The sequence below is a fragment of the Budorcas taxicolor genome, chromosome 2 (genome assembly GCF_023091745.1).
Source record: "Budorcas taxicolor isolate Tak-1 chromosome 2, Takin1.1, whole genome shotgun sequence".
NCBI lineage: Eukaryota > Metazoa > Chordata > Mammalia > Artiodactyla > Bovidae > Budorcas > Budorcas taxicolor.
In genome coordinates this window covers 61,194,130-61,338,308 of record NC_068911.1, presented here as the reverse complement: position 1 = coordinate 61,338,308, position 144,179 = coordinate 61,194,130, and the positions used below count along the sequence as shown (strand labels likewise).

At 38.4% G+C, this 144,179-nt stretch overlaps 1 protein-coding gene across 1 annotated transcript; it reads right to left on the bottom strand.

Moving 5' to 3' along the window:
• Positions 1 to 82,116: 82,116 nt before the first annotated feature.
• Positions 82,117 to 127,246, bottom strand: CWC22 (CWC22 spliceosome associated protein homolog). The gene is made up of 19 exons (XM_052635781.1): positions 127,109 to 127,246; positions 122,346 to 122,413; positions 120,876 to 120,986; positions 118,147 to 118,386; positions 112,523 to 112,651; positions 109,466 to 109,634; positions 109,148 to 109,201; positions 106,860 to 106,995; positions 106,566 to 106,772; positions 106,412 to 106,474; positions 101,606 to 101,710; positions 100,247 to 100,328; positions 96,696 to 96,756; positions 91,979 to 92,056; positions 91,220 to 91,372; positions 89,544 to 89,671; positions 87,757 to 87,858; positions 87,440 to 87,660; positions 82,117 to 82,685 (listed from the first exon to the last, which is right to left on the bottom strand). Exons 1-19 carry the CDS (start codon positions 127,133 to 127,135, stop codon positions 82,117 to 82,119), a joined length of 2,703 nt encoding a protein of 900 aa, XP_052491741.1. The 5' UTR covers positions 127,136 to 127,246.
• Between the last annotated feature and the right edge of the window lie 16,933 nt (positions 127,247 to 144,179).

Here is a 144,179-nt window from a genome sequence, read left to right as displayed (position 1 = left end):
AGTGGTCCCTAGACCTTGAGAAGAAATGTAGCAGAAAGGGATTAATTTGAGGCTTTGTGTCTCAAAGGTTCAATGTACTATTTGTGTCAATGAGGTATGTGATGCACTGCTTCCTATACATTGATGAACTTATGCAGACAAACTCCTTTTAACTGTTTATAAATCTATACTTTCCAGTGGATAAATAACTTGGTATTAGCAAGAAAAGTATCAACATATTTGAAGACTTCATCAGTCACATAGTTTTACTTTCTAAGAAATGAGCCTATACATAAGAAATGGATAAATAAGATGTTACAAAACAAGGCCCTACAGACATCTTATATAGATTGCTTTGCAGCCATCAGCAATTTTCTGGTCTCAGAACTGGGGGCTGTATTTTGAAAACCACAGGATGGACACACAAGAAAACTGAAGGAAGAGTGTGTGTGTCTATTAGTCTCTTAGTCATATCCTACTCTTTGCGACCCCATGGACTATAGCCACCCAGGCTCCTCTGTCCGTAGGATTCTCCAGGCAAGAATACTAGAGTGAGTTCCCTTTTCCAAGAGATCTTCCCAACCCAGGGATTGAACCCAGGTGTCCCGTATGGTGGGCAGATTATTTTACCATCTGAGCCACCAGGGAAGCCCAGAAGTTTCAAATTCCAAATACAGCTCTCACTTTCAAACCTAGAAACCTTAGTTTCTTCATCCATAAGACAGGGCTTCCCAGGTGGTGCTAGTGGTAAAAAAAGCTACCTGCCAATGCCAGAGATGTGGGTTCAATCCCTGGGTCAGGAAGATCCCCTGGAGTGGGAGATGGCAATCTGCTCCAATATTCTTTTTTTCTTCTTTAATAATGTTATCTATTTAGTTTGGCTGTGCTGGGTCTTCCCTGCTGCTCGGACCTTTCTTTGTTGCCGTGAGTGGGGGCTGCTCTCTGTTGCAGGGCCTTTCCTGCTGCAGAGCATAGGCTCTCGCCTGTGTGGGCTTCAGGAGCTGTAGCACATGGGCGCAGCAGTTGTGGCTTTCAGGCTTTAGAGCACAGGCTCAGTAGTTGTGGCACCTGGGCTTAGTTGTTCTGTGGCATGTGGGACCTTCCTGGATCAGGATCGAACCTGTAGGTCCTGCATTGGCAGGCAGATTCTTTACCACTGACCACCAGGGAAGCCTCTACTCCAGGATTCTTGCCTGGAAAATTCCATGAACAGAGGAGCCTGGCGAGCTACCATCCATGGGGCCGCAAAGAGTCAGACATGATTGAGCACACGAGACGGGGCTAGTTATAACAGCCTTGTCTCAATGGGTTGCTGTAAAGATGTAATGTATATGAAATGCTCTGAAAACTACACGGGTACCATTGGTTGAGAACTGTCTTCCTCACAGTTTGCTTTTCCTCTACTGCTTTTGAGGTGTTCTGCAAACTTTCCCTCAAAGTGCCTTATAACTCCTGTTGAGCTCCTCAATAATCTCCACTATGAATCTTTCCTGATAACTCTACTTGCAGGTGGCTCCAGGGTCTTATAATGGGGATAGCACAAGTTCTAGTGCTAAATGAGTGTGACTTGAGCTCTGGCTTAGTACTGACCTGCTAGCCACCTGATTTTCTTCATTCCATCTAACCTTCTGTTTCCTCATCTGTAACATGGGAAAATAAATATATCTTCATCATAGGAGTTATCCTGAGGATCAAAGCAAACAGGAAAGTATTTTTCAAACTATAAAAACACCTGAAAAATGTTCATTGTGATTTATTTTAACAGCTATATGGGAATTAAATAGATTTATCTCCATATTAGGCAATAAGATCTAAAATGTCTTAGAAATACCAGAAAAATTATATATTTTGTGTGTATGGCTCAGACAGTAAAGCGTCTGTCTACAATGCGGGAGACCCGGGTTCGATTCCTGGGTCGGGAAGATCCCCTGGAGAAGGAAATGGCAATCCACTCCAGCACTCTTGCCTGGAAAATCCCATGGACGGAAGAGCCTGATAGGCTACAGTCCATGGGGTCACAAAGAGTCGGACACGACTGAGCGACTTCATTTCATATATATGGGATTTTCAGAGCAACTTACAACTAGATTGAAGATTATGCAATTTTTTTAAAATAATAGGCTGCTAAATTATATTTATATACAAGGGTACATGAATATTGCAAATACCATAAAATCTTTCAGCTTCCGTATATTTCAGAAATTAATGGAACGAATGTGACATTTGTTCTTAAAAGCTCCAACTCAGGTTCAACAAAAAATTCTGTTTTTGTTCAAAACCACTGATGTTACTTACCTTAAGATGTCTGCCTACTCAAGATGCATGACAGTGAGTTGAAACACAAAATGTTGAGTTTTTTTTTTTAATCAGATAATTTTCATTCTCATTTTCTCAAACATTTGATGAAACATGAGATGGGACAGATAGCTCTTTAAGGCTAATGAATTGGTTTCATGCAGAAATCCCAAATTTGACCCAGACATTTATATCTAAAAAATATGAGTATAAAAAAGTGGAGGAAGTTGTTTTAAATGAAAATCTTAAGGCTATTTCTGAATTGTCAATTTGTGTTTTACATTTATCCCATTTCTAAACCTAACTGTATTATCTTTTAAATCTAATTGAAGTATCTGCCTTTAGAAGGGAAATAAAACTCATTGCTAAATCTCAGACATCCTTGAGGAGATATGCCAGCCTTTTCTTTTTCCCTCTTCTAAGGAATTGTTTTTATGTGACTCACTAGTGTTCTATTCTGTGAGAAAGAATTGTCTTTTTAGCCTACAATTATTTTTTAATTAAAGATTGAGTTCCCTTTCATCTTTCTTTTCTACCTAAATATTCTTAGCAGAGAATAGCCATGTATTGAAATTCCTTTCTCGCTAATATGTGTCCTCCCTTTTCACATTGAGCACATTATGATTTGTCTTGATATTTTAAAATTAATTGTTTTTCCTATGTGTGACCAAGATCTGTCTGTTTTTACCTTTTCCTCATAAAAGCTGATTTTCTTGAAATCTAGTGGGATTGGTGCTTTCCTGTGGCACTGTGCCCCCTTCTCTGAGGATATAACATTTTTATGTCCAGAAGTGATTGATACCGTAGAAGTGTTCCTCCTGTGCCCTAACCCCAGATTTGAGGAAGTAACTGTGACTCTTCTTATGCATCTGTCCCTTTGAAACTTAATCCAGCACTGCCTTGGGACCCAGGATGAAGGTTGCATGACTTCACATTACTCCCAAATCCTTCCCTGATGACATTGCAAGGTAATTACCTCGGTTAACACATATTTCCCTTTGACTCTTTGCTCTGAAATGGATATAAAATAATTAATCTTCTTTGGACTGCATTGCAATTATAATTTCCCTCCACTTTTTGTAAATCTGAAGATGTGGTGATACTCCTTTCAAAAACATTGATCTATTTCTTAGTTTTAGCTTTTCATCCATTCCCTTGTGCATTTAACTCATAACCACCTGATAACTGGGGAAGCTCTCTGCTGATTAAGACTTTTTGAGTTAAAGTTGCATGGTTTCACAAGTTTCTCACTTTAACCTATGTCATAATTTTAGATAAATTATGAGTGTTGTACTTACTGTGTAGAATAATTTTCAAAAGCCTTCAGTGTCTAAATAGCCAACACAGAGCTTACAGAGGAATACTGTGTCCCATGTACTATAAATGCATTGTCCCGTTTATTGTAATAAGAATCCTATAAAGGGGAAATATTGATATCATTTTACAGATGGGGAAAGCAATAAACCATACGTTTGCAATATACACAAGGTCACAAATTGGCAGAGCTAAAGTTCTAGTTCAAGTTTTTATCTTTAAAAAGCTCTTTATATGCTGCTTTTTGAGGTTAATCAAAAGTATTGATTAGATTGTAAGCTCCACTGAGAGCAGAAATCATATCCTACTTGCTCTGTAGTCCCTTATAATACCTAACATATAGTTCCTTACAAAGAGAAGCTCAAAATCTGTGTGCAGGGTAAATGGTTTCTCATTTCTGCTTTTCACGTACTACAACTGCCATCTCTCCATCTTCTGAAGCCATTTTCAGCTTAGGAAACTTCAGGCAGGAAAATTTTCAGGAAAGGAATTGAGAGCGCTGAGGAGAAATATCCTATTTCTTCACAAATTCCAAATACATTGTAGCCTTTGAGCTCTCAATATCCTTCTGTTTTGGACAACCATCTGAACCTCTCTAAACAAACTCCTTGCAAATGGTTGCTATCTCTTATCGTTTTGATCCTTACAGCCCAAGACTGTTTCTTACATTTTGCATTCACCCCCTCCCCCACCCCAACCTGCAATGCCTAGGACTGAATCAAACCAGTTGTAGGCACTCTATGCAAGCTTGAATGCAGCCAGTGATTTTCCATTCTAGCAGTCACAGTGCAAAGAGTAAGACCTGACTCTGCTGCACAGAGGAAGTGATGCTCAAGAAACCAGATTCAGACTCTCACTCAATCATTTCAGTAAGTGAAAGTGAAAGTCACTCAGTCGTGTCGGACTTTTTGTGACCCCATGGACTGTACAGCCCATGGAATTCTCCTGGCCAGAATACTGGAGTGGGTAGCCTTTCCCTTCTCCAGGGGATCTTCCCAACCCAGGAGTCAAACCCAGGTCTCCCACATTGTAGGCAGATTCTGTAGCCCCTGAGCCATAAGGGAAGCCCAAGAATACTGGAGTGGATAGTCCATCCCTTCTCCACTGGATCTTCCTGACCCAGGAATCGAACTGGGATCTCCTGCATTGCAGGCAGATTCTTTACCAACTGAGCTATCAGGGAAGCCCATATTACGTGTTTAATGCACAAGTCTGCATCAGGCTTTAGCACTGCTTGGCCAGTTTAAGGTAAGGGGCCATGTTAATTCATACAAAATAATTCAAGATGCTATTGAAGCTGTCTAGTTAATAGTGTTTTGTGAGTGTCCTTTGTGATCACAGCCCTCTATCCAAGTACTCTCCAAGAATTTTTAAACTATTGGGATCAAGCCTGGAGTCCAAGTGACAACCAATTTAAGCATCAAATGTTAACTGAAGAACCCCATGCCATTAAAGTCATGTCTTAGGGGATATGTAGCTCAGGTAGATTTCCTGAAAAAGTTTCCTTGAACAAAACAGACCCAGTAGGATTATAATGGAGAGCAGGGATGGCTTGCAAGGTAGTGTGGAATTAAGAACGGACTTTTGGACTCAGAGGGAGAGGGAGAGGGTGGGATGATTTGGGAGAATGGCATTCTATCATGTATACTATCATGTAAGAATTGAATCGCCAGTCTATGTCTGACGCAGGATACAGCATGCTTGGGGCTGGTGCATGGGGATGACCCACAGAGATGTTATGGGGAGGGAGGTGGGAGGGGGGTTCATGTTTGGGAACACATGTAAGAATTAAAGATTTTAAAATTAAAAAAAATAAATAAAATAAAAGCCAGAAGGCACAAAGTAAAAAAAAAAAAAAAAAAAAAAAAGATATTGATTTTTGAATGAAATAATGCTATTTTCAGCAACATGGATGGCCCTAGAGAACATCTTACTGAGTGAAATAAGTCAGAGATAGACAAACATCATATAATACCACTCATGTAGAATCTTTAAAAAAAGGTACAAATGAACCTATTTACAAAACAGACAGAGTTAAATATGTAGAAAATAAGCTTATGGTTATTTAGTGTTAGTCGTTCAGTCATGTCCAATTCTTTGTGACTCCATGGACTGTAGCCCACCAGGCTCCTCTCTCCCTGAGGTTTCTCGGACAAGAATACTGGAGTGGGTAACCATTCCCCTCCCCAGGAGTTCTTCCCAACCCAGGGATCGAACCTGGGTCTCCCAAATGGCAGGCAGATTCTTTACCAACTGAGCTACCAGGGAAGCCCCAAACTTATGGTTACCAGGAAGGAAAGGCAGGTAGGGATAAACTGGAAGATTGGGATTGACATACACACACTACCATGTATAAAATAGATATCTGATAAAGACCTACAATATAGCACAAGGAACTCTTCTGAAGACTCTATAATGGTCTGTATAGGAAAAGAATCTGAAAATGAGTGGATATCTTGTATGTATAGGAATAACTGATTCACTTTGTGTTACATCTGAAACTAACACAATGTTGTAAGTCATCTATATTCCAATAAAAATTATTTAAAAGAAAAAAAAAAAAAAAAGAAAAGACCTAAGGCTTTGGTTGGGGGTAGGGCAGTGGGGGCGTGGACATTGTGAGTAGGAGCGGAAAGACTTGAATTCTTTCATGTAATATTGTACCTCAACTATACTTTAGCTTGAAAAAAAAGACTTGAATTCTGTTATAGTCCCAGTTACTTGGAAAGCAAGCTTGGGCAGTTGAATTAAATTCCCTGAGCTGCTTCTGTTTCCCTTTCTGTTCTGCTTTAGCACTATCTTGAAATCTTCTAAACTGACCTCCATGAGCCTATTAACACTTCACTCTCTAGCCTGAACTCATTGCACTTACTTCATATTTTTGAGTGAAGATTTCTCACTTTACATACAAACCTCTGGACTTCCAAAACAGATCAACTAAATAGGCAGTTTACTACATTATTGAACATTTATTTGCTAAAAATAAGATTATTCAGAAGGGCTGATTTTTTTCCCAATTATATGATTCACAGTGCCTGGAGACATTTTTAGTTGTTATGAGTTAGGGGTTTGCTGGCATCTAGTATGTAGAGGACAGGAATGCTGCTAGTGTGTGCTTAGTTGCTCGGTCGTGTCTGACTCTTTGCAGCCCCACGGACTGTAGCCTGCCAGGCTCCTCTGTCCATAGAATTTCCCAGACAAGAATACTGGAACAGGTTGTCATTTCCTATTTCAGGGAATGTTCCCAACCCAGGGATTGAACACACGTCTCTTGCATCTCCTGAATTGGCAGGTGGGTTCTTTATCACTAATGCCACCTGGGAAGCCTGGAATGCTGCTAAACAATCTATAATTCACAGGTCGTAGTCCACAGCAAAGGTTTATCCAACAATAACCAAGTTCGGTAAATTAAGGGACAATTTTTGTGTGGACAAAGGGCAGGGATATGCAATGTTCATGCTCACTAAAAATTAAAAACATTTATTTAAAACAGCATCCCATAACATCAAATTACTTGTTTTTCAGAGGTTATAAAAAGGTAAAGCAATATGGCAATGGTATGGTGAAATGGATGTCTTATTCATTGGTGCAACTTTTTCTACAAGCAGTGTTTTGTCACATTTATCAAACTCTTAAAATGATTATTCCTGTTGGTTTGGTAATTTTAATCTAGAACTATAGCTTAATGAAATAATGCTAAACGTGAAGAAAATGAGCCACAAAAACATGTTTATCAGGGCCTTACTAATGATAAGAAGAACTGAAGACAACCTAAAGGGAGTAAACATATCCCATTAAAGGAATATTATGCAGTTATTTTTAATGATATTTGTTAGGACTTTGTATTAGTAATGTGAGAAATTATTGATTGCTATATAAAGAGGAAAGGAGAAAAGAACTGTAACATACCATGATCACGACTAAGCAAGATAAGTCAATGCATGGCAAGACTGAAAGAAATGCAAAACCCATCCATATCAACTGATTTACAAAAGTTATGGGTTGACACAACAGTTCAAGCACATTATGTGTCAGCAATATATACTTGGACATATCTTCATTATTGTATTTTATGGTTTGTACCGTCTGATTTTCCTTTCAGTGTGTTAAGTTTTCCTTGTTTGGAAGCCTGAGTCAAAGAGTTTGCTTTTTATTCTCTACATCATACTGAAGATGTGGTTATGTGTTATATGAGACTATCAAACAGTCATGCTTGCTCTCATGCACTATTGATGGCACTGTAAGTTGATATAACCTCTCAGGAAGTTACCTTATTTGTGTGCACATCCTTCAACACAGAGGTCCCTCATTATCCTAGAGACATAACCAAGCAAAGCAGCATGTACAAAGATGTTTGTTACGTTGTACTCTGAATAAGAGAAAATTGGAAATGGCAACCCACTCCAGTATTCTTGCCTGGGAAATCCCATGGATGGAGGAGCCTGGCAGGCTACAGTCCATGGGGTCACAAAGAATCAGACATGACTGAGTAACCAAAACTAATAACAGAGGAATCTAAAATAAATTGCTGTATTATACATTAATGAAACATTTTATAAGCATGAAGTATTCACATATTAACTCTTATTATAAAAGTAATAAGTGCTTTTCAGAAATTAGGTGGCTGGGCATGAAGTAGTGTACACTTATTTTTAGCAGTGATAATGCTCATGAATGCCATTCAAGCTTATCCCAAGAATCATGAAGTTAAATTTCATCTGTTTTAATCCAAACCAATCACTGCATCCTTTGATCTAGATGAGCTTCTGTACTGCTGGGAACTCGTTCTTCTCAAAACAACCCTGCCACCTCTGGAGGTCCAATTATGAAATATTTCTTCTTTAGCACAATTCTGAATTTATATATACATTTCCTCATTTCTATTTCAAAAGCTTACTTCTAAGCAAGTTTTAAGTTGCATACAGGTTTCCTGCTTATCCTCTTCCATTGAAAGAAAAAAATAACATTCGGGTTGGTCCATCCAAGGTGAAAATTGGGCAAGGCACCAGCATACCACTCTTGCCTTGCATATACACCAATAACAACAACTAAATATCCAGTCACTAAGCCCTCCCGGTCCATTTTTGCTAATCTGTAATTCACACTCAGTCTTCCTTTTCATCACTCCTGATATACTGATACCCTTACACCAGGTCCTTTTCAACTATCCATTACTTATCTCATACTAAATTCTTAGGGAACATTCAACCATTTCAAAACCCACTCTCTTATCCAGAAGGAGAAGCTTAACTCTTGCATTCCTGGAAGGGAGAAACCGTCTGACTTGAGTGTGTCAACTTTCTTCCTCACCACAGGGAACACTTCAAAATTTCCTTAAATTTATCTCTCCGGGATCAGGCCTCCTCCATGCACGCTTGATGCCAACCTCTCTTCCCTTCTTCAGTGAAATCCCCTCTAGAGTCTTCATCTCATTTCCTTTCTCCTTTCTCCATCCCTGGAGATAATATGTGCATCTCTGAAAAATCTTTGATCTTTCCTACTCTATTCACACTGCCCTCTTACAATTAATGTACTCAGGGGGTTCCTGTTTTCAAAATAAAAAGAACTAAAAAACAGAAAGGCTTTTCTTGACTTTGTTTCTCCTAAAGCTATTGTCTTCTTTCATTTTTACTTTTTCATCGACATATATTTAATAATTTAAGTGACTGTGTGTACAAGATACCTGGCTACTTAGCTCTGTTTAGAGTTAGGGATATAGAAATAAATAAGATGCAAATCTCTGATTTCAAAGTCTAATCTATTTCAGGAGGCAAATACACAAAAACCTCCTTGGAAAACAGAGAGTCCAGTTACTGTTTAAACTTTCTTACCTTCTGCTCAGTCAGATCCATTATCTCCTCAAAGTTCCACTTCCAATAAAATCAGTGGTTTATTGCTTCCCAGATCTCAAGGATTTCCAGTTCTCATGTGCTTTGATGTTTCTCATTTAAGATGATGCTAATGACTGCAAACATATTTTCACAGGCATGTTCAAAGTTAAATCTCACAATAACCCTATAGGAAAGATATTCCATCACAACCCCAAACTCCCACCCTCATTCATCAGATGAGGCTCAGGAAGAGAAAGCCACCAGTCCAGGATCACCCAGCAAGTACATGACAGAGCCTGGACTTGACCCCTTATTGTTAGATTCTAAAGCTGGCATGCTTGTTTAACCCCGTACCTTCTATGGATGACTAAATGGATGACTGGATGCATCTATATTAATCAACTGTGTGCCGTAGAGAATGCAGAATGTTTGAAAACCTTTTTCTTTCTCTAACTGTCTTAACCTGACAGCTTGTCATGCAGCTCTAGGCATAGAATTACTGCCCAGTAATTGTTGCTGTCTAGGTCTCAACACAAAATACATGCTGACCTTAGGTACCTGGATGGGAAAGACGTTGCCTGGTTTTACTGAAATGCTGTCCTCAGGATTCCTGTCACGGAAGTGCCTTATACGTGAACCAGTTTTCCAATAACATCTTTTGGTGCCTAACTCAACAGCCCTAGGCTGAAGAACAGATGAACTCCCCTTTTATTATATTTCACTACTAAAAGATAATGCTTTAGTAAAGTTTCAGTTTACAAATAATCACCTTCATTCAAATATTTTCGAGTAATCAAAGAAATTGGAACATCTTAAATACTCAAACTAATTTCATTGTTGATTTATCAGCCTATAAAGTGTTAGTCACTCAGTCATGTCACTCTTTGCAACCTCATGGACTGTAAACTTCCAAGCTCCTCTGTCCATGGAACTCTTCCCCAGGCAAGAATACCAGAGTGGGTTGCCATTTCCTTCTCCAGGAGATTTTCCTGACCTGGGGATCGAACCCCATTCTTCTGCACTGCAGGCATATACTTTACCGCCTGCCACCAGGGACGCCCCCCTTCTCAACCTATATGATCTTTAATTAATGGATTCATTCCCACATTGTTATATTCTAATCATTCTGAAACTGTTATGATCCTGGTACCATCTAAAAATATCTAAATGAATGATTCATCACTTTCTTCTTTTCTTACAAAAAATTATGAACACAGCCTATCTAGAATTGCTGCTGCTGCTGCTGCTAAGTCGCTTCAGTCGTGTCCGGCTCTGTGCGACCCCATAGACGGCAGCCCACCAGGCTCCCCCGTCCCTGGAATTCTCCAGGCAAGAACACTGAAGTGGGTTGCCATTCCCTTCTCCAATGCATGAAAGTGAAAAGTGAAAGTGAAGTCACTCAGTCGTGTCTGACCCTCAGCGACCCCATGGACTGCAGCCTTCCAGGCTCCTCCATCCATGGGATTTTCCAGGCAAGAGTACTGGAATGGGGTGCCATTGCCTTCTCCCTAGAATTGCTGCCTCATCTAATTTGTTTGCAGGTAACTTTTTAAAAACTGCCTGCATCTGTTGTCCCAGGTGAAAAAATTGTTGTCTGATAAAGGAAGCTCTCCACCTGCTTTTCTAAAGTAAGAGATATAAACACATCTGGGTTTTTATCTTCTAAACAATTGCTTGCTTATAGTCCTAATTAGCCTAGTCATTTACTTTTATCTGTTGCTATCCAATTTGAAAGTTTGTTTGCCATTCGAAGTGTTTTCTGAAACTTGCTGCTTATTTTCTTTCTCTACTCCAATATGTAATTTTTCCTTAATTTAGCTTGCTTACATTGTTTTATTCCTCCTTCACAATTTTTTCATAAATGGGTATTTTAAAATCTCTTCCATATGTCTCTATAACTGGTTGAAGATCCCTGTTAGGCTTTTATTTGTGTGAACTGCTGTCTTTTCTTTTTATTTCCTTGGATAAAACCACCTTAATTTTGTTCTTTTTTTGGAATGGCTTATGATGAAATTGAGTAAAATCTTTATGTTTTCAATCAGCCAGCCACTTGCTGGGTATCCATCACATGCACAGCATTGTGCTAAGCTGTGGGATGGAAAAGCCAGGCAGAAGGAAGGCCATGAAGAGTGGAAGACAAGAGTTCTTAAATTCAGGGAAAGTATAAAGGTATAAACTTTAACAGGATAAAAGTGCCTCAAAAAATAAAAAAGATGCATTTAAATATGGCAACCAAGTATGAATGGATTCTGAATTCTGAAGGCATAAGTGATGGTGAGCTGGAATCATCAAGGAAGGTTCTTGGGAGTGATGGACTTTGCTCAGGGAAGTGTGCAGGCTGTCAGTGGTCCAGCTGGTGGCAGCTGTATTCCAGCTGAAGGAAATGGCACTGAGGTAGAAATGAACAACTCATTCAGACAACATCTAGTTGTTGCTGGCTGGATGAGGGAATCAGAGTCAGGGGAAAATAGATAGCAGCGGAAAGCTGGAAAGACTCCAAGGAAAGGGGCATGTTTATCAATTTTAATTAGAAGGACTGCTTCACATGATTTTGATTCTGATCTTTGTCAGTTATGTGAGCTGCAAATATTTCCACCCAGTTCCCTAGCTTGTCTTCTACCATTTTTAAAGATGACTTGATGAGCACATGTTCTTAATTTTAGAGTAGTCAAATTCATCAGTCTCCTCCTTTATGGTTATTACATCTATACCTTGTTTAAGAAATACTTCTCTACCTGAGGTTAGAAAAAGACCTGCCTATGTTTTCTTCAAAAAGTTTTTAAGTTGGCTTTTGACATTTAAGTTCTTAATCCATGTGCAGTTAATATTGGTGATGCACATTTTTTCCTAGCTCAATTGATTAGATTGTCTTTCCTTTCTCCAGTGATCCACCATATCCATTCTGATACACAAAAAGTTGTACTAGTCTGTTTCAGTTTTTCCGCTCTATTCCTCTGATCAATTAACAAGTAATTTCCCTCACCATAGACATTTTTAAATGCTGCCTCAATTACAATAACTTTGCAATTGATGTTTTATATTTGGTACAATATTCAGTCTATAGATCAACCGGGATATAGTAGATAGGTAAATAGATGGATGAGTCTTCAATGGGCCAATGATGACAGTTTTCATGAACCCAGAATTATGATTAATTCTATGCACTTGAGGTCCAAAGGTTGCCTTTGGTGGGGAGTAAATGAGATGCCACTAATTGCACTTTTGGTATTTTTTTTTAAAGTTAGATCATACTATAGATTGTATAATGAATGACACTGAAGAAAACAAAGTATACCCAAGAACTCTGTATCAGTAAAATCAAAATTACACAATTTGACTATTGGTTTAGAGAAATCCATTATCTTTCTTACGTGTGTGTGTGTGTGCGTGCGTGCATGCGTGTGTGCGTGTGCTCAATCACTCAGCCATGTCAGACTCTTGCAGCCCCATGGACTGTAGTCTGCCGGACTCCTCTGTCCATGGGATTCTCCAGGCAAGAATACTGGAGGAGGTTGCTAGTCCCCCCTCCAGGAGATCTTCCTGACCCAGGAATCAAACTCACATTTCCTGTGTTTTCTGCATTGGCCAAGTGGATTCTTTACCACTCAGCTACCTGGGAAGCCCTATCTTTCTTACAGCCCACATTTTTTGAGGGCATGGACTATGTACATCCAGCACCTAAAATAATGTCTTACAAATAGTAGCCACTTGATAAATGTTTGAGGCATGGATGGATAAACAAATGAATAGTGGAGAATGTCATAAAGTTTATACATTTTTTGTTCCAAATTTTATTGAGATACTGTGTAAGTTTAAGGTATACAGCATTATTTGACTGACATGCAAGAAATGAATTGTACACACAAAGTGAATACCACAATTACCACAATAAATTTAGTGAACATCCATCATATAGACACAAATTCAGAGAAAAAAAAAATATTTTTCCTTGTGATGAGAACTCTTAGCATTTATCCTCTTAATTTTCCTATATAACATATCACAATGTTAATTATATTTTTAATTTGAATCTTTAGTTCAACCAGTTTTATAGAGTATAACTCTTCAGTTAGGAAAAAGAGCCTACATTTACAATTCCATGCAGCTAATCAAATTCTATTCCTCCTCCATGGTCCTGCCATTGTATTAACAGTCAGCAACATTCATCAGCCGGCCGGTGAAATGGACACACCAGACTAGATTTGGGGACGAGCTGTGGAAGGAAATGCATGAGTCAAGCGTTATGGCCCCTGTTGTACGAGTTTTTATTCAAGCTGAGAATACAAAATGGACCAAACAGAAAATGTCAGAATGCTTAGAGTGATAAGTGTAAGTTAACTCTGTGCAAACTGTGTGCATCGGTGTTGAGAAAATGCAGGCAAAGCAGTGAGTGCCCCAGGTGAGAGACACTGGAGCTCACAAGAGCTCTTTCTCCTACTATAGAAGGATTAAATGTCACTGTGGTCACAGACTCCCAGTGAGTTATGATTCACATTTATTTAAACAGAAAATAGATGTATTATCTATATTTATCTCTACATAGATAGATAATACATGTCTTTGATTTATTTATAATTTATAGATAGATTTCTTATAGATTTCTTTATTACCTATGGACAAATAGAAAAGAATAATTTCATAAGCTATACTTTCAAAAAGAATAATTTCAAATAGAGTACATCCATGGCATATGCTGAAAATAGAAAATAAGTGTCAGCTTATTAAACTTTTATTTCAGTGACTCTCCTGGTTTTTAAGTGTAGGTGAGTGTGTGTTTGTGTATGTGTGTGCAAGTGCTCACTTGCTTCCGTTGTGTCCTATCCTTTGGGACCCTATAGACTGCAGCCTGCCAGGATCCTCAGTCCATGGTATTGTCCAGGCGAGAATACCGGAGTGGGTTGCCACTCCCTTCTCTAGAGGATCTTCCCAACCCAGAGATCAAACCCACATCTCCCACATCTGCTGCATTGAAGGTGGATTCTTTCACCCCTGAGCCACCAGGGAAGCCCATGTAGGCGAGTGCTGGGTCATAATTTTTTACCCAGAAAATGGATCAGCAAAAGTGTCTGTGCAGCCAGCTGAAAACCCAGTTTAAGAAAAACCCCTGGCTTTTGTCCTGTCCACACACAGTAATGACTCTTCAAGGCGAGGCACTAGTCACTCACTCTCTGATAGGCATCAATTTTGTTACCTTGTCTTCTCAGATTTGCAACCAGGCAGCAATCTTTGTTTAAAAGAACTTACCCCATTTCTTACAGGTACTTGCAAGGCTAGGAATCCTGGTAGTGCTTCCCTGATATTTATAGCTTTGTCATCAGTTTAGAGCGTCTTCCCAGTGGCTCAGAGGTAAAGAATTGCCTGCCAATGCAAGAGACATAGGAGACATGTGTTAGATCCCTGGGTTGGGAAAATCGCCTGGAGGAGGAACTTGCAATCTACTCCAGGATTCTTGCAATTCTTGCAATCTACTCCAGAGGAGCCTGTGGGCTACAGTCCATGGGGTTGCAAACAGTTGAACACAACTTAGTAACAGCGCATGTGCATTGGTTTAGAAGTTGTCACATCTTCCAAATCTTTGTCTACCTAGGCAACAGGGCGATGCTCTTCAGGAGTAATGTGGGGATCCTGTTGCCCCAGCCAGTTCATTTATTCCCAGTCTAGCAAAGCAGTGTCAAGATGAGCCTACAGACAAGTGAATCTCATACTATAAGTTCCAAACAGCATATGGTTTGCCTTAACTATATTATAAAGAAGGAGTTAATATTAATTTAATGTAATGAGTGGGCAATTTGCTATCCATTTTCTAAGAGTAAATCTGTAATTATGTAATTATTCTGTAACAACTGCCTTGCATCATTTATTTTCCAGATAAGCTCTATAAGTTTTTGAAACTGAGAAAATAACATTTGAACTAATGAAGCTGAAATTGTCAGCACTTTTCCTCTAGCACTCATTTGTCAAAAGGTCTTGAAACAATGAAAACTACATCTTGAAAGCAACAGGATAAATGGATTCTATCTATGGAGACCAATTGTGTTAGCTTTTTGTTTTGTTTTTTTAGTGTCATTTTTTTTTTCAAGACAATCCAAGAATGAAAGGTCAGTTTTACAGCTCAATCCTGAATACATCAAATGAGCGTATATAACAGGTACCTACCAAGTGAAGAATAGCTTAGGAATGAATCAGAGTTAGAAAACAGCCAACAAAAAGTAGTAGGCCAATAGGTTATAGACTGAGTTCCCAATTTTTGCTATTGCTGATTGTCTTCTAACTTCACTGTGAATTTTAAGTACCAATAGATTTCATGTGCTCCCATATGAGAGAAAAACTGCCCCTGTAGGTGACAAGCACAACTTGAAGCTACAGTTATGTCTTATCTGTTATAGTGACACTGCCAGAAGCAAATAGAACAAAAGATAATAGCTCTTAATTTAGGCTAATATTCCTGAGAAGCAAACACGTGCTTTTCAATTTGATTTATTTCTCACAGAAAGAAAGGTAGGAAATCGGGAGGCTCTGAAAATATTATACTTATTTTAGCCAAATCAAATGGATTCACTGCATCGAAAGGTAACAGTTTGAAGTTCAAAACAGAGACTGCTTCTTTCTAAGCATACATTTCATCCATGGAGGTTGGGTCCTGTCCTTTCCTTTGGTGGGTGAAGCCTATGATCATTCACGACAGAAGGTATTTCATAATTCTTTTTTATTGTTTTCCATGCTCATCAGACATTTCATCATACTGCGATTTTCAAAGAGAGGTGCCCCTGGAAGTCCTCCAAATTGCCTTGGGATGGTCTCAAAATACCAATATTTGTAACTACATTTACACTTTCATTTCTGGAGAAATTTAACTTGTCAGCAATCTCTCAAAGGACATACATCCTGAACCTTTTATTATGTTAAGACACACTGTGGCCGATCTGAATTTGAGAAGTGTGGGGTGCCTAGCAAAAACTCAAATTCAGTTCTCCACAAAATGAAGTAGGTTTGGTAAATTTGTTATTGGCACTAAATGTATAATGGCTTAAAGAAAGGACAACCTTCCCTATATGTGGTTTGTTGGTCTTACAGAGTATCTTCTCTTATTATGTGGAGATTATTGTATAGTTAAGAATTAAAATTATGTAGTTATAAAATATGCCTTATCTCCTTCAGTCTACCTTATACCCTTTTCTCTGAAGCTTTTGAATTCCATGATGATGTTTCAGAGGAAACACAGGCTATCCTAATTTGGGATTTACTGTATTAAGTGCATAAGGATGTAAAGAAATGCAACACCTAGCATGAAAAAATTCATCTGGTGTTGCCATTAGTGCTGGAGGGTGTCATGACCTCTGCGCTCAGAATCCAAAGGGGAAAGGAGCAGTGCCTAGCCGTGCAGTTTTAGAAATAAACTGGCAACTAACAGGCAGGTTAGCTTCTTGTTAATTAAGAGCCACTCAAGAATGGGTTCTTCACTTTCTGTAGAGTGTTGTAAATCTCCCTTATTTAGAGTGCAGGATTGTTATTTGTAAAGAAAACACACATCTGTGTTTATACCAGATGGCACGTAGAAATTTCCTATTATTATTCACTCTTCTGTCCATTGCTACAGATGTTACAAGTATCTCCTACACGTCTCCCCTCTCTTAAGGCTAAAAACGGAAACTAGCATTAAACATAACAGTAATAAAGAGGCAAAGAAAAGCTGAAACGAAAACCGGGTGCATAAGTAGATTAATTTTGTTCTCAGTCACCTCAACTTCCATAAATTAGACTTTATATGATAATGTATGCATACAGAATTGCCCTTGGGTTAAAAATCCTAGTTGTTGACTTCTAACCTGTGATGGACAGGGAGGCCTGGCATGCTGCGATTCAGTCGGACACGACTGAGTGACTGAACGGAACTGAACTGAACTGAACCTGTTTGTCTAGTTCTAACTTAATTCTCTTTACAGCTTAACACCTGTACTAACCTTGTAATGAACAAACATTTGACATATTTCTGAAGCCACAACATGCAATCTTTATTTAAATAACATTATTTGGAGTCAAGTCAGAGGGTGCGTATTCTGTTATCAGAGAATACACTGATGATATGCTATGCAGAAATAAGCTGTAAAAAAATGGCCCTGTGTTAATCTAGCTACACAATAGTTCTAATCAGGATGTCTTGTGGCCTTACCTGAGTACCCCCTGCTCCTTAACCATCCTCTTCTTTCTGGGCATGTCCCATCCTCAACTCCACTGCGTCACTGAACAGTATTTACAGAAGGTCTGCCATATACACAGTGTCTCCTAAGAACTTTAATATCTTGAGGACTTTATTGTAACCATCCCTTTCTTTAGATGGTCTTAAGACTCTGAAGAACTTTAAAAAAATTTTTCATCACAAGAAAATTCGAGCAACCTAGATATGAGACTATATCTTAATCCATTCTCCAGAAAATTCTTTACAATAAAAAGGGACTCCTGTTTCTCTCTAGTTAGTAGGCCAAACCTACAGATTCCTGAGGAAAATAGGAGCCAAGTAGACTTTTGTTGAGCTGAACTTTCATCTGCTTGGCCAGTGGAAAAGCAAAGATGAATTTGAAAATGATTTTATGTAACTAACATTTTCTAAATTTTAGTCTAAGAGGAGGAAAGGCAAATGACAGTACATCAGATCACAGAATAAAGGACTTGTGTCATTGGGGGACTGTTCTTGGGAAATTAAAAGGTTCCAAAAATCAAGCAAGATGATTAATACTGGCTTACATTTGATCTATAAACCACAATGACGAGCACAGCATGACCCTGACTTAGCCTGGCATTGTGATTTAATGGAAAAAGAAAGCTTAGAAGAAGACTATGAAGGAAAAAATAAAGCCTTCTGCACTGGGTCAGAAACTTCTTGATTGATATACCCATCTTCTGATTCCTAAATTTTGATCATGGGGGTTCTGTATATGGTAGATAGCTCTTTATCAAGAGAGCCAGGTAAAAAAGTACTAGCTTCTTAAACACAAGTAACAATTTTATCGAAAGAAAGTGATACAGCCTCATACTTTCATAAAGGAAATGTCATTTGCAAAGCTATTGCTGAGGAAAGTCAGGGAAAGTAAGTGTGCTAATTGTGGCTGTGCTTTTCTAATAGAATCATCATGAAATTTTGGTTAGATCAAATCAGTTTTGGAGGGCTGCAAGGCTGAATTAGAAGGTGGTCGAGGCCATAGAGTAAACTGGTTTGAGAGAATGTGCCAACCAGGCTCTATCGGGTCACAGTGGTTTCAACTGGGGTTGAAAAACGACTGTGTAGCTGAGAAAGACAGGATATCCAAACCCCCACGCAAAAGCCTGAAGCCACTGTGTGAACCTGGGGCTGTCAGAACACCAACCTGGAGTCACTCTCACTGTTTTTCCTAAGACTCTGACCCTAGTTGTTACTTCCCATAACTCAGCACTCTGCTTCAAGATGGCCTGCACTCGCCACATCCCTGAACTTTCCTCCCACCTGTCACTCTGGCCCCTGTAATGACGCTGCCCCACTCTGTTACCTGGGCACGTCTGTCTGCACTTGATACGACGCAGCTTACTTTCCCTGCTTAATTTTGCTTCCAGAGATATCTTTAGAGACTTCTTTCCTACCCTGCACGTCACTCTCTGGAGGATTTCTTAAACAAAATTTCTTGAATAATAACAAATACATCTTCACAAAGAAATTCTTTATTCTGTGATTGGCTATTCGCATCTGCCTTGATAGCTGGTCGTAGGGTTTTTGTATTTTCTTTCATTCACTCATTGTTCTCCACATTTACTGAGCATCTGTATATGCCCCAGGCCTCCTCTCTGAGTTAAAGACATAATCCTCATTCCCCTTGCAGAGTTTAAGCTGGTGAAGAGAACATTCAATTTATAAATAGATTATGGTATAGAGATGACAAGTGCTTTGATAGATGTAAACACAGGGGCTATTGGGCCACTTAAACCAGCTTGCCTGACTGGTTTGGCTGCTTGATCTTTGGGAAGTATCTGGTGTGTCTAAAAACAGTAAGGAAGCCCTTGTGGCTTGAGGTCAGAGAATGGATTGGTGAGGAATGCCTCTCCTTTTAGAGAAGAGAAGATGAGCTCTCTCCCCAGCCCAGTTTCAGGACTTCATGAAAAGATGCAGCATTTGGAGGAGCAAATTGATTATCGAGGGCATCAGTGCAGAAGGACAGAGTCCTGTTTCCCAGGCCTGGAGTCACCCTTGTGATCTTCAGTCTTCCTCACTCCTTGCTCTCGGTAGAGCATTTGATGTCACACTTCTTCCAGGGAAGATACATGGGGGCAGTTCATGGGAAATAGATGGGGAAACAGTGAAAACAGTGTCAGACTTTATTTTGGGGGGCTCCAAAATCACTGCAGATAGTGATTGCAGCCATGAAATTAAAAGACGCTTACTCCTTGGAAGAAAAGTTATGACCAACCTAGATAGCATATTCAAAAGCAGAGACATTACTTTGCCGACTAAGGTCTGTTTAGTCAAGGCTATGGTTTTTCCTGTGGTCATGTATGGATGTGAGAGTTGGACTGTGAAGAAGGCTGAGCGCCAGAGAATTGATGCTTTTGAACTGTGGTGTTGGAGAAGACTCTTGAGAGTCCCTTGGACTGCAAGGAGATCCAACCAGTCCATTCTGAAAGAGATCAGCCCTGGGATTTCTTTGGAAGGAATGATGCTAAAGCTGAAGCTCCAGTACTTTGGCCACTCATGCGAAGAGTTGCCTCACTGGAAACGCCTCTGATGCTGGGAGGGATTGGGGGCAAGAGGAGAAGGGGATGACAGAGGATGAGATGGCTGGATGGCATCACGGACTCCATGGACGTGAGTGTGAGTGAACTCTGGGAGTTGGTGATGGACAGGGAGGCCTGCATGCTGTGATTCATGGGGTCTCAAGGAGTTGGACACGACTGAGTGACTGAACTGAACTGAACTGAACTGAATCTTAACGGACAAGAATGGACTCAGTCACCTCAGGTGTATTTAAGGAAAAGTACATGGTTCATCCCAAGTATTTGGTTTCCTTCCTCCCCACGTGCATCTGCGCCCCCATCCGCCCCCACCACACGGCCACCTCCTGCCAAGGACCTTTCTCAACCTGACATCATCTGACACAGAGAGTCACCGTTAAATTTGAATGGAAAAACTTTCTATAAGACCTAAATAAATTACAGTTAAGAGTTGAATCTCCAGAGATCTTTCAACCCCAAATTGGCTCACCATCTAGGAAAACATATCATAGAAACTATCTGGCCTCAGAATATTCAATATCAAAACACCCACACATCCAGCAAAAGACAAGTCAAAATTCTAGACAAAACAAAGAAATAGCACCTTCATGACTGCCTCTGAAACAGTGCTTTTTAACCTTGCATCAATTATGGATCTTGTAGAATTGGATGAAAGATAGAGTTTGTCTCAGGAAAATGGATACACATTCAGTTGTAAGGAGGGGAAGACTATCATGGATGACTCTATAGAGCTGGGATTCAGAATATCTGCTTTGAAAGGAAAAATTCTTTCTTTCTCGAAAAACATTTCGCATCTTTAGATTCATTAACATTCCTTAAAACTTGAGAGTTCGGGCTCCACCATCTCCATTTACTATAAACACACTGTAGATTTCCAGTCAGTAATCAGAATCTAATATCCCTCCTGGCATGAGAGCAGACAAGACTGGAGCTGGGAAACACAGCGAGCAACAGAATTCAGTATTAGGGAGCGGGTTCATCCTGTTCAACCATCTGCCTTTGGGGATGCCACAAACAGCTACAGGGGGGCATCCTCTGGGCACGGGCCCCATGACCCCACAGCAGCCTCTCTGTGACCCAGCAATGGGCTCTAGCTCCCGGAGAAGCATTGAGTTATACAAACAGATTTAGCAATGTTGGAAAGAAGGGTTTCCCCCCGACCCTTTGTATCAGTGGGTGTTCCTCTGTTCTACCGTTTATTCACTGCACTCACCTGGAAAGGCCTCTCAAATCTCTTTGTAAGCATGAAGGTCTGTTTCAGTATATAAAGGAGGATATTAAGGAGAGAGGAGGAGAAATATTCTGCTTGCTGATATTTTTTTCATCTGCATACCTGCAAACCTACCAACAGCCCTATGAATTTGAGCATAAACACTGAGGTTAAAGAAAAACAAAACTATAACATGATACATCTTTGCTGCTAGGAAATGGTCCAGAAGAAGGAAGAGTTTAAGCAGGCATATATGCATTGCTTTTTGTTTTTCTATGAAAAAAGAGGTGCTGAGATCTTTATTTTAATAAAGTGTAAAATGCTTCTCCCACTCTTTTCCTGTTCCCACACACTCCTCTCTAACTCGATTGGTTTATGAACTTGTTGTTCTCACCCAAGGAGTTAGCTCAGAAAGAACTGGATAATTTGTGGAGGATGACTGAAATCAACACCGCTTTAACAAAGTCATATCCGCCCCCCCGCAAAAAAACAAAGCCATATCCCTAACCCTAACTCATTCAGCATGAGACACGTTTGTAACCCATGGCACTGGGGCGTGGGGACACTGTGCCTTCTGGGAGGGAAGTGTCATCAGCAGGCAGCCCCTGCAAATCAGAGGCCAGGCTCTTAGGCAAAAAGAAGCCTACCTCTCCTTTAATGAGGAGCCAGGGCTCAGCCTTGTAGAAAAGTGCTCGCCAGTGGCGAGAGAGCAGGGGATCCTCTGAGAAGGGCAACCAGGGCTCCAGTCTTCCCTACTCCCCAGCTCTGCGGAGAATCGGCTTGTATTTAATAAGGGCATCTTCATTCAAAAAATTCTAAGCACACTACAGGAAAATGCAGCAACCACAGCGACCAGGATAGGAACTTGTTAAGCTCTGTACCGTGCATACGGAGAGGGTCTGGCGTTGCTGCAGACCTCTGCAAGGCATAGCACAGGTTAGGACCTTAGTACCTGAGGATGGGATAGGACCAGCAGACACTGTAGATGGTACAGTCAGCCCCTGCCCTCAGAATAATCACCCTGGAGCAATGGGCCTGGAGTGGGGGCCATGTGTGGAGCCAGTTTGCACTAGTATGACTCAGATAGGGGGTGCGTCTAGAGGTAGAGGCCAGGAATGCCACTGAATATCCTCTAATGCTCAGGACAGCCCCACCGCCCCCCTCACCCCCAACAGAGACTGACTTGGCCCAAGGTGTCTGTCCATAGTGCTGAGGCTGAGAAACACCGTGCTAGTGAGAATGGGGGTGTGCAGCTTTGGGAGACAGGAGAGGTGAACACAGCAGAGGGCCCTATAGCTGGCAGAAATTTGGACTTCTCAATCAAACCTCAAAGGCTTCCAAAACTTCAAAATCGGGTGGAATATTTTTGGCTGGATATTTCACTTCGGAATCAGACAAGAGTATCAAATAGGAGTATTCTCCTGCTTGAAGTTAACAGCCTCACCCTCTCGGTGAAGCCTTCCTTTTCTGTGTGTATGCATGTGTGTAAGGAGCAGGACAACACAGACGCAGACACGCACACCTAGAAGGAGGCAGGAGGCATGAATGCCACCTAGGTCCCTTGTGCATCTCTTCTTTGCATCTGACACATTATTGACAACCATGGGCTTAAGATAAATGAACCGTCTCCTGTCCCTCAAGACTGAAACACTGGACCTGAAAAAATGCCTCAGGGATTTCTCAGGAGTGACTTTTCAAAGACGGGTGCAGGTCCATGTAAAGCACTCTCCCCTCTACGAACAGACACTTACGCTGTGGTCATACTGTGGCTGTTGTGAATAATGCTGCAATGAGCGTGACAATGAAGATATCTCTCTAAGTGATTTTATTTCTTTTGTATATATACCCAAAGGTTGGATTGCTGGATCATATGGTAGTTATATTTTTAACTTTTCGAGGAACCTCCATACTATTTTCCACAATGACTGTACCAATTTACATCTCTACTAACAGTCTATAAAGTTTTCCTTTTCTCTCATCCTTACCAAAAATAATATTCTCTGGTACATATATACAGAGAAGATTATTGATGCTTTTGAACTATGGTGATGGAGAAGACTTTTGAAAGTCCCATGGATTGCAAGGAAATTAAACCAATCAATCCTAAAGGAAATCAGTCCTGAATGTTCATTGGAATGGATGCTGAAGTTGAAGCTTCAATACTTTGGCCACCTGATATGAAGAGCTGGCTCATTGGAAAAGACCCAGTGGGTCTGATCCTGGAAAAAATTGAAGATAGGAGAAGGGGATGACAAAAGATGAGATGGCTAGATGGCTAGGAGATGGTGAAGGGCAGGGAAACCTGGTGTGTTGCAGTCCATAGGGTTGCAAAGAGTCAGACATGACTGAACTACAGAACAATAACAACAACATATATCCTTGGAAGAAAAGTTATGACCAACCTAGAGAGCATATTCAAAAGCAGAGACATTACTTTGCCGACTAAGGTCCGTCTAGTCAAGGCTATGGTTTTTCCTGTGGTCATGTATGGATGTGAGAGTTGGACTGTGAAGAAGGCTGAGCGCCAGAGAATTGACGCTTTTGAACTGTGGTGTTGGAGAAGACTCTTGAGAGTCCCTTGGACTGCAAGGAGATCCAACCAGTCCATTCTGAAGGAGATCAGCCCTGGGATTTCTTTGGAAGGAATGATGCTAAAGCTGAAACTCCAGTACTTTGGCCACCTCATGTGAAGAGTTGACTCACTGGAAAAGACTGTGATGCTGGGAGGGATTGGGGGCAGGAGGAGAAGGGGACGACCGAGGATGAGATAGCTGGATGGCATCACGGACCCTATGGACGTGAGTCTGAGTGAACTCCGGGAGTTGGTGGACAGAGAGGCCTGGTGTGCTGCGATTCATGGGGTTGCAAAGAGTCAGACACAACTGAGCGACTGAACTGAACTGATATACAAGAAAACACTATTTACCCTTAAGAAAGAAGGAAATCATGTCATTTGGTGACAACATGGATGAACCTGGAGGACATTAAACTAACTGAAATATGCTTAACAAAAATAGACAAATATTTTGTGATCTCACTTATATGTGAAATATAAACAAGTCAAACTCAGAAAGAGAAAGTAGAAGAGTGGTGACTTGGGGGGGTGAAGAAATGAAAAATTCCCCCCAATCAAAGGATATAGACTTTTAGTTATAGGATGAATAAGGTCTATGGACATAACAGACAGGATAGTGACTGTGGTTAATAATATAGTGAGTACTTGGAACTTGCTAAGAGAATACACCTTTAGTATTCTCATCACACACACACAGAAAAGTGACTATGTGAGCTAATGGACATGTTAAATAGCTTGACTGTAATCATTTCACAACATATCCATATATGAAAACATCATGTTGTACACCTGAAATATATATACAATTTTGGTCAATCAGACTTTGATGAAGCTGGGAAAAAATAACATAAAATAAAATACAAACATAAAGAGAAGAGCTCCCTCCTCTCCTGATGAGACAATCACCCTGGGAGAATTTACTGAGGACAGAGGGCCAGCAGTGCGTGAGCATGTGGGTGAGTGTGTGTGTGTGTGTGTGTGTGTGTGTGTGTGCACGCCTTTGAATCAGTACTGAGCGTGTCATCTCCCCTTTGGACCTCAGCTTCCTCACAAAGAGAGTTGGATTCAGTGATCTCTAAGGCCCCTTTCCAGCTCCAACATTTCTGGATTCTGTGTCAACATTCATTCCATGCCTGCAGAAGGCTGCCAAATGCCTGCACCCTCTGCTGTCTTCAGCGGCCTTGTGCGAACTCATTACCGCAGCAGGCTGCTCTGTGGGTGGCGAGCCCTCAGTGCCCTGGACATTCATTCCTCACCTCTCATTTGTGCTCTCAAGAAACGCTTTATATTCCTCCTCAAGATTATGTGAGAGGGACTTTAACGGGGCTGATTTTATGTGAGGATCCAGTGATAGAAAAACAGATTCTAGTCACTGCTTTACTCAGAGGATCATTCCACAGAAGCTGAGCTGTTTCTAAAATAGTCCCCAAAGTAGCTTAAAAAATAATAGCAATTCTAAAACCAGATCATTTCCTGATGAAAACTCTAGGCCTGTTCAATTTTTAATCCTTTCTGAAATCAGCATGGTTTTTCTTTTTCTCAGAAAGGTGTTTAGAATGAAGTTCTTGAATCTGCCCCTTGGACACATTTACATGCTGTGTCTAATTTCTTAATTCTTTTAATCAAGGCTTTCCTAGTTTTAAATTGTAGCTAAGTGTTTTGGGGGGAATTGGAGTGCTTACTCCTATTTGCCTGACAAATATACAGCATCAAATATTCATCATTTAAATGCAATTAAAATACAGAATCACAAAAACATCAGTGCAATGATTTAAATTGCTCCAGTTTTAATTACAGGATTAAGGCAATTTGGGATTAGAAATGTAATACAATACACAATCAAGAGGTCATATTCCTATAGGTTTTAAATAATTAAAACTCTTATGACTTTAAAGAGGAGAAGTATGTGGATGTATTTGCCAACAGTGAGTAATAATGACACTGGAGAAGAATAGGAAGATGCGCGTTAAAAATAAGAAAACTCAGCTGTGCTGAGAAATTTTAAAATCTATCTGCCTGGTAAAATGTTCAACAGTCCTGAATTCTTCCAGGTTAAAAGCAGTAAGTCCAAATAAAACTTCATGTGTAAGTAGAATGTGTAATTCAGTAAAGTTCTTAGGAACCATATCTTCATTAAAAGAAATTCTTACATTTTATATTCCTATTTCAGTAGGATCATCTTAATTTCTTTATTGCTGTGGGACTTGTGGGACCGTCTTAATCTGAATGCTTGGAATTGATCTAAAATGTGGTCTATGGATGACAAAACCTAGACACGTGGTTGAAAACTTTAAAATTAATTCACATTCTCATTATTCAGCTGGCCTCCAAACTGACTCCATATAAATTATATTGCCGTATATAAATCGTTTGAACGTTAGCTGCCACATTTTCCATATAAACCAACAGCAGCTATAAACAGTGTGAACTGAAGCGAAAAGTGGTTTCCCTATGGAGGCAGGAAATGTGAAGTCTCTCATGATTTTTAGCCTCTATGCTTTCATGATCAACATTTTGTCACGTTTTTAATTAAAGCGGTATCAGTGTTTAATGCAATACCCAAGCTTGTTGGCTACCGAGGCATAGACACAGACCTCACATTCCAAGGCAGCAAGCTTTTTAGTTCTCACTTGGACAGACCTCAAATTGCTGATGGGACTTGAGCATCCATGTACTGGTTCCAATGGGCACTTGAACCTTTGGAAATTTTATGAACAAAAAAACTTGGAAATGCACTTGGTCCAACATCTGACTTCAGGCAGAAAAGTAATGAAGCTGTCTGTGTAAGACAGTGATCTGGTCTATAGCCCAATAACAATATAATAAAAGGCATCCATGGAATTTAAATTTTTCTAAAAGCCGCATTTTTAAAAGTAAAAGAAAGCAAAATTAATTCTAATAGTATATTTCATTCAGTCAAACAAGTAATCAATATTTCAACAAATAATATTTCAACAAGTAATTAATATTTCAACAAGTAATCAATATAAAATTATTGAAATATTTTAAATTATTTTTCATGCCAAATCTTTGAAATTTCATAGGTATTTTAGACATACAACATGTCTCAATTTGTCAGTCAGTTCAGTCACTCAGTCGTGTCTGACACTTTGTGACCCCCAAGGACTGCAACACGCCAGGCTTCCCTGTCCGTCACCAACTTCCAGAGTTTGCTTAAATTCATGTCCATTGAGTCAGTGATGCCATCCAACCATCTCATCCTCTGTCACCCCTTTCTCCTCCTGCCTTCAATCTTTCCCAGCATCAGGGTCTTTTTCAATGAGTCAGTTCTTCACATCAGCTAGCCAAAGTATTGGAGCTTTTCCAATATTCAGGACTGATTTGCTTTAGGATTGACTGGTTTGATCTCCTTGCAGTCCAAGGGACTCAAGAGTCTTCTCTAACACCACAGTTCAAAAGCATCAATTCTTTGGTGCTCAGCTTTCTTTATGGTCCAACTCTCACATCCATACATGACTACTGGAAAAAACCATAGCTTTGACTAGACAGAACTTTGTCAGCAAAGTAATGTCTCTGCTTTTTAATATGTTGTCTAGGTTGGTCATAGCTTTTCTTCCAAGGAGCAAGCATCTTTTAATTTTATGACTGTAATCACCATCTGCAGTAATTTGGGAGCCCAAGAAAATAAAGTTAGCCAGTGTTTCCATTGTTTCCCCATCTATTTGCCATGATATGATAGGACTGGATGCCATGACCTTAGTTTTTTGAATGTTGAGCTTTAAGCCAGCTTTTTCACTCTCCTCTTTCACTTTTCATCAAGAGGCTCTTTAGTTCTTCTTCACTTTCTGCCATAAGGGTGGTTCCATCTGCATATCTGAGGTTACTGATATTTCTCCCAGCAGTTTTGATTCTAGCTTGTGCTTCACCCAACCCAACATTTCTCATGATGTACTCTGCATATGTGTTAAATAAGCAGGGTGACAGTATACAGCCTTGACATACTCTTTTCCCAATTTGTTCCATGTTCAGTTCTAAATGTTGCTTCTTGACCTGCATACAGATTTCTTAGGAGGCAGGTAAGGGGGTCTGGTATTCCCATCTCTTTCAGAATTTTCTACAGTTGGTTGTGATACACACAGACAAAGACTTTAGCATAGTCAGTGAAGCAGAAGTAGATGTTTTTCTCAATTTGTACCAGCCACATTTCAAATATTCAGTAGTCACATGTCTGCTAGGAGCTACTGTGTTAACAGTGTAGCTCTGTGCTATCAAAGTGGGCCAGGATGGCTTTTTGGCATTGAAGGGATGCAAAGCCTGGGAAAAGGCAGCCTCTCCCTTCAGAAAGCACTGTTTGGCCCCAGTTTTTGTTGTGCAGTCGCTAAGCCCTGTATCACTCTTTGTGACCCCATGGACTGCAATTTGCCAGGCTCCTCTGTTCTCCCTGCTTCTCCTTTTCCCTTCAATCTTTCCCAGCATCAGAGTCTTTTCTAGTGAGTTGGCTCTTTGCATCAGGTGGCCAAAGTACTGGAGCTTCAGCTTCAGCATCAGTCCTTCCAAAGAACATTCAGGGTTGATTTCCTTTGGGACTGACTAGCTTGATCTCCTTGCTGTCCAAGGGACTCTCAAGAGTGTTCTCCAGCACCGTAGTTTGAAAGCATCAATTCTTTGGCACTCAGTCTTCTTTATGGTCCAGCTCTCACATCCATACATAACTACTGGCCCTAGAGATTCAGACAAAGCAATGGAAGTTAGATTTTTACTGGTTACAGTAACAGTGCTTCCAAAAGAATTATGTGCAAGTTGTGAAATATTCCTACAATGGAATGCTATGCAAAAAGAATGAAAGGCTTACAAATACTTGCAACAGTAAGGATAAATCATACAAATAAAACATATAGTAAAAGAAACCAGATACAAAAGTTATATAGCTATGCATCCAATTATATGTACTACAAAAAAGCAGGAAAACCCAAGCAGTACAAAGTTGAGAAGTGAGGATCCTTGATAGACAGCAGTGACTGGAAAAGGAGGCAGAGGAATCTTCTGAGCACTGGCTTTGTTGTTTCCTTACCTGGTTGTGTTTCACTTTATCAAAACTCTGTAAAGAAGTATGGTGCCTGGAGTAGGCTAAAGGGGGGAGAAATGAAACAAAGAACATCTGACGCCCCTTTAGAGGAATAGGGGAAAGGAAGGCTGGGAACAAGCATATATTGGCAATTTGCCAACACAGTGTTGCTATCAGATTAGCCTCATCTTAGACTGGATTTCCTGGAGAAAGAGACTAGAAGACAGAGATGTGACTGGAAGAGGTTTACTGAGGAGAGCTCTTTGGAAGAACCCCTGTTAGAGGAGGAGGAAAGCACGGTAACAGAACAGAGTGAGAAGCAATGTGAATGGAGGCCCCCTATTGTCCTCCAGTGGAGCTTTGAAAGTGTGATGGTCCTTCAGAGTCGTCCTGAATTGGGGCTAGCCGCCCAGGCCTTTGTACCCACTAACGGACAGTCAGTAGATACAGGTTGCGTCGGGAAGGGAGCATGACCTGGAGAAAGCTTTCTTAGCAGAGGGTTAGGTAATCAGCTATAAGCTAACAGCAGCCAGTGTCCCCCACAGCTGAGGAAAAGAACACCTCAGCCCTGAAGAGGGCATCAAGGTGGCAAATAGCAGTAGCTACTGCAAGCATTATATGAAAAGCTGTGTTTTTATATCAGGTAACAGGAAATATCTGTCTCCCTGTGGCTTTCTATGACCATCATTCTTTTGATTATGATCTTTGGGACATCTTGTTCCTAATTATTGTTTTGGAAGGCCTCAAATGAAATGAGTTTCCTTAGTCTGTTGTTTCAAACCAGGTAATGGCAATCCCTTACATGGAAATCGTTCTGTCAAATGTCTTTGGGAAGTTCTTTATGCTCAAGCCTCCTCCTATAAATGTTTCCCTTTAGCTTTTTGCACAGCAGTTCAGATCTCTTTTTGCCATTTACCCTCTGCACATTTTCAAGCCAAAAAAAGTTCATTTTCAGCAGTAAAACTGCAGTGTCGTTATGCAAGTTTGATGTTGGTGATGGTAAGTAGCTGGCACAAATGAAACAGCTCTAGAATTTAACTGCTCAATACTATATGCCAAAGTCTCCAGGGCCTTTAGAAAATTTGGTATTCAACACATCTCCATTCTGGCTTGAATTTTCCTGGGTATGTTGATGCCAATCCTGTTTCCAAGCCATAGATTTGTTTGATTCTATTTTCTCCTTCCCAATCTATTTAGCATGTAGTTTAACTGGGAGAGCAAAAATGTATTTTTGTTTCAGTTGAAATACTTATTTTACTTGTCCATGGTACATACACAGACTATAACCTCAATTTCCTTCAGCCTGATATTCATTTAACTTAGTCGTGAGTCCATGCTTGTCCTAAAATGTATTAACTTCCAGCATATAGGTATGAACATAAAGGAGTCCTAAATTTCTTCCCAGCTAATGATTGAAAGAACTTAGATCTTAGATCTTCTAACTTAGATCTGCTAACTTAGATCTTCTCACTGAATGTCTGGAACTTTATTTGGCAACCCTGATATGACAACCCACATTATCTTATCATATTTTAAAGGGCCTGTTTGAAATTTTCTGGTGAACAAACCCATTTTAGTAGCTGTTAGAATTACCTGAATGCCATTGGGTAACCTCTGGTCAACCATAACACTAGGCATTGCCTGGCACAGGTCAATGGATATTGCATCTTGGCAAATTCTTTGCTTATTGTGCAGGCACATTCTAGTCAGTGGGAGGAATGTCAAAGTGTGAAACTCCAGGCCCACTGATTGCAGTGTGTCACTGAGTCAGGCTGAACAGCTAGAACTGAGAGAAATGACGCAATTAGGTCCTGGCACAAAAATAAGTAGGATCAGAAGTTCAAAGTCAGCCATGAATTTGAGGCTTAGGGGAATGAGAGGTCAGGGAAGAGGGAATCCCTGGGGGGTCAAAGCAAGCTGAGGGACCAAGTGGAAGCAACCAGACTTTATGGCACGTCATAAACTCCTTTTTAGCGTCTCAACGTCATTGGCTCATTTAGCTTTGGCTTCTACAACCAACCTTATTCCAAATCCCTCCAGTGGTCTACCTTCTGTATAAGGAGTTACAAAGAAGAGTCACTCTGTACAATTCAGGATATAAGAACTATTTTTTTTTTCTTTTTGCCATCACAGAGAGCTTTAAAAACTGACTAATTAAGCTTCGCAGTATCTGTCAGTCAAGTAATATCTTAAAAGAAAGTACAGCCCCCTACTGAAATAAAGTCCCATTTGGAACAGCAGCTTTTTTGTTTTTTGAGCTATAACTAGACAGCAGTTTAAGACAGAGTGCTGAGGACAACATATGGGACAGGAATCCAAATGGATGGAAGCATGAAAATAGGCCAGGAAGCTAAAACAGATGTGTACTCCATTTCTTTCGTATAAATAGCATCATCTGTAATCTCAGGTATATGATTCAGCAGTTGTTAATGAAATCATTTCCGGTATTGCAAATGGAAATATCATTTGCAGCAGGTCCATGGATTCTTTTATAAAAGTGGGGAGGGGTTCTAAAAGATTTGAAAGCACTTGAAACAAATTCTAGGGTTTTTTTTCCATTTGTTTATAATTATTGTAAACAAATAAAGAAAATTTCCATTTGTTTTCAATTAGCGTCCAATATCTTCTAAAGTAAATAAACTTCCACCCACCTAGACAGTACGCTTTTTGATTGCTGATGCAAGACAGTCTCAGTAAGGGTGGGTACAAAATACCACAAACCTCTTGGCCTCATTACAAGCTCATGTCCACCACACTCATCAGGGTACCCATAGGTCTGCCCCTGGTCTGCTCCTCCCAGGATAAATCCTGTTCCCACTTACAGTGAAATTTTTTCTCCCCCTCTTTAACTCTCAGCCCCCTCATTCAGTCCTCATTCTCAACATGATACCTCACTGTCTAACTTGAATTGGTGCCATTTCCTTCCCATTCATGTCAAACTTTAATTTTACCCATCCTTTCCTCAACTCTTTCTGCCTCAAAAAAGCAATGTCTTCATTCACTTCCAAGACCAGTTCTTCCACTTGATCCTGTCTCCCTTCATCTTCTTTAGGGCCTTATTCCATCTCTCAAACCTCTCTAACATTAAGGGGAAAAAAAAAAAGCCACCTGTTCCTGTCATCTATTGTTGCATAATAATCACTCACAAACTTTAGTGGCTTAAAATAGCCAGTCGTTTACTTATGCACAAGTCTAGTTTGAGTAGAGCAGGGGTACTCAGTGATCCTTGTGGCATCTTCTGGGGCAGAAAATCTCCAAATGGCTTCTACACTTATGCCTGGTGCCTCAGCTGGCTGGACATCTCTCTCTGTCCTTTTGACATTTTCATGTGGATAGTGTGGGTTTCCCGCCCAGCAGGATGGTTTCAGGTTCAGACCTCCAGTGTCTAAAAGCAGAAGCTGCCAGGTCTTCTTAATTTCTGGACTTGGAAGCCTGTCCAAGGACATCACATTCTATTGGTCACAAGGCCATCCCAGATTTGAGGAGAGACCACCCAAGGACGTGAATACTGAGAGACATAGCTCATTGGGCCTCACCGATTCTCCTTAGAATCAGCTTTCCTTATTCTAATATAATTTCCTTTCCAATCTTATTCTCCTCAAAGAGATATTCCTCTCTCCTTTACACTTCATCACCTCTTCTCAAAAGACAATTCTCTACACTTGTTTCCTCCAAGATAACAACTCTTCTTTATTGGCTTCCAATTTCATCACCTTAATAAAAACTAACAGCAACTTTCTGATTGTTAAATCAACATGCTTCTTCTTTATCTCAGTCTTAACTGTATTTCCCTAAATCATTTGTTTCTGTTGTCCTCCTTCTTGAAATGCTCTCCTCATCTGGTTTCTGACATACTGTGGGGCTTTCCTCCAAACTTGCTGCTTATCATTTTTCTTTCTCTTCCTCTGCATAAATGTAGGAGGTTTCTGCATCACCCCTACTCCCATGCTACCCCGTCTGTCATCAGGTTATCACAATCCTACCCTGGTAAAATCTAGAAACCACCCTCTCTTTCCATTCCCATTGCTCCTACACAATTCAGAGCCTCATTTGCTTCTCATTAGGCAAGTGAGAGAGTCTTCTGTTTCATCTCCAACACTCCAGTTTCTGCCCCTTCTCATCCCACAAACCAGTTTAAGAGTTACCTTCCTTAAACAGAATCATCTATGTTCACAACCTTTCCCCAGCTACTTACAGCCAATTAGGAAGGTTCAGTTGTGTCTTATGTTGCCAAACCCTATAATTCTCGTCCCAGATCATATTTCCAAATACCATATTCCCATAGCCTAGGTTTTAGTCCCACAGGACATTTCACAGTTCTCCGAGGATGTCTTCTATTTTCCTGCCTCTGTATTCTTTCTTCAGAAAATTAACCCCCAACATCTTTGCCTATTGAAAAACCTCCTCATCCTTTAAGGCTAGCCTTAAAAGCTACATTTCCCACAAAGACTTCTCAGAGCAAATCACTCTACTTGCTTTATACCCATGGAATTTTGTTTAGACATTACTTTTAGAGTATGTCACATTATAAGTTATATTATTTCAGTGTTCCTCACTAGATCATAAACTCCATGAAACTAGAGACTCAGTAATCTCTGTATCTAGCAGAGATGCTAAGAACTCAATATTTTTGAGTTGAATTGAATAAGCATTATGAAGTAGTGACTGGCTTTCAACCTTTAGCCAAAGAGTCATGTAAAATGAGAGAGGCTTCCTTCAATACATGTGATTTAATTGCCAGTTTAGAACAAAAGCAGTCATGGATAGGGTTGCTAAAATTCAGCCCCACTCCAATCACTCAGTGGTATAAAACTGAAATTAAATTCTAGAGGGACATTTTAAAACTCTCTAGAAGCATTAAGTGAAGTAAGTCTGCATTTTCCCAAATTACCTAGATGATTGCCTTACTTTACCATCTTATTTTATGTTATGGCTATAAGATTTATCACTAATGGAAGCTTATTACAGTTTAATAACTCTCTGGGATATATGTGACAGTGACACCACATTTTCACAAGCAACATGCAGATACATAAACATTCCAATTAAGTATGTCAAATAGTATGCAGATAAATCCATAGACTGGAAGAAGGAAACAATGGTAAGTATTGCCATTGTTGAAAGGGGGACACACTTGATTACCCCCTGTAACAACACAACAAAATTATACAATGTGCATGGTGAGCAGAAGTTAAGGCTCTATCTCACTTTCAAAAATAGATGTATTCCTAAAATGCATAGGTCAATAAATCAATTCTATTTTCCTATCTCCCTATAATTAATTTAACATTCTTTTCTCATCTATCTTTGTCTAACAATCTCCAACTTTTGTACATTAGGCTGCTTAACCCACTCATAGATTCTCTGTCCAGTAGTTAATGGTCTGGAAACAAACAGTAAAAAAGTTCCTATTTTAAAGGAATCCTAGAGTAAATACTTCTGCAAACTGAGTCACTGGATGCTAATTTGTACTTTGAAAAACAGCTCATAAGGTAGTTTCATAGTTTGAAAGGCAGTGTGAAAATTAATAAAAAATTAGAATAAAATCTTATCCTCTAATCATTTTAGTTAAATTCGCCAAAATGATACTTTTGAACTCTGATGCTGGTGACCTGTAACACATCGGCACAATTCATAAGTAGTTCAATTTCAGGATTCTGGTGCCAGAGAGCATAGAATGTCATAGAAAGAAAGGGGAGAACGGAGAATTTCTTCTTTCACTCCTAGTTCAAAGCACTATTTCAAACCTGCAAGCTTTGTTATGCATACTCGTTCACATCTAATTTTTTTTTTCTTATCTATTTCTACCCTCAGGGTCTTGCTCTAAGGTTTTCTTTTTGTAGTCTCTTGCTTGAATGGCATTAAAATGCATATTTCAGGTTTCAAAATGACAGACTCATCATATCTCTTCCAAACTGCTCCCAATCCAGGTGAACCAAAAATGTACGCAGAAGGCATGATGGTGGGGAGAAGAGAGAGAGTGGCAGTCTCATGCGGCCCATTTATAGCAAGGCTAAAGGTGACAGAAGTGATTTGCATTTTAATATAAATTTATTTATTTTAATTGGAGGTTAATTACTTTACAATATTGTATTGGTTTTGCCATACATCAACATGAATCCGCCACAGGTATACACGTGTTCCCCATCCTGAACCCCCCTCCCTCCTCCCTCCCCGTACCATCCCTCTGGGTTGTCTCAGTGCACAAGCCCCAAGCATCCAGTATCATGCATTGAACCTGGACTGCCGACTCATTTTATATATGATATTATACATGTTTCAATGCCATTCTCCCAAATCATCCCACCCTCACCCTCTCCTACAGAGTCCAAAAGACTGTTCTATACATCTGTGTCTCTTTTGCTGTCTCACATACAGGGTTATCGTTACCATCTTTCTAAATTCCATATATATGTGTTAGTATACTGTATTGGTGTTTTTCTTTCTGGCTTACTTCACTCTGTATAATCGGCTCCAATTTCATCCACCACATTAGAACTGATTCAAATGTATTCTTTTTAATGGCTGAGTAATACTCCATTGTGTATATGTACCACCGCTCTCTTATCCATTCATCTGCTGATGGACATCTAGGTTGCTTCCATGTCCTGGCTATTATAAACAGTGCTGCGATGAACATTGGGGTACATGTGTCTCTTTCAGTTGTGGTTTCCTCAGTGTGTATGCCCAGCAGTGGGATTGCTGGGTCATAAGGCAGTTCTGTTTCCAGTTTTTTAAGGAATCTCCACACTGTTCTCCATAGTGGCTGTACTAGTTTGCATTCCCACAACAGTGTAAGAGGGTTCCCTTTTCTCCACACCCTCTCCAGCATTTATTGCTTGTAGACTTTTGGATCGCAGCCATTCAGACTGGCATGAAATGGTACCTCATTGTGGTTTTGATTTGCATTTCTCTGATAATGAGTGATGTTGAGCATCTTTTCATGTGTTTGTTAGCCATCCGTATGTCTTCTTTGGAGAAATGTCTATTTAGTTCTATCCGGACATTCCTTGACACCTTCCTTTAAAACATAGTGAAACAAACATGAGAAGGAAATGGGGAGAAGAGATCACATCACAGTCCTTGCAGAGAATGGAATGGTGTAGATTATCTTGTGATTTCTTGATTGTGAAAGTTATTTATAGAAAAACAAAAGTGTTCAACATATTTGCTGATCAAGGAAGTGACTAGCTGAACTTTCTGCCTTTGAGTGTAGAATTTATAAGTGGGAAATGTGGCACTTAACCCAGAATCGTGAAGGCAGAGTTTTATTTTCTAATCATCCATATGGCTCCTACATTTTCACAGAATTTTGCTTTGCCCAATGTACCATCACAGTAAATTACGTGTTCCACTCGAAAACCAACCTTTCCACCCACCCACCCCCATCCCTTCTTACGTACTCAATGATCGTGCTTCTATAGTTGTCTCCTCTAACCTGGATTATTCCCATTCATGTACAAATGAACGTCAATATGTCAAATTTAAAATAAAAATTCTCTTTGAAGAAATGGCTGATTCCAATGTAAGTTAGAAACTGTACAAGATGAGCCTAGAATACCACGTTATACCAGAAAGTAGGGAACTGTAAGACACAGAACAGACAAAACTAGCGGGGTGTGGCAGAAGCACTCTGGGGACAACTGAAGAACCTCCCCTCGGGCACAAATGGCAGTGATCTGAGCATCAGTAGGGATAAAAACTACAATGTATTGACATGCGTTGCTGCTAAGTCGCTTCAGTCGTGTCTGATTCTGTGCGACAGAGACGGCAGCCCAACAGGCTCCCCTGTCCCTGGGATTCTCCAGGCAAGAACACTGGAGTGGGTTGCCATTTCCTTCTCCATGAAATGCATTAAATATATTTAAATCCATGAGTTCATATTATTTTCAAAATTTTTCACTGTTCAGTTCAGTTCAGTTGCTCAGTCATGTCTGACTCTTTGCGACCCAGTGAATCACAGCATGCCAGGCCTCCCTGTCCATCATCAACTCCCGGAGTTCACTCAGACTCACATCCATCAAGTCCGTGATGCCATCCAGCCATCTCATCCTCTGTCGTCCCCTTCTCCTCCTGCCCCCAATTCCTCCCAGCATCAGAGTCTTTTCCAATGAGGCAACTCTTCGCATGAGGTGGCCAAAGTACTGGAGTTTCAGCTTTAGCATCATTCCCTCCAAAGAAATCCCAGGGCTGATCTCCTTTAGAATTTCACTGTTAGAGGATACTAGCTAATAATTCATTTTTAAAAACTATCAAAAAGAAAGAATCAAACATTTATTCTATCTTTCCTAGACAAATTGTAACAGTAGGTAACAAGTAAGGAATGAGGGATGTATTCCAGCCAATAAATATAGAAACAAGGATAGAAGTAGAATGCCACCATTTTTGCAATCTCGTATGAATTAAAAATTCTAGGTAGAGAGTGCCAACTGATGTTAACATCACAAAAAGAGACAGCAAAGGATTCTATTCTTCTTTATGGATCACCACATTATGAAATAATCTTGCCAAAAATTTAAACCTGAATCTGATAAATCTTTTGGGTCTAACTATCAGTTTTTACAAAATACAAAAGAATATGTTTAACAAAGCTACAGAAGTTGTCGAACTGTAGGAAACTCTACAGGACAAACAACCCAGTTTCCTTGAAAATAAATAACAAGAGGTATCAAAGATGGAGAGAGAATCTTTATTTTTTTTTGTAGTGGTATTTTTTATTGCACATAATTGCTCTACAATGTTGTGTTACTTTCTGCTCTACAACAAAGTGAATTAGCTATATGTATACATTTATCCCCTCTCTCTTGGAGAGAATTAAAGCTATAACAATGCTGAACCAAAAGAAACTGCAAAGTATGAATATTGTTTGTAAATTATTTCAAACAAATTATTCACAAATATGACATTCATGAGATAATTAGAACTTTGGACGCTGGATAAATGATATTAAGGGATAAGGACCAGTTTTTTTAGGTCTCATAAAGATATTTAGATTATATTTCTTTGCAAACAGTCCTTACCTTTTAGAGCTACACTCTCAAATATTATAGATGAAATAATGATATCTAGAATTTGCTTACAAACAATAGGGATAGATAAGTACAGAGCAGTACATATTAACAAGATTCAGTTCAGTTCAGTTGCTCAGTCGTGTCCAGCTCTTTGCAACCCCATGAATCGCAGCACGCCAGGCCTCCCTGTCTATCACCAACTCCCGGAGTTCACACAAACTCATGTGCATCGAGTCGGTGATGCCATCCAGCCATATCATCCTCTGTCATCCCCTTCTCTTCCTGGCCCCAATCCCTCCCAGCATCAGAGTCTTTTCCAATGAGGCAACCCTTTGCATAAGGTGGCCAAAGTATTGGAGTTTCAGCTTCAGCATCAGTCCTTCCAATGAACACCCAGGACTGATCTCCTTTAGAATGGACTGGTTGGATCTCCTTGCAGTCCAAGGACTCTCAAGAGTCTTCTGCAACACCACAGTTCAAAAGCATCAATTCTTCGGCACTCAGCTTTCTTCACAGTCCAACTCTCACATTCATACATGACCACTGGAAAAACCATAGCCTTGACTTGATGACATTGTTGGTAAAGTAATGTCTGCTTTTTAATATGCTGTCTAGGTTGGTCATAACTTTCCTTCCAAGGAGTGTCTTTTAATTTCATGGCTGCAATCATCATCTGCAGTGATTTTGGAGCCCCCCAAAATAAAGTCCTACCCTGTTTCCACTGTTTCCCCATCTATTTCCCATGAAGTGATGGGACCAGATGCCATGATCTTCGTTTTCTGAATGTTGAGCTTTAAGCCAACTTTTTCACTCTCCTCTTTCACTTTCATCAAGAGGCTTTTTAGTTCCTCTTCACTTTCTGCCATAAGGGTGGTGTCATCTGCATATCTGAGGTTATCGATATTTCTCCCAGTAATCTTGATTCCAGCTTGTGCTTCTTCCAGCCCAGCGTTTCTCATGATGTACTCTGCATAGAAGTTAAATAACAAGATTACTAATTCTTAAAGCCGTTGATGGGTACTGGAAGTCTATCATACTGTTGGGTCTACCATTTTATGTTTTAAAAACCATAAAAATATTTTTAAAAGTTGTCTCAAGGTTGCCAGGGGGAAGGGATAGCTAGGGAGTTTGGGATGGACTTGTATGTACTGCTATATTCAAAATGGATAACCAATAAGGTATAGCACATGGAACTCTGCTCAATGTTATGTGGCCTGGATGAGGGGGGAGTCTGGAGGAGAATGGATACATACATATATATGTATAGCTGAGTCCCTTCACTGTTCACTTGAAACTATCACAACATTGTTAACTGGCTATACCCCAATACAAAATAAAAAGTTTTAAAAAAAAGTCTCTTGAGCCTGCATCTCTCTGTAAGTCCATACATATTCTTCTGCTCCTAATTTGAGCAAAATTCCGCATAAGACTCATCTTTACTTTTTTACCTCTCATTCTTCTTTAGCCTTTTATCTTTTTACTTTCCACTATTTTACTGAAACTCCTATCATCTAGACGCCCTATGACCTCCATCTGCTGATCCAACCTTCAACCTCTGTTTTAATCTCACTTAACCTCTTGGCAGCACTTGGCAGTAACCTGACCATTCTTGATTTCTGGTGCTCTCCTTGTCGGTTTCTCTGTCTTTGATTCTTCTCAGACTGTTGCAATGCCTCCAGGCTCCCAGCAACAGATTTTGCTACATCATCTCACTCCATTCCACAGCTTTCAACCTAATATAAATGCTGGTGACATCCAACTTAGCATTTCCATCCCTGGGCCCCAACTTGGATGTCCAACTCTATCACAATGTCTAACAGGCAGAAATCTTAAAATGAATAAGTATACAGTGAAATCCTGATCCTTCTTCCTCCCCCTCATGTACTCTCCTGACCGCACTCTTCTTCTCATCTTAGATAATGTATCACCATTCTCCCAGTCACTCAGGCGAAGAGCTTCAGTGTTATCTTTGATCCTTTTCCCTCTACTCTGTACATTCAACTTCTCAGGAAGTCCTGTATGCTCCAATTTAAACTGATCTTAAACCTGATCATAGTCAGCTTGGGATGCCATAACAAAATACTATAGACTAAGTGACTTAAATGACAGAAATTTATCTTTTCATAAACCTGGAGGCTGGAGACATCAAGGTGCTGCCCAGTTTGGTTTCTGATGAGAACTCTTTTCCTGGGTTACAGAAAACCACCTTCTCACATAGCTGGGAAAGAGACAGAACACATTAGGACACTAATCCCAGCCTACTGGGGCCTCCCCTTAGGAGTTCACTTAAACCTAACTACCTCTTTGTAGGCACTGTCCCCAAATTTAGACCCATGGAGGGTTCAGCTCAGTTCAGTTCAGCCGCTCAGTCGTGTCCGACTCCTTGCGACCCCATGAATTGCAGCACGCCAGGCCTCCCTGTCCATCACCAACTCCCGGAGTTCACTCAAACTCATGTCCATCGAGTCGGTGATGCCATCCAGCCATCTCATCCTCTGTCGTCCACTTCTCCTCCTGCCCCCAATCCCTCCCAGCATCAGGGTCTTTTCCAATGAGTCAACTCTTTGCATGAGGTGGCCAAAGTACTGGAGTTTCAGCTTTAGCATCAGTCCTTCCAATGAACACTCAGGACTGGTCTCCTTTAGGATGGACTGGCTGGATCTCCTTGCAGTCCAAGGGACTTGCAGGAGTCTTTTCCAGCACCACAGTTCAAAAGCACCAATTCTTCGGCACTCAGCTTTCTTCACAGTCCAACTCTCACATTCATACATGACCACTGGAAAAACCATAGCCTTGACTAGATGGACCTTTGTTGGCAAAGTAATATCTCTGGTTTTTAATAAGCTATCTAGGTTAGGGCTTCAAATATGAATTGAGGGGAGGGAGGGAAATAAAATTCTGTCCATATCATCTGACCACATAATTTGGGGGCTCTTACGTTTTTCCTTCCGCCTCGAATGTTCTTCTCTCCAAACTTCTCAGGGCTAGCAGTTTCCAAGAAGTCCTTCTTTCCCTAAAATACTCATTTTTTCCTCCCTTTCTAATGACTGTATAACTTTCAGCTTTCTAGATCTCAGTGATTCTAAAGATGATCTTTAAAGTAAGTAAACTTATATTAAAAGAAAACATATGTCCCAGGGATGGCAGAGCCTGGTGGGCTGCTGTCTATGGGGTCGCACAGAGTCGGACACGACTGAAGCGACTTAGCAGCAGCAGCAGCAGCAGCATTCTAATAATCACTCTATCAAGTTAAGCCATATGCTCTGAATTATTTCTATTTCTCTATTTAAAAAGTGTAAGTTTAACAAAATAAAAGTTGAGGGGAGTTTAACTATCCAAATCTTACACTGCTTTTCATCTTTATACCTATACTCTTACACACACAGACACATATACTTACACCCATATATATATAAACACCCACTTATTTTCTAATAAAAACAGGATTATTCTACATACATATTGCTTCATAACTAATTTTCTCACATAGAAATATACCCTGACCATCCTCTGGGCTATGTAGATCTAGTTCGTTCTTTTTAAAAGTTGCATTATATGCCATTGTCTGAACCACAGTTTCCTTATTCATGCTTCTACAGATGGCATTGAGATTGTTTAAAATTATTCATTAATACAAAGTTCTTTGTGCAAGTGTACTTACAGATTTGTGCAATTATTTTTGTAGGCTAGATTCCCAGTATTGAGATGACTTTCACTTGAGATGACTCTCTTAAGTGAAATGAACATTTTCATTCTTGAATTCATATACCTATTTCAATTCTCATCAACAATGTATGGCATTGCTCTCATCAGCTCAAAATGCTCAAAATGTTATCAGACTTTTACACGTGTGCCAAACAAACAAAATTATCTTACAGTTTTAATTTGCATTTATCTCATCATCAACGAGACAGAACATCTTTACATGTATCTATTGGCCTTTTGTACACTACAACTTTTATATTCATGTTGTTTTGTGTGTATATAACAAAAATACCCTACTAAGATTTGAGAATGCTTACAATAAAACACAAATAGAACTATTAAAAATGGATAAAATGAAATTTTGGGGGAGATTAAACTTATGTGTTGTATATAAGGCACAAACCCACTTTGCATATGTGCATTTCAATAAACAGTTGTGGGATACTTACTATGAAGCAGGCACTCCTCTAAGCACTTGGAAGCAAAGATTAATACAGTCTTCCCCTGAACTTGTACTATTTCTGTATAATTAACCAAACATCCTAACAGGTGAAATTAAAATATAAAAATGACCAGTTTAGACATTTCAATTAAAAACTTGTAAATTTACAAATCCTTTAGGATACAGACCCACAAATTAGATCATCAATAGCTATGCTAAGGGAAAACTTCTAAAGAGGAAAAAATGTATACTGCAAGGTATTCACCACCATGAGTAAACTGATTGCAGATTAGCATTAAACACATATTAGGTCTATATTATAAATGTGCTCTGAGGTTTCAGGAGGTGAAAACACATTTAATTTCCTTGGCAGTCAGAAGAATATGCATGAAGAGTTGATGAAATGCTTCTCTCACTTCTTAAAACCTCTGCCTGTAGAATCCCTGACAGTTTTACAAATGGCTGCATCCACTGGGAGACTGCGTTTGGATTCTCAGATGTATTCACTCATAAAGCAGTCATAGCTTGTAATAAAATCATTCCAGTCATTAAAGGAAAATGAGTGAGAACAATGAGTACAATTCTCTGTAAAGCTGAGAAACAAAATGCTCTCACTTAAGACACCTTATCAAAGGAGTCAAAACTGAAAATAATTCAGTTCAGGATTTTATACTCAGCATATCAGATGCCCATGCAGTTGGAAAAGTGGGGCTGCCCTGATTCTGGCATGTTGTGGAGGGATTTATGAGTCAAAATGTAAATTCCTTCCCCCTAAATTGCTGAAAGATTATACAGGGTCTGGAGGGATGGACCTTTAGGGATGGATCTTTCTGGTCCAAACAGGACAGTAAGTTAGCTGAAGGGTGAGACAGTCTGGTAAGGAGCCCTCCCATCTCACCACAGGCCCCAGCCTGTTCTATGAAAAGGAGGTTTATTTTGTTGTTGTCATTTCCTTTCCAAGAAGAGTCAAAATCATCATGGGGGCAGTGTGGACACCAAAGATTAGATGAGGTAAGTTTGAGTAAGGAGACAGGGAGCGATCCAAGGAGACTTGGGTCTCTAACTGGGAGGCAATAAATGCTATCAGTAGAGCTGCTCCCAGGGATTGGTGCTTTCTGCCCCAGACACTTCCATCCTAGAGCAGCCTCAGTGCCTTGTTGCTCTGGAAGATCCTTTTATCATGGGAGAGAAAATACGCATGTGCTCTACTCCGGACGTTTCTGTGGTATCCTGCAGGGTCTTGGCACTACTTCACTAGCACCTGAAAGTGAAAGTGAACGTTAGTCACACAGTCGTGTCCGACTCTTTGCGAGCCCACCAGGCTCCTCCATCCATGGATTTCTCCAGACAAGAGTACTGGATTGGGTTGCCATTTCTAGACAGCCTCGAATCTACGTTAGGGACTACACTTTGTTCCAGAGACCCTTCAGTTCAGTTCAGTTCAGTTGCTCAGTCATGTCCGACTCTTTGCGACCCTATGAATCACAGTACACCAGGCCTCCCTGTCCATCACCAACTCCTGGAGTTCACCAAACTCACGTGCATCGAGTCGGTGATGCCATCCAGCCATCTCATCCTCTGTCATCCCCCTCTCCTCCTGCCCCCAATCCCTCTGAGCATCAGGGTCTTTTCCAATGAGTCAACTCTTCGCATGAGGTGGCCGAAGTATTGGAGTTTCAGCCTCAGCATCAGTCCTTTCAATGAACACCCAGGACTGATCTCCTTCAGAATGGACTGGTTGGATCTCCTTGCAGTCCAAGGGACTCTCAAGAGTCTTCTCCAACACCACAGTTCAAAAGCATCAATTCGTCGGCACTCAGCTTTCTTTATAGTCCAACCCTCACATCCATATGTGACCACTGGAAAAACCATATGGTTGACTAGATGGACCTTTGTTGGCAAAGTAATGTCTCTGCTTTTTAGTATTCTGTCTGGGTTGGTCGTAACTTTCCTTCTGAAGTAAGCGTCTTTTAATTTCATGGCTGCAGTCACCATCTGCAGTGATTTTGGAGCCCCCAAAAATAAAGTCTGACACTGTTTCCACTGTTTCCCCATCTATTTCCCATGAAGTGATGGATTTTTTTCACCAGAGACCCTTACAGACAGATTATAAAGTCAGGCAGTCAACTCTTGCCTCCTTGGCTTGAGGCAAGGATTAGGTGGCTACATTGGTAATCTGTTTCCAGTTCTAGCCTTGATCCTAACAGAGTGAGTTTTGGCATATGCTGAATTTATTTAACTTACATGCAGAGTACATCATGAGAAATGCTGGGCTGGAGGAAGCACAAGCTCAAATCAAGATTGCCAGGAGAAATATCAATAACCTCAGATATGCAGATGACACCACTCTTATGGCAGAAAGTGAAGAAGAATTAAAGAGCCTCTTGATGAAAGTGAAAGAGGAGAGTGAAAAAGTTGGCTTAAAGCTCAACATTCAGAAAACTAAGATCATGGCATCTGGTTCCATCACTTCATGGCAAATAGATGGGGAAACAGTGGAAACAGTGGCTGACTTTATTTTTTTGGGCTCCAAAACCACTGCAGATGGTGACTGCAGCCATGAAATTAAAAGATGCTTACTCCTTGGAAGGAAAGTTAGACCAACCTAGACAGCATATTAAAAAGCAGAGACATTACTTTGCCAACAAAGATCCGTCTAGTCAAGGATATGGTTTTATCAGTGGTCGTGTATGGATGTGAGAGTTGGACTATAAAGAAAGCTGAGTGCCAACGAATTGATGCTTTTGAACTGTGGTGTTGGAGAAGACTCTTGAGAGTCCCTTGGACTGCAAGGAGATCCCACCAGTTCATTCTGAAAGAGATCAGTCCTGGGTGTTCATTGGAAGAACTGATGTTGAAGCTGAAACTCCAATACTTTGGCCACCTGATGTGGAGAGCTGACTCATTGGAAAAGACCCTGACACTGGGAAAGATTGAGGGCAGGAGGAGAAGGAGACGACAGAGGATGAGATGGCTGCATGGCATCACCGACTCAATGGACACGGGTTTGGGTGGACTCTGGGAGTTGGTGATGGACAGGGAGGCCTGGCGTACTGCGGTTCATGGGGTCGCAAAGAGTCCAACACAGCTGAGCGACTGAACTGAACTGAACTCTTGACTCAATGGAATTGATTACAATTAGAAGAGAAACAGGAAACTCCTTGTAATGAGATGTCTGTGCCCCTGCCTGCCTTCCCATGCATGCTATGTCGCTTTAGTTGTGTCTCACTCTTCGTGACCCTATGGACTGCAGCCTGCCAGGCTCCTCTGTCCATGGGCTTTTCCAGGCAAGAATACTGGAGTGGATTGCTGTGCCCTCCTCCAGAAGATCTTTCCAATCCAGGGATCAAAACTGCGTCTCCTGTGTCTCCTGAATTGGCAGGCAGGTTCTTTACCACTAGCACTACTTAAGAAGCCCGCCAACCTTCACAACCCCTGCCAAATATGTCCAACTCCTAACTCTAGGTAGCTGCGACTGTGACCTTATTTGAACAAAGGATCTTTGCAGTTATAAAATAGTTATTCTCAAGATAAAATTGTCCTGGATTCTGAGCAGGCCTGAAAGCAAATGACCAGTATACTTATAGGAGACAGAGGAGAAGACAGAAAGACCAGAGGGAAAAGCCAGGTGAAGATGGATGCAGAGACTGGAGTGATGAGCCAAGCAATGCCAAGCGTTGCCAGCTGCCACCAGAAATGAAAAGAGAGCCATGGAAGGAGTTCTCAGAGTCTCCTGGACGAGCTAACTCTGTGAATGCCTTGATTTTAGATCTCTGTCCTCTAGAAATGTGAGAAACTAAATTTCTATAGTTTTAAGCCATACAGCTTATGGTAATTTGTTATGGTAGCCCTAGAAACTAACATACCACACAATCCACATCCAGTGAGTTAGTGTGATCTGGCAGACTGCACTGGAAATCCTGTGTCACCCTTTAGGGCACAGTTGGGATACAGTGGACAGAACACAGGGTTTGGAGTTGGACAGACCTTTGTCAATTACCACTGTGTGTACTTGGCAAGTCCCTCTAGGCTTTTGTATCTTCATGTGAGATCAGGAAGGCAGCCTGGGAATATGAGACAGAAGTCAGGTAACATAAGCCAAGAACACATTGGAGGTTATCAACCCTGACTGCATGCTAATATCACCTGGGGAAGTTCTAAAAAATATTATTTACAAGGCCTCACCTCAATTAAATCAGAGTCTCCAGGACTGATCCATAGGATACGGTAATTTTTAAAACTCCCTGGGTGTCGGGGGCCAGCGTGAGGAACTCCGCCCATGGCAAAGGTTATGAGGAAGGAGGCTTGGCATACGCAAAGGCGTGATCAAGCCTCAGGAAACCCCCTGTTCCCGAGCATCTACCCCAAAACCAGAGTCTGTTTTATGCTCTCCCCCATAATCGTTTTTCTCGGAGAAGGAGTAAACGTGCAGCTCCAAGGCAATAAAAATTCCTGGGCATGACAAGAGTGTTTCAGCTTATGGACTCCTCTGAAGGTTATCTAGCCCGCCTGTATAGGTTCGTCTGGCCACATGTGATTGTTTACAGCCTCCCAACCTGAGAGGCATGAGATGTTTTAGACTTACTAAAGGCAAATTCTTTTGGGGAGTTAGAAATTATTAGTATAATGGGTTGGTTAGGAATTATATTGGTGAAGGGTTTTTCATTTGTTGTGCCAATAATTGCTGTTAATTCCCTGCCCTGGGTGTGACAAGGGTGTCTTGGGTCAAATCTCTCTGCTGACAGACTACCTTGTGTGACAGGACCTGGGCACCACTTTATATCCACTAGCATAACTGTTGTCAAAAAAAAACCAGAAAAGAACAAATGTTGGCAAGGATATGGAGAAACTAGACTGGAACCCTTGTGCCTTGCTGGTGGCAATGTAAAATGATGCAGCTGCTGTGTGAGACAGTAGGGCACTTCTTAAATCTGCAACACAGAATTACCACATGACCTAGTGATTCCACTTCTAGCTATAGACACAAAGGATTGAAAGCAGGAACTCAAAAAGATACCTGTACAGCCACGTACACAGCCACGTCATTCACAACAACCAAAAAGTGGAAACAAGGCAAATGTCCCTCAGTGGGTGAGCGGATAAGCAAAGTGTGATATATACATAGAATGGAATATCATTCAGCCTTTAAAGGAGATTCTGATGCATGCTACAACGTGGATGGAACTTGAAGACATTATGCTAAGTAACAGAACATCAGACACAAAAGGATGAATATCGTATGACTCCACTTCTATGAAGTACCTACAGTAATCAAACACATAGAGACAGAAAGTAAAAGAGTGGTCTCCAGGGGCTGGGGAGAGGAGAGAAAGAAGAGTCTGTGTTTGGTGGGCACAGAATTTCAGTTTGGGAAGACGAAAAAACTCTGAAGATAGATGCTAGTGGTGGTTTCACAACACTGTATTTGATGCCACTGAATTGTACACTTAAAAGTGGTGAAAATGGTAAATCTTACATTATGTAAACTGTCATCATAAAAAAAAAAGAATGTTAATTACACCTACTGTGGTAAGTCATTTCACAATGTATGTAAATCAAGCCATCGTGCTGTACACCTTAAATTTATGCAGTGATATATGTCAATTCTTTCTCAATAAAACGGGGAAAAGTATAAAAAGAACAAAAGCAAAAGCCCTTCCTGGGCAACGCTGATGAGCAACAGAGTTGAGAAACAGGATAAGCAATGCCCAAGTTCAAGAGGCTGAGGCAGGTGGGCAAGTCTCGGAAGAGATCACCTGGTCAGCGGCCAGGTAGGAGAATTGGGACAGAACCTACAACACAGAATCACCTGGGCTCTAACTCTGGGAGACCTGGGACAGAGACTCACACCTAGGACTGAGATGCTGAGACTCCGTGGCAAGATCGCAGTCACTGCAAGCCTGGCTCACCACACTCAGCTAAGGACCAACAGCATCGGGCTTCCCTTGTGCAGTGGTAAAGAACCTGCCTGCCGATGCAGGAGTCACGGCTTCGATCCCTGTTCTGGGAAGATCCCGTATGCCATGGCGCAACCAAGTCTGCGCGCCACGCTACTGAACCTGCGCTCTACAAGCGGAGAGGCCAGCCCAATGGGAAGCCCGCACACTGCAACGAAGAGCAGCCCCTTGCTCACAACTAGAGAAAGCCAGCGTGGCAACAAAGATGCAGCACGGCCAAAAAATAATAAAGAAATAAAATGTTTTTAGAAAGGACCAACAGCATCAGAGACTGGTATGAATCAGCATTATTTAAACGGGGTTCCTCCCCAACATTCTATATAGGACAAAAGGGGAGTCACCTGTGGGACAAAGCTTGTGGGGGGCTTGGAGGGCAGACAGGGAACAGACCTGACCCGGAACTCAGGAAAGGGAAAACCCAAAGGCTGTTACAGACCCAAACCTGCTTTGTTTTGTTAAGATCTCAACCCCACACATTTCCTTCGTGCCTAGAGAAACCCTGTGAAACCTCAACTCTTAACCCCTTGGGCAAACTCCCACTCTGCACATCAGTCTGAGAGAGGTTTGAGCGCCTGTCAGCCTTGCCTAAGTCTGACAGAGCAGTCTGTCGATCTATTTCCAGCACAGAGTGGGCTGCAGGTAAGAGCTGAGCAAGGGTGCGTGGGTGTGGGGCGAGGGCGTGTATGAATAGATGTTGATTCTGTTCAGTTCAGACTCAGAGGCAGCCGCTTCTGACCGGGTCTCCAGGGCTGGGCATGTGCTCTCTTAGCACTGCTTTGGGACACTCTTCTTTCAAAAAGTGATAACAATACTGTCAAAACCAAATTTCAGCCCTTTCATGTGAAACATTTTCCAGTCTTGAGCAGAGCTTTGGTTTTAGCTGTTGTACCGTTTACAGTAGCCTGGGCCCGCTTCTTGCTAGCATGATGGCTGTGTTTGCGTTCTCTCTGACTTTGTCTCTGCTCAGCTATGCTGCCTCTGTGAGGAGATGTAGCCCTTAGCACATCTCAGGAAGAAAGTGTATCAGTGGAAAGTGGGGTTTCACCTGTCAAATGCCATCCCTGCCAGCTGCTAACAGTAGCTCCTGTGTGGAGGGAAAGTACTCCACCTCTTCTCTATTTTAATGGAGTTATGCAGAACAACTCTAAACACTTTCTTCAAATAAGAGAAAACACAAGGATAATATGTAGCCTTCCATGTTTCCAAGAACCTCTATAGTTCTGTTTGAACATAAATGGGTTTAATTTAGTTAGTGCTGTGCTCAGGGGTGGGGAGAGGGCAGCCACAACAGCTGGTGCAGGAGCAAGGGCTGGGGGAAGGCTGACTCAGGCCCCGTTAAGACTGCTTTCCCCTGGTTCTAATAAGCAAACAGGACGGGCAAGATGAAGGATACACAATGGTGTGAGTAGATTCGGCTCCCAGGGCTCCTTTGTTCCCCAAATTTGGGGTCCTGGCAGAGAGAAATCCACCAGGTCCCAAGATCCCATAGGTGTGCTCACTGCCTTTTATACTTTTATAAAAGGGGATGGCTGTGTGGGGGCTGCAGGGCCTAGCTGCCTTCAGCACTCAGGCCTCCTACCCAGGCTCCAGGTTCAGGATTTCCAGGTGCGCTGCAACTGCCTTATGGCAGTTATGCCATAACTTTGCTTCTTTGCTTCTTGTTGAACCATAGGGTTACTTGGGACTTCAGTACAACTGGCCTGGCCAGGGACTAAGATTGTGAAGAACAAATGATATGATAAATAACTGACTCCAAATTCTTTGCCATTTCCACCAGACATTCTAAAGTGAAGAATAGCAATATGTCACAGTAAACATGCTGTGTCCCCAGTGACAACATTCAGAGGCTAGACTTGTTTAGCGAATTCAAAGATGGAATTCAGAGATCTGATTTGATCATCTAAACTCTCTGGGTGTTCTGCAGTCCATTTCACCCCACCACTCCCTCATTTATACCACAAGATGGACTTTGTGAGTGACTGGAAGAATCATGTCTGCCAGGGAGAGCCTTGGCTAGCCTGGATGACACCTGCAATTCTAATTATCCATCTTACCTTCTCTTCTAGATTCAGCGCAGAGCCCAGCTCACTTCTGTAGCTTCTCACATTCTCCTGAATCAAGACTTCACCCTGTGGTTTTGATTTTTTAAATTTATCTTTTGGATTATATTCATTCAAATATTCACTAATTCACTTCTTCAAGAAACACATATGAAATGTTTATAATTTTCCAAGCAGTGTTCTAGATACTGAAGAAAACAACACAGGAAAAAAAGACACCATTTTTACCCTAAAGGTATCCACATTAACTAGTGGGGAAGGTAGACAGAGAAATCCCTGATAGAGATCTACAAATAAGTCCAAAACCAACTATGCTGCACATAATTTTTATTATTTTTAAAATTATTTTTGAATCGCATATCTGTGTATCAGCTGATTTTGCAGATTGTTATATATTATTTTAAAATCATCCTCATTGTGGGTAGTCTTGTATCAATCTCCAAGATGGTTTCCGATGTCCTTACCTCCTGATCTCTATCCTCTTATAAGGCTCCTTCCCACATTAAATGAGTGCTAGTCTGTGTGGCCAGGTGAAGGCAATGGCACCCCACTCCAGTACTCTTGCCTGGAAAATCCCATGGATGGAGGAGCCTGGTAGGCTGCAGTCCATGTGGTCGCTAGGAGTCGGACACGACTGAGCGACTTCACTTTCACTTTTCACTTTCCTGCATTGGAGAAGGAAATGGCAACCCACTCCAGTGTTCTTGCCTGGAGAATCCCAGGGACGGGGGAGCCTGGTGGGCTGCCGCCTATGGGGTTACACAGAGTCGGACATGACTGAAGCAACTTAGCAGCAGCAGCAGCAGTCTGTGTGGCCAATAAAATACAGCAGAGTGACTTCTGAGGTTAGAAACGTTATTACTGCGTCCACTTTAGTCTCTTGGATTTCTCACTAGATAGCCACATACTATGAGGACACTCGAGTGCCCCATGGAAAGACTAGTTGAAAATGAATTAAGAACCCCGGCCATAGCTAGTATCAACCTACTAGTCACATGATTTGATCATCTTACAAGCATATATGTCAACCTTAGTCAAACCTTCAGGTGAGTCTAACCCTGGTCAGGATGTGAATACAACTTTACGAGAGATTCCAAAGCAGAACCAGCCAGCTGAGCCAGTCCCAAATTCTTCATCCATAAATACCATGAGATATAACAAATGATTACAATAGTTTTAAGCAAGTAAGTTATGGGGAAATTTGTTACACAGCATCAGATGACTAACACCGATAGGCTATACTTGTGTCTTTTGTTCTGAGCTTTCCTTCTGCGCAGACTTGCTTTGTACATGTTCTCCCATTGCAGCTTCCTCGCCTTTTAAGGCACAGCACAAATATCACCTATTCTAACGCTTTTCCTAGTTGTATCCATCTCAGTCTGTCCAGTTACTTGGTACATTGCAAGTATTATAACTACTTGTCTACTTTTCTGAATTATTCCTAGGTTATGAGCCATATAAGGCCACGCTGCAGTATATTCCAAGCTTACAACATCATAGCACTATCCTAGGGTCTTATACATCATATTGTACAATAACTACTTGTTAAATGAATGATGGAGCGTGGTACATACACAAAATGTGCTACATTAATTTTTACATTTTAATGTTTCATTTCAAGAGCTCTTTTGTCTTTTACATTTATTTTTCCTGTATTGAAATTAGACCAGGGAATGAACCTCACCTATTATATCTTTTCTGCCTGTCTACAACATTTAATATAGTGCTGGATACTCAATGTGTGCTCAATAAAGGTTGACTGACTAAGCATTTAATACCTTAAAACAGAAATTCAATAAATGTAGTCACAGTGACCTGAAAGAGTAATGTTTCTCCTTGTGTGTCTAATGGATTACCAAGGAGTATCTTAGAGCTATGATTTTAGAAACAATTGTCAATGCCAAACTCAAGGACACAACTATTACTGGAAAGGACCTGCCTCAGAGATAGATATTTCCCAAAGAATAATAAAAAGCTTAAGAAATCAGCTTGTACTTGGTCCACAGAAACTTAGATTCCTTAGATGTAAAAGATTTCCTCTGACATTTACACCCACACAGAAATCAAAGATTTCCTTTTGGGAGAGTGAATATCCCATCCTGTGTGCTGTGCTAAGTCGCTTCAGTCGTGTCCGACTCTCTGTGACCCTATGGGCTGTAGCCCACCAGGCTTCTCTGCCTATGGGATTCTCTAGGCAAGAATACTGCAGTGGGTCAGCATGCCCTCCTCCATAGCTAGGTCAGCCTAAAAGTCAGCATTAATGATGAGGCTACCTAAGAAGTATCTGGACTGCCACAGTGAAAGGGGAGATCTCCACTGTGAATTCCTGTCAAAGCAGCACCTGCAAGGTCCAGTTATGGTGGCCAGTGCTGACTCTGCTCACTAAGACGGCTCCTTGCATTTTGCTGCTTGTCTGCACATGTCCTGAAGAGTCACCTTTACTCTCTAGCACACAAAGCTCTTAGCTCCATTCCTTCCCACGACTGACTTAATTTTCTTCATTTTCCTTTACGCATGCTGTGTCTTAACCCTGACTGACTGGTTTCTGTCTCCTGGATGAATTTCCTTTCATCCACATAAGTACTACTAATGAACTTGTGATTAATTAATTACTTCTCAGTTTCCAAAGTTTTATTAGTAGGAAAGTAAACGCTGATGTTATCCAAACTCTTAAAAGAGTAATCCAGATTTTTTTTTTTAAAGAAAGGAGCTAAAGTTCTGATGATGAAATTATTCTTTAAAATGGCTTCTTTATGATATTAGGTACAGCCAGGGTTATGGAAATGATAAGAATTTTTTTTCAAATGAGAGAAAAATCCAAAAGTGGAAGGAATATAATGAATATTCAAGCCTTATATTATACTAATATTTACCATTGGATTTTCACTAATTTAGTAGAACACCAATGAAGGTTTTTATTATTCAACATATTTGCCTATGGATTATCCATCAGAGATGTAAATACCTCTAATTCAATCATGTTTATCTTATAGGCATATTAATAACTGCACTGTTGATGGCTTTTGTGTTTTGTATTCAACTGTGTAGGTGTTATTATGAGAATAATAAATATAATTTTGGAAAAAAGACAAAATTATATAAAATGGAATTATATCTAAAGGGAGAGGAATAAAGTAAAAACTATTAATAGAAACAGAGCTTTAGGAAATAAATTGATTTTAAAATTAACACTATGGTACAGAAGGTTTTTAAGTACTATTTAAAATTCAAAAAAAAAAAATTTGTGTACCCTACAAAGAATGAAAATGATTCATGGATGGCTTTTGGCACTGCAACTTATTTAAATTTAATAATGTAGCCTAAAAAACCCTTCGTATTTTATTAAAAAGTTCAAAAAGAATAACAAAGTATGATCATCACAATCTTTATTAAACTCCCATCTTCTTCTTTTAAAATCACACCAAGTACATAAATAACAAAATAGAGGCTCATTAAAAATTGATTTTTGTGTAGCTGCTGTGTTCATTCTCCTTAACAGTTTTCATTTATAGCATTTTCTATATCATCACCACACTCATAAAGCACCCAGCACAGGTCAAGAACTGCACTCCTCATTCTAATGCACAATCTTGCTAAACATTCCAGACAACCCGATGGCTACTCCTCCTCATGCCACAGACAGGGGAACTGAGGAATGAAGAAGCTAAATAATTTGTTAGATGTGGCAGAGCCAGAATTCAAATCATTCCTATTTGACACTAAAGCCTCAGCTCTTCTCATTAAGAGTAACAGTTGAGTTATTAAGAGTGTTAAATCTCCTTCAAAAGACCTGCCTACTTCTCTAGCCCACACAAATTTCACTCCCTTTTCTAAATCAGAGATTTTCCCACGTATATCATGTTTAATTATATACTGCTTTATATTGTCAAGTACATGCTTAAAGTGTGTAAAACTTGTTCTTCAACTAGACTGTAGACTTCACGAAGGTAGGCTTATGACTAGTATCTCTCATATTAAAATCAAAAAAACAAAAGATAACAAGTTATCAGTGAGGATATACAGAGAAGAGAACTCTTGTACAGTGTTGGTGGGGATAAAAATGGGTAAAGCTTCTAAGGAAAAAGTATGGAAGTTCTCTAAGAAACTAAATATAGATCTGTCAAAAGATTCAGCAATCCTTTCTCTGGGTATACAGGAAATGAAATCAAATAAAGGAAATGAAATCAATGCCTCAAAGAGATATCTGCACTCCCATGTTCATTGCAGCATAAGTCACATAGGCCAGATATGGAAACAACCCAAGTGTCCAGCAGTGAATGAATGGATAAAAAATTTGAGATTATCTGTGTATCTCCTACCTACCTAATGAATATTACTCAGCTTAAAAAAAGAAAGTGAGCCTGCCATTTGCAATGAACCTGGAAAGTTTTATGCTAAGTGAAATAAGCCAGACATTTACTAATAGGCACTCTTAAAAAGTCAAATATACAGAAGCAGCAAATAGGATGGTGTTTATAGGGACTGTGGAATGGAGAAATAGGGGCATGCTAGTCTGTGAGTACAGAGTTGTAGTTATTTAGAATAGACATGTTTAGAGATCTAATGTACAACATGATGAGGATAGTTAATAATAATGTACTGAGCAATGCCAATTTGCTAAGACAGTAGATTTCAGGTACTCTCACGACACACACACAAAAGAATAACTATGTGAGGAGAATGTATGTTAATTAGTTTGACTACAGTAATCATTTCACTATATATATATATATATATATATATATATATGTATATCATCCTGTTGTAAATCTTAAGTGTATACAACTTTTATTAAAAATAAATATATTAAAAATATGCCCTATCCTCTTCTAGTTTACCAAACCACTACCTCATAACTAAGTACTCAGTAAGTACTAGATAAATTCAGTTGAGTGTGACCATTTAAAATAGACGCTGATGGTTAATAAGGTATTTAGCCCATTTATCTTAGTATTGTACTAGGTACTTTACATATGTTATCTCATTTAATCCTGGAGGTAGCCTGGAAAGTAGAGTTCATCATGCTCATGTTACAAATAAAGATATGGAAGAAATAAGCAAATGATTTGGCCAAGGTCACAAAGATAACTAGTGACAGTGTAGTATTCAAATCTAAATTGTCTAAAGAAAAATCTATGTTCTTATCATCTACTGCAATGTTACATCAGGACTTGGCTAATGAGAGTGATACTAACAAATTATTTTGCTTCTGGATAAAGGGTGAACAAGAATTGACTGAATAGACTATATATATATATATCACTTTTATATATTATGTGTCTGAGTACATGGGGTTGAATATCAGCAATATGACTTACTAATATTTAATACTTACTATGGAAGAGGGGAGAAAGAGTTGGGTAGAAGAGAACTTTTCTAGGTATCTCATTCACTTTGGAGAATGCAAAATTGAATTTAGTAAAAAACATTATCTGCAATCCTTCTAGAACTAAAGTCTGACATTTAATAGCTTCTGATTTTACATGAGATTGCTAACTATTTCTATCAGAGAAGTGAGTCTGCTTTTATTTTATTGCCACAACTTGATTTTTTAGATGAATTAGCTTTAATACAAAATATATTCCAAAATCCATTATTATTGAGTTATTAAAAATAACAGTCTCGAATGCCCTTTGGACCACAAATCTCTTGGGAAATACGACCTTCTCTTCCCACTTCAAGTTTGTGTTATATTAACTATTTTGTTTTCTTTCCAGGGGTCAATATGGAATCATTCCTTCACTTCCTCTTGCTTTGTCCTTTCCTGATAGATGATTTATCCCAAAAGAGAATCAGTGAAAACAAGCATCAGGGCAGCAGGAGAAATGAAGAGTGTTTAGTAAACAAGGACTGACCTCCACTGTAATTTCTCATAAAGTGATGACTCACTTCTTTTGTGAACACTGGCATCACAGGCTGCTTCTGCTCTGCTGTCTCTGTACCTTTGCCAAACTGGCCACAATAGGCTGGCAATAGTTTTATTTGCTGAGAAGGAATACTTTTGATAGTTTACAAGGTGGCCATATCAATAGTTAACAGCACTGTCAATATCCAGGAGCAAAACTGATTTTAGCGAACATAGAAATGGAAAAGATTTAGCAGATTTTTCCTTCAGCCTTCTAAAAAACTGCATTGAACTATATATCCCTTCGTGGTACCATTTTTTAAAATGGTTAATATGCTTGGTTGACAAAGCAAAAATACAGATCTATAAAGAATTATTAATGATGAAGAATTAGAGATATAGTAGGAAAAAGTGAGCTGCTGCAGAATGAGGCACGGCTGAGCAAGACAAAAATAAGAAAAGAGAAAAATGGTCAATATGATAGAGGAAGAATGTCTCAGTTCCAAGATGGAAAAAAAAAGTGTTGCCTAGCGGAAAACAGAACTGACCAGAAGCATACTACTTACTTTCCCTTCAGTATTATTTATACTGTAAAGACTTAGAAGCAATATAAATCCCCTGCCATCATGGTTCACTCTCATGTGAGAGAACACTATGCAGTCATAAAAATGGGCTGCAGAGAGATATTTAATGACATAAAATTCATTAAATATAAAGAAATAAAAATGAGCTTATAAAATGGTAGATACGGCATGATGGAAATTAGATAGAAATAAACAGAGGTATGCACATGTGCATTCATCATAGAGGGACAGGAGAGAGAAGTACCAAAAAGTACTTAGCTCTGGATCATGAACTTGTGGATGGTTTTAATATTTTTTTTCCGCACTTTTGTTTACTAATCAAATTCTCGATAATTAACATGTATTATCTTTACAATTTCAGAATAAAAACAATACATCACATTTTTATAAAGGGAAGAATATAGAATTTTATCTTTGGCAATAAAGCTGAACATGTACCCTAAATATCCCTTTTATTGAAAAGAAATTCTGGGCTAAAATAAAAATAAAACCTCTCCTTTTAAAACACATTGCCAAACATGGAACTCTGCTCAATGTTATGTGGCAGCCTGGATGGAAGGGGAGTCTGGGGGGAGAATGGATACATGCATATTTATGGCTGAGTGCATTTACTTGAAACTATCACAACATTGTTAATCAGCTATATTCTAATATAAAATAAAAAGTTATAGAAACAAAACATATTGCCAAGCTGGTAGAGATACACAGAAGCCTAAAACAAATTCAAAGAACTCCAAGGAGGTAAGTAATTACTCAAATGTCTTCCACTTTGAGGGATATGCCAAACACTAGCGAACTGAGCTTGTTTTCAGAGCCATGTAGCAGCGGAGTGATGCCGCTGGCTACTATGCAACAATTCAATAATTCCAACTTGGTAACTTGAAATCAGCCAGGAGAGTATTTATAATACAGAAACCAGGAAATGCTATAAATCAAGGAACTCCTTCTCAGAGAGCCAGTTCCTAGGCAGTTACCAACACATTACTGAGCATGAAGTTTAGGAGACAAATCCTAGGGTCTATAGGACAGTTCAGTTCAGTCGCTTAGTTGTGTCCGACTCTTTGCGACCCCATGAATCGCATCACGCCAGGCCTTCCTGTCCATCACCATCTTCCGGAGTTCACTCAAACTCACGTCCATCGAGTCCATGATGGCATCCAGCCATCTCATCCTCGGTCGTCCCCTTCTCCTCCTGCCCCCAATCCCTCCCAGCATCAGAGTTTTTTCCAATGAGTCAACTCTGCATGAGGTGGCCAAAGTACTGGAGTTTCAGCTTTAGCATCACTCCTTCCAAAGAACACCCAGGGCTGGTCTCCTTCAGAATGGACTGGTTGGATCTCCTTGCAGTTCAAGGGACTCTCAAGAGTCTTCTCTAACACCACAGTTCAAAAGCATCAATTCTTCAGTGCTCAGCTTTCTTCACAGTCCAACTCTCACATCCATACATGACCACAGGAAAAACCATAGCCTTGACTAGACAGACCTTAGTCGGCAAAGTAATGTCTCTGCTTTTGAATATGCTGTCTAGGTTGGTCATAACTTTTCCTCCAAGAAGTAAGTGTCTTTTAATTTCATGGCTGCAATCACCATCTGCAGTGATTTTGGAGTCCAAAAAAATAAAGTCTGACGCTGTTTCCACTGTTTCCCCATCTATTTCCCATGAAGTGATGGGACTGGATGCCATGATCTTAGTTTTCTGAATGTTGAGCTTTAAGCCAACTTTTTCACTCTCCTCTTTCATTCATCAAGAGGCTTTTTAGCTCCTCTTCACTTTCTGCCATAAGGGTGGTGTTATCTGCATATCTGAGGTTATTGATATTTCTCCTGGCAGTCTTAATGCCAGCTTGTGTTTCTTCCAGTCCAGCGTTTCTCATGATGTACTCTGCATAGAAGTTAAATAAGCAGGGTGACAATATACAGCCTTGACGTACTCCTTTTCCTATTTGGAACCAGTCTGTTGTTCCATGTCCAGTTCTAACTGTTGCTTCCTGACCTGCATACAGATTTCTCAAGAGGCAGGTTAGGTGGTCTGGTATTCTCATCTCTTTCAGAATTTTCCATAGGGAGTCTAATTTTAGACCCCATGTAAAGCTGGGTTCCAGAGAACAGCATATTTAGTGTAAAAGAGAGCAGAAATAAGCCTATTCCACAGTAGGAATCATCAAGAAAACAAACTTGGGACTTCTCTGGTGGACAAGTGGTTAGGAATTCACCTGCGAGTGCAGGAGATACAGGTTCAATCCCTGGTCCAGTAAGATTCCACATGCTGCTGAGCAGCTAAGCCCACATGCCGCAGCTACCAAAGCCCGCGACTTAGAGCTGGTGCTCGGATGAAAGAAGCCGCTGTAGTGAGCCCTCCCCTCGCCAAAACTAGAGAAGGCCATCACAGGGCAACGAAGACCCGGTGTAACCAAAAATAAACAAGATATATACTAGAGAAGGCCATCACACGGCAACGAAGACCCGGTGTAACCAAAAATAAACAAGATATATAAAATTTTTTCAAAAGAAAGAAAACAAATTTCATACTAGGTGGGGGATAAAATATCTTCCCTGAAAATTTAACTGCAAGCTTATCCTTATGAAAATGTTAGGACCTGAAACACATACTACCTATTTTGAACTGAAGTTCAAAAGTGGCCCCAGTTGGTAGCATTCCCAGACTTTTGGTTGATTCAAATGCAAACCCTTTCTGTAGAAATACACTTACATCTAAGACTCAAAAATTAGCACAAGGAAAAAAATATTAGCCTACATTTTAAATATCCAAGAAAACGAGACAGTAAAAAACAACAGCAAAAACAGATTTGCAAAAATTAAAAATATATGAATTGGGCACAAAATAGAAAACAAGTTTAATGTATTTAAAGACATTAAATGGAGAACTGTAAATATGAGAACAGAGTGAAGGTCTATTAAAATAGAAGAAAGAAACAGATTTGAGGAAAACAAATAGTATTTCTAGAAATAAAATAATTAAGTAATGGAAATGAAAAACCCATTGAACAAGTTAAATAGAATATTAGACACAGCTGAAGAAAGCATTAGAAAAATCAAAAGGCAGCTCTAAAGCAAGTATCAAAGTTGCAGCAAGAAGTGTCAGAAGGAGTGGCAAATATGCGAGAGAGGTTAAGCAGTGCGGTAGAATGTTGGGGAGGGGAAGACACACATGGTGAATCCATAAATAAAGGCAGGGGAATAAGAAATATTAAATTCAGAATAATGGTTATCAGAGGGATGGAGAGAAGCATTGGCTCATGTGGGGCACATACGGCTTTAAAAATACAGTTTATCCTTGAACAATGAGAGGTTAATTCATAATAGTCTACCCTCCATATCCAGAGTTCCTTTGCATCCAGAGATTCAGCCAACCACCAACTTGTGTATAAGTGGATTCCATGCAGTTTAAACCCATGTTGTTCATGGGATAATTGTACTAGTAACATTCTATTTCTTAACATTGGCAGTGGATACACAGGTATTCCTTTTTATTGTTACTCTTTATGCCTTAAAATACATTTTAAGTGTTCCTTTTTATATTGTCAATATTTAATAAAATATTTTATTAACCTATTTTAAAAGTAGCCTAAAAAGAAATACTCCATAGTGTTAACTATATTTGCATTTGGATCATGCAACTACAAGTATTTTTATTTTCCCATATTTTCTGATACTTTCACTTTTTTTCTTGAAACTATATTAAATTTATAGTAAAACCATAATGATGAACATACTTAATACAGGAAAAGAAGCGTGTGGTTTCACAACATGATGAATCTCTTTGCATACAATACCAAACTCAGACAATCCTATTACCTAGAATTTTCTCTCTTCTTTACAGATAAATAGATAATGTTCTAAAATATTACAGAGTGGGAAGACTCCTTTGGGTTCTGTTTTTTCTCTGGTGAATAAAAACATAATATCAAATTTCCAATGAATTAAGGAAGCTTTTAAATTACTTTGGAACTTATGAGGATTCTTAAACTGAATTACTTCAGTTTCTTAATTATATTTAATGACAAATTAACTAGAGATCTGAGACTGATAAAATTATAAGACTGCTGAGAATTAAACTTGCTGCAAACAGAGTCTGTGGCAAAAATAAGATTGATTTAAATTTTGAATTAATGTGTTTATAGAAAGAAAAGGTTAGAATATGGCCCATCGTTAAGAGTAACACTGACAGTGGTATGTTTCTAGATAGAGAATTTTTAATAACTAGTTGAATAATCAAATCCTAAAGAGAAGGGAAAGAGACTTCTTTAATGTGCTGAATTCAACTTACTGTAAAAATTGGTCTTCCCTTGTGGCTCAGCTGGTAAAGAATCTGCTCGCAATGTGGGAGACCTAGGTTCGATCTCTGGGTTGGGAAGATACCCTGGAGAAGGGAAAGGCTACCCACTCCAGTATTCTGACCTGGAGAATTCCATGGACTATACAGTCCATGGGGTGGCAAAGGGTCAGACACCAACGAGTGACTTTTCACTTCATAAAAATTACAGTTTGCAAAATCATGCAAGGAGACAATGAGATTTTAAAAATCTCTTTGAAAGGTGCTTCAGTTTTTCTAACATTAAAAAAATAAGCTAACTGATTCTTAAGGGTGAATACTGTTTCTTATTTGAAAATTTTAATTTAGCTTGCGACTTTTAAGTGGCCTGAATTGCTTCTAAGTTTTCTTTTAATTTGCAGTCATATTTATTAAAGTATAATCATATACAATGAAATGCACAGACATTGAATATACACTTCAATCCAATCTAAACAAATGAATATGCCTGAGTAACCCGAACACCTATAAAGCTATAAACCACTATCATTAGCTGAGAACTTTCTTTTGTGTCCAGACCTTCTCAACTTGTAACCTCATGCAACCACTGCCCTGATTTCTATTATCATTGATCAGATTTTATTTTTCAAGAATCATTCTTTTGTGTCTGGCTTCTTTTGTTCAGCAAAATTAAAAACTGTTTCATGCTTTATAGTCTATTGTATACCACAGACTGTTTATCCATTTTCTTATTGGCCACCTGGACTGTTTCCAGACTTTAGTTATTACTGTTCAAATAAAGCTGCTATGAATACTTTTGTATAAGGTATTGGTGAACAACATCTTTTAATTTCTTTTAGATTAAATACTTAGATGTGGGACAGCTAGATTACAAAATAAATGTATATTTTTTGTTTGTTTTTAACTGCCAAAGAGTTCTCCAAAGTAACATTTTACACTCCCACCATGAATGTATGTGGATTTTGTTTGATCCACTCTTTAACAACATTGGTGTTGTCAGTCACTTTCATTTTAGCCATTTTAGTGAGTGTGGACTGGAATAGTCTTGTCTGGTCTTGACTGATATTAGGGAAATCTGGCCTTATAAAACAAGATGGGAAGTGTTTCCTCTTTCTGTATTTTCTGAAACTTTGGGAATTTTCATACAGAGGTTTTGAATTCTTTAACAGGAATAAGTCTATCAAGATTTTCTACATATTGTCATGTTAGTTTTTGTAATTTGTATCTATATTGAATTTGCTTGTTTTATCTAAGTTTTAACTTACTGGCATAAGGTTGTTTATAATATCCCTTTTCATCTTTAATACATGCAGAATTTGTAATGATATCCCCTCCATCATTCCTAGTATTGGCTATTTGCACTTTCTCTCTTTTCTTGATCAGTTCTGTTAGATATTTAACAATTTTTATTAATCTTTTCAAAGAACCAAATTTTGAAATCATTCTTTTTTTTTGGTTTTTGTCCATTTTCTGTTTCAATGATTTCAACTCCTATTAGATCTTTTACTTACACTGGGCTAAATTTGCTCTGATTTTTCAAGTTCCTTATTAAGTTAAAAACATAGGTCACTTAATCTACATCTATTACACAATTGCGCTCATCTCACATGCTAGTAAAGTAATGCTCAAAATTCTCCAACCCAGGCTTCAGCAATATGTGAACTGGGAATTTCCAGATGTTCAAGCTGGTTTTAGAAAAGGCAGAGGAACCAGAGTTAAATTGCCAACATCTGCTGGATCATGGAAAAAGCAAGAGAGTTCCAGAAAAACATCTATTTCTGCTTTATTGACTATGCCAAAGCCTTTGACTGTGGATAATAATAAACTGTGGAAAATTCTGAAAGAGATGGGAATACCAGACCACCTGACCTGCCTCCTGAGAAATCTGTATGCAGGTCAGGAAGCAACAGTTAGAACTGAACATGGAACAACAGACTGGTTTCAAATATGAAAAGAAGTATGTCAAGGCTGTATATTGTCACCCTGCTTATTTAACTTCTATGCAGAGTACGTCATGAGAAACACTGGGCTGGAGGAAGCACAAGCTAGAATCAAGATTGCCAAGAGAAATATCAATAACCTCAGATATGCAGATGACACCACACTTATGGCAGAAAGTGAAGAGGAACTAAAGAGCCTCTTGATGAAAGTGAAAGAGGAGAGTAAAAAAGTTGGCTTAAAGCTCAACATTCAGAAAACTAAGATAATGGCATCTAGTCCCATCATTTCATGGCAAATAGATGGGGAAACAGTGGTTGACTTTTTTTTCTGAGCTCCAAAGTCACTGCAGATGGTGACTGCAGCCATGAAATTAAAAGACGTTTACTCCTTGGAAGGAAAGTTATGACCAGCCTAGACAGCATTATTAAAAAGCAGAGGCATTACTTTGCCAACAAAGGTCTGTCTAGTCAAGGCTATGGTTTTCCCAGTGGTCCTAAATGGATGTAAGAGTTGGACTATAAAGAAAGCTGAGCGCCAAAGAATTGATGCTTTTGAACTGTGGTGTTGGAGAAGACTCTTGAGAATGCAAGAAGATCCAACCAGTCCATCCTAAAGGAGATCAGTCCTGGGTGTTCTTTGGAAGGACTGATGTTGAAGCTGAACTCCAATACTTTGGCCACCTGATGTGGAGAACTGACTCATTTGAAAAGACCCTGATGTTGGGAAAGATTGGGGGCAGGAGGAGAAGGGGACAACAGAGGATGAGATGGTTGGATGGCATCACTGACTCAATGGACATGGGTTTACGTGGACTCTGGGTGTTGGTAATGGACAGGGAGGCTTGGTGTGCTGCGGTTCATGGGGTTGCAAAGAGTTGGACATGACTGAGTGACTGAACTGAACTGAAATCTACATCTTTTTTCCCTAACATAACTTTTAGTGAAGCTTGTATTATCGGAGAAGGCAATGGCACCCCACTCCAGTACTCTTGCCTGGAAAATCCCATGGACAGAGGAGCCTGGTGGGCTGCAGTCCATGGGGTCGCTAAGAGTCGGACACGACTGAGAGACTTTACTGTCACTTTTCACTTTCATGCATTGGAGAAGGAAATGGCAACCCACTCCTAAAATATAAAAAGTAAAGAAATAAAATGCAAGCTTATAATATAAAGAAGGTTTTTTTATAAATTATTTTTTCTAATATAAGCATTTCTATTTGAAGTAGAAATTTACCTCTAGGCACAGCTTTAGCTGCATGCGACATATTTTATTTTTTTACTTCTCTTGTGATTTCTTCCTTGGTTCATAAGTTACTTAGAAATAAGTTGTTTATTTTCCAAATATTTGAGGATATTCTAGACATCTTAATGTTATTAATTTCTAATTTAATTCTATTGTGAAATAATAAATGTTGGCAAGAATCTGAAGAAAAGGGAACCCTTGAAATGTTGATGGAAATGTAAATTGGCACAGCTACTGTGGAAAACAGTATGGAGGTTCCTTAAAAAGCTAAAAATAGAACTACCAAAAATTCTTTTCCTCAGTATATACCTGAAAAAAAAGAAAACATTAATTCAAAAAAATACATGAACCCCTATTTTCATAGCAGCACTATTTATAATAGCCAAGTTATGAAGCAAACTAGGCTTGAAACAAAATATGGGTGGATATAGCATATGTGGTGTATATACACAATAGAATACTACTCAGCCATGAAAAATGACATTCTGCCATTTGCAACAACACGGATGCACCTAGAGGGTATTATATTAAGTGAACTAAGTCAGACAGAGAAAGTAAAATACTCTGTTAGCACTCCTATGTGGAATCTAAAAAAAATAAAACATATATAAAGAAAGATAAACAGACTCACAGACATAGAGAGGACAAACTATTGGTTATCAGTGGGGAAAACGGAGAGGGGCAAGGTAGGAGATTAAGAGATATGGACTACTATGTATAAAACAAATCAGCAAAGAAGATATATTACACAGCACTGGGAAATACAGCTATTATTTTATAATAATTTTAAATGGAATATAATCTATAAAATATTAAATTACTATATTCTACAGCTGAAACTAATACAATATTGTAAATCAACTATAATAATAATAAAAAATACTATTGTGGTCAGAAAATATACTACAAAGATTTCAATCTTTGGAATTATTGAGACTTGCTTTAGAGTACATATACAGTCTATCTTGACAAGTTTCCCATACGCAATTGAAAAGAATTTGCATTCTCCTGTTTTTGGTGGTACTATTTTGAAAGGGATGTATAAATCCAGTTAGTTGATACCATTTTTCCAGTCTTCTATATCTTTACTAATTATTTTTTTCTACTTGCTCTGTCATTTACTGAAGTGCTAACATCTCTCACTAAATTTGTCTCCTATCATACTAATAACTTCAAGCACTTAAGAGCTTAATTAGGAGCCTGCATATTGTTTTCTGATTTATTATTGTGAAATGTCCCGCTCCCATCTATAAATACTCTTTTTCTTGAAGACTTGGATATTTCAAACAGTCTCACTCTGATGGGTGAGAGCAAATTGTCTTTGTGTATGGAGACCTCAGGCTTTCTGAATCATCACACTGGCCTTTACTCAGACTTTAAAAATGTGTTTAAAAAACTCAACCATACTCTTCTTACACACTTTTGTATCAGCTTCCTCCTCCTCCAGCTATTCCACCAAGAATGAGGCATCTGTGGATCTCTTCTCTCATTGTAGTTTATTAGGTTCTTTGCCCTCCAAACAAAAAAACTATGAATCTGTACATTATCCGATTGTTCTTGTTATGTAGGACTTTCTACAGCCTACATCATAACTCGATGTGAAAGGCCAGCACCAGTCTTTAAATAAGACTCTTAAATCTTGGGCTTCCCAGGTGGCACTAGTGGTACAGAACCTGCCTACCAAAGCAGGAGACATAAGCCTCAGGTTGGATCCCTGGGTTGGGAAGATTCCCTGGAGGAGGGCATGGCAACCCACTCAAGTACTAGCATTAATTTTTTTAGATTTGCAATTAAAGGTTTATTATAAAGGACACATATAGGTGAGGACCGAGGGGAGGGGGGAGGCAGAGCTCCCGTGCACTTTCCCCATGGTGTCAGGAAGCTTCACCTTTCTGGGATGTCAATGTACTCACCAACCAGGAAGCCCTTGGTTGGTGCTCACTAACACCAAGCCTCATGTCCAGAGTTTTTACTGGGGTTTCACAACCTAGATATGATTCATGAAGTCACTGGCCACATGACTGAACTCAATCTCCAGCCCCCTCCCCTGTACCAACATTGGGCTTGGTAATTTCAATTAATTTATTTTAACTGGAGAATAATTCAGTTCAGTTGCTCAGTTGTGTCTGACTCTTTGCTACCCCATGGACTGCAGCACGCCAAGCTTCCCTATCCATCACCAACTCCCAAAGCTTACTCAAACTCATGTCCATAGACTCGGTGATGCCATCCAACCATCTCATCCTCTGTTGTCCCCTTCTCCTGCCTTCGATCTTTCCCAGCATCAGGGTCTTTTCCAATGAGTCAGTTCTTCGCATCAGGTGGCTAAAGTATTGGAGTTTCAGCTTCAGCATGTCCTTCCAATGAATATTCAGGACTTATTTCCTTTAGGATGGACTGGTTGGATCTCCTTGCAGTCCAAGGGACTCTCAAGAGTCTTCTCTGACACCACAGTTCAAAAGTATCAATTCTTTGGCACTCAGCTTTCTTTATAGTCCAACTTCTGCCTCCATACATGACTATGGAGAAACCATAGCTTTGACTAGACAGACCTTTGTTGCCAAAGTAATGTCTCTGTTTTTTAATATGCTGTCTAGATTGGTCATAACTTTACAATAATTACTTTACAATATTGTGATGGTTTTTGCCATATGTCAACATGAATTGGCCACAGGTGTACATGTATCCCCCTATGCTGAACCCCCCTCTCACCTCCCTCCCCACCCCATCCCCCAGGGTTGTCCCAGAGCACCAGATTTGGGAGTCTTGCTTCACGCATTGAACTTGAACTTGTCGTTTATTTTACATATGGTAATGTACTTGCTTCAGTGGTGTTCTCTCAAACTATCCCACCCTCGCCTTCTCCTGCTGAGTCCAAAATCTGTTCTTTACATGCGTCTCCTTTGCTGCCCTGCACGTTGGATCATTGGTATCATCTTTCTAAATTCCTTATATATGTGTTAATATACAGTATTTGTCTTTCTCTTTCTGACTTACTTCACTGTGTATAATAGGCTCCAGGTTCATCCACCTCATTAGAATTGATTCAAACACATTTCTTTCTAAAACTGAGTAATATTCCTTTGTGTGCATGTACCACAACTCCCTTACCCATTCATCTGCCAATGAACATCTAAGTTGCTTTCATGTCCTAGCTACTGTAAATAGTACTGCAATGAACATTGGGGTACATGTATCTCTTTCAATTCTGGTTTCTTCAGGGTGTATGTTCAGCAGTGGGTTAGCTGGGTCATACGGTAGTTCTATTCCCAGTTTTTTAAGGAATCTCCACACTTTCTCCATAGCCACTCCAGGATTCTTACCTGGAGAAGCCCATGGACAGAGGAGCCTGGTGGGCTACAGTTCATAGTGTCGCAAAGAGTCAGACATGACTGAAGTGACTCAGCACTAGCACCCTCTTAAATCTTATACAATATTAAGTTCTTGGTATAAGTTTATTACTTCCCCTTTCCCCAGGCAGGACCATGAGCACATTAACTTAGACTTTACCCCAGAGGTCCTCAATCTTTTCTTGTATGATGTTACTTTCAATATAATTGAAGTTTCATGTACCATCCTGGAGATGATATCTAACACAAGTGAACCGCTCCCTAATCAAGCCTCTCAACAATGGAGTCTCCTCTTCTGGTGCCTCTCCACCATCCTGCTGGGTCACCAAAGCTCCTTCCTCTAACCTTGCTTATTCTCCAGTGCACGGTGTACGCTGCTGAGAGAGAATTCCTAAGACACAGAGCTGATTCTGTAGCCAACTTCGAAGCCCTTCAGTGGCTCCCGCAGCACAGATGACAGTGTTCCTTATGATCCGGTGCTGCCTGATACCTACAGCCTCATTTCACATCACAGGATGTGCAGTTTTATTCTCATCTAACAACCCTCAGTTTTGAACTCTATTTTATTTAGTGACAGAAAAGTTAACATAGCCAATTTATGGTAAACCCAATGAAGTCATGGTTTTCTTGCTCCCCATTTTCTCCCCTGGATTGAGTCTCTCATTCTTTAGTGTTATGGATCCACCTTGGAACACTGTAGTGATCACCACTCTTCTACACTGGCAAATCCTGTGATGTCTCAGTGCTCATATACCTTCTACTGCAAATTTCACACTAAATATGCTGCTCTGCCTTCTCCCTCTTATAAGGCCCCAAACCACCAGTCCACAGGTTCTCAGTGTCATATTCATAGAAAAATACAGTAAAGAATATGCCTATAATGCAGGAGACCTGGGTTCGATCCCTGGGTCAGGAAGATCCCCTGGAAAAGGAAATGGCTACACACTCCAGTATTCTTGACTGGAAAACTCCATGAACAGAGGAACCTGGAGGGGTACAGTCCATTCCACAGAGTCTCAGAGTCGGACACAACTGAGCGACTAACACTTCACTTTCACTTCCCTTTGCAGGTTGAGTTTCATGAGGAATCTGTAAGGCTTCCTAAGATTTTTTTGTCTCTTCTTTGTATTTAGACATTTCTAATGTATTCTCCAGTGCTATGATGATACAAAGAATTCTTCAGGGTTTGTGACCTTCCCAGGAAACCCAAAAGGGCAGCAGGTTACAGGACTCTGAGTTATCAGAATTTCAAACTTACATGGTGTTGTCTATTCTCCCTTCAAATTCAGAGAATCTTGAACTTAGAAGGCAGTGATAAAAAATCAAGTCTTCCTCATCATGAATGCTTCCAAATGTCTTGGCTTTACTCTTTTGAAACTCAAAAGCCGAGACCTGACATCTTTGTTTTCTGATTCTACTGTGGCAACTCCCACTGAGGACGCTAGGTCACCTGCCTAATGATTTAAATTCTGAAAAGGGTAAACTGGGTAACAGAAAGTGATGGGAGGGAGATGACAGTGAAAACATACCAGTTAATATTTCAAAACATCCACCACACAAACTTGTTATTATCCGCTTTTAAACTTAAAGTAGTGGGGACCAGCAGAAACATCAAGAATAGAGATAGAATTCTCTGCAATGCTCCCTAATAGCTGTTTAATGATGGCGCCTCTCTCAGTAGCACATACACTTGGGTGAGTTTTCTTATCGTAGCCATACAGTTGTGTTAATTATTCACCAGAGTTTCCCTCATCCCGCACCTCTGATTAGCAATACATATCAGAAAGATAGCAGCTAAGAGATAGGGAACTACCATGCACAGCTAAGAGAAATCATTTATTATATAGAAGCCTCCTAAATACCCAAATTATAAGCAACAAGCCTCAAAGTTAGGACCATTATAAAAATTATCAGCAGTCCCACTACACTGCACAGAGATACAAGCCAACTTTCCTGGGCTTGCTTCTTTATGTTGCATCTGTGGCATAAACTAAAATCAGGAGGTTGGAAAGGATCAAAAGATTACCTTTAGATATGTCCCAAAAGGAGAGAAGTCTTTCCTTCAAAAGTTTACAGTAGATCCCACAACCCTCCATAGAAAATTTGTCCAAAATTTCTCTGATAGGAACCACATTCCTTTAAAAAAAAAAAAAATCATCCAGTTGCTGAAAAACAGCTTTGATTATTATTTTCTAAACAGAGAAAAAAGTGATTAGCATGGCTTAAGGGAAAAACCTTACCATATATTAAGATCATTCCTGGAGCTTTCAAGAAGGCTGGTCTAGTAAAACAAAACAAAATGATGATAAAAACAATGCAATAGACATTTAAAATATTTTAACATTTCTAAAGCTAAGCATTGGGGCGTTTATGTTGTAAAATCGACCACTTAGGAGAAAGGTTAGAAGAACAAGAGGAAACTGTCCTCATTATTAGAACATTTGTTAAGTGTGTAATAGTATGTGTCGGAGAAGGCAATGGCACCCCACTCCAGTACTCTTGCCTGGAAAATCCCATGGACGGAGGAGCCTGGTAGGCTGTAGTCCATGGGGTCGCTAGGAGTCGGACATGACTCAGCCACTTAACTTTCACTTTTCACTTTCATGCATTGGAAAAGCAAATGGCAACCCACTCCAGTGTTCTTGCCTGGAGAATCCCAGGGACGGGGGAGCCTGGTGGGCTGCTGTCTATGGGGTCGCACAGAGTCGGACACAACTGAAGCGACTTAGCAGCAGCAGCAGCAGCAACAGTATGTGAAATGTATTTATTATACTAGTTGCTGAGCAAAAAGTTCAGATCATTGTTGAAGTATCGGTTTGCTTTTGTTGCAAAGCAAAATACTCTTCAATCAGTGTTCAAAAGAACAAACATTCATTAGTTCTTAAAGTTCTGAGGGGTTGCTGAGTGGTTCTTCTGGTCTGTGACAGCCAGGGCAGGGATCACTGGAGGCTAGGGGTGTGGTCATGGCCTCTCATTACCCAGCAAACTAGCCTGGACTCATGTACTTGGTGGAAAAAGGATTTCCAGGATCATGAGACTCTAAGCCCCAATGATAAGACTTTTCACGCCTTTTAAGCTAATGCATTCTCACCTTCTACTTTCTCTTGCTCTACCAAATGAAATACATTTGGACTCCAATTAGGTTAACAGTAGCTGATCTTGCTTTAAAATATCATAAAAATCTGAGAATCCCAAAGCATATCAAATCATTCTGCCTAGCAATAAGTCAAAATAATCTGCCCATTCACTCATCAAATGCCTATTAACTAACTATAAGAGATAGTTTTGATATAGAGATCAAATTGCCAACATCCACTGGATCATTGAAAAAGCAAGAGAGTTCCAGAAAAACATCTACTTCTGCTCTATTGATTATGCCAAAGCCTTTGACTGTATGGATCACAATAAACTGTGGAAAATTCTGAAAGAGATGGGAATACCAGATCACCTGACCTGCCTCTTGAGATATCTGTATGCAGGTCAGGAACCAACAGTTAGAACTGGACATGGAACAACAGACTGGTTCCAAATAGGAAAAGGAGTATGTCAAGGCTGTATATTGTCACCCTGCTTATTTAACTTCTATGCAGAGTACATCATGGGAAATGCTGGGCTGGAAGAAGCACAAGCTGGAATCAAGATTGCTGGGAGAAATATGAATAACCTCAGATATGCAGATGACACCACCCTTATGGCAGAAAGTGAAGAGGAACTGAAAAGCCTCTTGATGAAAGTAAAAGAGGAGAGTAAAAAAGTTGGCTTAAAGCTCAACATTCAAAAAACGAAGATCATGGCATCTGGTCCCATCACTTCATGGGAAATATATGGGGAAACAGTGGAAACAGTGGTCAGACTTTTTTATTTTGGGGGCTCCAAAATCACTGCAGATGGTGACTGCAGCCATGAAATTAAAAGACACTTACTTCTTGGAAGAAAAGTTATGACCAACCTAGATAGCATGTTGAAAAGCAAAGACATTACTTTGCCAACAAAGGTCCATCTAGTCAAGGCTATGGTTTTTCCAGTGGTCATGTATGGATGTGAGAGTTGAACTGTGAAGAAAGCTGAGAACCGAAGAATTGATGCTTTTGAACTGTGGTTGGAGAAGACTCTTGAGAGTCTCTTGGACTGCAAGGAGATCCAACCAGTCCATTCTGAAGGAGATCAGCCCCGGGATTTCTTTGGAAGGAATGATGCTAAAGCTGAAACTCCAGTACTTTGGCCACCTCATGCGAAGAGTTGACTCACTGGAAAAGACTCTGATGCTGGGAGGGATTGGGGGCAGGAGGAGAAGGGGACGACCGGGGATGAGATGGCTGGATGGCATCACTGACTCGATGGACGTGAGTCTGATTGAACTCTGGGAGATGGTGATGGACAGGGAGGCCTGGCATGCTGCGATTCATGGGGTCACAAAGAGTCAGACACGACTGAGCGACTCAACTGAACTGCATATAGTTATAATACATAGAGAGACCTGGGGTTACAAAGGAACGTAGAAATGAACTTCTGACCTCCAAAAAGTGTCTACAGTAGTAGAAGACTCTTATTCATTAGTTCTTGTTCTTCTCCAGTGCCTCCCACGTCTCCTAGAGACTCTCCAATACTTGTCTCCAGCCCAGGTGAGCAATACAGCACAATTCATTAACCTTAAACACAAATTCCCCTCCTCTCTTTCCTCTCTTTGGACAACTATCCTTAAGAACTTCACTTTCTCATTTTTGGACAGAAAATAATATTAAGGACATAAGCAAAATTGTTCTCAAACTTGAGGAATGGAAATCTTTATTTTCTACATTTTTTCCTGTATTTCGAGGAAGTGTATGTATTTATGTATAATGGGATTCTCAGGCTGCATTTATATTGTTTGAGAAGACTGCAAACCTTTGAGGTCTTTACAATTCAGTATTTCATTTTGTAAAATGATCGGGAGAATACATTAGTTGTAAAGGTGATATGCTCAAGTATCTTTGTGGTTTAAAGGAGGCATTACAACTCCCAAAATAGCTGCAGTTAGTCCTTTTCACTAGTAATATGAAACCAATTTTCGTTTGTGAATTGAGTTGTTACATCTGTGCAATACATTTCAAAGCCCAAGATGAGTGCTATAGCAAAAGTGAGGTTCCGTTTTAAAAATAGAGCACTAGTAATACAATTAATGTCATTTTAAATTAACCTCATTTAAAATCACTCATTTAAATATTTCCGTAAAGGTCCTTTGTTATATTTTTTTTCACAGGTTATCATTATTGAGTGTATATTTATTTCCATCTATACTCAGAAGGAGAGGATATGAAGCAGAAGTATGTACGCAAAAGTATAGTGGGAAGAGCTGTCCTTATTAAGCCTGCCCATCTACAGCAGTCAACCTGAATTAATACAGATGATTTTAGTGCAGATGGCGCTAGTGGTAAAGAACCCACCTGCAATGCAGGAGACGTAAGAGACAAAGGATCGATCCCTGGTTCAGGAAGATGCCCTGGAGGAGGGCACAGCAAGCCACTCCAGTATTCTCGCCTGGAGAATCCCTTGGCCAGAGGAGCCTGGCAGGCTATGGTCCATGGGGTCGCAGTCAGACTCGACCAAAGCGATTTGGCACACTTTTAATGCAAGTGGTACAAATCTAAATCAAAGTAGCTAAAGTAGAAAACGGAATTTTTTGGCTCATGTAACTGGGAGGTCTTGTGTCAGCCACAGTTAAATTTAAGGACTCAAACTTGTTAGGACTCCTCTTCCATCTGTGCACTGTTTGCTTTTGAGCTGTACTCATCCTCTATTGCAGGTGGCTTCTTCCATAGGGCAGTGGATGCTCCAGCTTCAGTAGACACCTTCCTTGCTCTGTGTGCCCTTCCATTGGAGAATGCTCTGAGTGGCCCAGCTTAGGTCACATATTCACTTGTGAACCAATGGTGTTGCCCAGGGGTTCAGTTATTCTGTATGACTGGGCCAGGGAGTTCTTTTGTTGGCCGTTCACCAGAATTATCTTAACAGAGAGAAGGAATAACCCTTGTACAGCAGCAATGTTCAGTAGGGCCCTCAAAGGGGCTTCTTATGCGTTGGTCATGAACAGTGCTCAAGAAGGGCGCATCTCTGACTGAGCAAACAGGCTGCTATGTAAAGTATGGAACTCAAAAGGACTGATTCATAGCAAGTTTTCTCACTGCAGGATTTTTTTCTAGGAAGGAAGCTAATGCACAGGAGATTCAACTTCAATTTGCTCAATCTTTTAGGTCTTATAGTGCATGAAATGACTGGTTAAATAACTAGTTAATTCACTTTAAACAACCATTTGACTGTCACTGAAATGTCTGATCAAAAATTAAGGTGTTTGGATTTTGGATAATCTTCCCAGTTTGCGCTAGTGGTAAAGAACCCGCCTGCCAAAGCAGGAGATATAAGAGTTGCAGGTTTGATCCCTGAGTCAGGCAGATCCCCTGGAGGAAGTCACAGCAATTGACTCCAGTATTGCCTAGAGAATCCCAAGGACTTGAGAGCTTGGTGGGCTATGGTCCAAAGGGTCACAAAGAGTCAGACACAACTGAAGCAACTTAGCATGCACAATTCTCTAATATGGGATTAGAAATAATACAATATTAACAGCTGATTGCTTTCCATTTCTAAAATGTGTTGGTTAATAATAAATAGCTACATAAATAAGAATCTATATGAGATAACTATATTAACAGGCTAATCATGCTTCCATTTGCAGAAAATCTGCCTTTTAAAATGTCAACCAGATGTGTTCACTAGAATGAAATCAGAATATTTTGCCAAACAAAAACAGGATATTGCTGCCTACCACTTTATTAGTGGTGAGTTCCCCATTTAAAACAAATCTTGCCCTCATAAAAATAAGAGGGCAGTATAAGTACACACAGCTTTATATAAGAGGAAGATGGTGAGGTTTCCAGAATAAGGACTATCACTGTGATCCATTGAAGACTGCGTGGATCACAATAAACTGTGGAAAATTCTGAAAGAGATGGGAATACCAGACCACCTGACCTGCCTCTTGAGAAACCTGTATGCAGGTCAGGAAGCAACAGTTAGAACTAGACATGGAACAACAGACTGGTTCCAAATAGGAAAAGGAGTACGTCAAGGCTGTATATTGTTACCCTGCTTATTTAACTTCTATGCAGAGTACATCATGAGAAACGCTGGGCTGGAAGAAGCACAGGCTGGAATCAAGATTGCCGGGAGAAATATCGATAACCTCAGATATGCAGATGACACCACCCTTATGGCAGAAAGTGAAGAGGAACTGAAAAGCCTCTTGATGAAAGTGAAAGAGGAGAGTGAAAAAGTTGGCTTAAAGCTCAACATTCAGAAAACTAAGATCATAGCATCTGGTCCCATCACTTCATGGCAAATAGAAGGGGAAACATGGAAACTGTGGCTATTTTTCTGGGCTGCAAAATCACTGCAGATGGTGATTGCAGCCATGGAATTAAAAGACACTTGTTCCTAGGAAGAGAAGTTATGACCAACCTAGACAGCATTATTAAAAAGCATTACTTTGCCAACAAAGGTCCGTCTAGTCAAGGCTATTGTTTTTCCAGTGGTCATGTATGGATGTGAGAGTTGAACTGTGAAGAAAGCTGAGCACCGAAGAATTGATGCTTTTGAACTGTGGTGTTGGAGAAGACTCTTGAGAGTCCCTTGGACTGCAAGAAGATCCAACCAGTCCATCCTAAAGGAGATCAGTCCTGGGTGTTCATTGGAAGGACTAATGTTGAAGCTGAAACTCCGATCTTTGGCCACCTGATGCGGAGAGCTGACTCATTTGAAAAGACCCTGATGCTGGGAAAGATTGAAGGCAGAAGGAGAAGGGGATGACAGAGGCTGAGATGGTTGGATGGCATCACCAACTCCATGGACACGGGTTTGGGTGGACTCTGGGAGTTGGTGATGGACAGGGAGGCCTGGTGTGCTGCAGTTCATGGGGTCACAAAGGGCTGGAACGACTGAGTGACAGAGCTGAACTGAACTGACGATTATTTCTTTAAGTGATATGTCTATGGCAGTGGTAGTCAGCTAGAGATGATCTTGCCTCCAAGGGCCTATTTGGCAATGTCTGAAAATATTTTTCACTGTCAGGACTGGGAGTTTGTGCTTCTGGAATGTAACAGATAAGGCCAGGATGCAGCTAAATGCTTTACAATGTATAGGACAGGCCCCCACAAATAACTAACTAATTAACTAACCCAAAAAGCCAATAGTACTGCGGTTAAGAAACACTGGTCTGTAGCAAGGTTCAGGCAAAAAGGCAGTGCTTAAGACAAAATATCTGTCACTGACAAACGTACAATCTACTTAGGTGAGATAACACAAAAAATATAAATGATCTCATTCTATAATACATAAATGCTAATTATAAGCCCTTTACTATGTGTGCCTGAATTGTATCAGGCTGTACAGAAGGAAACGCCATTGTTGGGTTCTTTATCAGAGCAACCTTCGTTTTAGTAGTGAGGTAGATGTACGCTGAATCTTGAAAAATTTGAATGGACTGACAGGGACAATTTAGGTGGAGGGTAGGAGGGAGGCAGAAGTCTAGAGAGGAGAAAGGGCAGTATTTTAAAATAACCAGCTTGGCTACAGCAGGGTTTTTGTGGCAGGGCAACCTTAAGGAAACAATTATTTCATCTGGTGTGTGTGATCACGTGATGGATGGAGTCCTGGCTTTGTGGTGTCTCAGCTGAGCGTGTGAACTATAAAACTGTCATAGCCCTTACCTTACGGTTATCAAAATTAGGCCTGGCCTGCCACATGGTAGTGCTCAAGTGATGGTCAGCTCCTAAAGCAAATGTTGAGGAAGACTGAACTGTACAGAAATACTATAAGAGTCATTGGACTTCAGTGCCTAAGGGGACGACAGGACAAAAATAATGCTTTAGATTAATCTGAATCTAGGTAGGTGGTATGTAAGTGGTCACGATACTATTCTTTTGACTTTTCTGAATAGCTAACAGTTTCCTATGCACAAGTCCCTACTTTCAAACTTTATCTTTGGTTTCTGTTGCAAGAATTTAGGCTCAATTGAAAACAGGTCCCCTGTTTGTTTGCTCTTCACTATATCCTCAGGACAGAGGAGTCTGCGGGTTACCATCCATGGGGTGGTAGAGTTGGATATGACCTAGAGACCAAACAAAAACAAATATCCTCAGAATAGTACCTGGCACACAGTAGATGATCAGTAAACTATTTTCCAAGTCCAGCCACAACGTTAAAAGGTCCAGGACTACAGTGGTGGCAGTTTGGGTGGGATATTGGCAAAGATTTCCAAACGCGATATTGATAAAATTTTGGTGATTTGAGGATAGGAGAACCGCTTTGAAAATGTAAAGGTGATGGGAGATGGGTGAAATCATTTGCAGTGAAGTTAGAAAAGATATAGATCTGAGGAAAAATGAACTGTATTTTGGATCCATGACATTATGGGCAGTAGGCCAGTGATGTGCGGAACTGAAACTTAACAAAAATTTTATCTAGAGGAGACTGCTGAGGCTAGCAAAGGAGATGAGGTTTCTCAAGGAAGATGAAGGGCCTATTCTCCCAACATTATTGCGAGCAAAAACGGAAACAATGATCTTTTTTGTACAGTAAGTAGTGTCTTTTCAAAGTCAAGTAACACATTGTTATTGAGGGACTGCAGTAGAATCACAAACCAGGTACTCAAAAGCTTTGTTTGGACTTTCAAAAATCTGGGCTATTTTAAATTTACATGAGGTCACCATCAACAATTAACACTCAAGAGCTACATACACAATTCTTATTCTCTTCAAAACCAGGGAGACGTGTCAATCTTTGGTCTTCCTTTCCACTGGCACACTGGAGCTAAGTACCTGCTGTGCCTTTAAATGACTCGTTTCCCACATTTGATTGTGACCCTCCTGGCCCCTGTAGGTTCTTGATTTTGCAGTTCCTGGTCAGCTGCTACTATGTCAGCTTTAGTGACAATAACAATACAAACAGCAACTGTGAGCACTTAGTTCCAGGTCCTATTCTAAGTATGCCACAGACATCATTCACTATTTGAGGGAGTTACTATTATGAATCCATTTTGCAGAGGAGAAAACTGGGACACAGAGGTTAAATGATGTGTCTGAAAGTCAACAACCAGCAAGTGGCAGAGGTGAAATAAATGTCAGATTTAAATTATAGATTACTCTTTATGAACCGGAATCTTTTTCTAAGGCAAGCCTGTGCTCCTCTGTACATACACAACAGACACGCACACCCTACATGACTTTGGGCAGCTATCCCCTTTCTTCGTCTACCTGTGCAAAGCTGGCCAAAGGTGAACCAAGCTTCATTTCACACCACAAAGCATGGTAAGGAGGGCAAGTCATAGTGGTAGAGAGACGTCCTCACGTTTATCTCTAGAAAACACAGAATGCACAGGTAGGACTATCTTCAAGAAATCATGTTCTAAATGGAGATACGCAATGTACTCAAAAGTTTTAAAGGACATTTAAACAGAAACATGAGGGTGGGTATAAATACAAGTTGTAGAGCAGATCCAGAGACAAAAGGCTGGGGTAGGGGACACAAGAGATGAGAATAAGGAGAGCCAGGAAAACCATTTGGAAGTATTTCAGTGAATCGACAGTGGTTTCTTAAAGGTCTCACAGGCACTCTGGGTTCTCTCCCAAAATATCAGCCGACATTAAAGTTTGCCTGATTTAAGAAACATTCAGTGGAACAAACATGGAACAGAATGAAAGAATCTGAAAGATGAGAAAGGACATCTGATTATTACACTGGAAAAAGTGAGAAAAGGATTAGGAAAAAAAATCAGGATTCTAAAAGATCTTGGTGCATGAAAGCATACAATTATAAGGCAGACATGAATTAGGGAAAAAAATACATCAGTTGAATAAAAATAACAAAGTGACAATGGCATAAACAAAGTATTAAAGTCAAAATCAAAAAATTCACTCATTAAAAAAAAAGTCACTTGTAATTACCCAGAGATAACCAAAACTTTCCCCCCTCTTTCTGACAACATGTTTGGGAAATGTGCAATCAGGGGTAATAGAAGCTGGTTGCTTAAAGTAAAAGAATATATACATCTGGGAAAGAAGTACTACAGCAGGAGAAAAGCGACAGAGAATTGCTCTTTGTCCCACTTTGACTCTAGAAAAATCCATTAATTTCCTGTGTTGCTATTCTAACACAACCCCTCCTCCTTTTTTTACGGCTTCCCTAAAGGCTCAGATGGTAAAGAATTTGTCTGCAAAGTGGAAGACCTCCATTTGATCCCTGGGTTGGGAAGATTCCCCTGGAGGGTATGCATCCCACTCCGGCATTCTTGATAGAGAATCCCCAGGGACAGAGGAGCCTGGCAAACTACAGTCTATGGGGTCGCAAAGAGTCAGACACAACTGAGCAACTAAGAACATACATTACAGTGATATAACAGGGCAACCACGAACCTTAGAATCAATGAACCTTAATTTTCTAAGTCTCTGCTAGATGCTGGGGAAAAAGAAAACCAGTATTTGTTGAATGCCCACTTTGCACTATATATTACTATATAACTTTGACTGCTTATTTCATTTAATCATGACTACAGCTGTATAACGTGGGCACAATAAGCATTTTAAAGATGAATGTGAAGGTTCGAGAGATGAAATAACTTGCCCAAGCCCACACAGCTGTTAGGTGGCAGAGCTGGTACTCAAACACTTCTTTCAAACTAGAATGAAGCTGATCTAGGTTAAAATCTGGCCTGCCACTTCCTAGCTTTCTGGCTCAAACCTAATTAACCTCTCTGGACTTCACTCTTCTGTAATACGGGGAGACAAAACCAATTCTCACAGGGTTATTTTGTGAAAATCGGTTTATTCATTACTTCATCCATCAAATGATGGACTACAGAACAAGGAAGTGAAGAAATGAGGGAGTGGGATAACATGATACCAAAGTCAGTAACTCTAATGCTGTGATAAAGTGCAAAGATTGCTAGGAGAGCAGCATTAGAGCAGAGGAGCTGGATGGGCAGTGGTCAAAGTGTGAGGCTTGAAGGAGAGATTTCAGAGCTTATGTGGATTTTGAAGTCAACATGAAGAAGATGACCATGGGAGTGGGTGGCTAGGGATGTGAAAGGCAGGGATGGATGAGGAGAAGCAAGGGAGCTGAGAAACTGGAAAACAATGAGCAACGCATGTGAAATACCCGTAACTCAGCTGGTCCTTACAAAATACGAATCCTAAGAAATAAAAAATTAGGAATAACAAACAAATTTCTCATCTGCATATTAAAAAGGATGAAGGTGAGAAATCTGCCTCAGTGGCAGGCAGTGGATGGGAACGAATATCTGATGCTACAGAAATGCGTCCAGAAGGCAGACAGTGTATTCTTCACCTAGGCTCTTATTCACTATGTCCTGATAGGACTCCCTTCCTCTTAAAAACCTCTGCTTGAAGGCAGTTAGGTGTTTCATTAATTGCTTTTGTAAGAGTAAATATTAATAAAATACTGAGAAGCAAAAAAAGCTGAACTAAGTAGAACAGGAAATGTTAACAAAAATTTCCAGGCAATGTTTACTATAAATAAACATCTATACCTCAGCAATTCCTTCTGCCTCAGTTAAATGCCACCTTATGAGAGATCTCTGACTTTCCTAGGTAGAATCATCACCCTCTGTCCCCCTCCATTATCACACTTTCTCCTTTCCTTTTTTCTTCATAGCATTTATTACCACTGGGTACACTTACATATCTTTGTTCATTGTCTTTCGCTGGTCTCTTTCCCAACCATACTATCTTAAGAGTTGAGACTTTGTTTTCTTCATGGTTTTATCTCTAATTCCTAGAATAGACTTGGCGACACAGAAGTTCAAGAAAAGTTACAGTAAAAAAAAAAATCTACTTTAAAAACTCTTTAACGTCTAAAGTACTCAATAAAAAGAATGGTTTTCCATTTTTACATTTAGAAATTATGAAATAATGTTGAGAAAATAAAATTTCTAGTACATTTTCCTTAACACCTCTAAAGATGAATGTTAATTAGATAATAATTAGATAATAAAGTTAAAAGAATTAACTCATTTATTTCCCTTAGGGCTTACAGCCTGTATGTTCCTTAAATCCTATTTGCTGAGCTTCACAGTTCTGTGAAATGTACTACATCTGTGATGGTCTAATCATAACTTACCACCTTCTAACCACCACAGTTAATTTTTCCAAACTGCCATATTCAATTAATACTCGGGGGACAGGAGGAGAAGAGGAAGAGAACCTAGTATGCCTTTATCGACATGGACTGTGTTATAGTTATGCTCAAATTTTTTTAAATATGTAACCTTATCTATTTTGGCTGTGCGGGTCTCGGCTGCCGCACAGGCTCTTCTCCAGCCGTGGTGCGTGGGCCGCTGACTGCACGGCTCCGAGCACTGTGCCGCCCAGGCTCCGGGCGCGCAGGCTTCAGCAGCTGCGGCGCGTGGGCTCAGTCGTTGTCGCTCTTTGGCTCCACATCACAGGCTCAGTAGCTGTGGGCTCTAGAACTCGGGCTTAACTGCTCCGTGGCACGTGAGATCTTCCTGGACCAGGGACCAAACCCGTATCTTCTGCATTGGCAGGCGGATTCTTTACCCCTGAGCCACCAGCGAAGCCCTATACTCAAGTTCTTAAATCAGAGTGTGCCCAAAAGCCAAACTTTAAAATGGTTTGATTTTTTAAAAATGGTTTAAGATTATTCTTGAATCTGGACACTGCCTAAAATGGATTTTATATGCTCTTAAGGTGAGCAAGTACAAATGGCTCATTTAGTAAATGCGGTTTAATGTCAGCAAATCTAAAATTTCAGAGGCAATATTTTATTTCAAAAGTAATAAATAATATGGTCACATAGTAACTGGTGAGAGTTACAAGGATAGCAACCCTTAAAATTCTTATAAAAAAACTAAAATTATTTCACAGTTGGTCTTGCATATATTTCTCATGATTGCATGTTTTTCAATAACCTATTAATCTACATTAAAACTTAAATACATAGTAACTTACCAACAGTGACAGAACTTCAAGGCTGAGAAAAAGCACTAATCACAAAGAATTTCAATTAAAAGTTAACCTAACAGTCCAGAAAGAAATGTTGTCAATGAGAGAAGTCCTAATTATTAAATAAGATAGCTGTGTATTTGTTTAAAGACTAACACACACCTAGCTTCACTGAAACACTTCTGAAAAAAAATTATACATACATATTTTGTTAAAAACATAAAATAAAACTTAAAATAATTCCTCTACTTAAAAAAAAGCAAGACTCCTAAGAAAAGTTTATAATATCTCATTAACAAAGCAAAAACCTTAAAAAGGTTCATCCATTTTGGTCTTCAGTTACAAATAAAAAGTCACTAACAATTCATTATAATAATCCTATAAACAATCAGAAACATTATCAGAAAAAAAATTGTTGATAAAAAAATCATCAATTCAATGAACATTTTGATTGTTTTATTAACAAAATATAGGCAAGAATTATAACCCTCTCTGGTGAAACTTCTCAAATAATTTTTTGTAGAAGGCCTTGAGATGTATCAGTTATAAAACATATTAAAAAGAAAACATTTTTAATGTACAAATACAAACCAGTACTTTATACAATAATTCTCTACAAAGTTTGTCAATCGATGTAAAAAATAATTTGTTTCAACTGAATATAAGGCATGTTCAGTTTCTATGATTTTGCAGAATTATTTTTTTTGCTTTGTTGGAGACTTTTCTCTTCGCCGGTCCTGATTTTTCTTTGATTCTCCGGATTGTTCAGAGTATCGGCTAGATTTTTCCCATTGCCTCTCAGCACCGTTCTGATACCTATCTTCATCGCTTCTCGAACCTGAATGTTTTTTATTTTTTTCTCTTGACTTGGATCTGTCCTTCCTTCTAAAATTCTCACTGTCCCTATTTCGATGTCTGTGCTCATTTTCAGAGAAAGAATTTCTCCTCTCCCGTTTCTTTCTGGGATCTCCATGAGTATGTTCCAAACCCATGCGTGCTTCTTGGTCTCTGTCACGCACGGCTCTGCTGTGGCTGTTTCTCTCAGGAGGACTCCCTCTGTCTGAAGTGAATTTTGTTCCAGAGCCTCTTGAATCTCTCTCTCTGGGTTTCTCTGACCTCCTTTCTCTCTCAGTCCTTGTCTCCTGGTGCCGATGCTCTGGCCTCCTTTCTTCTTGTTTTCTATCATTCATTTCTTGTTTCCTGATCAATTTATCTACTTCTTTACTTCTGTGGTTCCCATGCCCCTTCTTTCTTACATTTTTAGCTGCATGTGTAAAATGAAATATAGTTAGTTAGCTTATATTTTAATCTTAATTTCACAACTGAAAAAAAAATCATATTTATTTATACATTATAGGTTTGTTTACTAATTCAGACAAACTGGATAAAGGGTCAAATTGACTGAATGCAAAATCTGGTGACAGAACAGTATACAAAAAATGTAATTTTTAAGAATATACAATATATTCGTTACTGAAGTAACTGCTTTGATCCTTAAACAAATGTTTTAAATAAGGTATATAGCGAATGTAAAAGTTTTAATGAAGTGACTAAAGTGGTACATTTCCACTTACAAATTTTATCCAAAACATAAATTTCAGCCCATATCTATTATGTCATATGAAACAGAATGCCAGAGATGATACATAATTAAAATACAATGATCCTACGTGCCAGCCACATTAATTCCTAAAAGGTGGGTTGAATGGGATGACTGGGTTTGTGCAAAAACAGGAATACATATTTTTCAAATACAAACCTCTGTCTACAAAAATAAGAGTCCTGCTACCAGAGAAGTAGTAACTATGCAAAGAGAAGCTATGTTGAAATCTAATCATAGGCTTTATGAGAGCAGCAAAGGCTTGATTGCTAAGAAAACTCTTCTAAGGCCTCGAAACTTTTCTTTTATCGGTTTGTCCACAAATATAAATATTACTTAGAATGAAATATCTTACCCATTTTAAGCTATAAAACACACTTAACCACTTTGTATTATCTGCTTTGGGTACATAATCAAAAGTACTGAGATGATCACAATTTCTGTCAAAGTTGGAAAGCTGCCTATCTTTGTCCTACCTCCACTCAAATGTACCAGCATCTATTTCTCCTGCCAAATGCCTACCCATGGCAAACCCACGGGTCCTCGTTTGCCACAAAGGACCCGTTTCTCTGGTTCCTATCAAGCAGTCCAGCTGAACTACAGCCACCCAAGCAGAATCCATCTGGCTCTGTGCAGAATCAACGCCTCTCTGACCCTTCTGTATCCCACACTTGGTGCTTCCTGACACCAAAACCTGAGCCCGACGATAATATGCACTTTCCTCTCTCTTTGGTGTTTGCTTTACAATTTTCTAATTTGGTATAAGTTCAGACTGCTTTTATGCTATTTAATATGTTATTAATAAAACTGAAAGCTCTCTACTGAAATTGTACGATGAGGCAAATTAATTTTGAATCAGCAAGCTTCCTTACTGCAGCAGTTCATGCTGTGCTATCATCTGTTCTCAAAACAGATACCATGAAATAAATTCTTTAGAGGTGAATGGTAAATGAACAATGTTAGTATATTTCAACTTAAGAATAAAACTTCCTGTGAGTAAATGGAGTCTTGCTCTAACAATATAAATCACTGAGTCCCCTAATTCTGGATGCCACATAGTATGTAAAACACTCTGAAGAGAAACAAGTGTGTAAAGACTAGCCTCACCAACCTACTAAAAAGGCTGTGAAGAGCTGCCTCTCTGAAATACACACTAAAAAACAAGAAATGACATGCATTTTGGGCAATCAGACTCTCTTTTATTTAAATTAAGATATTATGGTGAAAGAAGGCAGAGTTGGCCCTGGGGAAAACAACACAGACCTTTTCAGAAAATGGCATATTTGAAAAAATACTTTACTACAGCACTTCCTCTTCCAAGGAAGATGAAGAAGATTGTGAAAGACTAGTAATGTTGCTGAAAACAACTAGAAATGCCTGATAAAAGCTTAACATCTGCTATTTAAAGGCACTAAAGATCTGATACAACTTGACATGCTATAAGGAAGGAAGCGCTCAAGAAAAAAACGATGGGAGTGTGTCAAAAGAACACAGGAGTCAACTTGACGGAGTTTCTAATTGCCAAAGCTGAAATGATCTGAACAAGAAAATAAATGACAGCACTGGACTTTAACCCACAGGATAAGATGAATATCCATGAGTCTACACTGATATATGTAACACGATTAATAAATAAATGCGGGGGGCACAACTCTTTTTTTTACAAGAGAAATTTCATTATCAAATGTAGAAAAAAAGAGACAAATAAAAAAACCACCATTTGGCAAACATTATAGTAACAAGTGTGGCAGATAAGATCCAAAGATGGGTGCAAAAACAGAAGACTGAAACAGGAGAAGGAAGAGATCTGCACAGTACTGAATTACAGGCCTATAACGCTCTTCAGAGGCCCCTGGACTGCAAGGAGATCCAACCAGTCTATCCTGAAGGAGAGCAGCCCTGGGATTTCTTTGGAAGGAATGATGCTAAAGCTGAAACTCCAGTACTTTGGCCACCTCATGCGAAGGGTTGACTCATTGGAAAAGACTCTGATGCTGGGAGGGATTGGGGGCAGGAGGAGAAGGGGACGACAGAAGATGAGATGGCTGGATGGCATCACGGACTCTATGGACGTGAGTCTGAGTGAACTCCAGGAGTTGGTGATGGACAGGGAGGCCTGGCGTGCTGCGATTCATGGGGTCGCAAAGAGTCGGACACGACTGAGCCACTGAACTGAACTGAACAGTAATTTATAGAGAAAAACAGTTTCCATGAAAAAATCCAGCAAATAACACCATAACCAAGTGATTAAAGTTAATATCACCTATAAGACATTATCAACTCCTCAGTAAGGCACAGTAAGAATAACACATCATCTCTATGGTATCCTGGCCAAAAATGAATAATCTCCTTCTAATCATGAGAAAACAGACAGATATTCACACTGAGTGACATTGTGCACAGTAAGTGACCAAAAGACTTAGAAAGTGTCAAAGCCGTTCAAACCAAAGAAAGCCTGAGAGAAGCTATCGTGGGTTATATAGAAGGCTAAAGAGAAAAACAATTAAAGGCAAGAAGGATCCTGAACAAGAAAAGGGACATCAGTGGAAAAACTGGTGAAATTCAGTCTTTTCCCAATGTTAATTTCCTGATCTTGATAACTAAACTATGGAAGATACTAACATTAGGGAAAATTGGGTGAAAGCTATATGGAAATTCTCTGTATTATTTTTGTAATCTTCTTATAAATCAAAAATTATTTTAAAATAAAACATAAAGAAGACCCCAGTGAGCTAGCAAAAACAAAAGGAGGATTAGAAGGGCCAAGATTCAAGAGAAGGCAGAACCACAGAGAAGTGAGCTGATGTCACCTTCTTCCTGCAAGCATCTGCTGATTCAGGGCTGCTGCTGAGGGAAGAAACCAGCATAGTTCTGGTTGCCTCGCAGGGCTTAAGAGACAAGAACGGGGCTAGTTATTTGCAATGTATACATGTGACAAAAGAGAGATATCCAAAATACATAAAGGCACTTATAAATAAACAGAAAAGACAACATAATTCTAAAAGGGTGGGGGCAGGGAAAAAGCTTGCAACAGCCACTTAACAAAAAGAAAATATTCAAATGGCCAACAATACACAAAATGATGCTCAGCCTCACTAGTGATCAAGGAAATACAGATTAAAATCACAATGCAATGCCACTGCATGCCCACCAAAATTGCTAAAATGAAAATGATGGCTAAAACGTTAGTGAAGATGGAAGCTACTCTACCGTACCTCTCACACATGGTTGCCTGCATGTTAAGTTGCTTCAGTCGTGTCCAATTCTTTTTGACCCTATAGACTGTAGCCTGCCAGGCTCCTCTGTATATGGGATTTTCCAGGCAAGAATACTGGAGTGGGTTGCCATGTCCTCCTGCAGGGGATCTTCCCAACCCAGGGATCAAACCCACCTCTTCTGCAGCTCCTGCACTGCACGTAAATTTTTTACTCCTGAGCCACTGCGGAAGCCCCATCCATGGCTGGTGGGAGTGTGAACTGGAATAACCACTCGGAAAGCTGTTTAGCAGTCTCTACACACACCCTACAACCCAGGGATTCCACCTCTAGGAACATATTCAACAGAAATGTGCGTACACATACACACATATGTCACTAAAAGATATGTATCGTAGCATTCATGGAAACGCTATTTATAAATTTAAATTTCCACTGAGTGAAAAGGATAAATGTTAAATACACTATGAAATACTTATACAAACTGAAAAACTATACAGCAATGAGAATGAATGAAAATAACTAAATGCAATAGTATGGCTGCATCTCACAAACATAAAGTTGAAAGATAAACCAGACATAAAGGAGTTCATAACACATAATTCCAAAGTTTAAAACAGGCAAACCTCATTTAGAGAATTACAAATCAGAACAGGAGCTGCCATGAGCCAGTGGATGGGAGGAGTGGTACTTAGCAGGGGAGAGAACAAGGGAAGGTTTCTGGGGTACTGGCTGCTCTTGTTCTGGGTCTTGGATACATGGATATGGTTTATGAAAATTTACACAGCTGAATGCCATAAGACATGCACTGAATATGTGGTATGTGTCAATTACTAACATAAGGGCTTCACTGTTAATACTAAACAATTAAAATTTCTTTAAAATACAACCATCAGGAAAGCTCCTCCAAAGCAGATGACAGACATTATGAAAGGCATTTCAGTCAGCACTGAAACAAGTATTTGCCAACAGAGTATCTTCATTTTGATGAAGAGGATTCCAAAAGATAATCCTAACATTATAAATATTGAATTCAGTATAGACTGCAACAGTGATAGATGATCATTTATATTATTAATTGTGGCTTTTAAACAAGCGAACTCTAAAATAAATAAGCAATCAAATTTTCTCTTCGCTTATAAACACCACCAGCAACATACTTGTTAGAAAACAGCATGATCAATTATAAACGAGTTTCAGTACCTGAGACTGAGCTCTGACTACTGGTGGATGAAGAATCGCTTTCTTCACTAGAAGACTCTGAACTGCTGTCACTGCTGTCTGAATCAGAGGCAGAGGAGTCAGACTCTGAGGAGGAGGACTCGGAAGAGCTTGAAGAGGAGGAGGATTTATTTGGCTCAACATCTGGTTTTTGTGCCACAATGACCTTTGGTATATTTTTGAGATGCTCACGCAATTCATCCCTAATTAAAAACATAACCCACTGTTAGATTCTGTCTCGAAGGAACTGTGAGGTAAGTTTGAGATAAGTTGAATAAAACTCTGATAATAATTCTTACGTTAAACCTCCAAGACCAATAGAAGTAAAGAAATTGATGGCAAATCGAGTGTTTCTTGGGTTATCTCGGGGTAACAATCCTTCAAAGAATGGCTGTAGAGTTCTGAAAAAGAAAATGAACAAAAGAGAACAGAATGCTTGGAGATAAAAAGGCAAAATCCTCATACAGTCATTTTTCAGAATTTCTATACATTAAATTAGTAAATGAAATACAAGCAAGTGATTTAATTAGGTCAGGCTACATGCTATCTAATGACATGAGTAGGGTCAAGTGATAGTTTACTAAAATTGACTTCCAGGAATTTCCCTGATGGTCCACTGGTTAGGACTCAGTGCTTTCACCACCATGGGCCCCGGTTCAATTCCCGATAGGGGAACTAAGATCACACAAGCCACGAGGTGTGGCCCAAAATAAAGAAATTAAATTGATTTCTATAATATATGAGAGGAGGTTTTTTTAAAAAAACTTTCATATACAGTCAGAATAGATATACTTATATAACACATATAAATCTATGGATACATATGTGTATTTATATTTGAGTGTATGTACAGAAAAGTAAAAAAAAAAAGCTCTCTTTTGTTGTACATACACACACGCATGTCTACACAGTACTGTGCAAGGCACTGGCGGAAGGGGAAAAGCAGTTAAGAGAAATCAAGGGTGAAGACTGTATGGAATCGCTACTTCTCGGGAGGGGAACGAATAGAAAAAAGGCAATATCATGTGGTTTTGAGTGACACACTCAGTGGACTAAGCAGCAGAGTTAGAAAAAACCGTCTTTCACAGGAAAAGGTGACAATATAGGAAGAATGATTAAGAGTTTGCTGGACAGAACAGGAGAAGGAATTCCCAGCTCTGGAAACAGAGGTAAGGGGGCATGAATCAGCTTACTATTATTGTTTAATAAGCTGGGCAATGTTTGAGCGGCCAGAATGCATCCTGCTGGAGAAGGAGTCCCACAGCCTGGCAAGCAGACAAGGGCCAATAAGTAAGTATACGAAGTGAAGAGAAGCAAATGGATTGGCCCAGAGCACGCAGAATTCAGGACAGACCTCTGGCGAACATAAGCGAGGCAGGCCGAAGAACAGAGACCGGGAGGAGCAAGGCAGAATGAGAATAAAGTGAGGAGTCAGGGAGCAAGTGGTCAATAGTGTAAGTGAGACCAAGAGGTCAAGAGGCATGAGGACTGTGCAAGACTGGGGGATTTGGCAGATGATCACTGAGAAAACTTTGAAAGGATTTTAGGAGTATGAATGGAGTAGAAGTCAATGTAAGTGGTAATGGGCAATCAGAATACCTGCAAAGAACGAGAGCTGGGATAGGGATTACAAAATAGTCCTGGAACAAAGCCCGAGTTCAGCATAATAATCTAAACAGTTATATGACTTATAGGACTGACCTTCACCAGTATATGTTTACAATTATCCCCTGATAATACAACATCATTTTAAGCCTCCACCTTAGGGTAAAAATGAAATAAAACTACAAATACTTATTACTGGAAAACTCCAGTCAGCATGGGAAAATAATTTTGCATGTTCTAACTAGAGTAAAAGAGGCATGAAATCTGCATTTTCTCTACTTGAACTAAATGACCATTAAAAGTTTCACATTGTCCCCTGTCACAAAGAACATGAGAGTCAAGAGGAGTGACTAATAGATAAAGAATGTCCTAAGGACCTAACACATATTTTTACAACTAAGAGTGGACTTACAGTTGCAAAAGTAGGAGAGTAAGAGTAAGAATAAAAAGTGTTTAATTTAAAATTTAATAGTAAACTTACTCATCCTTTAATCTTGCATTAAGTTTAGGAAGACCCATGTATTCACACAGTTCTTGGAAAAATATTTTCACAAAAATTCTACTGGATGACGTAGTAGTTTCTTCACTCAGTTTTATACATTCAAGAACCTGAAAATTAGAATTTAAAAAAGACATTATTATTTTGGTATTCAAATGGTAAGACAAAGTGACCAATATCTCTAACTTTCAGTGTCCTCTGAAATTATGGTTTGTTATCTTCAATTAAGTATCTTCCATTATGCTGATATATATTAGTACCTGGGAAAGCTTAGGACTGCTTTTCTATACAAATTTTCAAAATGTTAAGATGCTACAGATGTAAAATTCATTCTCTTTCCTGAGTAATGTGCTTTTTATAGCAGGGAGGAATATTGTCTCTAGCATATAATGCTAAGATTACTAGCTCCTAAAACCTAGTTATCAAAACGGACGTTATCATATTGTATGTCCAGCGCATACAATACGTGAGAAGGGTAAAGACCAAGAACGATGGCTTCTTCTGAATGGTAAGACTAGGGCTTAAAAACTGAAGCTCATAGGGAGATATTTTAGAGTGAAAAAAAGTAAAAGCAACCTCCAGTTTTTAATGGATCATGTGTTCCAGGAGCTTACTATTTCAATTGTTTGAAACTTTGATTTCATTTTCCCAGAGAAGGAAGAAAAAAGCAAAGTAAAAAAGTTTAATAGCCTGCTGGGTTAGCTTATAAATGCCCATTAAAGTAGTGGGACACACTTAGTACTTACAGTATTACAAAAATCTATCCAATGTTTATAAGCTCAACAATGTTGTTTCATTCTACCATTGGGTTGTGGTATTCTACAATACGATCCTCTTTCTTCTTGGATACAATTTCTTTCGAATTTTTCAATTCCTTCAGCCTAATCTATCACTTTTATTCTGTATTATTACCATGGGCATCTTACCTCTTCTGTTATATGGTATTAAACTCCTTGAAAGCAGGGACCATATATAATTCATTTTGGAAGTCCAGTGTCTCTTTCTGGGCACAGAGTTGGTGACCAAACAAATGGTTGTTGAATGAACAGCAGTTGTACAATTAAGTGGCAGCTTAAGGAATGCAGTTCAAATTCCAGCTCAGTCTAATTTCCCCGTCGAGAATATCTTTCCCTGTTCTAACTATGACTACAGGAACTCCTCCCAAACACTTATCCAACTTCAGTGTTGCCTAAGAAAAATACATCCTGCCAGAACAGTCATTTCTCTCATGTTCTTACCAGGGGAACTTCTGATGGTTACTCCATCAGGAAACAGGCAGTAACTCAGAGGATCATGTGCCACCAAACTCTGCTATACATGGATAAGCGTGCGCACACACATGAGTGCACACAGAGAAGATAAAAAACTATGTTCTGAAAACATTCCTAGGTATCGCCTTCAAAAGGCACTGTAACGTTTAGACTATTAATATCATTCAAAATGTTATTTCTTACATTCATTCACTAAATTAGCTTCTTGATTCCACATTATATGAATATAACCTCAAAGAGTGCCATTATAGTGGATGTTTGCTCCACATGTCATTTTAAAGTACACTGCCTACATTGGAAGAGTATGGCTATGTTATACTTAATAATATTTATTTCGGAATAACAGGGGATTAGGAAAGAAGTACAAATATTGACTCATCTACTTACGCTCCATGGAAGTGAATCAGTGTATAAAAGGTGAGCAAACATCTTAGCAACATTTCTCAATTTGTTTGTTTCCAAGCGATGGATGGTATCATATTGTTCTTTGAATATACTTTCAAAGGATTCCATGTATTCTTTTTTTAGCATGCAAAATCGCTAATAAATTAAAAATAAAAATGTCAACACCATATTAAATCCTAATTTTATTCAATCAAAAGTTAATAAATATTTGTATGTCATATCAATCTTCTTTGTTGTATAATGGGATACTTAAAAAAGAAGTCAATTTATACCACCCCTGGGATTTATATGCTAAAACAAAGTTATACACATGGCTAACCACAGATACACACATTTATATAAGATAAATATAAATATACTTCTCTATGGATTGTTTGGATTCAAAAAATGATTTAGCTCATGCTTTATTTATGTTGTCTGAACATGTACTTGACCAGAAATTGCTGTGAAAGTTTGAAAAGACAGCATTTAATTGTTCTCTTTGGGAAACTGTTATGGAATGCCTCAAAGTTCTAGAAGAATGATACGTAATATCAAAGAACTACAAACGGGAAGTGGGAAGGGAGGAAGCTACAGAGATTGGGAAAACTGTGGAAGGGAAGAATGATTTGTTTTCAGCAAAGATATGTTAGTACATTAGACCAGGCAACAAAGCAGACACATTAATTCACAATACTCATGTTCAGAATTACCCTTGTGATTTCATCAAAATCCAACAAGAAAAATGAGGTCGGAACTCACCCCAGCTAATAAGCCAAAAAATTTCTCATATGTCCTTTGTTGGGCACAGCAATCAAGTATCATGTTGCAGAGTTCTTTCTGTTTGGAAAAAAATTACATTAATGATTCGAAACACAATGAATCCATGCTGTGTGATAATTTATCAATATGACAAAGATAGCCTGAATTTTTAAATAAGGTTTTAAAAACATAAAACTTTGTGAAGTTGAGTTATGAAGACAAAACAAAAAATTCAATCTCTGCCAAGACTATAGTTTTTTAAAGTCTTCTGTTTGGCTAACAGAAATTCCATGTCATTTATGCTAATTAGATTGCTTATAAAATTCTAAACTCATGTAAGTATGAGCCACTTCAAGAACACCTGCTGTGAAATTTTGAAAAGACAGCATTTACTTGTTCTCTTTGGGAAACTGTTATGGAATGCCTCAAAGTTCTGGAAGAATGATACGTAATATCAAAGAACTATCAAGGAAACAGATACATCAACAAAAAGAAACTAAATATATCACATTCTAAAAGATTCTATACAGAAATCTTTTAAATACAGACCACCAATACAACATTTAAACTGAGTTATCAAGAATATATTTTGTTAGTATGGAAAAGGCAAAACGTGGTGAGTCTTTACAGAGCATAAAATAGGCACAACTTCAGTGCTAACATAATGACTGCCTTCTTTATAAGAAAATATATCTAAAAGAACAACAAAAAAGACCTTTGTGGCTAAGATTTTTAGCCTCAAAATAAATGCTACTCATATAGATCTGTCCACAGATGAATCTAAATAAATAGATGGAATCATTCCATAACTGTTCTTTCCACACACTGTCCAATCAGTTATTTTTGTGTCTTGAAAACTCCTCTGTGAAAATTCTGTTGGGCTATGAAATGCAGGAGTTAATCCAAGATCGGGAAATACCAACATCACAAATTACTTATAATGAATAAATATTATTTAATACTTGAAATAACCCTAATGAAATATATATCAATTACAGCAATTTCATAGATCAAGAAACTCAGGAAATATGGACAAATCAATGGAGACAAAATGAAAAAGAGAATAATCCTAACCCTAACTCTGAGTACTGCTAAACTGACTAAAGATCTTTTTCTACAAAACATTCCTTATTAGAAAGTTAAAAAGTAATTTTTAATAAAATACATTAACTGCAATGTATTCGTGTTCTATAAACAGAAAGCAACGCTATAAAATATACTATATACTCTTTCAGTTCACTTTTATTTTGTACCTTTATATCTTCAATTAGGAATTCTGACATTTTTGTCCTCTGATAACATGAGATACAATCTATTAATATGTAATTATTATATATACTTTAAAAAATTAGGTCAATATGCATTTACTGGAAATCTCCACGTGCACCACCAGATGACACCATCCAGATGACATCCAGATGGCACCACTCTTATGGTGAAATCAATGAACTAAAGAGCCTCTTGATGAAAGTGAAAGATGAGAGTGAAAAAGTTGGCTTAAAACTGAACATTTAGAAAACTAAGATCATGGCATCTGGTCCCATCACTTCATGGCAAATAGTTGGGGAAACAATGGAAACAGTGACAGACTTTATTTTCTTGGGCTCCAAAATCCCTGCAGATGGTGACTGCAGCCATGAAATTAAAAGACACTTGCTCCTTGGAAGAAAAGCTATGATCAACCTAGGCAGCATATTAAAAAGCAGAGACATTACTTTTCCGACAAAGGTCCATCTAGTCGAAGCTATGGTTTTTCCAGTAGTCACGTATGGATATGAGAAAGCTGAGCACCAAAGAACTGATGCTTTTGAACTGTGGTGTCGGAGAAGACTCTTGAGAGTCCCATGGACTGCAAGGAGATCCAACCAGTCAGTCCTGACGGAAATCAGTCCTGAGTGTTCATTGGAAGAACTGATGTTGAAGCTGAAACTCCAATACTTTGGCCACCTGATGCAGAGAACTGACTCTTTGGAAAAGACCCTGATGCTGGGAAAGATTGAAGGCAGGAGGAGAAGGGGACAACAGAGGATGAGATGGTAGAATGGCATCACCGACTTGATGGACATGAGTTTGAGCAAGCTCTGGGAGTTGGTGATGGACCGGGAAGCCTGGCAAGCTACAATCCATGGTGTCGCAAAGAGTTGGACATGACTGAGCGACTGAATTGAACTGAACTGACTGATCCATGAGCAAGAAGGAAGGGGGACCCTGAAGAAGCATGGAACACTTTACAACTGTGCTGTCCAGTGTGCTGGCCCCTAGCAATACACAGCCATTTACATTTAAATTATTCAACATTAGGTAAAATTCAGATTTTAGTTTTTTAGTCATACGTCACATTTTAAGTACTCAGAAGCCACATGTGACCAGTATAGAGGCCACTGTACTAAAAAGGGAAGAATATGAATATTTTCATCAATGCAAAATGTTCTATGGGGCAGTGTTATTCAAGAAGCTGATAATCTACTTATAAAACTATCTAATGAAAGGCTTCTCTTCACAAAACAAGGTTATTTTTCGATGTAATTATACTGTTAGATTATTATTTTTTTTAAAGGTTAGTCACAAGTTGCCTCAATTAAAATGTTTATAAATGTCTAAGTTCTGAAGAGATGTACTTCGTCAAAATTTAGTATAGGACCAAAAAAACCTAAATGACCTTTTCTGAGTTCTGCCACACAACATTAATTCAATATATTAAAATGTATTTTCAACTTCTACCAACACTTCATCTTACAATAACCTAATACTTAATCAGGTTTTAAACAATATAACATGGTAATATGCTGATAGCATTGCTAATAAAGTCAGAACAACATGCAAAAACAAATTAATTTCTTTCTGAGACTAAATGCAATTATAAGAATTATTCCCTGTGGCATAAAATAATTAAATATTTTAATATTTTAATTAAATATCATAGTGATTTTAGGAGATTCTTTTGAGTGCATGAAAACAGACACACTAAGATACTCTTCCAAATGTTATCAAAGCATGTTGAAGTTCTCAGGACAAATGCTACAGGCCAGAAGGGAGTGAAAAGCCATATTCGACGTGAAATAAAAAAAAAAATTTCTAGAAAGAATGATCTTACGTAGCAAATAATCCTTCAGATATGAGGGAAAAATAAATATTCTGGTCTGTGGTTTCAAGGGAAAAAAACAGTGAAGTTAAGTTCTAGAACAACTATCCTCTGGATTAATAACATTTTTAATAACAATTATATTCAGCAACTAATGTGACAAGATCATACCATAACTTTAGTTTTACTTATAATTTTAAAGGTTAATTCACTAATTTATTCCCTTCCAATGACAATATCAAGTATACCCATAATACATATAAAGACACTATTATTAGTATATCAATAAATAAATTTTAAGAGGGAAAAAATATTTTTTAATTTGCAAAGAATAATCTCAAAATTCCATACCATGGCATTTCAAGAACTAATCTACATTCTTAAAGATTGGGACACTTTTTCTGGAAAAGACCAGACAGCAAATATTTCAGGATGTTAGTGGCCATTTACTCTCTGCTGCAACTAGTCAATTCTGCTCCTATAGGGCAAAATCAATCACACATAATACATCAACCAATGGTGTAAGGCTGTACTCCAATAAACCTTTATTAACAAAAATGGGCAGTGGGCCTGGGCCACAGTATGCCAATCCCTGTAACAGAACATATTTAAGGCCTTAAGTCAAAGGACTTCCTTGTAATGTTAACTTAGCTCAGACAGTCAAGATCTTTTAGAAGAACCAGAAATCAAACAGCCTATCAGAGCTGATACATTCACTCTGGACCTGTGCTGAGTCTACTACATGTACATTAAGATGTGAAAAACCAAACCCTGAAAGCCTTTGCTTCAGATTTCAAGCATCCAAAATATAGATGGGCACAGAGCAAAATACATAAGGAAAGAATTAGGAAAAAAAACCCAAAAAAACCTAAGATAATCTTTTCAATCTAACCTTTATTATCCTCTTGGTATTAGGGTTCCATGATATTTTGAACAGTTAAGTATATGTACTGAGTTATAAGACTATGAGTCCCATGGGCTAAGAGGGAGCAAAAATGTACTTTATGGATACCTGAATCCCTGACACCTTACAGAATGCCTGACATATAATATATGCTGAATGTGCTCAGTTGCTAAGTCATGTCCGACTCGTTGCAACTCCATGGATTGTAGCCCACCAGGCTCAGACTCTGTCAATGGGATTTCCTAGGCAAGAATACACAGTAGGTAGGTTGCCATTTCCTTCTCCATATATGCTGAATACGTTTTGTTAAATGAATTAATGAGTGAAAAAAAATGGAACAGGTTCATCTATATCTAATTCAAGTAATGTAACAACAAGTATGGTGATCTTTCCAGCTTCTGTGACACAAGAATGCTTTAGTGCATAAAGTAGATGGACCAGGTACTTTACTAAAGAACAAACTTCCTATTGTATTTAAGGCACCATTTGATTTATAGGCAACCACTCAGAAACCTGTGTAAAGTGTGGTGGTTCAGAGAAACTTCCTCGTTTTCTCACACCTCAAATAAGCAGCTGATTGAAATCACTGGAATGAGCAGCATATATGAAGCACTGAGTTACTGATTCATTTCATGAAACCTATTAACTATCTTAAACATTTTTATAACATACATACATATTTTCTATAATACATATACATATTTCCTAATAGAAAAAAAGTACTAACTTACTGTTTGACTCTCAGGAAACTCCATTTTTAGCAACTTGTGAGCACATTCTTCAAAATCTAAACTGTAGGGATAAAATGGTCACAATAGTTAGGTTAAAAATAGCAGCATATTTAAGTTGTAGCACTCTTTCATATATAGGAATCTTACCCTAATAATTGCTAAAAATTTTCTTCTCTATTTTCATATTACTGTATTGTAAATATAAAAAAGATAAGGTTTTTAACTCTACAAAGAATGAAGTACTGATACATCCTATGACATGGGGGACCTTGACTGATGCTAAGTGAAAGAAGTGAGACATAAAGACCACATATAACATAATTCCATTTATATAAAAAGTCCAGAATGTACAAATTAATAGACATAGAAAGCAGACAAATCTTTATTATACTGCTAAATATTTCCACTTCTCCCTGATCCAAGTGAGGAAGAGGTAAAAGATGTTTCAAGAGCCCAGCATGACATCCAGAGCTTAATCACCACACTTACAAGTTATCTTGAGTCATACCCAAACATAGGGCTCTTACACTATATAAAAAGTTAGTATAAAATCAGTAAATAACTAAAATCACTTACAAAGAAAAGAATTTACTTTTGTACAACATTCATATAAATTGCATGAAAAATATCTTCAATATGCTTTGCTTAGAGAATTATCAAACTCAGTGTGAACTTGATTCAGGAATAATGCCAGTATCGTTTGATAACAGCAATATAAAATAATCACCCACTGAAATATAATGATAATGAATTTAGCTTTATAGTTCATCAGTAATCCTCAGCTTCTATTACTGATTGGGTTTCACAAGCACAAAAAATAATTCAGGGTGGTAGAATGGAATTAAAAAAAAAAAACTTTAAGAAATCAAGAGAGAGCTTTCATAACACACAATATTAAATAATAACTGGCACTAAGATCAAAATTGCTAACTGTAGTTGATAAACTTCAATAATACAGCAATACCAAAAAGTATTTTTAAAAATGTGACATTTTCTAGTTTTTATTTTAAAAAAAACAGAATTAGTATTTAGGAAAAAAATCCTATAATTTCTGAAAAACATGTCAAGTAGTTCATGGAAAATTTTTACAACTTTCCTTTTGTCTAATTAAGTGAAGAATCAAAGAGAAAGTATGACAGAATTTTCCTTGTTTTTGTTTTACTTGAAAAGTATTTGGTGACTCCCTACCATGATTGTTTTGAAGTTGCACTAAATGTAAATATTAAAGAAATTATTAACTTTGCTTGCTATTTTACACCAAACATATTCCAGAATTAACAGTGACTGAGGGAAGGGTAAAGAAAATAGATTTTACATAATGCCAGTTTTCAATAGTTTGTTGATGTCTTCAATCTAAGAAACTTCAAATTGTTAAGGACATTACTCCAGTAATATAACATCAGACTGGAACATCACTTAAAACCAAAAACAACCCGGAATGTCCAACTTTTAATAGCAAAGTTAACTGTGTAGTTCAGTGTTTGCATAAATAAAAGAAGACTATTTAAGGAGTCAGAACAGTAAAAAGATCAGAGTATTGGTGAGGTCAGTCAATAAGTATAAAAGCAAAGAAAATTTAAAAAATAAAATCCCCAAATAGTTCAGTCACCAGAACTTGGTTTTGTTCACAAGAGTTCCAAAAGTGAACAGTCTATATAAATAATCCAACCTCCTCTCAAAATAATCACTGTTGATACGTTAGTGTTTTATTTCTAGAACCTGCACACCTACTTATACAATTAAGATAATGCTATCAGCATGGTGCCATACATTCTATATTATTAGTTTTTTATCCCCAACTAACATTAAATCAGACCACTTGCCCACTAATTCTCCATTAACCTAATTTTTAATAGAGGCATTAAACATGAAAACACTTTGATTATATTGAGCAATATGATTTTTCTCTTTTTTGCACTGAACAATTCTCTGTATAATTCTCTGCCAATATGTATTTCTTTAAGAAATATAATAAAAAAGAAGGGTCAAATGGCAATCAAACTAAGCCACTGATTCATGCTACCAAAAGGCTTTCTAAAAAGAGTACACCAATTTAAATTTCCACCAAAAATCTTTTTGTGTATCTAATTGAAATCATCATTACTACTGAGTACTGTTACTTAAAAAAAAATAAACCATTTTAGCTGTTTTAATGACCAACAATATTACTTATTCATCTAGAATATTTGTTTGATAACACTTTTATGTTTTATAATCCCATTACCTGAGTCTCCCAACCATGTCCTTTAAATACCTTTTTATCAAAGTTGTGTTTACTTCCTAAAATTATTTTTACTAGGCATTTAGGGGCTGAGAACATTTGACAAATAACATATAAGACGTATTTATTGTACTATTACTAGAATTGGTACCACTATATGTCAGTGTTTTAGTTTTTCAAACATTTTTGTGTGATTCAGAGGTTATTATTATCAAGGTTAGATCACCTAAAAAATAAAGTTTCTTTACAATAATCATGCAAAGAGCTCCACTGTGACTCTTCAAAGTTAATGTTAACAGCAATATTAAAACAATGAATCTGCTCTTTACAACTGATTACCATTGAATTTCTTAAAAAAGGACAAAAGGTCAAACTCTAAAACTCTAAGAATAGCTACTTATAACAAAAACTTTTCATTATCTACTTTTAAGTTTGTATAAGAAAATATTAGTTTTTTTCTTTCATGCGAAAGGCCAAGAAACACAAGGGTAAAGCAAAAAAATTTCTAACTAACGTTTTGCTGTTTAACATTTCTGTTTTTGAAGATGAATCTAAGCCAAAAACTTTTCAGACAGACTGAAAACAAGATGACTCCTACTTATGAATCATTTTTGCTATTACATCATAATAAATGGAAATATACAAAACCTAGTAACAAAACAAAACCGGGAAAATATTCCTTCTCCACTGTAAAATATAAACATGGTGCCCACTAAATCAATAGGTTGATTCCCATTGAAAATAGATGTACTCAGCATTTAATATTTTCATTTATTTCTCTTTAAAACTAACCTCACAGCCTTCAAAGGGAAAAGGTTGTTTTCATGACATCACAGCAGTTCTTGCTTAATATTATTTCAAAGAGTCCTTAAAACCTTCCTAAGTCTATTTCCTACTTCCATTCACATTCATTTCCATCTGCACAACATATCAGTGTCCAAATATCACAAGAGTTTCTCTGCTTAGAGCCAGAGTTAGAAAGCAAATTAGAAAAAAATAAAAACATTAAACTTCCACTACACAATACTGTGCTAACTCTGTAATACAGAAATGTTTTCAGATTGCTAGTGATATTTAATTATAAGAAATGATATAACTTAAAAAAATTTTAATTAGGAAACAGTTAAAAGTAAAGACAAATTGTTCCTGTAGATTCCTAAAAACAGTAGGGATCTACAATCTGGGACTTGGGATAGTGGAGGAGAGGCAAGCAGTTGGAGAATCCCTGAAACAATATCCAGTTTTCTGTTACCAGATTCTAACAATCCCATCTTCTTGCCCATCCCCTGTCAAAAATTAGGATCAACTGAGCTACTGTACTGTATCTTACCTTGACTGAATAGCAAGATAAATGGTACGACGAAATGAGACTAGATTAATTTCTGTTTTGTCATGAATAGTCACCTTTTGTCCTGAAATTAAACATAACAAAATTACAAGACTATAAAAATAAATGAAGAACTGAAAATGTATCCCTTTATAGTAATGTTTTCATAATCTTTTTAGAATCTATGAGTTTAATATAAGATTCTCTTCTACAGTATAAGTTAGCATTGACATTTATAGAGTTCAACATAACTATTTCTAGTCTTTTGCCATATCTTAGAGTATTTTGATAAGTTCTGTCAGCTCAAAGAAGTCCAGAGCCAAACCAAGAAAACTATTTTTGTTTCTGGGTCACCTGCTCATGTAGACATTATAAAAGGCTGCACTTAAGCTGGTGTTAGGGAAAACATTATTTCTATGTTTATAAACAATTATCTTGATAATTTGGAAGAACTATAAATTATGGATAGAAATTCAGGAATCATCATGACACGTTGGATGGGTCCAGAAGAAATATGAATATTTGTTGAAGTTTTATCTTATCTAATACATGAAAACTTTATAAACATTTAATAGTTTTTATTTGAACTGTATTTTCACATAAGACAAATTCTAAAGTTAAATGTTAACTTGGTTAGGAGACATTTTAAATGAAAAGGACACTGGAAAAAATTAAACATATTTTTATAAATTATGTTGTAGAAGATCTACTATACTCTAAGACAGAACTAAAATATATTATGCCTTAGAAGGGAAAGTTATACTTTTAATATTTTCAAATATGTAACATAAGCAAATAGTGACCAGGGTATATATATATTCTGATGTTTTAATGAAGACTTAACCAAAGTAAAGTTCTGAGCTTATTTTCCTATGAAATAATATAATCAAAGCTGAAAAGGAAGGACATCATGCCTGCTTCTGTACAAATATAGTTTTGGCTTCCCCAATCTATTTTTCCAAAATGAAGAGCAAATATCTAGTCACTCGCATCTGTCACATTCATGCCACAGCAACATAAATCACATGTGCTCAACATGAATGCAGCTTTTTCATAGTTCATAATCAAAGTCATAAAACATAAAATTTAAATTATGCTGGTATTAAAAAATGAATTTCCTTGTTTCATACTTCTAAGCAGGCTCTTTCAACCTTGCCAGTGCTGATATTTTGGGCTGGATAATACCTTGCCCTGAGGGGCAATCTTGTGACTCATAGGATGTTTATAAGTCCTTGCTTTCACCCACTAGATAACAGCAGCATCTCTCCCAGTACTCCACAGATTAAGAATCACTGTTTAGAGGATTACATTAGATTATTCTGGGAGTATATTTTGCAATTTTATCTGCAGCTACACTTTTACCTTCTTCATCTTCTTCTCCCTCCTCCTCCTCTTCTTCCTCCTCCTCTTCACTACTTCCAGCATCTTGGTCTGTGTTTGAGTCACTATCTCCTTCATCAAGAATTTCTAAAAGAACAAAGTTAAGTTTAGGAAAACATGAATGAGCAAGGGATATAAATGTATCTCATTCTGGGAAGATAATTCTCAGTTCACTACAACCCACAGTGGTGTAAGAGTTTATCAACCAACAAAGATGACCACACAGGTCTCATGTTATTACCTAGGTATTCAGAAAGCATTATAACTAATTAGACTAGAGAAAACCATATGTATAATTCTTCTGCCAGACAGAAAGCAGCCATGAAATAAGCAAGGGATGAGAAGAACAAAGAAAAAGTAGATGAAAGTTTTCCGAAAGAGCAGGAGCACTGGACGATAAATTAGGAAGAGAAACTAGCATAATGGAGGATGTAGTCAACATATTACTAGTTCATCACCAAGAAGGTAAGTCTACTATAAAAAGCCAAGATGAGCAATCGAAAACAAGAATTTAGCCTAAGAAAGTTTTCTGAAAGACAAAAAAGACAGAAGAAAAAAAAAATGCATAATTTAGAATCCACTTCCTGATGGCTAAGATGGTAAAGAATCTGCCCGCAATGAGAAAGACCTAGGTTCGATCCCTGGGTTGGGAAGATTCCCTGAAGAAGGTAATGGCAATCCACTCTAGTATTCTTGCCTGGAGAATCTCATGGACAAAGGAGCCTGGTGGGCTACAGTCCATAGGGTCATAAAGAGTTGGACACGACTGAGTGACTAACATATTTAGGTAGTGAATGAAATTTAAATAGTGGTGAGATTTTTACTAAAATGTATACCTATTAAGTAGAACATTATAATTAATCGATAGAATTTTCATATGTGCAATAGAAATGAAGTCTAAAGACCTTTAAAAAAAACGGAAAAATAAGGGCTTCATTGGACTGTCATTTCTTAAAATACAACTCACATTCAGAACTATTCAAATTGTGATGTAAAAGACTACATGAGGTCTATCATCATGTTAACACTAATAAACAAATGACAAAAACTAGAATCATATTTTGTCCAGTGGTATGTGTTCCATCAGTCTGACAAAAGATTTTACAAATCTGGCCAACAATCCCCCTTTGCATTTTTATTATAATCAGACAGATTTTAATATAGTTTTGGGACCAACTAACTTTTAGGAAAATTCTAATTTCCTTATATTTAACTAAATAGTATAAATCAGGAGCCACACGTAATAATGTTAGCAGAAGCCCACATACTAGAGAAACAAGTCATTTTACAAAAGTGGAAAGTTGTCATTCAGCCCTTAGCTGACATACAAATCTCTTCAAGAATATTTCTAACCAATGTGACTTCCAGAAATGATCTGCAGTGTCTAGTTTATTATCACATAATGCAGTTCAGACAGACCTTTAAAAGGGGAAACTACTTAGTATTCAACAGGAGGAAGACCGGCACTCCTGCTGTTTTCCCAAATGCTGTAAGACCTAAAACACAAGTACACCTGGGTCACTCTAAGGTGCTAATTACTAAAGCTGTGCCCACTTCCTGCCGCGGTCATTTTTTTTAATGCCGACTATAGAAGAACATTTTATGAAAGAATGAAGGTCAAATGGATTGTCTAGCTGTTTACATCATCCTCTCCTATCCCTTCACTTTACGATCTACTTACTAAAATCATTTAGGCAATGACAACTGGATTTTACTAACTAAATAGAGCAGTGGTTTCCAAGTATGGTCTGTGAATCCTGGAGGAAATCACTGAGACCTGCCAGGCGGTCTGTAGGTCAAACTATTTTCATAGTAATACCGAAATATTATCTGCCTTTTCACTGTGCTGACATCTGAAATAAAGATGCAAAAGCAACAGGAGTTAAAACCTGCTGCACCCCGAGCACAATCAAGGGATCAAGCTGCACAAGCACTCTGCACTTCTCACTGCCACACTAATGTAGTAGGAAACAAGTTTCATTTAAGAACGCCCTTGAAGAAAAAACATAAAATTATTAATTTTGTTAAGTCTTAGCCCTTGAGTATAGGCATTTATAGTAGTTTGAGTAAGAAAATACAAAGTTTATATATAGCACTTCTGTTAAAAGACAAATGCACAATGGTGATGGTTATTTCAAGGAAAAACACTTAAGTGACGGAGGTGCAAGATGAATTACTTTTATTTTAAATTTTTACTTGAAAGAATGGCAAACAAACTAGAGTTATTAGGTATTTACCAGATATTTTCTAAAATATAAACAAAGTAATACTGTTATTTCAAGGAAAATAACCAACAGTTATTTTCAGATATTTGCCACAATGATCAAATGAGTTTTCAAGAGAAAATCAGAATTGTGGAAAACACGTATCTATTCCTATGAGCCTTACAGCTTCCCAAAACATTAAGATTTTTCTGATAAAGACAGGTGGTAATATGAATACATGTGATTTTTTGAGAATATATTAATGTGTCAATTTAACTTGGATAACGTTAACAGGTTAATACTTGGATGATGTGAATAACTTGGTGCATCAGTATTCTCCAAATGACTGAGGAAACATGTTACAAAATCATGCTTGGGTAAAAGATCCATTCAAACTGACAAGCCAACAGATTTTAATGTTAACAAAATAGGAAAGTGAATGGATATAATTTCAGGTTTCACAGTGCAATTAAATCATTAAGAAACTACTAGCTATTAAATGTTTAATTGGAATAGTGTTAAACAGAAATATACACAATTATAATTCTGAAAAGGCTGTACTCTTCCCTTTCCAACTACAGGTCTATGGTGAGGTTAAACTTCCTTTATATATTTCAATCAAAACAGCCTACTGCAACAGACTGAAATCAGAAACAATATGAGAATTCAAATGTTTCCAATTAAGCCAGACACTAAATTGCAAAAAATATTTAAAACATACCATTCTTTTTCTTAAATTTCTTTGTTCATAGTTATTTTTATAAAAACATGTAATTTTTGCAAATATGTACTAGATTTATTATTGTTATTTTGAAATGACCTAGTATTTTTTTTATAGTCTCCATTTAAATTTCTAGTAAGTAAATGTCAATAGATATAACCCACATAAATGAAAGCTCTTTGGAATTCTCAATAATTTTTAAGAGTATAAAGGGATCTTGGGACCACAGAGTTTAAGGACTGCTATAGTAAAGAAGGCAATGGCAACTCACTCCAGTACTCTTGCCTGGAAAATCCCATGGATGGAGGAACCTGGGTGGCTGCAGTCCATGGGGTCACACAGAGTCAGACACGACTGAAGTGACTTAGCATAGTAAAGAAAAGCACTACTTTCTTGGCCAACTGCCAAGAATCTAATAAAGAAATGGATGGGGAATTCCCAAGTATAAAAAAAGGGAAAAAAAAAAAACACAACAAAACCTCTATATCAGGTATAGTAAGAATTCCACAAAATTATTGGTATCTTCTAGGGAGACTATGGAGAAGGAAATGGCAACCCTCTCCAGTATTCTTGCCTGGAGAATCCTGTGGACAGAGGAGCCTGGTGGGCTGCTGTCCACAGGGTCGCACAGAGTCAGACACGACTGAAGCGACTTAGCATGCTTGCATAGCAGGGAGGCTATAGAAAAAGAAACTCATACGAAAAGAAGGAAATAGACTGAAGGGGTTTCTCTATGTTTGGAAACTAAATTTATTAGAGAAAAAGGAATCTGGCTATTGCAGTGAAATGTCCCTATTGTACCAGATTTTAGGATAATGTATAAAATGGGAAGCTTCTTACACTTCTACGTCCCCTTCAACATTCTGCTTCTAAGCATGATTAAAGCACAGAACGCAGCAATAACGGAGCTCTACAACTCTGCTCTCTCTTTCAAGGAGCTTTCAGAGCTGTCAGTATTCGTTAGGTAAAATACAACTCAAGGGAAATAAACTTACAAAATTATTATAGAACTATAATATGTAAAATAATATAAATAATTATATATTAGAATGATGTAAGTAGCTCTGAATATTAGCTTTAGAAGAAAAATAATGACACACATATTAAAAAAAAAACTAGCACCAGTGTCTACACACTCTGTGGTAAGATAAAGTACTGTATTTTATTTATCCTTATACAAACATTTACTCTTATATCAAACAAGTAACTTACTCTAGGTGACTTAGCTAGTAATGGCAGAAACAAAATACAAACCAATATCTAAACCAACAGTGCTTATGGTATACTAATGCTGTACAAGTGATAATAATCAATTTATTCATTAAGTATATTAAGCTACCATGATTGATTTTATCAGAAAGATAAAATCCTGCCCTCAAGAAATAATGAAGTATAGAACTTTATAATACAGTATAGCACTTAATCAAATACTAAACTGGTGGCAATTTAAGCAGCAACTCTTCACTGGAAGTGAGGTTAAATAACGGCCATTGTAATACATGGATATTTCTTAAGAGGGACGAAGCTGAAGAGCTGCATAATTAAATAGAGAAAGAGGAGAAGGAAAATGAGTTAAATATTTAAAATGAAGTAATACCACGGATAGGACTTCCCTGGTGGGCTATAGTCCATAGGGCTGCAAAAGATTCTGACATGACTTAGAGACTGAACAACAGCAACAATACCGTGGATAAGCACTAGAAAGAAAAACAACTCATGGGCAAATGGTGAAAAGAGAACGGCTTCATACAGCAAAGATCTCAGTAGGCAGGGGTCAGAGTGATCTATACCATTCTATCAGTATCATACAATTAAGTAAACTTCTTCTTTTAAAAGGAAATTATTTTTTAAAGTTCTACATACCCTTCTTTATAGCTCTGTACTTCTCTTCATTCTCCATAAAATTAGGATCCATCTTGAAAACATCTCAAAAATAAATAAACACAAGTTAAGTTAGTTTATTTTCGATACTGACATTTGTTTGTATGCCACTTCCCAATGCCCGCCCGTGACTTACTAAGAACATCTTCTGGATTATAGTCATCTTCCAGAGGAAGCATATGGGTGAACTGATCATCTTCTTCCACTAAATCAAGTCCTTCTAGGATAACAGGGTGGTCCTTGAATCCATCCTTCCTTACAGCAAACATCACTTCAATCATATATTGAACCCTTTTGTCAATTTCAGACTCATGGAGAATGTTTCGAAGGCGTTCAAATATAGCTAAAGTTAAACACAAAGAAAATAAAATAAGCACTACATATAATACTCAAACAAAAGCTCAATCTCAAACCAAGGGTATATATTTACCATTGATCCCTCTTGGTGACACTTGTGTTAATTTGAGACCACATTCCTTAAGAAAACCAATAGCTACTTCAACACTGTCATCTGTTGGTCTTTCCAGAAGCAAAGTGAGCATTTCTAAGCATAAAACTTCATGAGCCTTGAATAGAAAGAAGACACACAAAATGCTTTCACATGTATTAATCTACTACTGATGGTAATTTTAAAAATTAGTACATCTAATTTTTACAGTGATGATATTGTACATATGATGAGCAAATTTTCATAATGTACATAAAAATACTCCAAATATGGGATACAATTTTTCTTTCACTTCCATTATGCATCTGCTAAGAATTTCCTGATGATTTTTCCAAAACTCTTAATTTACTACACGGATAGAACTAGATGATTTATCTCTAGCAGAAATATTCCTCTTATATTCTCTATATAGAAAGGTACATTATCTTTAGGAAATGTCATAATTAACCTCAAAATAGAAGTTAAAGTCATTTACTAATTTTTAATCTGAGATATTTTCATAACTACTATATGAAGATAAGTAACATGATTCTTTTTATAATATCCTTCTCCATGATCATAATTCTATATTCATTTCCCAATTCATTCTCTCAGCAATTCTGTTAGGAAATAGTTCTTAAATTACATGAATACTAATTTTCTCAGAAAATTTCTTTCTATAGTTTATAGCACACAATGACAGTTTTGAATACTTCTATTTTTATTTAAATCACTCTACACTGGCCATGGTCAAAGTTTAGAATTTTATCAACACCACCAAATAGAGAAGGAATGAAAGTACATTGAGAAGCTTTGCTGTAAAAGAAAATGGACTTAGGAAGCGTGTTTCAAAGACCATACATATGCCTTTTAAAAACTAGACTCTTCCTTGCGATGGATAGACAACTTAGGAAAATATTCTCTTCACATCTAGCACAATATCAAAAATACACATTGCTTTTATTTTGGGAAGACAGGCAAGGTTGAACAAGAAAATAGGGACAAGAAAATACTGCCCTGTACCACAGTTTGAAGATGCAAAATACTTACCATTTTAACTGGTTTATGTAAACACCAAAAATATCTCCAAGTATAATATATAATCAAAAACTGAAACATATCTGTGCTATTGTAGTCTGTGAAATTAGGTTTACAGACATGTAAAATTATGTTGCTGTGATCTTAAGTAGAAAATTATCATTGTAATAATATGACTAGGTTAAAATCTAAAAGGTTTCTTAAAGTGAGTACCAGAATTTCATGTAGCAAAGAATTTAAATATTATTAAATGTTAGAGAAATAAGATTAAGTGTGTCTTCAAAATTCTTCCTCTTATTTATAGATATAATTTTTAAAAATAATACCTATCTGAAGGAAAACTGTGAGTATGGACAAGAGCAATCTTACTGTTTTCATTTTTTAAATGTGGCTCAGCTGGTAAAGAATCCACCTGCAATGCAGGAGACTTGGGTTCAATCCCTGGGTTGGGAAGATCCCCTGGAGAAGGGAAAGGCTACTCACTCCAGTATCCTGGCCTGGAGAATTCCATGGACTGTACAGTCCACAGGATTGCAAAGAGTCAGACACGACTGAGCAACTTTCACTTCCTCATGGAGAAGGGAATGGCAACCTGCTCCAATATTCTTGCCTGGAGAATCCCAGGGAGAGAGGAGCCTGGTGGGCTACAGTCCATGGGATTGCAAAGAGTCAGACGGTAGCAAGCAACTGACACATACCTTAACATAACAAATCAAAACTCTCGAACAGTGGATAAATAAAAAAATAAACACAAAAACTAAATAATAAAATGATAAAATTTTGCATTTAAAACAGATTAAAATTATTTAGTACATAATATTTTATAAAATGATTCTAAGAATATATGAGTATATACATATACCATGTAGTTATACATATGAATATACACGTATATACGCAGTTGTGGGGAATAGCATTTTTTAAAGAATATCAGCTGTTAGGTTTTCTTGAACACGAGGTACAGGGAAAAAAGAAATAGTAACTTTTAAATAAAAACACATTATAGTCTTTGAAGGAAAAAATATGCAGTTAAGTAACCATGTAGAATATTAAGAGTTTGATTAATTTACTAACACTTGTCCTGGGTTCCTCTTTACATTAAAAAATGCATTTACTATAGTTCTAAAATTAAAATATCATTCAAGACACTTTTCTGAAGGACTGTAAGTTCAAACAAAGATGTCACTGAAGTGGCATCAAGCCTGTGGTCTAATGCCACTGAATGGCACCAAATTTTGAAAATAATTACTTACCACATTTTGATTAATAAGATGTGCCACAAATTTTGAAGCTGTCAGACAAAGTGGCTGAAAAGGGAAATTAGAGACAAAGTTAATCTATAAACTAAAACCAGTTTTCATTTTTCTATAGAGTCTACAGTTTACTTACACACTCTCCTTAAAATATGTAACATGCAAGGTAATTTTAATGTGTTATAAAATAAAAATTAGTATATGTGAAAACATGCCATTTCTGGATGAACAGAAATCAACATTGCTTACTAAGGCTGATACTTATGGTTTATTAGTCTATTATCTATAGCAGTCTACTTACAAGTCCATCACATATACCTTATCATTTCTCCGATAGCCTTTTCGAAAATTAAGAATTAATCTTTTGAGGATTAACTCTCCAATTTGTGGAAATTTTGAGTTGATAATTGCCACTAATGCTGCATAAACGTGGGTGAAGATTGGAGAAGCACTCTGTGCTTGCAAAACAGATCTGGATAGCAGGCCTCTGGTTAAAAAAGAAAAGAAAAGGAGTCAACAATACTCACTGATTTCATCAGAAGGAAAAAAATTCACCTAAAATCCAGCTATATTCAGTTCAGTTCAGTTCAGTCACTCAGTCGTGTTTGACTCCGCGACCCCATGAACTGCAGTACGCCAGGACTCCCTGTTGGCATCACCAACTCCCGAAGTTCACCCAAACTCATGTGCATTGAGTCGGTGATGCCATCCAGCCATCTCATCCTCTGTCATCCCTTTCTCCTCCTACCCCCAATCCCTTCCAGCATCAGGGTCTTTACCAATGAGTCAACTCTTCCCATGAGGTGGCCAAAGTACTGGAGTTTGAGCCTCATCATCAGTCCTTCCAAAGAATACCCAGGACTTGTCTCCTTTAGGATGGACTGGTTGGATCTTTTTGCAGTCCATGGGACTCACAAGAGTCTTCTCCAACATCACAGTTCAAAAGCATCAATTCTTGGCATTCAGCTTTCTTCACAGTCCAACTCTCACATCCATACATGACCACTGGAAAAACTATAGCCTTGACTAGACGGACCTTTGTTGGCAAAGTAATGTCTCTGCTTTTTAATATGCTATCTAGAGTGGTCATAACTTTCCTTCCAAGGAGTAAGCGTCTTTTAATTTCATGGCTGCAATCACCATCTGCAGTGATTTTGGAGCCCAGAAAAATAAAGTCAGCCACTGTTTCCACATCTATTTGCCATGAAGTGATGAGACCAGATGCCATGATCTTAGTTTTCTGAATGTTGAGCTTTAAGCCAACTTTTTCACTCTCCTCTTTCACTTTCATCAAGAGGCTTCTTAGTTCCTCTTCACTTTCTGCCGTAAGGATGGTGTCATCTGCATATCTCAGGTTATTGATATTTCTCCCAGCAATCTTGATTCCAGCTATATTCAGTTCAATTCAGTTCAGTTGCTCAGTCGTGTCCGACTCTTTGCGACCCCGTGAATCGCAGCACGCCACGCCTCCCTGTCCATCACCAACTCCCGGAGTTCACTCAGACGTCCATCAAGTCAGTGATGCCATCTAGCCAACTCATCCTCTGTCGTCCCCTTCTCCTCCTGCCCTCAATCCCTCTCAGCATCAGAGTCTTTTCTAATGAGTCAACTCTTCGCATGAAGTGGCCAAAGTACTGGAGTTTCAGCTTTAGCATCATTCCTTCCAAAGAACACCCAGGACTGATCTCCTTCAGAATGGACTGGTTGGATCTCCTTGCAGTCCAAGGGACTCTCAAGAGTATTCTCCAACACCACACTTCAAAAGCATCAACTCTTTGGCACTCAGCTTTCTTCACAGTCCAACTCTCACATCCATACATGACCACAGGAAAAACCATAGCCTTGACTAGACGGACCTTAGTTGGCAAAGTAATGTCTCTGCTTTTGAATATACTATCTAGGTTGGTCATAACTTTTCTTCCAAGGAGTAAGCGTCTTTTAATTACTTCTCTGTAAACCATCATAAAAGCTATATAAGAACTAAATTTTCACTACCCTTATCTAAAGGAAGAAATTGTCTTACTAATAAAACTGATTTTGAGGAAATAAAATTTCAATCTGTACTTATATAAAATAGATTTAATATAATATTTTTCAAAAAATTTTTTCTCTAAATATAAATCTTCTTTTCCAGTTGCTGTTCATTACATCTATTCATGAATTTAAGTTCTTAACTTCTTATATTAATTCACTTAACATTATCAAAAGTGAAGGGAGAAAAGACCTGCTTCAAAAGTACTGAACTTTGACTTAAAGTAAAATTTCCACTATAAGCCCATCATTCATATAAATTAATTCTGCGATTAAAGACAAATCTGGGTGGTTTCCACCTAAAAGACAGGCTTAAGTCTATTGTTCATGAAAATAAAAGTGAAAACAATATTCCTAAGAGAGATAAAGACATAACGTAAGCACTGCAGAAATAATGCTAAAACAAGGACAGGAATATGAAAGCTCCTACCTTCCAACTCATTTTGAAATGGACATGTTTCTATCAATGTATACATTTGATAAGAAGAGAGATACAAAATGGGCTAACTGTAGAATTATTTTTACCAATGTAATAACAGATAGTTAGACAATTGTCAAAAGGCAGAAAAACTATGTCTTCATAGTTATCAGGTGTAGGTATGACATCTGAATCACTAGAGTGGAAAATGGAAAAAGAGAACTCAGCTTATAAACTGTAATATCTTAAATTACCCTTGTAACTTTTGAGTCTGCTTCTTCCTGAATAAAATGAGAGTGCTTTCCTGTGGCTGCCTCCCAGTCACCTTACTAACCCCTACAAGGTGCTACATTTTACTTTACATATATATCCCAAACTTCTGCACTGATGATCTAGGTCATATGGGAAAATAGTCCTCAGATTTTAAAATAAATAGAACATAGAATATTTCCATTTCCTAATGAGTTAAAATATCACAACTACTTAAAAACCACACAGAAAATGGTTGTTATTCCCTTCTGCTTTTGTAAAATTCATTACTTATCTTTCTCATTTCTTTCACATTCCCACTTTGCTTTCATTAGAAATTAAACTGGTGTGAGGAGCAATTTGTGTATATATAAAGAAATTAAATATTTATTTTTCTTCATGAGTTTAAATTATTGGAAGTATTCAGTCAATAAATAACTGTGCCAAAATCATTATGTGACATCAAAGCTTCTCAAACAGTAAAAACACCATATAAGCTCTAACAGTTGAGTTTAAGTTATTTGTTAGTAGCTTACATATTTATAACAACTGCATTTTAAATACTCCTTGAAATTTTCTTTGAAATGTAGTATAATAAATGATTATTTTTCATGTAGATATTATTTTCCATTGAAAAAGTGCTATGAAATATTACAAATAAAACAGCCAAGGCTTACCTTCCTCTAACTATATTTTCTTGAAGAAGTTCTTGAATAATAATACTGATATTGGAAATGTTGACTTTGTTGATCAGGCCATTGATAGATTTCTTCAAGGCTTCCCAGCTCATCCTCTGGTATGCTAAGCTAAAAAGAATTGATTTTAATAAAGGTGAAATCTCCATCAACAATTACAGTAACAAGAGGTTATAAGAACACAAAATACTTAGTGTTCCTTTATTTTTGAAATAATTTTCACAAAATGACCCAAAAGAACAATAAAATATATGACCACATGGATATAGAGATTATACCTAAACCATATCTTATTCTCCATACATGATATTCATGTACAAATTCCTTTTAATAACATAATAAAATAAAACAAGGATATGTAAGGATAACATTGTTCTTATGTTCATGTATATGTGTGTTAGTTCCTTGGGAGTGTCTGACTCTTCGCAAACCCACAGACTGTAGCCCACCAGGCTCCTCCATTCATGGAATTTTCCAGGCAAGAGTACTGGAATGGGTTGCCATTTCCTTCTCCAGTCCATATATATTGTAATTTAAAACATTTATTAGTTAGATTCAGTACATGTTTATTTTATAACACTTAATTTCCTAAACTTGCCTTTAAAGGAAATGTTTTAAAGTAAAAGCAACAATTTTTTATTTAAATTACAATATATAATACCTAAATACAAGCTGTAAAAAGGAAATTTGGTATTATGTTCCTTCTCATAAAAGCATGACAGAAGAAAAAAATTAAGTTTTAAACTATAAAGAAATAGTATTAATTATAGAAAAAGGGAAAGTCATACAAAATCATGGAACTGAAAGACTGTACTAAGTATATTAAAGAACATCTCTATATTTACGCAGTAGTCCCACAGGCTTATTAGCTGAATGCTAGACGGCTACACTGTTGGTTTTTTTTAACTTAGAGCACAGGTAAATTATTTAGTCTAAATGGGTTTCTTTAGGTTGAACTGGTAATATCTAAGGTCTTTTAAAGCTCAAATTCTACAGTTTTTATAATTATTTCTCTGTGGAATACGATTTCAGGTGCAAAATGTTTCAACCTTTCATTTCTCTGGCAGTCTGGTGAAGGTAATGAACTTCTTAGAATAATGTGTATAAACATATAGGATAACAAAGGATACCAGTCATACTGAAATAGAGCTTTCAAAGGATGAAAAGAACAAAAGTTTGATATTCCAAGTGCTTTTTAACACATTATATAGCAAGAAGTGGTAGTAGGCGTAACAGCTTCTTTAATTCACAAGTAGCATAAACGGTATTTTGAGGTATTTGTAACAAATAGTCTGTTAATACTATGGTCTGCTGCCTACATTCCTGATAGAAATGTTAAACTACATCAATTTTAAAAGATGCAATTATTTCCAATTTACATTCATGGAGTGCCTGAATTTTATCCAATGACCTCTTGAAAGTCTATAGCTTAAGATTCCCTGTTTTGAACCCTCCTACACTGCTGATGATTGACTATGCCAAGGCCTTTGACTGTGTGGATCACAATAAGCTGTGGAAAATTCTGAAAGGGATGGGAATACCAGACCACCTGACCTGCCTCTTGAGAAACCTATATGCAGGTCAGGAAGCAACAGTTAGAACTGGACATGGAACAACAGACTGGTTCCAAATAGGAAAAGGAGTACGTCAAGGCTGTATATTGTCACCCTGCTTATTTAACTTCTCTGCAGAGTACATCATGAGAAATGCTGGGCTGGAAGAAGCACAAGCTGGAATCAAGGCTGCCAGGAGAAATATCACTAACCTCAGATATGCAGATGACACCACCCTTATGGCAGAAAGTGAAGAGGAACTAAGAAGCCTCTTGATGAAAGTGAAAGAGGAGAGTGGAAAAAGTTGGCTTAAAGCTCAACATTCAGAAAACGAAGATCATGGCATCTGGTCCCATCACTTCATGGCAAATAGATGGGGAAACAGTGGAAACAGTGGCTGACTTTATTTTTCTGGGCTCCAAAATCACTGCAGATGGTGACTGCAGCCATGAAATTAAAAGATGCTTCTCCTTGGAAGGAAAGTTATGACCAACTTAGATAGCATATTCAAAAGCAGAGACATTACTTTGCCAACAAAGGTCTGTCTAGTCAAGGCTACGATTTTTCCTGTGGTCATGTATGGATGTGAGAGTTGGACTGTGAAGAAAGCTGAGCGCTGAAGAATTGATGTGTTTGAACTGTGGTGTTGGAGAAGACTCTTGAGAGTCCCTTGGACTGCAAGGAGATCCAACCAGTCCATCCTAAAGGAGATCAGTCCTGAGTGTTCATTGGAGGGACTGATGCTGAGGCTGAAACTCCAATACTTTGGCCACCTGATGCAAACAGTTGACTCACTGGAAAGGACCCTGATGCTAGGAGGGATGGTGGGCAGGAGGAGAAGGGGACGATAAAGGATGAGATGGCTGGATGGCATCACCGACTCGATGGACATGAGTTTGGGTAAACTCCAGGAGTTGAAAAGGGAGGCCTGGCGTGCTGAGATTCATGGGGTCGCAAAGAGCTGGACACGACTGAGTGACTGAACTGACTGACTGACTGACACTGTTGATGGGAATGTAAACTAGAGCAGCCACTATTGTGAACAGTATGGAGGTTCCTTAAATAGAGTTACCATATGATCCAGGAAGCCTAATTCTGGACATACATCCAGAAAAGACAAAAACTGTAATTTGCAAAGATACATGCACCCCAATGTTCACAGTGGCACTATTTATTAACACAGTAGTTAAAACATGGAAGCTAAGTGTCCATCAACAGATGAACGTATAAAAAAGATGCAGTATGTCTACACCATGGAATATGACTCATCCATAAAAAAGAACGGAATATTGCCATTCGTAGCAACACGCATGAACCAAGAGATTATTATACTAAGTGAAGTAAGTCAGAGAAAGACAAATATTCTATCGCTTACACGTGAAATATAAAAAAATAATACAAATAAACTTATCTACAAAAGAGAAACAGATTCACAGATACAGAAAGCAAATCTATGGTTACCAAGTGGAAGGCAAGGGAGGGATAAATTAGGATTATGGGATTAACTGATACACATAAAGTAAACAACAAGAATTTACTCTGTAGCACAGGGAACTATATTCAATATCTTATAATACATAAAACAAAAGAATCTGAAAAAGAATATGTAACTGGGTCACTTTGCTATATAACTGAAACTAACACAATATTATAAATTAACTATGGTGGTGGTGGTTTAGTCGTTAAATTGTGTTCGACTCTTGCGACCCCATGTCTGTAGCCTGCCAGGCTCCTCTGTCCATGGGATTCTCCAGGCAAGACTACTGGAGTGGGCTGCCATTTTCTTTTCCAGGGGATCTTCCCAACCCAGAGATCAAACCTGGATCTCCTGCGTTACAGGCAGACTCTTTACCAACTGAGCTACAAGGAAAGTCCCCAAATACTTTAATGAAATCAAAAACAGAAAGAAAAAAGAACTCCTGTTTTAGAGTGCTATACCAGGTGTATCAAGGAGGTGGTGGTAAGAGCTGTCTACACTGGTAAGAAACCTGGTTTTATCACTGACACTGTCATCAGCAAACACTGAAGATAAAAAGCAGACTGCAGTTAATTTCATTACTGTTTCTAAATTCTCTATAGATTGCACATTCCCTTTCTGCCTGCATCTGAGGTGGAACTCCTGCCCTCAACCCAACCCTTTGGTATGCTACTATATAGAGTAGTTAAGATTTATGGATTAACAACTAGCCTGATCAATAAGATACTGCTGATACATAATCACAAACTCTTCCATTAAACTCTGATCAACAGATAATAATCAAGTACAACTGTACTTCTTAATTAGGAAACCTACAATGAACCTGATTTAGTATCTACTGAGGAAAGACTACACTTCTACTTCTGTTTCCTTTATAGCCTATAGGCAGAGTTCAACTGTATATAAAATCATCTTCTAAGAATCTGCTTAAAATTGCATATATTATGGATTCTGCCCACATTACAAAGAAGACTCGGAGATTAATGACAATGCTTTCAATCTTTTACAGTTAGGATTGCTTTGAATGGGGTCAGAGACAGTAAATATTTTTCACTAATACTTCCACTACTGCCTCCTATAAGAGCAGCATGCCTGCATCATCATGAAGCTCCCAAAACCCACACAAGCAACTTCCAAATCCCTTCTCTACATAACACTGCAGGCATCACTACCAAGTGCTAGTCTATGAAACATTAAGAAAAACTTAATTGTTTTAATGTCATTTAAATGTCCCCTTTTAGCTCATAAATTTTTTATATTTCAAATATTTATAACTTATTTTATAAAAGTGACATTTCTACCTCAAGCTAATACTTACAACAAATTTATATTTAATTTCTATAAGGTTCTCAAGTACTCTTAAGTTGCATGAAAATACACAAGAAAGATATAGAAGACTTTCTTGACTCACCTGGAATCTGTTTTTCTTATAAGTATACCTACCTTCTATCACAATCTTTTTCTTGACTACCTGGCAACTGAGTGACCATTTCAATCTTGGGCCATAGTTTTCTTGGTTATTATCTCATTTCACTAGAGAAAAAGGCCTTGAAAACAGCTGCACTTTTCTATATAGTTTCTCATCATTTCAATTATTTTGAAAAGGGAAGGAAAGGTACTTAAAGAGAGAATGGTCACATATGAATTTTGATTATTTGCCTCAATGCGGCAAAAACTATAAGATGTTATGTTCTAAAAAAAGTAGGGAAAAGAGAAACCGTCAACTGCTTCACAGGTTAGTATAAGGGCTGACAAACTCACCCAAGAGCCAAATTTAGCCTATAGCCTGTTTTTGCAAATAAAGCTTTATTGGAACACAGCCCTTCTCATTTGTGTACATGTTTTATCTATGGCTATGTTCAATATAATAGTGAAGCATGCATCCTCAAGTTACGTCCAACTCTTTGAGATCCCATGGACTGTAACCCGCCAGGCTCCTCTGTCCTTAGCATTTCCCAGACAAGAATACTAGAGTGGGTTGCCCTTTCCTCCTCCAGGAAATCTTCCCGACCCAGGGACTGAACGCACGTCTCTTACATCTCCTGCACTGGCAGGTGGATTCTTTACCACTGTGCCACCTGGGAAGCCCTGTAATGGTGAAGGGGAGTAGCTACAACAGACAGGATAATGCATAAAGCCTAAAATATTTACTATCTGCTCTTTTGTAGAAAAAGTTTCCCGATTCCTGGTTTGGTATAACTAGAAAGATCCATTTTAGTTCTAAAATATCAATAGTACTCTTGATTATCAATGAAAAATGGATACCACTAATAAGCATACAACTACAAAAGAAATGGTTTGAAAACAGTAAAAACAAAAAAAAGATAAGTGACCTTTCCTCAGACTTTTCCACTCATTCATGCAAAAATTAAAGACGTTAAGAGCTACTGTCAGGGAAAGTATTAAGCAGTGCTCCAATGGAGCTTCTGAAGGCAGGAAGGAAAGAAGTATAATTTGCGGTCTCTATCATTAGGGACCCTGCATGTAAATTCTCAAGAGTCAAGCTTAATTGGAACACAGATGACTTTTTTCAGTGAGAGTGTCACCGCCTTTTATACTTAGTGATATTGACATGCCTGTTTTTATCTGTAATCTGTTCCTGCATCATTCTGAGTTTGGCAGGAGGAATATACGCTCCACCAGTGCGAGTAAGAAGAGGATCCAGCTCCTCTTTCTTCTTCTTTGCAGTAGGTTCATCCTGAGCAGAGGAACTCTGGGTTACCGATGGTTCTGGGCTTCTTCTCCCAGGAGATGGTGACTTCCGGGACCTCTTCCGATCCACACCTCTTTCTCTGCGTTTCTCTCGGTCTCTACCTCTGTAACACATTTTTTTGATGGAGAAAAGATGACACAAAATACATTCTTAAATGAACTGCATACCAAATGAGTGAGACCATTGGGGGGCCACAGATTCAGATAAGGAAAAGGGGTTTGGCAGTGCCTCACAGAGAAAATGTAACTTAAACTAGGTCATCAAGGCTCAAGAGGATTTACGTTGGGGGCAAGGTGGCGAGGGGGTGGGGAGAAGGGAGGATGGCATTCTGCAACTAGTAGAAGACAGAATAACTACTAAAAAACTGAGCAAGGTTATTTAGGCCAGAATAAGTCGAAATAATAAAGAATAATGTATAACAGCAGTTGGAAAGATGAGTTCGAGTCAGACTATAAAATCTTAAAAGACAAGCAACAGACTAAGATTTTTATCCTGCAAGTGATAAGAAATCATTAATAATTTCTGAGTGGGATAGCAACATGAAAATAGTGTTTTCCAAAGACAAACTGGCCTGTGATGTATGTGATAAGTTGTATAAAGGAGAAACCAGAGTTAACCTCCAATAATAGCAATTTAGGAGTGAGACTGTTATCATAAATTGTAATTTGAAATTGTTTCCTGATAGAACTGACAATTTATTATAAATCTCAAAATCAGAAGCTTCTGATTACTTTAGACAATGTGAAAAAATAAACCATTTTCTAGCCACAAAAACTCTTCCCTACTAATGCAGGTGACTATCCTTTGTAAAATGATTATTTAATGTTTTCAAACTATTAAGAAATAGCAAGAAAGAATGAATCTTTGCTGTCTGCTCTCTTTCCCCAGTGAGAGTTTGTCCACTTGGCTGCTTGCTACATACATCTGCCTAGAAGCTCAGATTATTCTGCTCATGCTTTGTGCAACCATGAGTTATATGAATAACTATCACTGTACTACCAGGAAAGCACTTGGTAGATTTTACCTAAATCTAGAGGGTATATTTGAAATAATATGTTTTAATACATGGAAAAGAGTGCTTCTAGGCACCTTCCCAGGTAGCTGTGGAGAAACTGTTTTCCAGCTAAAGCACCTGAGTGACTGCCCCATGAAGACACAGTCTGTACCTACCAACACAATGTGAACAGTGGTAGCGGGGAAAGTGGTTCCAAATAGAAACCCTAACTAGTCGAAGAGGTGCTCTGAAATCTAGCCACTGCTTTGTAAATGAGTTGAAAATTTTACATCTACAGGAAAAAGCAACTCATTTTATATCTATTCTCTGTAGAGAATAGCTACAGAAGGAATTTACTGACACTGGTTATGATTCTTCTGAGAAACACCAGGTAAGACTGCTTGTTGGCTGGTAAAATTGTGTCCTTATACAATTATAGTGTTTCTCCTTCAGAGTGCAGAAGTAATAGTCTTCTCAGTCTAAACAGAAATATTTCTCTTCAAGTGTTTTTGTACTGTTAGCCTTTATAGTCTACATAATAAACAATGTGCTTACTTTACAGTGTGTGTGGATCAAATCAAACTTTGTATACATACACTGGGCTAGACAAGGAATTATAGTGATGTAATACAGTCATGGGTACGGATATAAACATAGGCTCTGGAGTCAGAATTGAGCTCAAATCTCAGCTTCATTATCTATTAGACAGGTAACAGCAACCTGAGGTAACAATCAGTTCTAACCCACTTCTTTATATGTAAATTGTGAGATATAGTATCTAGTATATAAGAATTTTGACAGCATTTGAGATGGTATGAGAATGCCTAGCTCACCAATTATGGTGGTAGCAGTTGCTCTTTTTAAAGGTGACTGCAGATAAACCTGTCTTTTGCAGATTAATTTAATCTGACATTTATAAGGACAGGTTACATGTTAGAAAGTAAGCAGTGAAAAGGAAATTTTGGCTGCAGATATCAAATAATGTGTTTGGTTCCAAACTATGGAGAAATCTGATTAAAATTCTAGTGTGGTATAGTCTGGGTAGTCATGGAATAGACGATATGAGAGAGACGTCAAAAAGGATACAGAACTACGTGAACAACAGTACATGGTAGGCAAGTTTTGGAAACCAGATGACTAATAAAGTGGGCAGTCAAGTTCTCTAAGACTCAAGTAAGAATAATTTATACTTAGAAAATGGTAACTTCATTCTCAATGTCCCTCTGCCATTATGTAAATTAAGATCACTCAATATCATAAATCACTTTTATTCAGTAAAAAATCTCAGAAACTCATATATGCCAATTCCTCACAGAGCACAGTATAATGAATAAAAGCTTGAGACCTAGAGTCAGACAGACGAGGACTTGTCACTGACACACTTATAAAACGTGAACAAATGAATTAACTTCTCTAAGCTTCATTTTTTTCATCTATAAAAGTCATATATTTATTGCAATAAGAAGTTAATTCACATTAAGTCCTTATTAGAAAGCCTGGCACATAAAAACATCCACTTAATGCTAGCTGTGATTATTATTATGCACAAAGAAAATTTAAACAAGTATGTTTCTATAGTTAAAATATCCAATACTAACCGTGACTCCATGCTACTATCATAAGAACGTTCTCTCCTTGAACGCTCATAGTCTGACCTGCTGGAATCAAAGTAGCCTCTATCCCGAGGAGATCTTTCTTGTTCTATGTACCTAACACATAAAATAAGAAAACCAAAGTTACAAGTTGAAAACAATGATGTTACACTTAGAAAAGTCATATATTGGTAATGGTGATATAACTCTGTGACTGTACAAAGTCTATCAGGTGGATCTTAACAGATTATTTTGTTGACATCTATTCAGTTCGTCATGATTATAAAAGCTTCCCGCTGGTATGCAACAAATCAACTCCTGGAATTCACTTAACCAGGCTTGACATCCTGGGCATACTGTCCTTAGCAGAAGATACATATTTGCATATCATATACAGTTTAGTGGGGACAAAGCTATCCTCCTGCTGTCTAGCTGGCTCATTTTATCAAAGTACTGAATAGTGTCATTGGTTGTCCTCCACTGGTTGTCAACCACTAGTGTCATTGGTTGGCCTCCATAAAATCCAGTTATTCCACTCCAAAAGGCTATCTTTATCAGCTCCTATTCTTAAAATCATGTTATTAGATATCTGTGACAATGGACTGAATGATCAGCAAACAGGGATAGTTAGTATAAGATCTGCCTTTTGAATCTCAAAAGTCAACAAAATCAGAGAACCTTAACAGAAGTTAATACATACACACATGATAAATATACACAGTAACAAAATCTATGTCTCATATGCATATCTACAATTTATTTGCATATACACATATGTGTGCGTATGTCTATAGAGAGATTTTCTAAAATATATATATAGGGAGGAGGTGATCCATGAAAGACGATAAGTAGGTGCAGAACACAGTAATTAACTTGTGTATAAAGCAAAGGTTTTTTGAGACAGCAGAATGGAATATGAACAAAGTGCATAGGGAATAAGAGATCAGACAACTGAAAGAAAATTTAGAGGATGCTTCTCCTTTCATAAACTCTTTTTCAAGGTTATAGCTTACTAAGTGAAATAACTGAAGTCATACTATGAAGGCATGATGAACATTAATGGTAACATTTCTGAGCCTTTGAACTTAACACAATTACGATAAGATACATATAAAAACATTTTGAAAACTATAAAGAGCCGTGTAAATATAAAGGATTAGTATTAACAGTAAAAGCACTTCAAAATAATGTGATTTCAACTAAACTTTCCAATTTATAAACTTCTATGCAGTATTTGACATATTAAAATTATTCTCCTTCACCTAAAAAATTTCAAAAAAATCTAGAATTATTTACTAGAAATTCCTAGAATAGTTATTCAAGGATGATCTGTTCTCAACCCCACTCAAGTAATATTTCTTGTAAAACCATCAAAGAAAGTTATTAACCCTAAAATTAGAAATCTAAGAGCTAAATAATTTCTTAAACTTGTCATTAAAATCTTGAGTGGTATTTAGAACACATAAAATTGTTTACCTGTCTTCTGGAGAGGAGGTCCTTTGATATGAATTATAATTTTCCCGTCTGTCATGACCAGAAGAATGCTTTCAATGGAAAAAAAGAGGGGAAGGGAAATTTTAAAATTCTGTTAAAAAAACATACGGACAACAACATATGTATCTTGGAAACGAGAAGTGCTTTAAAAATTATTTCAAAATATGCTTTTAAACATAAAAATAATTTATACTACCTAAATAGTATATAAGATAAAACAAAATTTTCAGGCCATCCCAGGTAAATGTCTGTTGCAGTTATCTGTTTACTATAGATCAAATACTGTCTTTAAACAACAACAACAACAAAAAAAACTCAAGGTTTAATAGGAGAAAATAATTCTCAAATTTTCGATGCCACTTAGCTAATATTTTATTTCTATGAAATGAGATTTGGATAGTAAAGAATCTGCCTGTAATGCGGGAGACCCAGGTTCAATCCCTGGGTTGGGAAAATCCCCTGAAGAAAGGAATGGCTACCCACTCCAGTATTTTGGTCTGGAGAACTTTATGGACAGAGGAGCCTGGCAGGCTACAGTCCACCGGTTGCAAAGAGTCAGACACCACCGAGCTACTAACACTTTTACTTTCAATAAGATTTAAATTTATAGAACACCATTTTTATAAAGGCCTTTCCTGGTGAAAACCATGACCAAAGGATGGAGGTTTTATTGCAAGAACTCACTTCTGTGGTTATACCCACGTCTTTCATAACTGCACTTATGTTATTATCTCCTTTGGCTTAAGAAAACCACATTAGTCCAGGTTACCAAATCTGGACAAAACAAAAGAGACTAACATATTTATGAAAATTCATTTTGGTTTTCAGCAAACATATTTAAGTGTCTGGTACAGCATGTATGACACTATGGTAGGCTGTAAAGATTTTAAAAATATGACTTGTAAAATATAGCTCCTAAGCTAAATCCTTTGAAAAATAACATACAAAAAGATAACTTCAATGTAATATGAGGCTGAAGATACATGTCACAATGAGAGAGAGATATGAATTATCCAGTTTAAGAACATATTCTAATTTAAAAATCCAAATACACTTAAGATGCCAAAATATTTATACACAGGTAAATTTTTAAACCAGCTATAAAAATATTCATATTGACAAACTTATTTTTAAGAATTAAAATGATTTTAATTAACTGAAAGGAAATACAGTATGTTTTCAAAGAATCTTAATCTTGAAATCTAAGAAAAAAATAACTCAAATAATGAGTAATTTGTTCCACATACTGACATGCTTGCCTCCTTAAAGGGAAAAATATACATTCAAAAATTGAAAATTATACTGCAAAGAAATGTAAACAAGCTCCAACATCCTCTTATGTTACTGCTGTCAGTGGCTCAGTCATGTCCCAACTCTTTGACCCCACTGACTGTAGCCAAGCTTCTCTGTCCAGTCAAGAATACTGGTTGCCATTCCCTGCTCCAGCGGATCTTCCTGACCCAGGGACTGAACCTGGGTCTCCTGTATTGCAGGTGGATTCTTTACTGTCCGAGTCACCAGGGCAGCCTCGCTCTTATGTTATGACTAATTAGCAGCAGTTTGAGTCTATTATCACAAGTAAATTAATTGCTAATACAATCTCCTTAAGTATTGAATTTTTTGACTAATATATACTAATTAGACTAATGGGTGCTGGTGAACAAACGTGATCAAAATTTATAATTTAAGGTAGTCAGTCTGGCTATATTTTATACTGAGTGCAAACATCTTAAAATCTGGTTTCTAATATGTTTAACTTTTAAAAATTCTTTCACTGGGCAGGCAGCAAAATTAAGTATAATTGTTCAATACATATGACACAGGCTTCCATAAAACTTGACATCAAGATACTAAACCAAATATGGAGCACAAGATTCATGCAATTCATGGTAACGTCAAACACAGTATTTACTTATTTTTTATAAGACACACCCGTTCCTCCAGCCTAGATACTCTGGGGGATACAAAAGATAGGAAAAACCTTCAAGGAGATTAGGATCTTAGAGGAGAGATGATTAGAAAGCTTTCTACAGTTAAAAACACCAGATTATAAGTGAGACAGATAGAGAATGGGGAGGAGAAGAGGGAGGAGCGGGGAGAGAGAGAAAACAATAAAACTGCACTCTCTACTTTTCTTTTACAGGACATGACAATTATTTTGATTACATTAGGGAGAAGGCCTCAATTCTGTGCTAATGATTTTTAACACATCTCCACAACATCTGTTGTGAGCAAGAGGGAGAAATCAAAAATACTGAAGTCGTGACTCAGGATTTCATAAATGCCATCAAGTTAACCAATGGCTGGCACATATAGCCAGTGCTAACAGGAGATCTTAAGTCGGAACAAGCACTGGGGTACACGGTACCAAGAGTGACAGTGAGTTAAGGGGAACTTGAACTGGGTTTCAGTACATTTTACTTCGTGAAAAATTTCAGTTTGACCCAAATAATAACAACCTGAATTTCCCTCTTTCCCTTATTATAGAGGTTAGATTTGAAGTCAGAGCAGTAGTTGATGGCAATATATCATTGAAATTACCTTTAAAAATTCTCTAAATCTTTCCTTAAGCAAAGCAAATAATGGTACACTGAGCAGTCGTCTGTGACAATGTAGATAGCAGTGTGAGGAGGTAATAGGAGCAGGAAGCCTGTGACCAGAGGCTCTGAACATCCCTTAGGCTCAGGGAACAAGTCTTTAGAGCAAAAAGAGAGGAGAGGCTGGAAGAGTTAGGGAGCTTGCCTCTAACTGGCTAAGGAAGCTACGTAAAGTCAGTGGAAAAATAAGGGATCCTCAGCTGAAGCCTCCTGAACCTTACAGACGAGGCCTCAGAACATGAAGAGAGGATCTGAGATAAGAATGGGCCCAACCCAGCTAGTAGCCAACAAGATGGAGAGAGGAAGGCAAACGAAACTGAAAACTGGCTGAAGAGGGCTGAGCCACTAAGTGCGAACACCTTGCTGGGGACATTTCCCAGGCTAGGGTGATGCCCCAGAAGACCCATGTGGACGACAAAAGGAACACGTGGAGAGGCCCAGTCTGACAGAAACAGAAGAGGACTCAGAAAGACTGAACACTTCTCACTCTGTGTTAAAGGCAGAGACTGAGCTGACTGCTCTTGTCTAACATGGCTCAGTCAAGAGCCAGTTCTGCACAAGGTCTCCTTTCTCCTTAGGTCCCCAGCTCCTATCACAGTCTGCCACCTACTACGCCACAATTAAGTGTTTAACTGTCAGTGGAGCAATAAATACAAGTTCCAAAGAGGCAGGTTTCAGAACACTACATGCAGGTATCTACTGACAGACGGCGCCAGCTTCCGGGACAGCGAGCCCCCTGCCAAAGGAAATATGTAAGCACAGGCTGGATGTCTACCTAGGACGGAGGCCTGGAGAGTGTCTTCTCATACTCAAAAGAGGTTTGAAGAGATGGCAACAGAGCCTGTCTCGGTCCGTAAGCACATCAATTCATTTTATTAAGCATTTACCACACCTCAAGCGTGGTACCTGGTGCCTGCTGTAAAGGAGCTCCTATCTCACACTAAAGTCGGTTTCGGGGTGCAGAGGTGGTGGAGGGGAAAGGAGATGTGTCTGTCTTTATAATCAAATAAAAATCCACCTTCCCCTTTACTGACTCCAAGATACAGGAAGTAACGTGCCTGCTTGTAGATCTACGGACTACACACATTGGCAAGTAGATCTGTGCAGCTGAAATGAAAATGAAGGATAATGGTTTGCTCTTCTGCCAAGTCCACTCAGGCAGAGGAACAGGTCTGAAGAAGGTGGGGTTACAATCCCTGTGACCACTCTGACTACCTCTACTGTTCTACTCTTCTCACAACCTGCTCCAGCCACACTGGACTCTTCAGTTTTGCCTCAGCGTTCCTTTTGCCTAGCACACTCCTCTCCTAGACATCTACTGGGCTAACTCCCTCATTTCCTTCAAGTGTGTGCTCAAAAAGGCCCCCTTTCACTGGGCCCTCCCTATTAAAAGCTGCATCATCCAACTGCTACTGATCAACCCTACCCTACTTCTTTTCTCCATAACACAATCTAGCATTTAACACTGAAAATACTATATAATCCACTTACATATTAAGTGTATGGTCTATTTGCTTTCTCCACCACTAGAATGCAAACTCTATAAGACCATGGAATCCTGTTTTGTTCACCATTTTACCCAAAGTGCTCAAAACAATCACTGGGACATAGTAAGAATTCAGTGAATATTTGGTGAATAAATGAATGTATAATGTCTATAAACTACAGCACAAAATAAGCAGCCCATTTATGCATCTGCAATATGCAACAAGAGACTCACTTGTAGACAGGCATGCAAAAACTGTGACCAGCTGAGAAAGAAGACAATCATCTTCCATTTTAGACTCATGCAGGAAATAAAGCTCTTTAAGAAGAATGGCGCAATTTCCTGCTGTTTGTTATTCTTCTTTTATACATACATGCTCACTCACATATACTTTCTTGATTTACACACACATGCACACACTCATACACATGTGTGTGCACACACACACACACACACCCTCCTCCACCCCTGTATGTTCTCTCAACCTACCACGTGGCCATCTGGCCAAATATCTAGAGTTGAAATTGTGTTAAGTTCAATATGTGTGCGACACAACTCTACTGTCTGGTCCTACCATCCTAATTATATAAACGCATTTTTGTTTAAAGGGTAGATAAACGACTACAAGTTTATGTTCTTTATTATAAGGTTCAAACACTTACCTTTATTTGTGCCACACTACTTTTCATTTTCTTTGGCCAGTTGATCTGATATGTCAAAGACTCCTTAAGTCAGCCCAAATAAATACCAAACAGGATGAATTCCTTGACAGTTTACCTTTCTGTCTGCAAATGTCACCTATAAAATATACCAAAATAAACTTTTGTTAACACTAATAAGAAGTGCGTAAAATGACGATATGTCATTATTTTGGTAATTTTTGAAAAATGCTGAACTCATAGTTATGTTCATATACGACTGCCATTCAAGTATTTTATAAGAACTGCGTATCAATAGTTTATAATTTATGGTATGGTGTAAGGTAATGAAATCACAAAAGTGAAATAGAAAAAAAAAATTAAAAGAGGTAGAGAATATAGAGTAAAAACTGTGCTCAGCACCAAAATAACTGAAAACAATTTTAAATAAACCTAGTTTGAATTGGAGAAAAGATGATACAGATTATCTCGTCCAATCCTTCATTTTAAGGATAAGAACACTGTCAGATAAGTCATTTCAATGTTCTAAGTTATAACAGTGTTCTAAGCTATAAAACAAGCTGGCAGTGGACTAGAAACCTAGCTTAAGGACACCTGACTAGGTATTGTTTTCACTGAACCACATATACAAATAATCTAGGTGCTATAAAGTACAGTGATACAGAGTTGCCATCACTTAATGCAGTTGGGGAGGTATATAAATCACTAAGTAAAGGAAAGTTTCCTTTACCATGGTTATCATGCTATCTAGATTAGTAAAAACAAAATATAGCTGATTCTTCACAAACGTGTCAATCTACAAAGTACAACTGCAATCTAACATTGCTCAGGGACTCCCAGAGCAGAGAGAGCCAGAGAAGCGAAGTCCCATGTGCTCAATATACTCTCTCAAATTTCTGACTACACCTGCACCCACACACATACTAAACCCACACACACTGAACAGAGTCCTGCTCAGGATCACAGAACTGAACAGACATGTGAACAACTCAAGATACAGATGGGTTCAAGGGACAGAATTTGCAACTTAAGCCTTATTAAATAATTGCCTAAAGGGTCACCATTCCTCAGGGGAATACAACAGAATCCAAAGTCTTAATAGAATAGCAAAATGTCCAGGATATAATTAAAAAATAACTTATCAGATAACTGTGGCCCAATCTTGAGAAAAAAGACAATCAATCAAACAAAGCCAATACTGAGACACCAACCCAGATGCTGAAATTAGCATAAGAGGTTTTCAAAGCATAGTCAAAAGTGAAAAGGAAAACATGCTTGTAAGGAAAAACATAGAAAATTTCAGGGAAAAAAACCCCAAAACAAAAAATGAACCAAACTGAAATCCAAGGACTGAAAAATACATGAAGCAAAAAAATTCACTGGACATACTTAAGAGCAAAATGGAGATAAAGGAAAGCCAATAAGTTTGATGTAAAATCATTAGAAATTATCCAATTTAAAGAATAGAGAGAGAAATCTTAATGAACTATACCAGGGATATGTGGGACAATATAAATGGGCATTGTGTAATTAAAGTACAAGAAGGAAAGAGAGAAAGAATGGGACAGAAGAAATATTTCAAGAAATAACAGCCAAGATATACCCAAATGTGATGAAAGACACAAATTTACAGATTCAAGAAGCATGAACACTCGCCAACAGTATTAAGAAAACCACACTTACACAAATAGTTAAATATGCTGCTGCCGCTAAGTTGTTTCAGTCCTGTCCAACTCTTGTGCAACCCCACAGACAGCAGCTCACCAAGCTCCCCCGTCCCTGGGATTCTCCAGGCAAGAACACTGGAGTGGGTTGCCATTTCCTTCTCCAATGCATGAAAGTGAAAAGTGAAAGTGAAGTCGCTCAGTTGTGTCCGACTCCTAGCGACCCCATGTATTGCAGACCACCAGGCTCCTCCATCCATCCATGGGATTTTCCAGGCAAGAGTACTGGAGTGGGGTGCCATCACCTTCTCCGAGTTATATATAGTAGTCAGTAATCAAACTGCTGAAAACTAAAGATAAAGAGAAAATCCTGAGAGCAGCAAGAAGAGAAAACAACACACTATATAAGGGGAATAATTCAGATTATCTCTGACTTTTCTTTAGAAACTAAGGAGACCAAAAGACAGTAGAATAATCTTTAAAGTGCTGAAAGATTAAGAAACTGTTAGCTTCCAGCAAAAATAATCTTAAGAATGAAGATGAAATAAAGACATGTTTTCTGACTGAACAAAGCAAACAAAAACAACTAAGAGAAACCAAGAGAATGTATCAGCAGCAGACCTGCACTGCAAGAAATGCTAAGGGAAATAATACCAGAGAGAAGTATGGATTTTCAAAAAGGAAAGAATAACACTGGAAAAGGTAACTTTCTCAAGAAATATAAAAATTACTTTTTCCTTTATCTAAAATACACAGATCTGTTTAAAGCTGAAACTATGTTGGAGAAAACTCTTGAGAGTCCCTTGGACTGCAAGGAGATCCAACCAGTCCATCCTAAAGGAGATCAGTCCTGAATATTTATTGGAAGGATTGATGCTGAAGCTGAAACTCCAATAACCTGGCCACCCGATGCGAAGAACTGACTCATTTGAAAAGACCCTGATGCTGGGAAAGACTGAAGGCAGGAGGAGAAGGGGACAACAGAGGATGAGACGGGTTGGATGGCATCACTGACTCTATAGACATGAGTTTGAGTAAACTCCTGGAGTTGGTGATGGACAAGGAGGCCTGGCGTGCTGCAGTCCACAGAGTCACAAAGAGTTGGACACGACTGAGCGACTGAATTGAACTATAATGTCTTGAGAGGGCATAGTGTATGTATGCAGATATATGTGGACTAAAATGGACCTACATGAGGCAACGTTTCTGATTTTTTTCTGAGGCAGTACAATATGAACTCTAAGAAGCTTGTGAAAAGTTAAGGATAGACATTATGTTCTCTAGAGAAAATGACCAAAAAAAATGTAAATAAATATAACTAAAATGTCTACAGATAAATTAAAACGGAGTTAAAAAAATTATTTATAAAGGCAGGAGAGAAGGAACAGAAGAACAAAAAACAGAGAGGACAAAAAGAAAAAAATAAGATGGCAAACTTAACTAACTCTATGAATTATGTCAAATATTAATGAACAAACATTTCTAATTAAAACACAGAAGCTACTCCTCCCTCACCTCAGGTAACACAGCCTTGAAGGTATATCCTAGACTATAATCTAGTCTTGTCTAGATTGTAGGTCCCACTTGCCTCCTCAAAATGACTCATTTGCCATACACAAATCACATGATTCTTTTCAAAGATCCTGTTTTTACAGCTATAAAAAAAAATTTTTATTCAACAAACTTTTGCCCAAAGGTAATGGTATTTTTTTCTAACCTCTACTAGCACCATCATTATATTCTAGCATATCCTTATCATCTAGTATTATTTATATATACATTTATTCAATAACAACAAACATTTATTGCACTTGTATTTTGCCAGGCATCCTTCTAAGAACTGGGTAGACAGCAATAAACAATCCTAACAAAATTCCCTGCCCACATGGAGCTTACTTATAAATTTATTTATAGATTAACTTATAAAAAGTAAAGTTACTTTATTTACAAAAAGTAAATCTATAATGATAAGCAAAGCACTCAGCTGCTAATAAAGCAAAGTGGCTGGCTGGGTTTTTTTTATACATGTCATTTCAGATCATTACTTAATACTGTAAAACAAGATCTCGAAGTCACTATGTTTAAAAAAAACAAAGTGGAATATGAAAACCTGCATGGCTGGAGAATTACTTATACATATATTGGGGCCCACCTGACTTACTTAGAAGATCCGTATACAGGGGTGGAGGTGGAGGGCGGGATACCTAGGCACACTGGTTTTACAAAGGCATCCCCAAGGTAATTCCAATATCCAACTCTCAAGATTTCTCAGCTTTCCAATTCTGAACGAGAAACTGGTTATCAATTTGTCTTAAATCATGAGTCAAATACAGGACTCCACAGCTTATCTACTTTGTAGTGAAGAACTTAAGACATAAACCATTTGAAAAGGGAAACATAAATTTCAAACATTAATCCTTAACTCACTGATAAAAAGCACATACATGTATGTAAAAAACAAAAACCAGTATCAGTGCTTTTTAAATCTGAGAAATTCTGGGCACAACTCATAGGGAGAAAATTCTCACTCATAATGCACTGATGGCCAGAGCACAGGCTTTTTGGAGCTTAGGACATCAGCCATGATAATTAAAGTAACAGTATCTACTACAATGGGCTTCCTAGGTGGTGCTTTTGGTAAAGAACTTGCTGCCAATCCAGGAGATATAAGAGATGGGGGGTTTGATCCGCGAGTCAGGAAGATCAACCCACTCCAGTATTCAGAATCCCATAGACAGAGGAGCCTGCCAGGCTGCAGTCCATAGCGTCGCAAAGAGTCGGACACGAGACTGAAATGACTTTAGCACGCACGTATCTGCTATAACATGATCACAAACACAAATTTAAGCACTGAACTGGAGTCATCCAGATGACAAAATATGTTCATGAAACACTTTTATTACCCTTAAAATGAAAATGAAACATGAAAAATTGAGAGAGGGCAAGAAAAAAACCTGCATCAAAATTCAGTCTTCCTGTGTAAACTAGATATGTATCTGATAACAGTAATTGTTTCAATGATTATGTACCTCTCAAGTTAAAAAACGCATATACACAGACTGGAGTAAACAGTAAAAATTTTCTTGCCCGTAGGCTTAAATATGCTTATTAACTGTGAGATCCGGAACATATTTAATGTAAAAATTAAAAGCCTAGAGAACTGTTAATGTCCTTACATTCATAATTTGCCCCTACTCCCAGGATGATACTATATGATACCTCAATAGAGCGTTCCATTCTCTTCTATTTTAATAATGTTGTTGTACAAATTAATTGGGGCTTCCCCAGTGGCACAGTGGTAAAGAATCTGCCTGCCAATGTGGGAGACACAAGAGACGCGAACTGGACTGCTAGGTCAGGAAGACCCCCTGGAGTAGGAAATGGCAACCCACTCCAGTATTCTTGGCTGGAAAATTCCATAGACAGAGGAGCCTGGAGAACGACAGTCCATGGGGTACGACTGGGCACTCACACACAGACACCCCGCCACCACCACAAATTAACTGAGTCACTTTTTGTCCATAGGAGCTTTTGTTCCTTCCTTACATTCACCAAGACTCCCTCTATGAACTAGGCTCAAGAACTGAATTGTCCAAATTGAAGCTCAAAAGAATCTAATCTAAGTAAAAGACACTGCCCAGTACTCTTTACTTTTTGCAGGGAATATGCTGGTGGATACTGCTGCCATCAATCACCTGTGACTAATTTTCAGGACTTCTCTGATCCAGAAGGAGAAAACACAGAAGACAGAACGAGGCCCTCCTTCAACAGACGCTAGACACCAGTGACTGTCACAGACTCATTTGCATTATTTTTGTTCTTGATCCTCTTATTTTTTTTTCCCCTCTCTGCTAGCTGACACTACTAAATCAGCACTATACAATGGAACTTTCTGCACTGATGGAAAGGTTCTTTTTCTGTACTGTCAGTAGCCACTATACCAATACAAGGCGTGCTCACTGGCCACATGCAGCTATTGAGAACTTCAAATATACCTAGTGGAAATGAGAAAATTAATTTTATATTATTTTAATTAAGTTTATATTTAAATATGAATAGCCACACTTTCACTTTTCACTTTCCTACACTGGAAAAGGAAATGGCACCCTACTCCAGTGTTCTTGCCTGGAGAATCCCAGGGATGGCAGAGCCTGGTGGGCTGCGGTCTATGGGGTCGCACAGAATCGGACACGACTGAAGTGACTTAGCAGCAGCAGCAGCAACCACATGTGGCTACTGGTTACCATACTAAGCAACACAATTCTAAATGATTAGCAGACACTGGAGGCTTTTAGTTAGGGCATTCTGAATCCTTGTTTTGACAATCTCCAGATATGATACTCAAATTTCTCCAAGCCAGCCTTCAATAATAAATGAACTGCGAACTTCCAGACGTTCAAGCTGGTTTTAGAAAAGGCAGAGGAAACAGAGATCAAATTGCCAGCATCCTCTGGATCATCAAAAAAGCAAGAGAGTTCAGGAGAAATATCTATTTCTGCTTTATTGACCATGCCAAAGCCTTTGACTGTGTGGATCATAACACACTGTGGAAAATCCTCAAAGAGGTGGGAATACCAGACCACCTGACATGCCTCTTGAGAAATATGTATGCAGGTCAGGAAGCAACAGTTAGAACTGAACATAGAACAGACTGGTTCCAAATAGAAAAAGGAGTACATCAAGGCTGTGTATTGTCACCCTGCTTATTTAACTTATATGCAGAGTACACCATGAGAAACGCTGGGGTGGAAGAAACACAAGCTGGAATCAAGGCTGCCAGGAGAAATATCACTAACCTCAGATATGCAGATGACACTACCTGTATGACAGAAAGTGACGAATAACTAAAGAGCCTCTTGGTGAAAGTGAAAGAGGAGGGTGAAAAACTTGGCTTAAAGCTCCGCATTCAGAAAACGAAGATCATGGCATCCAGTCCCATCACTTCATGGCAAATAGATGGGGAAACAGTGGAAACAGTGTCAGACTTTATTTTTTGGGCTCCAAAATCACTGCAGATGGTGACTGTAGCCATGAAATTAAAAGACGCTTACCCCTTGGAAGGAAAGCTATGACCAACCTAGACAGAATATTAAAAAGCAGAGACATGACTTTGCAATAAAGGTCCATCTAGTCAAGGCTATGGTTTTTCCAGTGGTCATGTATGGATGTGAGAGTTGGACTATAAAGAAAGCTGAGCACCAAAGAACTGATCCTTTTGAACTGAGGTGTTGGATAAGACTCTTGAGAGTACCTTGGACTGCAAGGAGATCCAACCAGTCCATCCCAAGGGAAATCAGTCCCGAGTGTTCACTGGAAGAACCGATGTTGAAGCTGAAACTCCAATACTTTGGCCACTTGATGTGAAGAACTGATTCATTTGAAAAGACCCTGATGTTGGGAAAGACTGAAGGTGGGAGGAGAAGGGGACGACAGAGGATGAGATGGTTGGATGGCATCACTGACTCAATGGACGTGAGTTTAAGCAAATTCCTGGAGTTGTTGATGGATAGGGAGGCCTGGCATGCTGTAGTCCACGGGGTTGCAAAGAGGTGGATACGACTGAGCGACTGAACTGAACTGAACTGAAGATATGATACTAATTAATTCTTCAGATACTGGCAAAAGTTTAAAAAAAAAAACTCATATCCAAATTAACGGGAGAAGTCAATTTGGTTATTTTCCATGACAGATTCAGATCATGAGAAATAAGGAATATAATAATCCTCGTCCTAGAGTTTGTCTATGTTTTAATCATCAGTGTGTGATCTCCACAGTCTTAAACGCTGCTTTGCAGCTGCTATGATGACAAATAATCATTTTACATAAACAACAAGAAAAGCCTGGCATTAGAGATATTATTACCATCACAAACTTCATATACCATCCTGGGCCACTGAACAACAGTGAAGAAAGCGATTGATCACATCTCCAGAAGATGAATGATCTATCCTTTAGCTTAGACTGAGTAACAAGAAGGGGTACTGATAAAATGGGAGAAAACAAAAAAAACAACCTGCTGACAGCCAAGAATTGACACCGACACAGAAACCACAACTTCTAGAATGGATTTCCACCGATTTGCCAAAGGGAAAAATTATGCCACTCTCAGCTGTAGCTCATGGAGTCACAAACAGTCAAACACGACTGACTGACTGAACTAAACTGAACTGAAGTCATCATATAGAACATGGATTATCTGAGGTCAAATTCTGTTCAGTCCCATCTGACCCGCACAGAATGATGTGGGCATGCACTCATGTGTTCTTAAGATATGCCCACTTACTGTTCCACCAACTCTTTAGTTTACAAATTCTGTCTTGTCTACAAATGCCTGCCAAGACCAGATATCTGATGAGCACTAAGTACATTATTGGGGATTTTTTATTGATGGGCTTTAACATACAAGACAAATGAAACACTTTCTTCAACAATTTGATGACATGGGGGACAAAAAAAGAAAGAAATGGGTGGTACAACTGTTAAAAGAGGCTTAACAGACTGCACACATGTAATGTGTGGACTGAATTTAGATCCAAACTTGAACAATTTGCCCTACTCTATAATGGGGTGTGTTTATATAGTAGGATCCATGCTAACCTGAAATGAACACTAACTCAATTGACTAATATCCTCTATGCAGTCTTTCTTCCAAATAAAGGAGGCAGACTGGAGGTCTCTTCCCTTAATGGGGGACAAAATAATGGAAGAGAACACTTTCTAGTCCAGTTTAATACTATGAACTTGCTGAAAAGTATTATATGCACATCACGGTTTTCTGGGTAGAAGAATGAGAACAGAGTGGGATCTGGACTTTCAGAAGTACTTAAATCCATACAGATAAACATATTTTCAACCCAAGAGTACTTACCTTAGCATGTACATAAAATAAAATGTATTTCAAAATCAGCCTTAACCTATATACCTATACAGTGTATACTATATACCTATATAGCCTTTACCTATATAGTTCTAGTTCTAGTTCAGTCGCTCAGCCGTGTCCAACTCTTTGCGACCCCATGAATCGCAGCACGCCAGGCCTCCCTGTCCATCACCAACTCCTGGAGTTCACTCAGACTCACGTCCATCGAGTCTGTGATGCCATCCAGCCATCTCATCCCCGGTCGTCCCCTTCTCCTCCTACCCCCAATCCCTCCCAGCATCAGAGTCTTTTCCAATGAGTCAACTCTTCGCATGAGGTGGCCAAAATACTGCGGTTTCAGCTTTAGCATCATTCCTTCCAAAGAAATCCCAGGGCTGATCTCCTTCAGAATGGACTGGTTGGATCTCCTTGCAGTCCAAGGGACCCTCAAGAGTCTTCTCCAACACCACAGTTCAAAGGCATCAATTCTTCGGCGCTCAGCCTTCTTCACAGTCCAACTCTCACATCCATACATGACCACAGGAAAAACCATAGCCTTGACTAGATGGACCTTAGTCGGCAAAGTAACGTCTCTGCTTTTGAATATACCATCTAGGTTGGTCATAACTTTTCTTCCAAGGAGTAAGCGTCTTTTAATTTCATGGCTGCAGTCACCATCTGCAGTAATTTTGGAGCCCAAAAAAATAAAGTCTGACACTGTTTCTACTGTTTCCCCATCTATTTCCCATGAAGTGATGGGACCAGATGCCATGATCTTCATTTTCTGAATGTTGAGCTTTAAGCCAACTTTTTCACTCTCCTCTTTCACTTTCATCAAGAGGCTTTTTAGCTCCTCTTCACTTTCTGCCATAAGGGTGGTGTCATCTGGATATCTGAGGTTATTGATATTTTTACCTATATAGTGTACCCAAATTGATAATAAAGGAGATAGTCTAAGCTCTGGTATCAATAATTTATAAATATTCAAAAAGCATTTTTCTCAACTGTAAAACATGTTTTCCAATGAGGTAAGTCATTTTAAAATAATGTGATGGTTAGTGACCCACGGCTGACAGGAATGATACAATGGTGAACACAGCTTGCCCAATGCTGTTCAAAACCAGCCAAAGGGAAGAATGCCACTGTATGTAGTAGCTCTGCAAAACACTAATTTGCCATCTACACTAACAATTCTACAGCACATTACAGTGATGTTTCTGAGATATATGCTGCTGCTGCTAAGTCACTTCAGTCGTGTCTGACTCTGTGTGACCCCATAGACGGCAGCCCACCAGGCTCCGCTGTCCCTGGGATTCTCCCGGCAAGAACACTGGAGTGGGTTGCCATTTCCTTCTCCAATGCATGAAAGTGAAAAGTGAAAGGGAAGTTGCTCAGTCGTGTCCCACTCTTCGAGATCCCATGGACTGCAGCCTACTAGGCTCCTCTGTCCATGGGATTTTCCAGGCAAGAGTACTGGAGTAGGGTGCCAGCGCCTTCTCCGCTGAGATATATGAGATGAACTAATTACATTTCCTGTGTCAGAAGTCAGAAACATCTAATTTAGAGTCAGATAACAATAGCAACAACAACAAATAAAATTGTTATAGTCACAAAGACACTATACCAGGCACTTCATTTCTATATTCTTATTCAACCTTCATGGTCACCCTGTGATTTTTTTAAGCCTTATTTTTCAACGGGAAAACTGAGGTGCAGAGAGTTGAAGGGATGCGTACAAATAAATCACTACTAGTAAGTGACAGCGGAGAAGGCAATGGCACCCCAGTCCAGTACTCTTGCCTGGAAAATCCCATGGATGGAGGAGCCTGGTAGGCTGCAGTCCATGGGGTCGCGAAGTCGGGCACAACTGAGCAACTTCACTTTCATTCTTCACTTTCATGCATTGGAGAAGGAAATGGCAACCCACTCCAGTGTTCTTGCCTGGAGAATCCCAGGGACGGGGGAGCCTGGCGGGCTGCCGTCTCTGGGGTCACACAGAGTCAGACATGACTGAAGCGACTTAGCAGCAGCAGCAGTAAGTGACAGAGCTAAAATTCAAGAAAGTTTATCTGATGCCAAACCATCTGATACTGCATCCCAAGGAAAACACCAACATTAGTAAGCTGATGCCAAATTGGTAAATTATAAAATGTAAAGAGACACAATCTATATATACTATGCATAAAATTTTCCTAAACTCCTCTATTAGAAGTTCCAGATAGTAATGGTTTTGATGTTAATATAATGAGGCCCTTTTTTTTAAACATGAATAATAATGTTAAGGATTCCTTTATTTAATTTGCATACCAAGAATTCACTGTGACCAGGTACAATATGAGCAAATAAATCACTTGACTATTGTGCAATATCTAGTACTTTCCTTGATGATCCCTCTTGGGTCTAAAACCTGGTTCCTCTTCTCATCCCACACATACACATACACACACACACACACACACACACACACACACACACACACACAACCTGGTTTCTCTTCTCAACCTACAAATGCCTTTAATTTCAAATTATCTCACCCGTTTAAGTTTAGTGAGTTTTCTTTCTGATCAGTGTCATCTTTTACCTTTCTACCCTTCAACCGTCATCACCAAATACTTTTCCGGCAATCAAGTACAATCTGTTATATTTCTATGTCCCAAAACATAAGACTGAACTTGATAATACTGTAGACTGCTATCCCAGTTCTAACAAAAAATGCATAAAGTACTATCATCGTCCAGATTCATACAGAATATGCCTGCAGGGAAATTCTGAGAGTTCAATATGTGCATGCTTGACACATAGACTAATTGGAAATTCCTGCAACGAGACTAATTTATCTAGAGTTTATAGCTCTCACTGCTCTTCTTAGCATCACTGTGTGGATTTCACGATGAATTATTAAATTTCTCTCTCCTTGACACAAGTAAGTCACTCAGCAAAACCACACCTGCTCTCCTGAGCAAGAAGAATATTTTATAAAATGTTGTTTCAGCAAGCATTAGGAAGCAAAATACTTAATAAGATCTGTAAGAATATTGCTTTAGACTAGTCACTGGAAACTATAAAACTATACATTCTGCAATTATCTCAAAAGTTCAAAAAAACAGGAAAATATTCAATTAATTAATGCACTACTTTCTCAATTATTTCAAAATAAAACATCTACCACTGTCCCTTAGGTATCTTCAACCCATGTTCGAGGAACTTGTGGAAATATACTATCATAAACTTGTTAATAGAAAGTCAAAGAAGTCGATTTCCTATAGTTTGCTCTTTTGCATTCTACATAGTAACAGTAAGCATGGCAAACTCCAAACATTATAACAGAGTTTAAAACAAAAACAAACAAACAAAAAAAAAATGGAATAGTGAATAGCATTCAAATTAAAAGCTAGTGCAAATCTGTTCTTAATACAAAAATGTAATGGAAAGGTGGTGTTGATGGAATCCTTGGAAAAAATTCCAAATAGGACACAAACCGATGACCCTTCCAAATAGTTTTTTTCCTTTTCAGGGAACAGATAGGAATAACAGACTGGCCACAGTTCTTAAGCATGAATGACAAGATTGCCATGGCCTTTCCCTATTTGTACTAAAGGAAAAAAAAATTAAGAAAACTGCTTCCTTATTTTTTCTTGCTATTTTTTTGAATACATACATATTAGCAAGAAATCTGCCCCATGATATACCACATAAGAAAAAATTTGATATTGTAATTTGACTTCAGCACAGGTTCACAATATCAAGAAAATTAAAGGGCCAAAACTTTTCAAGAAAAGTCACAAGAGTGACAATCCCTTACCTGAAATTCTGAAATCCAAAATGTCTTAAAAATACAGATTTTTGGTAAACTCATTTGACAGCAAAATTTGACATGCACTAACTTGAGACTTCATGTGGCTCTTCACATGATGTACTATAGAAATATTACATGTATTTGACTAGATGATGTTGCCCTGGGATCCCAAAAGGGGGGTTACTGAATAAATATATCTGCACTGTATTCCCTCTGTAAAATCTGAACAAATTCTGAATGTCAAATCAGAATTATCGATACAAATGCAGAAATGCAGATCTGTCCTCCCTATTTGCTTTCTGGTACACTACAGTATACCAAGCGTGTGCTTTGTCGCATAACCATTTGAATGACTAAAGGTTACCACGTAGAAGTAACAGGGTTAGAAGCTGTGTAGATAGTATTAGATATTGTTTGGATTTTTAAGCGATGAGGAATAAACAACATAAACACTTCTGACTGATCTTTGACTCTATGTAGGGAAGACAGCACCAACTTAGGGACTTCTTAAGACAGTGAGACTCAGAGGAGTAGAAAAAAAAAAAAAGACAAAATCTAAAAGTTCCTGTCATTTTTTAAGAACTCAGTGACACCAATGTGTGTTGTGTGTTAAGTTGCTTCAGTCGTGTCTGACTCTTTGCGACACCATAGAATGTAGCCCCCCAGGCTCCTCTGTCCATGGAATTCTCCAGGCAAAAATACTGGAGTGGACCGCCATTTCCTTTTCCAAGACCAATATTCATACCCAAAATCACTCATTATAAACTGAGAGAAAGTGGTAACCCCCATTCACTTCCCACATCATGAAGCCAATCCATATTAGTCTCTATTTAAGTTACCAAAGAAATTAAAATGATAATGATCATATGAATATGCTACCTCAACTTTTTAAAAAAGTCTTCTTTGGTACATAGAAAGATCCAGCCTTTTCACTAGAATGCAGGCTTTATGAGAGCAGGAAGGTGTTGATTTTTGTTTCAAAATCTCTATCAGCTACTTCTGGATTTACAGCATTGATTTCCTAATGAGTTAGTTTTAAAGAAAAATTCTATATGTTGAACTTATTTACTGATTCATTTAAATATAAATTATGACATATATGTGGCAAATTCCCTTTATGCTGCCCCCTCTCTAATTCCTTCTCTTTCTCTACACAACCAAGCTTTTTCTGGTAGATGAGTTCACATGAAGTGCCTCTAATTCTTAATCGCCCATTAACCCCTCTACCACAATTTGGTTTCCACTCAGGATTTCACCAGAGAAGGCAATGGCACTCCACTCCAGTACTCTTGCCTGGAAAATCCCATGGACGGAGGAGCCTGGTGGGCTGCAGTCCATGGGGTCACTAAGAGTCGGGCTCGACTGAGCGACTTTACTTTCGCTTTTCACTTTCATGCAGTGGAGAAGGAGATGGCAACCCACTCAGGTGTTCTTGCCTGGAGAATCCCAGGGACAGCGGAGCCTGGTGGGCTGCCGTCTATGGGGTCACACAGAGTCGGACACGACTGAAGCAACTTAGCAGCAGCAGCAGCAGCACGATTCCACACTACTTATCAAGGTTACATAATGACTTTCTTGTTGCTAAATCCAGGAGCCACTTCCTTCATTTATGACATTGCGTCCAGCACTTGGTACTGCTAACCACCTTCTTGAAGCTCTCATTTCTCAACTTACAACAAAGACACCAAGTTCATCTGGTTTTGTTTCTGTCTCTTCTTCTGTCCACCCCTTTAAAATTTTACCATTCCACAGAGTTTAATCTTTGATCAGGGAGTTTTGTCTGTTTTGTTCATTATTATAATCCAAGAAGTCTCTCAATACTTGTTAAATGAACAAATGAACAGTCCTTATCTTTTCTTTCTCCACATTCTCTCTGGAAGACCATCTCCACTTCCACGTCTTAGGCTACTATTCATAAGAACGATTTTACTTCATCCAATCTTTTCTACAGTGTTCCAAACCTTTATCTCCAAATGCCTATAGAAACCTCCATGTGGATGCACCAAAAGCCCGCTGAACTACAGAAGTCCAAGCTGGAACTCATTTCCTCCTCTCCTCAAATCAACACTTCCTCTAAAATATTACCTGTAAAACTAGCCAAGTGACAATTTCCTCATTCCCAGTCAATCATCAAATCTAACTGATCCTACTTTCTCAGTTAACAGGAGACAGAATCAAATCTGCCCATTTCCTACCATTCTCTCAGCCATTGTATACAGAAGAAAAGTAGGGGGAAGGCTCCATTTAGGGAAGATCCTATAAGATAATCCCCTGGTTTCATTTTAGAGGGCAAAATAGTTTTCACCTCTCTAATAAGATTTCTCATAGGTCTTCTTTATCTCCAGACTAGAAGGACTTTCCCAACTTGCTTCTAAAAAACATACTACTAACCTGAAGGGCGCCACTGCATTCTATCTACACAGAGCAAAAGGATTCTGTAAATACCTGCAATGCTGCCTGGAGAGAAATCCAGGCCTTAAATTAAAAGCACATCCCTCTACATTATAACTGTATTATTTCACACTTTGGAAATTTTCTTCTAAGTTTTTAAAATGAAAATTCTGTCTCAATGCCTACTGTATCTACCATCAGCCTCCTTATATGGAAATTTTCTTCTAAGTTTTTAAAATGAAAATTCTGTCTCAATGCCTACTGTATCTACCATCAGCCTCCTTATATGGAAATTTTCTTCTAAGTTTTTAAAATGAAAATTCTGTCTCAATGCCTACTGTATCTACCATCAGCCTCCTTATATTATTCTTTAATAGAAAAGAGTTCTCTGGTAGCAGTTCTTCTCGTTAACTGAATAAAAATAAATCTCTGGGGCTTCCCAGGTGGTGCAGTGGTCAGGAATCCGCCTGCCAATACAGGCCATGCAAGAGATATGAGTTTGACCCCTGGGTCAAGAAGATATTCCTAGAGCAGGAAACGGCAACCCCACTCCAGTATTCTTACCTGGAAAATTTCATGGACAGAAGAGCCTGGCGGACTACAGTCCAGGGAGTCACAAACTGTCAGACACAACTGAGCACACACAGGGACATCTCCACTGCTACTATGCCTGTAATCACCTGCACTCAAACCCTGTTAAGCCCACCTCATCTTGCCTTCTAGTTTCCCACACTTGGTTCACGGCTCAAGTGGCCGGCAGCAGAATTCAACTTTCCTCACTAATCCCAGCACCTGATTCACTGAACAAATATTATCAGTATGGGTTTTACTGATCTTTGATTAAGTTAAATTTATACCCATTGTCACGACAATAAAGAAAAGACAAAAAACCTTACAAGTAAAACCTACATAACCCTCACCGCTTAATATATACCTGTGTGGCAAAGCAGCAGCTCCAGCGCTTCTAACCACCCACTGAACAGTACTTTTTTCATTTTGTCTTTAAAGTTTGCATTTGTGAGGAAAGTCTCCTTTGTGAGGTATTTTTATAACTGAAAAATTCTGTATGGGAGAAAGAGAAAAACAGAATGAAAAGAACTGATATTTATATTAAAAAGTGGTTCAGAAAAGCACTTAGACAAAGTAAAAGGTTGAGAAAAGGTAGGATGGTCATGGTCTTTTTCTTTTTACTTTACCCCCAATTCTCTGGAAGCAAGTTAAGAACAGAGGGTCAAAAGCAGTGTCTGTATCTTGTGAGGGGGGACATATGTTAAGCTGCACACAAGGCTCTGAGGTATGAGACAGAGTTCCTATTATCAGGCAGAGCAGAGAAATCTGTGTTACAGCAATGTTATAAACACAATACTATTAGAAAAGTGGAAGGGCAAGTAAGTGGGTCTGGGGAACACAGAAAGAAATCAGTCTAGAAGCTGGCTTTTGAAGGACAAGTAGGTCATTCAGGCAATGAGACAGCACGGATAAGGACTCAGAGGCACGAAAGACCTTGTAGAACAATGGATCCTTGGAGTTCTTGGTCACTGCTATATATCCAGAACTTAGGACAGTGCGTGCTACTTAATAGGCTCCAATTCTAAAATCAAATATAAAAGCAGGTGTGTAAGCTTTTGATGACTGTTTCTAATTCTTCCTATGAAGAACTCCCTATAATGATATCTGACAACTTCTTTACCATGGAATATCACACAACAGTCTTGTCCCACATATCAACCCCTACTTCTAGCAATGGCCAAGCTGTTGTCATCTACTGTATCAAGACAGAACCATGAGGGGCCAAACCTTACCTGTCTTCGCCGCCACCCTCCCTCAGTTAACCTGAAGAGTAGCTTTAATATACTTCCCTATTGAGATGAAAAAAGTATCAGTTCCTTTCCTACCAGTTCTAATCGAAGAGGAAATCTGACCCTCAAGGTGTAGTTACTTCAACTTACTAAAACAGGTCTAATTGCTGACGTTGCACACCTTCATTCATACCACTTTGCTCCCCCCCTCCCCAAAATGCGTTCATCAGCTTGCCTTACTTAAGTATAAGGGCCAAATATTTCTCTCAACTCTCACAGTACAGCTTTGAAGGTGGGCTTGCTGATGATTAATTGATAGAGCCACTTAGTACATCATATTCTAAATTTTAAAGACAATTTGAGGGGGTGGCCTCTACAGAGAAGTTTATAAAGTAGTCCCTGAATACAGCACCACATTCTAGACCAGAGGCTCCTATCATGTCTAGAATAAACCTGTCCTGATAAACTAATTCAGGAAAGGACTCACAGGGTAGCTTTCAAGGTGAAAGGACTGAACTCTAGTCTGATCCACTTATGAGTTAAGCTCAAAGTCAAATTAAAGATG

Coding starts and splice junctions, on each gene's coding strand:
- CWC22 (XM_052635781.1), bottom strand. CDS start 127,135: ATGAAAAGTAGTGTGGCACAAATAAAG. Junction 122,414..127,108: donor GTAGTGTGGCACAAATAAAG/GTAAGTGTTTGA, acceptor TTCCATTGAAAG/CATTCTTCTGGTCATGACAG. Junction 112,652..118,146: donor CAGATTACAGATAAAAACAG/GCATGTCAATAT, acceptor AATTCTTTTTAG/CTTAGCATACCAGAGGATGA.